The sequence below is a fragment of the Chanodichthys erythropterus genome, chromosome 4, assembly GCF_024489055.1.
Source record: "Chanodichthys erythropterus isolate Z2021 chromosome 4, ASM2448905v1, whole genome shotgun sequence".
Classification (NCBI taxonomy): domain Eukaryota; kingdom Metazoa; phylum Chordata; class Actinopteri; order Cypriniformes; family Xenocyprididae; genus Chanodichthys; species Chanodichthys erythropterus.
In genome coordinates, this window is record NC_090224.1 from 17,121,793 (window position 1) to 17,265,971 (window position 144,179).

Here is a 144,179-nt window from a genome sequence, read left to right on the forward strand (position 1 = left end):
TTTTTTTTGTTTTCATATGTTTATTGAACTGAACTAAAAGCTCAATCAAGATTTTAAATGATCTGCGTTTTTTAGCCACCTGTACTGACTGCAAACTGATAAATTTGTATTCATGAGCTTGAAAAAAAACCAGAATGCCACAAGAAAAACTTGCCCCTCTATTGAATTAAGTTGCTCAAAAAAGCCAATAAACTGTATTACATTTTCCATTTACTTTAGCACGCACTTTTATCCAAAGCAGCTTACGGATGAGGAGGAAAACAAACTTTTCCAAATTCCTAATTCCAGGCACACACATAAACACCTTCTAAAACAGTCTTTCGCAGCATGGTGCGACATTCTTGATGCATGATGTGGTTTTTTGCATGAGCAAATAAGTAGAAACCAAACAGAGAGTGTTGGACTTTGATGCATGTCTGTTGTCGACTGTGGTAAAATAACAGAATAATTGCAACTATCATTTGGCATGCATTTGCCAGAAATCAGTTGTGCTCAGAGCAGCTTGTTGTGCTTAGAGTTCCTGAAATGTGTTATTGATTATGACGGGATGATAACATGAATGAAGTCTGAATGATGTGTGTATGTGTGGGCGGCCAGATGACGATGATTCGGAAACGCAGAGCTTATGTATTCTATCTCTGTGGCTCTGGGCTTTTGTGTCATCAAGGCCAGCCAGAGGTCCATTTAGTGTCAATTGTTCAGTGTTGACAAGCCGAAGCATCCATCAGGAAGGTAAACATCACTTTCTATTCAATATGTCCATCTATATACGTATATTCCCATTTCCTGGGCTTTCTTTAGAAGTCCTTGAATCGACCGACATCTGAAAATAGCTACCCAAATAGTGTTTTTCAGGCTAATAATAACAACCAAAGGTTATTGGAGCACTTGTCATTGGACGTGAGTGGGCTTTTTAATTTTTTTTATTTTTAAAGTTTCACAGATAAAGAAGAACTTTTCGCTGATAGGCAGGGAATGGCCAAAAATGCATGCCTAACATGAAGGCGAATGATACATGTGGCTTGTGTTATGAAAGCTTGTGATCATGTGCATTTATAATACATACAATCTACAGGACAAAAAAAAACATGGGGCTGACCTTATGTTTTTCCTTATGTTCAAGGCAGATTTATGCTATGCTATGGAAAATAATTTAAGAGTTTTGTTCTGAGACCATTAGTGAAAATGCTCCTATGTAAAGGCAAAATTCACTTTATAAGGTATTTGATGTGTGAGAACAACCAGCCTATAATGGTAAAAATCCACTCATTCATCTTTTTTATAATTCCCATAAATCAAAAGCAGTCTCTTCAAACGAGCTGATTCAGAGCTCTATTAGCATAGACACAGCTCTGAGTGAGAAGCACAGAGTCCGCCATTTCTGAATCCTCACTTAAGCAGCTGGACTTATACAATGTTTGTGCCAAAGAGGCATTACTAGTGTTGTTTTGGGATGTACCAATGAACATAAGAGTCTCCATAGACTCCCACCATCTGAGTCACTGAGGACATAGTTAAATTTCATTTAGAAGGAAATGTCCTGAAGAAAAGTCTTTTACGTTTTGCTTTTCAAAGCTGGATTTTCACAAAGGATGATTCTGAAACGTATAAGGCTGAACGCCGCCACTGACACTTTCTGACATTTTCAGTGTGTGAGATTTGTCTTGTTTTGTTGTTGCCGGTATGCCGGAGCAGGAGCTTTTGAAGCTCTGCCCTCTTCTTGGAAAGGGGGCCGGGAGCGCCAGCTCATTTGCATTTAAAGGGAAACACAAACACGGCACGAGGGAGTGCTAGCTCATTTGCATTTAAAGGGACACACACACAAAAATGGCAATTTTAACATATAAAAAGTATATAAAAAATTATCTGTGGGGTATTTTGAGCTAAAACTCACACTCTGGGGACATCAGAGACTTGTCTTGTTTTTTTTACCAATTGTGATAATTGAGGAATTGTAAATTTGTTCTTTTTCCTTCTTTTAGACAAGTAATGGAAATGATCCATGGGCAGCGTTTGACAATAATGCCTCTGGGGGGTTTTCTAATAACTGGCCGGCTCAACCAGAGGGCACAGAGACAGGGAAAACCAGCAGCAATGCATGGCATTCTGGAGGACAGGGGCACCCGCAGGCCTACCAGGGTCCAGGTAACAACTCAAATAGACCAATGTTTGAATGTTCAGTCTAAACCACTGGTTCTCAAATGTTTTGACTACAAGGTGTCCCATTGTCCACAACAAAATTTGAAAGCCCCCCAAGCCCTACTTTTGTTTTCAGATGATTTTTAATCTGTGGGACCTATAAAAATAAATATAGTAATAAAAAGTAGCTAAATAGTAATAAAAAGTAGCTAAAAATAATTATTTATTAGGATTTCTGAAGTATTAAAAGCTAAATGTTCTTCGAGCAGTCGTGGCCTAATTGTTAGAGAGTCAAACTTGTAACCCAAAAGTCGCTGGTTCGATTCCCAGTACCAGCAGGAAATGTAGGTGGGTGTAGTGAATGAACAGTGGGAGTGAATTTTATAGCTAACATTTTTTTATTAATTTTCCATGTCTAAAATCCTAGCTTTAAAATGAGGGCACCTCATATTAAAATATCCCATTTTTTTTTTCAAAAGAAACAGTTGTTGAGCGAGTAAATTCAAACGAGAAATATTTAGATTTTTAGTTGCTTTAGCTTTTTAATTTGTGTTTTTCTTATTTTAAATCAAGTCATCCTTGGAAGTTTGCTGAGGCCCCTTAGTGGGCCGTGGGCTGTGGGCATCTGGTTGAAAACCACTGGTCTAAGCAAATGAATCTGGAACGTAAACCGAATATGATTCTTTTCTTATTGTATTTTGGGGATTTTGGAGACAGTACAGACAGGAGGACATACAATTAAGGAGAGAATTGAACCTGTGTGTCCAGCAAGAGTGCCAATACTCAACATGCCTGGACTTTGAGCACTAACTGTTAGGCCTGAATATGACAAAATAGGGAAAATATGTCCAAAGTATCCAAAGGAATATGATATGATCACTCATATCTGTTCAGCTGGACTGTGATGTTCAGGGATCACATTTTTCTAGCTGTGATCTATCCAAGAGTTCACTCTTGTGAAGAATAAATCTTGCAAGCACCGCAGTGAGCAAAATAATTAGTTTGAGTGGGTTCATGACAATAATTCTGTTGAACTCTGTCTTAATGACTTATTATCAAACCATTTATCTGAATTAAAATGATTTTTAAAAGTTTTTAATCAGTAATTGCAAACAACAGAAAAGATCTTGGAATATGCATTGGTCAAAATGTATGGGAACTATGAATGTTATATATTGTAAGTAGTAATTTACAATTATTTCATCATCTTTTTATGCCTAAATAGAAAACTGAACACTACAGCTACAAGGCATAAATACTTATCATAATGTTTATTCCTCCCTGGGAGCTGTTACATTCCTCTTAAAGGGTTTCAGTCCAAGCATATTTAGAAAGTAGGAAAGCTCTGGAGTTTGAGTAGCCAAAGTGCTGTGTTACATGGATGTTCTTGGCAGATTCTTTTTTACCAAAACAACTTACAAGAGAGTAAGAATGCATTAATGGAACACTAACATGTTGCGCAGTATTTACTGTATATTTCCTAATGTTTGTAAAAAGTTGCACAGTATGCACTAATGAACAAAGTTTTGTATAAAATCTTCTTAACTCTTGGCAGTCCAGTCATATAAAGAGGCACAAAAGATGTTAAAAATTGCAGATGATATTGCTTTAGGTTCATGCGACACCAGAAATGGAAAGCCAAGTTGCTTTGTGGAATATTTAGCATTCAGTATGCATTGTTTTTTTTTTAAAGTATGTGGTAAAATTTTTTTACAACTAGTTGTGGAAAATGTGGGTGTGGTTAAGTGATCTAATCCGTGTCTTTGAGTCATGTGTTAGTGTTAGTCTAAACTTTGCCGACAGTGATGTCATCTCTGGAAGATCATTTTTGGAAGAGCACATGTTTAATTTTGAAGCAGTAAGGAGCTGAAATTCACCTTTTCCCTGTTCTGTAAAATACAGCTTCAAGATAAACAGAGATTTGTTTTTGGAGATGTTTTCCAATGAAAACTGATTTATTGTTATTGAGCAAGATGATTCTTTCACTGAATTACTCATAAGATTCTAGGAATTAAATATGGTTTGATTTTTACCCTCAGTGCTTGCGCAATCAGTTTAATAGTTTTAAATGGAGCTTAATAGATTTATTTTATAATAACAAATCATCTTTTCCTTCTTTTCTGAAGACATTTACCCCTACCCATGTCTTATTGAGCTCTCAGGTAAATCATGAAATTCGTGTAAGGACTGTGTTGTTTTTATAACAAGCTGCATGAGCTGAACAGTGTGCGTGTATGAGAATGTTTTTTTTTTATTTTTTTTTTTATTAAGGGTTTTTCTTGCTGTGAATTTTGCTGTGTATTCTTCAACTTTAGTCCCCAGTAGAGCTAACTAACATATTGAAACTTCTTTTCTTTTTTTCTTTTCTTTTTCTTTATTGCTTTCTGTTAAATGGTCACATTAAAACTGATGGGAAACGTTTTAGCATTCCTTCATGTGTTTTTACTACTTTTCAAATTAATTTGGTGTATAGATTTTGTTTTACTGTTCTGAGAAACCTAGACTTTCTATCTTATAATGATGAATATCCATCATATATAAAGTTTCTGATGTTTTTATTGTGTGAAAATGTTTAAACTAGTTTTTGCATAAATGTAGACCGATAAAGCTTTGTCAAAGGTTAGTTAGCATGTCTGATTTGTCCTGTCTCTTGGGTTTGGCTAACTAACAGCATATTCTCAGTGATTTTTAGTTTGAAGTATGTTTGAAGTGTGTATAATGATTGTTTATAGGTGCAGAAGATGATGAATGGGACGAGGAGTGGGATGACGTGAAGTCATCGGGTGGCTATGCTGAATCTGAGGTTGGAGAAGGTGGCGCTATTAACAGAGGCGGAGCTCACGGTTCATCCATGAAAATTGCACTTAATAAGTAAGTCGGATTGCACAACACAGATTGGACACACATCCAAGAGTCACATGATACACATAATAAAGCAAACAAGATGCACACAAAACTGCTCAAATTAAAACTTTTTACACCATATTTATTTATTTAAAGTTTACTTGAAATATTGAAAACGGAAAATGTACATTGTCTGGTTATCACTTTATCAGTGGCCTAATGAAAATTGTCATTTATTACTCACCCTCATGTTGTTCTACATCCGTAAGACCTTCATTTTCAGAACACAAATTAAGATATTTTTTGCCTCCATTGCCAGCAAGATAATTAATGCCCAGAAAGCTACTAAAGACACATTTAAAAGTTGTGTTCATGTGACGAAAAGTTGTATAAAGTGACGAATACTTTTTTTGCACCAAAAAACAACAACAAAATAACGACTTTTAAACAATATCTAGTGATGGCCGATTTCAAAACGCTGCTTCGAAATCTTTTGTTTCAAATCAGTGGTTCGGATCTAGGAACTAATTGCAATACTTAGCTGAAAGTAAATTGTTTTGTTACTTTTGTACATTTAGTCTGTTCCCACACACACAAGTGCAAGTCTAAGTGACTACGTTATGAAGAGATTTTTAATTAATTAGGTTAAAAGATGTTTAAGCAAATTAATTAAACTGTAAAGTAATGGGGATTCCTTTTTTAAGTAATGAAAAGTAACTCAAATATTAATGTGTAAATTTTAAATTTACATTACCTGTTATACATCAAAAAGTAATCGGATTACATAATGCATGTGTACCCCGACACTTTTCACTACTATTTTATTTAAAAATCATTCTGTATAAGATGTTTTCCAATTGATGTGCTTTTTCACCGTTTTCTTGATTCCAATATCAGGTTGTGGTTTATTAATTTTTTTTTTTATTTTTTTTTTAAATCATTTCATGCTTTGTCCTTTTGTAAGCCGCATCCTCTCTTTGCAGATTCCCTGGTTTCTCCAAATCAGGTCCTGAGTTGTACCTGCTCTCCAAACAGGCCGCCAAAGGAACTAAGTTGCCTGTTTATGTAAGTCGCTCATTTACTGTGCCTTTTTATAGTATTGTTTCTTTGATTTATGATGCTTTGTAACTGTAATATCACTTTTTTACTGTTGTAATAGTGTACTGAAATGGTATTAATGGCTTCATCAAGGGTTGTATTTACTGTATCATATTCAAGTATTTATCTGACATGAATATGTAAATATATTCACTGTATTTCAGATGGGAGAAGTTGGGCCAGTGTGGGCGTATCCAGACTATCAGCTGGACTGTGTTGTCGCTGACCCTAAAAAGGGCACCAAAATGTACGGCCTCAAGAGTTACATTGAGTACCAAGTCACGCCTACCGTAAGTACAGAAACAGTCATGTTTAAATTAAATAGCTTCATTCCAGCTGATGTTGTTTAATGCTGTCCTTTTGCAGACCACAAACAAGCCTGTCAATCACAGATACAAGCACTTCGATTGGTTATATGAAAGGCTTTTGGATAAATTTGGGTCGGCGATTCCAATCCCCTCCCTGCCTGATAAACAGGTGACAGGTAAGCACTTTTTTTGTACATATTGCTCCCTGAAAAGAAGTTTGAAATTAAAATGAGGTTGATTAATGCCCCCCTTTTTAGGTCGATTTGAGGAGGAGTTTATAAAAATGCGTATGGAGAGGCTTCAGGCTTGGATGACGCGAATGTGCCGGCATCCGGTTGTCTCCTGCAGTGAAGTCTTCCAGCTGTTTCTCACCTACAAAGATGAGAAGGCAAGAGTGTTTTTAGTATTAAAAAATGTATAGCTATTGACTAATCAATCTTTCCATCTTTCATCTAAATTTGTTGCTTATTAGGTTTTGAGACAAAGCCGTTGTTGTTACAGTATTTTATTAAACATCTTTATTACAGGACTGGAAAACGGGAAAGAGAAAAGCAGAAAAAGACGAGACTGTTGGCGTCATGATTTTCTCCACTATAGAGCCTGAGGCACTGCCAGACCTTGACCTGATTGAAGTGTAAGCCCTACAGCCCACTTTAGGACTTTAGCTGGTCCAAGATGGTTATTAGCTTGATCTTTTGTAAGTTTGACCAACTCAAGCTGATGTGATCAGCCAGAAGCTGATTTTTTGCTTGTCCAAGATTGTCTGCCAGCTAGTAATGAGCAACCTCTTGATGGTGATGTTCATCAGTGTTGTCTTGTTGCCTTTAGAGAGCAGAAGTGTGAGCAGTTCAGCCGTTTCACCAGGGCGATGGACGACGGTGTGAAAGACTTACTGACAATAGGAAATGAACACTGGAAACGCTGCACAGGCCGTGAGTATCACTTGTTATGACACTTAAAGTTGCACTCTGTATATGAAAGATTGAAACTGAAGACTGGAGTAATGATGCCTAAAATTCAGCTTTGATCACAGGAATGCATTACATTTTAAAATAACAATATCACAAAATCTTACAGCGCCCCTCCACATTTCCTTTAACTGGCACTTTGATGAAAAAGAGCCAAATTCGCTTGTTTCTGAGATTTTGTACTTTGTTCATGCCTCAAATTTCACTGTCCAACTTTGAAAAGCTATATTCTGATGTGTATTGTGATTTTATAAAAATCTCTACAAATTAAATATCATACTTCAACTTTCAAGAGTCTCAGGCTGATTAGTCTTATTTCCTGTTATGCTTGTTTTTCTCAGCACTTCCAAAGGAATATCAACGCATTGGCAAAGCTTTCCAAAACCTGTCCTCAGTGTTCACCAGCAGTGGATATGAAGGTATCAGAAACTATTCGGTTCCTCTTACTAAAGAAAGTCAATGACGTAAAAAATATTCTGTTTCTAGTCCTGAGAAACTTTATTGAACACCTTCTTGTTCCTTGTTAATGCTACTTAGCATTTTTTTTTTTGTTGTACCAAGCGACTTTGTACAAATAGTATATTATTTGCAGGTATTGCACCCTGAAAGATTAGACAAGGGCACTATGTTGATAAAGCAAGATCGTGACCTTCCTCAGTCTCCTCGCTTGAGCTTGAACTAGCAGTCTAGATGTTCAACTTTTAATCTGTTTTCATTATCTTGAATGTGTGTGAATTCTGTTTGACCCACAGGAGAGGCTGCGCTCACAGACGCACTGACGGCAGCAGGAAAGACCTATGAGGAGATCGCTCAGATGGTGGCGGAGCAGGTAATGAAAACCCTGATATAAGAGAGAACTGAGACGTTTTACAGTGTTTTGAAGAAGTTGTTTGTCTTAAAGCCTCTTACGTGATAGGGGAAATGTAGGTCTTTGCGTATCAAAACTTTCTTGGCCACCAAGAAATTACACTACCTTTCAAAAAGTTTGGCGTCAGTAAGATTTTTTTTAAAGGTGTTTTAAGGTCATTTCAAAATAAACCCAGAAAGGATGATCAGGACTCTGAAAGCTGCTATATAGGTGGAGAAAGCCATAGTTGTGCGATTGTTCAGCCTCTCATCCTCGTCCGTGATCATTTAGCCCTGTGTTATTCATCTTCATTGTTATCAATGAATGAAACATGCAATGAATGAAAACGTGGTTGTTGTTTTGGCCTCCAAACTGTGATTGTTGGAAGGACTTCACTTGTCTGATAAGTGGTCTTGTGGCGCCAGTGTAGCATTGAATATTTTTAGAGCTCCGTTAACCCCCCTAGTGGGAAAAAAAAAGAACTAAAATGTATTTAAAATACATTTATTTTGTGCTAAATATACTACAAATACATTTACATATTTATGTGCTAAATAAAAATACCCTGAAATTGTACTTTTTGGTATACAAAACTGGTATACTTAATGTCTGTTAAACTTATTTTGTACTCTAATTGTGCAGAAGTCCAACTGGTGCCAAAGTGGAACTATTGCAAGAACATTTAAAGACTGATATTATACAAAGGTCATACAGTTGTTATTAATAGTGCTATTTAAACACTTTTTAGGCATAATATTAAGAAATGTGCATTGTGCAATAAAGAAATACTCCAAATAAAGTTGAATTATTATTTTATATCAGTAAGTAAATAGATTTTGAAGTATACTTAGTAAAATGTATTTTAGATAGATTTTGGTATAGGTTTTTTTTTTTTTTTTAAACTAGGGCCTTCATGTGATCTAGCAGTGAAACTGAACATGTCTATAAAGATTACGTTTAAAAATGCACCTGAATACCTGTAGTGTTTACACTACAAATGCAATGTTATATGCGTTTCTGGCTACCTCTGAATGTGAATGTTTTGAACCTTTTTTACACCTGTATTTAATGCTGACTTCTTAAGATTGGATCACACAAGATGAATATTGAAGTTGCAAACCAATGCTTTTGTTTGTTTATGTGAAATTTTAAATAATTGTTTAATTTACATTTAAATATTAGTGTTAAAATAATTATGAACACTGTTATAAGAATTGCCCAATCATATTAGAGGACTGGAACTGAATTGCCTTTTGTTTAATGATGATTTAAGTCTAGTTGTAAGGGAATTAATTGTTTTAGTTAGCTATTTTCTCCACAGTTAATGGTTGTTCTTGTCCAGTTGCATTCAAATTCCTGTCTGTAAGTGCGCATACATGTGTTCGAGTGACGTGAACGCTTCGCGAGCGGTTGAACAAAGTGACCCTGGGTGTGTTTGGGCTCTGTCTGGTTCAATCATTCAGTTTTGTCTGTCTTTCCCTCTCTCTCTAGCCTAGGAAAGACCTTCACTTCCTCATGGAAACCAACAATGAGTACAAAGGCCTGCTGGGATGCTTTCCTGACACTATTGGAGTTCACAAGGTAAATGAAAGAACTATTACTCTCACCATGTCTGCCTGGAGATTAGCAGTTCTTAAAGACACACACTCTGCTTTAAAACCTAGTGAGCATCCTAACTATCATATAATGGCGTAAGTGACCTTTTAGGCAGCTCACTAAGTGTTTGAACAGAGCCGCTGAATCTGTAATAAGAGGACGGGAGAATAGAATATAGGAGAATTCACTTGGCTTACTGGATTTTGAGGCCTCTTTCTCTTGCACAGGCTGCCATAGAGAAGGTAAAGGAAGGCGATAAACTAGTGGCCGCCGGTAAAATCAGCTCCTCAGATAAGACCACCATGTCTAAACGTGCCAGCACCATGTCATACGCTCTGCAAGGTATTGTGACCTACTTGCACTGACCCCAAAAAGCATTATCCACCTTTAAAATACCTTTATTTAGTAACTGAGGTGTAGTTTAGCACATGACTAGTTTGATGTGAATGGTTTAAACATGTTGGAGAGTCATAATTCCACTAATTAGCACATTAGAATGCAGGAACAATAACTATAATTTTCAACAGGCTCAATAAATATAATTACAGGGTTCCCACGGGCCTGGAAAACCTGGAAATAAAAGGGAATTTCTGATTTTCACACCAGGATTTCTTGATTCAATATACATTTTTCTATTTATGCACAGTTTAAATGTATGTGTTTACTCGTATTATTTTACTAGATTATATTTTATTATACTACCTGCGATTGTGGAAAATGGGTGGATGGGATTACCTTATTGTATTTTAATATACATATTTATTAGATATTTTATATACACAGTAAAATGCAGTACAAATTCTTACATTTTAATAAATCCTGGAACTCTCTTCTGCTCACCAAGGTTGCATTTATTTGATCAAAAATACAGTAAAAACAGAAACATTGTGAAATATTATTACAGTGTAAAATAACTGTTTTCTATTTGAATATATATTGTAAAATGTAATATAGTTTTGTATATGTAATATTCCTGTCTCAAAAGATAATCATATTTTACTTCAGTCTTCAGTGTCACATGATCCTTCAGAAATCATTGTAATATGCCGATTTGCTGCTTAAGAAACATTTCTTGTTATTATCTATGGAAGAGGATTAGGGCCAAGCAATAATAAAAACACAAAACCATCTTGAGATTAAAGTTGTTAAATTTAACAAGAAAAAAGTCAAGATAAAATGTTGAGAATAAAGTCATTAAATTAGGAGAAAAAAGTCGTTAAATTGCGAGAACAAATTTGTTAAATTATGAGAAAAATGTCGTTAAATTTCGAGAAAAAAGTCTAGATAAAATGTTGAATAAAGTCATTAAATTACGAGAAAAAAGTTGTTAAATTATGAGAACAAATTCGTAATTTAACGACTTTTTACTCATAATTTAAACTTTATTCGCAACATTTTTTCTCGAAATTTAACGACATTTTTCTCATAATTTAACAAATTTGTTCTCGTAATTTAACGAGTTTATTCTCAACATTTTATCTTGACTTTTTTCTCGAAATTTAACGAGTTTTTTCTTGAAATTTAACAACTTTAATCTCAAGATGGTTTTATTTTTTTATTGTTGCTTGGCCCTAATCCTCTTCCGTAATTATCACTGTTCAAAACAGTTTAATAATTTTTAGGGAATCATAATAAATTTTTTTTAGGATTCTTTGTATTATAGTATTTTATATGTCTTGCTGTCACACTTGATACCTTTAGCAAGGATGCATTAAATTGAAGTTAATTTCTTTCTTTCTTTCAAAAAAAAAAAAATCCTGGTTTAAAAACTTTCGAAGAGTAGTGTATATTATTATTTCTCTCTTCACTGCTTCTGTTATTAGCTCTATTGTAATTAGGGGTTTGTGTGAATCTCAGTCTGGAGATACTTTATAGTATTATTCTATAAATAATAATTTATTTGAAAAGAAAGAAAATCCCGTAAATTCATTGGACAGAGAGAGTGTGAACCCTGTAACGCACTGACCCAACACAACACATCTATCATCCGGTGTTTGTATGCGTCTGTTGTGACTGTGATCAAGTCTTTAAAAACAGAGCTGGAAACTTTTTAATTAATGAATTTGACACATCTATCCTCTGTGCAGCGGAGATGAACCACTTCCATAGCAACCGTATCTATGACTACAACAGGGTGATGCAGCAGTACCTGGAGGAGCAAGTCAAGTTCTATGAGATGGTAAAGTATCTAAACGATAGTAAAAGTTAAAGAACATCCATTATGTTTGGAATTGTTAAAGCCATTAAAATGGTCTTTGTTTTTCACAGATTGCAGAGAAACTACGTCACGCTCACAGTCGGTTCACTACTATGTAACGGTGGAGCGACCACCCGGAAGCTGCCTTGTTCTCTCTTCATTTTCTCTGTTCCTCTTACATGATTATTCTCGCTCTATTTTTTCTATTCCTGTTATTTGTGTCATGATATCAGTGCCATAAATATATCCTTTCGATCTCAGGCCAAAGATAGTGTCTCAGAAAGCACGCTCCTGCGCGAGAACTGGCCAAGCTCAAGTGTTTTTAAAAGCAGCTACAGATTGTCTGAAGAATCATATTATATGGGGCTTTAATTATTATAATTGTCTAGTTGTTGATTCGGATGTTCCTCATTCTGTTATATGACCCTCATAGTTTTGATATAAGATAAATATGAACATGCATTGAGAGAGACATGACGTAATGTACTACTTTTATACAAGTGATCTGAACATATACATATACAAGCCTAGTTTCATTGTGCCTTTTTTGTATAGGTCCTGCAAAAAAAACAAACATGCTTTTTATCCACTGCACTTTACTATGGCCTTTGAGATGCATCATCCTGTTTGTATTTGGTAACAGCCAAAAACAACCCAATAGTTTTCATTCGAAGGTTCTGAAGGTGATTTCAGGAGGGCTGGTCCTTTTTCCCCCATAAGAGACATTGACATTTAGTTATTTTCTCTGTCCCCAAAGCCAAATTACAAACAGAGATTGTGCTCAGTTTGATGCTTCCACCTCAGTGCAATTATCACCGATTTCTTATCCTGTAAAAATGAAATTATACTCCATCAGGTGCATGTTTTCCAGTTGTTCATATATTTTATATGTATAGCAGTGTTTGCAAGTCTCTTGTACACAGAATGACAAAACAATTGAGATTATGATTTAATAAATACTGATTTGTATGCCATGCAATGCATTTTGTTCTGTGTATCTTTCTAAAAATGAATGCAGTGTAACAGAAAACCCTGAGAGAGAGTCTGAAACCACACCCTATACCCTTAAATAGGGCACTGTTTGAAGGGACTGCCATTTGTAGTGCACTCATTCAATCCCATAATGCACCGCAATAACTATTGTGCAAGTGATGTACACTCAATGTCTATGCACTCAACTGCATAATGCACTGTGAGGGTCGTGCCAAATAAATGCCGTAAAGAATATCATACATGTATAAATTCCTTTTTGATTATCCAATTGTTTGATTAAGGATTATACATGCTAGTTTCCATGACAGAGTTCATGATAAATCTTTTCATTACCACTAGAGCTGCCAGTTTGTGAAGTTTCAAATGATTATTAAAAAGCAAGCGCAAACTATGCAATTTCACTATTTATATGTTTATTACGTCATTAAGGGCACAAACAACATGCTTGAAATATAAATGTATTGCATAATAAAACAAACTGGAAACCGATATTGGAAGCAAAAAACATCTAATATAATATAAGCTAAGCTTGCAGGCTAATCAGGAAGATTATGCTATGCGAGTACATAAGCTAACTAAAAAAAAAAAATGCTTGATTTCATAACCTATAGTTTCAGTTAGTATATGAACCATTTCATTTAAAAGACATTAATGGTCATTATAACGCATTTTATTATAATGCCCATGTCTCAAATCCTAGCCCTAGACTGTCTGGTTTTGGTAACCAGTTTAAGGGGATACTTCACTGGTACTTTTCAACAAAAAAGGTGAAAAAAAAGCAAACTGATGCTACCCGACTAGAGAAAACAAAGAAAAAAGGCTGTTGTCTTTCTCTTTGCCAAATAGGCAGGAACATTTCAACACCCATTATTTACGCACAAGGCATGTTGCTGTACAAGGCCACTCCCACTAGTCTGCTATAGTAGGACATACTTCTTAGCAAACTTTGTCATAATGGTGTCGATTTGTATTGATCCTGTGTGCAGGAATTCAAAGAGTAGGAATAGTGGGAATGAGTTTCTTTTGGTTTCCAGTGCAGGATCCAATGCGTTGTAGGTAGAGGCAAAATTTGTAAAATATGGAGATGATACCGCGATGAAAAAGAAATACTCTTACAATAACTGTTCTAATAATAACCCTCTGTCGATCTAACGTCCATGGGCGGGGATACAAAAACACGGAAGAAGAATCTGTTGTTTTCATGAAAGACCTGAAGCTGCCAAAAGACAGAGAAAAAGTACACGTTGTTCATATACAAAGTGGTCTACAAAATTGGCAGTGTGACACTTTAACAACACAGTTTATTAACAGCGAGTCGGCTCTTAAGGTTTAGAGACCAGTGAGACTCGTGAGTCAGCTGTGTATTTATGGAGAATATGAATGAGGCTGTCTCAAAAGATGTGTTGTTTGTCTGAATGTGCTTTACACGCCAATAAGACCTCTCTGTGTGATGTTGTGCTTTATTAATCTCACGATAGAACAGAAATCATTCTGCAATGCATATTTATAATAGCAGAGAAATAACAAAATAACCACTTCAACAAAGGTTATCATTTCCCATTTATTTCAATCACTTTTGGCATTTCATAAACTCAGGTATTTTATAATATAGTCAGGTGTTTTTTAACTATATAATTTTTTGCTTTTAGTACATTAGAGTGTACATCAGGAACCTACATTATTATTACAGGCATATTTCACAAATAAAATTTGTTTAAGCTACAATGTTTTTGGCTTTGGTCTTTGGCTTATTTTTTTAGGGGCTTTTTACCCTCAAATACTATCCTTTTATGGTGTTTTTTTCTAACCCCAATCAAAGTACGTGATAATGTAAGGGATTCTACATAATTATGCAATATTTAAAAAATATATTATTATATGTATAGTTTTATATTTTAAAACATAAGCACAAAAGTTTTTTTATAGAAATTAATACTTTTATTCAGCATGGACATTAAATTGATTAAAAGTGACAGTGAAGACTTTTTTGTTGTTGTTGTTTTACTGTTTTTACTGTATTTTTGATCAAATAAATGCAGCTGAAAAATCTTACACACCCCAAACTTTTATGTTTGATTAAATGCAATAATGTATCATAAATCATCATGCAATGTTCCCAGGTGCTTAAGAAACTGCAGTGAGGTGTTTGTTGCTATTTAGTGTTTTGAGAGAAAATAAAATAAGGGCCTTTTCTCCCAATATACTCTACAGAAATGAAATCTATTTTTAATACACATTTATAAAATAAGTCAACAAAATGTTTATTTAAATCTTAAATCCATGGGTATATAAAATATAGGCATGTAACATACATATTAGGCTGACTGAATGGCAAACACTGGCTGTTTCAGCAGCAGTCCTTCTCTGGTCTTTGGTATAAACCTAATGTAAAAAATGGCCTTCTTGAATACATTCAGAGAAATGAGCCAGTCCATACACGTTTATCTCTCTCTCTCCATCCATCCTACATCGCTGTGGCTCTGAGAACTGTGATTGGCTGATTGACGTATGATCCCGAGCTCATTGGTCGGGCCTGATTCAGGGTGACAGATGCTGTCGGAAGGTTTTGGGTCGGATCATCATGCTGACTTTCCTCAGAGAGTAAAAATCGGAATCTTTCCAGGTGTACCAAACGATACCGTCCGGACCAAGAGGGTTCTTCCCCTTCAGAGAGTAGCGGCCGCCCTATCCATCAGAACAGAACATTACTTAGACATCATCAAAGATCATTTAGCTTGTGAGTATATCTATACTTGTCACTTTTTAAATCTATGCATTTATTCAGACAATCACCTGAATGCACATCTTTATAATGAGTATGTTTTTCTGCAATTTCAGAAAATGTCTAGTTGGTTTAACAGTCCTGAGTTCATAAGCCAATAGACTTGCAAAAAATGCGTTTTGTGGTTCATGTTACAAGAATTCCATAAAACAGGAAATTATATCACAGAAGACTTTTGTAGACCCTCATGACTTTCTGTTATGTTAGCAAAAAAAATATCAAATAAATTGAACCTTTGATCTTTTGAAATTAAATTTTCAAAAATTGCAAATAGAAAAAAAAGTTCAAAAACAAGTTTTCAATGTGGTGTTATGTTTCATCTATGACCACAACAAGTATACTATAGTGTTTTGCAGGTCATCAAAAAGATTGCACATCCTATTTTGAGGTTAATATTAATTTGACATTTTGCCAAAATTGCAATTTCAGCAAAAAATAAAATAAAAATAAAAATAAAAAATTTAAAATTTTTGGATTATGTATGTTCTAGCAAAGCTAAGCTAAAATAAATAAATAAATAACATTTTAATGGAATTACATTTATATAATTCATATATATATATATATATATATATATATATATATATATATATATATATATATATATATATATATATATATATATATATATATATATATATATATATATATAAAATGTAATTCCATTAAAATGTGGAAAAAATGAAAAAGTTGCAAATGTAAAAAATCAAGTTTTGGAAAATAATGATATGGATGTGTATGCTCGTGTATTTTTTAAGATACTTTATACACTTTTTATAATAGTCATAAAAAATGCATTTCATAAAATCATAAAAAATATATTTCCAATAACTTAAATGCAATTGCATTTAATTTAAAAAAAAAAAAAGAAATAGATTTTTAAGAAAATGATAAAAATATTACACACATGCAGGTTAAATGGCAAAATATTTAAGATTTTACATTAGATTATTCTTCATTTAGCAGAAAAGTTGTTTGCCAAAGTAATACATATTGTAGGCAGTGAAACTGGGGTTCAGTGTCTTTCTCAAAGACAACAGCATCAGCTCATGATTTAACACTACAACCTTTGAGTTAACAGCCTACAGTAGGTCTAGAACCAACAGGCCACATCATACCTTGTAGTAGATGCCATTGAGGTTTGCGTAGAAACACTGGTTATACCACCAGCCGGCGTGGGAGATCTCGGCACAGATGTTGCCCGTGTCGGGTGTGCTGAAGCCCTGCTTGTCATGGTACCAGCTGAAGGAGTCCTCCACTGTCCCGCTGAAGCCCGTCACATGCAGACGGTACTGAGTGGTCTCATCCTCCACACTGCAAATGCACAGACAAAGTATGGATTCCTCACAAGCGCAATGCTGATAGTTCATCAAGGGTTTGAAGTGTTTTTAGTTACCAGGCCAGATGTTTAGTCACTACTGAACATTGTGCATCCGTTTGAAGTCCTTCCAGTCAGTGAGTGATTAATGTGCCTCACCTGAAACTCTGATAAACAGCGTGTTTGTGTTTCCCGCTCCAGTCCTCCAGGTCAATACGGAGCATATAGTCTCCCTGGCTGGTCAGGTCATGTATGTGCTCATTTCCCAGCCAGTATTCGGTGTGTAGGTCTCCAAATCCTTCTTTATACTCCTTCCAGCTGCGGTCAAAGTTCACAGAGCCATCTTGCCTACGCTGGAACACAGTCCAACCGCCACCTGAGACATACATTATGCATGTGCTTGAATGATCAAATGAATGTTTTTATTAGTGAGGAAGTGTAAAATGAGTATACGTCCAAGCATTCGACAATCAAATCTCTTTTTTATGAGTTTAATGGACATGCCAGGTCATTTAGGTTTCATCTTATGACCACAGCAATTATACTATAGTGTTTTGCAGGTCATCAAAAAGATTGCACATGCTATTTTAAGCCTCAAAGAGGTTCCTCATGTGCCCCGCTGGTGCAATTTCAGCACAAAACTGAAGTCTTATTAGACATAAAAAAGAGAAGTAATTTAAATGTTCATTACCGGAATTTCTTTTGCTATGCTAAGTCTCAGAATTTTCCAATAAACAATATAAAAATAAAACAATGACTCATCCACAGTAGATTTCTAACAAAACAAAAATAAGCATTTTCTGGTCTAGTGGGTGCGAACTGCAAACGTTCAGATTTGTACTTTCCCAACATTTTCACTGGTCCAAGCACTAAAAACAAATGTATAAATCAGGGTGGTTATCGTTAACTAAAACTATTATAAAATATTAAGTGAAATAAAGCTGAAATAAAAATAAATAAAAAAATAATATTATATATTTACATATATATATACATACATATATTATATATATATATATATATATATATATATATATATATATATATATATATATATATATATATATATATATATATATATATATATATATATATATATATATATAAATAAATGGAAATTAGAAATGCTGCCTTGGCAATAATAAACTGAAATAAGTTTAAGTTGAATAATAAAATTATTAACAGCTAAATAAATAAAAAATGAAAACTAACTAAAACTAAAAACTGAAATAAAAATAAATGACATCTAAATAGCAATATATAAAAAAAAAAAAACCTAATAAATGTTTTAAAAAAATCACTAAATAAAATAAATACATATAATAGCTATATATAAAATATACTTTTTCTCAGCAGAATTATCAATGTGCCACAGAAAATCAAATAGGTTTGCAGCATAAAAATAAAAACTGGACCAACAGGACTGGCACAAAATAATGGGCTCATTCTTATTGTTGAGTCCTGGACAGTCACTATTGCCTTTGTTGTGTGGTTTCGTACCGTCTGTGTTCATATCACAGTAGACTTCCACAGGCATGGCCCCCAGCGAGGGCACAACGGTGTAGATCCCAGAACGACGCACTCCATTATAGTAGATGGAAGCACAGTCGATGGGGCAGTTCCTGACATGCTGCACCTCTGGAGTGATAAACACATACAATACATTAAAATAAAAATGTTCAGTTCTCATTAAACTATATGTGACAAAGATAAACTGTCTGATAAACTGTGCTATGATTTGTCACCCTCTGTTGGTTCATGCCAGTAACTCACCATGATTCTATGATTCTATATTAGCCAAAATCTTAAAAGAATAGTTCACCCAAAAATGAAAAATATGTCATCCCCAGTAGACATTGGTTAATCTTCAGAACACACATAGAGATATTAGACCCTGACACCAAAACTTAGAAGACCAAAAAAAGTCATAAAGGCACAAAAAAAAAAAAAAAAAAAATCCATATTGGAGCAGGACCTGGAAATTTTAAGACATGTTTTTTTATAGTCTCTATAGACAGACAGATTGAGAGTGACTCTTGAAGGACCAGCACCACATCCTCTTGTACCACTGTTTGAAGAATTTATTTTCCAGTCTTCATGTATTTTACAACACTTCAGCTTGTGATTTTTATTAAGTGGGGGTCATTTTTTAGGATTTTTTACCTAACCTAAGTCTCGGAGATCCAGACACCTTGCAATTCTGGAGACTAAAGGGTTCCTGATGGTTTCACACTTAATTCTTCACCTTACTTCTTAACTCTTTTGCAGTTACCATGTATGTTTTCTTCTCCACCTGCTGACCCAATGAACGTTTTGCTGTCCATGGTCATGCCTTAACTTTGCAATTTCTAGAACTGCATCTTTCTCATGAGCATTTAATAATTTTTGACTTTTCAATCTGAGTGAAATCTCTTTTTGGCTCATTTTGCCTGTAACCTTAATGAACAATTATATATCACTTATAAATGATTAAATACAAAATTAATAGCAGTTACAAAGATTGATGTGCTTTGGAATTGGTAAAATGTGCTGAGGAAAAAGATATGATCAGAAAATCAACTTACCTAATAATTCTGTACATAGGTGAATAAATGCCTAAATTTAATCTGTTCATCATAATCACTTGGATTAAACCACTCAATTCATATGGATTTATTTTTTACAATCTCTTTATGAATGTTTTGAAGAGGCAGATTTTTGGGTAAATAGACTTTCAATGGAGGGACAGAAATCTCTCAGATTTCATTAATAATATTTTCATGTTTCCAAAATTAATCAAAGTCTTATGGGTTTGGAACAACATGGTGGTAAGTAAATGATGACAGAATTTTCATTTTTGGGTGAACTATCCATTTAACTGTCAGTCCTGGTTTTGCATTCCCTGACAGCAACATAGTGTCGGCCCAGATCCGGCCCACATCTGATCCATGTGTAATCCAGATGTGGGCCGGATCTGCGCCACACTATGTTGCTCTTTGGGTATTGATTGGTTGGGATATAACCATGCATCTTAAAAAGGAACCTTTTCAAAATTCCCAGACATAGCCTACCGGGATGCAGGGCTTCCTGTGCATTGATTAGCGGGCTGGTTCGGACTATATTGATCATGCAGCCAGGGTTACGTCTGACTTTTTCCACCAGCAGGGAAAGGTTATGGATTTGGGCCTGGAGGTCATAGATCAGAGAGCCCTGGATGTGCAACAGGGTTGTGGCCTCGGCATAATGATCTTCCAGCTCGTGCAAGCGCTGCTCAATAGATGAATTATTGCGGTTCTTCTCTTCACTCTGTGAAAGGTCAAATAGACAAACATCACGAGTCTCAATCAAAAACGGTGATCAGAAGAACAGTTCCTTTGCAGAATGAGACCTTCTCAAGTGGCTGCAGCATACTGTGTGATTGCGTAAAGCCAGGAGTGAAAAGCAGGGAGGGAGAGGCAGACAGGATCTGGCCGTGTGGGTGTGAGCTGTGAATCATCCCCTCGTTTAACAGCATGAAGAGCTTAAGAGTGCATACTAATGAAGGCACGTGGAGAGAGGTAAGGTCTCCTGTGCTAATCTCGTTAGCCTTCGGGTCAAGGAGACTTTAGGTTGAAAACCGCCAAGCCGAGTTGGCCGGAGCAACATAGAATTTACGGAAGCACTCGAAGGGGACACTTACTGTACAACAAAGCTCCAGTGATGGTATCAGATGGTAATACCATGGTACTTTAACGTATACCATGGTATTGAACAATATATATATATATATATATATATATATATATATATATATATATATATATATATATATATATATATATATATATATATATATATATATATATATATATATATATATATATATATATATATGGTATTTAGTATAATAGTACTCAAAGGAATTCGGAAAATACAAAAGTACTGTAATGGTGCCATGGTACAGTATCAAATGAAAATAGTATGGTGTTTTGAAATATACTGAAATTCATGCAGAAACAACATATCTGCACTACATTTTTGACAGATTTCATTTGTTTCTTTTCTTTTTTATACAGATTTGTATAATCTACTATTTGTTGCACGCTGTTCAATTATTGTGACCTTTTTTGATTTAACCCTTGCGTAAAAAGTCCGTCAGAAGGTACCTTACTGCAGAGGTGTAAAGTATTTGATTAAATGTAATTAATTACTGCACTTAAAGGTACGCTATGTAACTTTTTTTTTGTTCAAAATTAACAAAATTTAACTACATCATCAGTTCTTCTTCCAAAACAGGTTTTTGTTTTGCCCTGATTCACTATGGTAAGCCTATTTATAAGTGTTTATATTTTAGACCCATCGGGATGGTTTTCATGGGAAATTGCGTACATAAGTCACCTGCCTGTGCGTGTCTCGTCATATCTGTAAATAGAGAAAAGTTGCAGAGAGTCTGCTGGCAAAAAGAGCCACGCGACAGAGCTTGTAATAAAACAAGAACCAACATTGGCTTGGCTTTTTGGAGTGAGGGATTTGAAATGTTGTAAAAGCTGTGCGGCGACGACGTTAAATTTCTATATGTAGCTCTCTAACAGAGTTCATTATAAAGCATTATCTTATTTCACTATGGTTGTTGTAGCACTGTATTGGAATTTATGTACCATGTCTTTAATGGGTATAGCTACAGTAACATCTTCAGCTAGTCAGCTTGAGATCCTTTCCATCTAAACTGGTTATATCTCTTAAGCCTTGTAGTGATGTTTTGAGCAGTAGGATAACCAGCAGAGCTGAAGCGCAACCAAAACAATGTTCTTGAACTTCTGCAAAATGCATGCAGTTTCATTTTTTTAACCTACTAGAGGGCCAAAAGTTACACAATATACCTTTAAGTATCTTTTTGGCTACATTTTCGAATAAGTATATGTACTTTTTACTCCAATACAGTTGTAATTAGTAAGGCATTTACTTGTTACATTTTGCATGGCACCTATCTTTTTCTGCAGCAGTTTATTTCTGCTACAAAAGAAACAATAATCGCCCTCTACAGGGCATTGAAGGTACTATTTCTTGTGCGTTTTGCCTTTACTCACCCAAACAACAAGGCTACTTTACACAAAAGTGAGTGCAATAGCAGGTAGTTCCTGTATCACATGTGTTTCATATAAGAGACGAGGACATGGCTGTCCTCATTTTACTTCACATTATTTTATTTATCCGTTATACTGTAGAGACCTTTATGAAGGATATTTCTGTACTTCTGCCCTTTCTGGGCACTTGAGTGTTTGTAGACGTTTAAGAGGATGTTGTGTCGACCTTGATTTATTGCAATATTATGGTGTTCAGCTTTATTTCATTTTTAGAAAATAAACATGTGATTGGCTCTCCTCCACAAATGAACAATTTTCTTTTTTTTCACTGGCATGTCTTTGAAGTGTGGAGATTTTATGCATATTTGAGCCTACATTCAGTACAAGTAAAAAAAGTACTGTTATAATAAGGTACTCTATGACTTTTACTCATAGAGTCAGATTTTCACTGTAAGGTATCTCTAGTTTTACTCAAGTATGGTTTTCAGGTTTTTTACACCTGCCTTACTGTTTAGATGGGCAGTACTTGTTCAGTGAGAACAGGTCAGGCCACATGTATCCAAATGCTTCCGAATTGAATCAGGGAATCAGAAAAAGCTTGACCCACAGGTTATTAAGGGCATTGAGTCAGGTACAGGTCAGGAAGATGTGAAATATCAGATTTTTCTATTCCTTTGCTGAACCTGTGAATTCATTAAGAGCAGTCAGAAGGGCCAAAAAAAAAGTTACTGATGCACAAAATTAGAATTATTTATAAATATTTATAATTTAGAATAATTAAACAATTAATTTAGAACAATTTTGAACAAAATTATTTATTTTGTAATTGTTTTTTATGAATATTATTTGTTCATAATAAGAATAATTATGAATAACTTAATCTTCTAATTATAATATTTCTCCAACACCTTATAAATAATTAATCAGTCAGCCCTAAAGACAGTTAGACACATTTTAAATATTACAGACAGACAGACAGACAGACAGACAGACAGACAGACAGACAGACAGACAGACAGACAGACAGACAGACAGACAGACAGACAGACAGACAGACAGACAGACAGACAGACAGACAGACAGACAGACAGATAGATAGATAGATAGATAGATAGATAGATAGATAGATAGATAGATACTTGGACTCACTTGTAGTTCTAACACTTTGACTCGATGACGGTGGTTGCGAAGCTCCTCCTGAAGTTCAGACACTGTCTCACGCAGGGCCAGAATCTGCTGTTTGCGTTCCTCATTTTCATGAAGCCAGTATGAAACCTCATCTGTACAGCGGAACATGTCCGGGCAGCGCTGGTCGTCCAGTTGAGGCAGCGTGGCCATGAGTCGGCACATGCCGTCCTCCAGGACCTGATTGCTGTATTCACCACACTGAGCAGTACTGACCTGATGTGTGTGCAGTGAGTGGTCATCTTCGCTCGCACATGTTAACAAAAACAATATGGCCAGCAAGAGGGGCGAGAGAGGCCTGTCCTCCATGTGGTCGGTTTGGCTGATCCCCCTTCCCACCCTGTTGGAAGGACCCTGGGGGAGAAGGCCAGGGTACAAGCTCTCTGACCTCCAGTCTCAAGTCTTGGGAAGAGCTTGTCACGCAGGAACGCTGTCTAGGACTGTCACCGTTTCCAATGTAATTTACCTGAAAACAAAACCAAAAGCATTAAACTACACTCGCTTGCCACTTTATTAGGTGCATCACATTGCAGCAACTCAGGCTCAGGAGAATGCAAAGCAACAGTAACTCAAATAACCACTCGTTCCAACCGAGGTCTGCAGAAGAGCATCTCTGAACCTTGAAGCAGATGAGCTACAACAGAAGAAGACCACACCGGTTTGCATGGGCTCACCAAAATTAGACAATAGAAGAATGGAAAAACATTGCCTGATCTGATGGGTTTCGATTTCTGCTGCAACATTCAGATGGTAGGGTCAGAATTTGGCGTAAACAACATGAAAGCATGGATCCATCCTGCCTTGTGTCAACGGTTCAGGCTGCTGCTGGTGTAATGGTTTGGGGATATTTTCTTGGCACACTAATTGAGCATTGTTTAAATGCCACAGCCTACCTGAGTATTGTTGCTGACCATGTCCATCCCTTTATGACCACAGTGTTCCCATCTTCTGATACCCACTTCCAGCAGGATAACGCGCCATGTCAAAAAACTCAAATTGTCTCAAACTGGTTTCTTGAATATGACAGTGAGTTCACTAAATTCAGATGGCCTCCACAGTCACTAGATCTCAATCCAAAGCAGCCTTGGGATGTTGAAGGAGATTTGCATCATGGATGTGCAGCCGACAAATCTGCAGCAAATACGTGATGCCGTCATGAGAATATGGACCAAAACCTCTGAGGAATGTTTTTAGCACCTTGTTGAATCTATACCACGAAGAATTAAGGCAGTTCTGAAGGCAAATGTGGGTCTGACCCGGTACTAGCAACCTAATAAAAGTGGCCGGTGAGTGTAACTAACTCATTTTTGCTGTATTAGTAGCAAAACAATTTAAATTAAATAAAATGGAAAAAAATAAAAAGAATTCTATATTAGAATTTATTTATTTAGATATTTGTTATATTTGTAATATTTATTATTTACATTTATATATATAAAATTTTTATTTCATGAATATTTATATATCATAAGTCAATAAAAAATCTTTTTTTTTCTGTTGACAGTTACGTGATGCAAAAGAAGATGCAACTGACAGTTTTTCAACACTACGTCTGTTTACAAATTTGAATGCTGTATTAGCAGCAAGAAATGTATTAAAAAATAATTATTATTTTGGATTACACTGTATTTATTCTGTCATATTTACATATTTATTATATTTTTAATATTTATTATTTACATATATAAATATACTACTATTTCATGATTATTTGTTTATCATATTTCAAAAAAAAAATATTACTGTTGACCGTTACATGATGCAAAAAGAAGTTTGAAAGAAACTGCAACAAGATAAACTGGCACAGATTTTCAACATGTTTACAAATTTGAAGGCTGCTTATTGGATCATAAAAGGTAAAGACAAGAATATCACTGACACAGACATAAGAAATATGAGAAATCATGCAAAAAATTATTAGATCAACTTCAATATCATGGCAGCGAGTCCATGTGCAAGCACCACTTACATTTTCTAATCTAATTATTATTTAGCAGCCACTTTTTTATTCTTATTCAAACTTTCTTATGCAAGTGCCTTGCATAAAGATATAGTAAATCACCACTTAGAAATATAACTTTGGGTTATAAACTGAGATTTTTAAGCATTAAGTTATACAACCCACACACTGTTTTGACGTCACTCGAAAAAGTTGAAAAACGAAGTCTGGCAAGATTGTAAATGGTCTATGATGATAACATTAATAGGTCATTTATTTTAAGCACTCGACGATGTGACATCAGTGCACCCCTGTCAGAGAACTATAGGTCAGCTGTCAAAAATCACACTGCATTGAAGATGCGGTCTTTGCATTTGGGATTAAGGGGGGAAAAAAGTACATGATCTGTCATAAAATCTCAATGTGATATTTGAAATAAATCCCACAAACACATCTTTAGCCATGCCGCTGCTCTTATTAGAGGTCAGCCTGGTTATCCCGATTAAGGCACGGGTTAAGGTGCTTTCATGACCTGTGTCACTTTTTTATGTGCTTATGTGGGTTCAAGAAGACGGCAGCAGTGAAAGTATTTAATCTCGAAGAGGATGGGCACGCTAAAAATAAGTGAAGTAGGCATCTAGTTTTAAACGATAACACCTTTATCCATTACATTTAGAGAAATATGTGAAAATCTCAATAAAAACTGCTTAAACATGTACAACGGCCCTGAAAAAAAATATTTGGACACCTAAAAATTGAAAGATATTGAAATGCTGTGCACACACACAGTGAAGTCCATAAAAATGATTTTGTCTGGTGTGGAATAAGTCGACTGCGCAAAGCCCAGGGCTGAACTTTGAATTCCCAAATCACCTATCAGTCCACATTAGCACCTGACCTCACTGATGATGCTCAAGTCTGAATGGGAGCAAATCCCCACAGACATGTTCAACATCTAAACCTTTTTGAAGCTGTCAGGAAGGACCAACGCCCTATTAATGTTTATGGTTTTGAAAATAAATGCTCAACAAGCTCATGCGGTGTTCAGGTGTCCACATTCCATATAGTCATTATTCCATAGGTCCGTTTTAATATACTTTTTCCTTTTACTTTACTGTTTCTTGTTTATTTTTTAACTGTCATTTTGTTATTTTTTTTAACTAATATAATAATACAATTATTAATTTACTATATCCTTAACATACGTTGGGTTTTCATGTTTTATGGGGACACTCAGAGACTTGATTTTTATACTGTATTTTTTATCCCCTACCCCTAAATTTACCCACCACAGAAAACTTTCTGCATTTTTAAAGGGGTGGTTAATTATGATTTCACTTTTTTAACTTTAGTTAGTGTGTAATGTTGCTGTTTAGGCATAAACAACATCTGCAAAGTTACAACGCTCAAAGTTCAATGCAAAGCTTTTTACAGAAATTGCTTTATAAGGACTACAACAAACGGCTGGTAGGGACTACAACGAGCTTCTTCCTGGGTTGGTGACATCACAAACCCCTAAATTTACACAAACCCACCCCCTTGAACACGCAACAAAGGGTGTGAGGCCATGTTGGGCTGCTTTAGAGAAGAGGAAGAGTTGTTGTAGTAGAGTGTTGTTACCATCCCGTCATTTTACGCCGGACTGCTTCACAAACGAGGGTCAATTCAACGCTGGATTTGCACAAAAGATTAACATGACGGCACATGCTAGTGGATGAGTTGAATCTAAAAGTTGTAACTTCTTCCTGAGTCTCTCCATCAGTGTCGACTCCGGTTTGAACAATGTAAGGCTGAACACCGTTACTGACAATCCTCATTTTGGCTGCGTGAGATTCTCCAGCTTTGTTGTTGTTGAGCAACCAAAGCGTGAGCTGTTAAAGCTCCACCCCTTTTGGAAAGGGGGCCGGGAGCAGCAGCTCATTTGCATTTAAAGGGATACACACAAAAATGCCGTGTTTTTGTTCACACCCAAATAGAGGCGAATTTGACAAGCTATAATAAATGATCTGTGGGGTATTTTGAGCTGGAACTTCACAGACACATCTTAGGCATAATAGGTCCCCTTTAAACTTTCAAAAAAGATGTAGGCTACATTTATTTTCACCAAGCTGATTGCTCACTAAACCCCCAACAGTCATCATGTTTTCATAACATTTCAAGTTTGATTTTGATGTGACAAGGTGGTGAAATGGCTGAGCTGTTTACTTACTTTTTAATTACCCTTCCCATTAACGTCATAAATTTGTTCATTCAGACGATTTGCAAACGCGCATGAAAACAAGCAGCGGGATTTATCACACAAATCAATCATATGCTATTATATCCAATTAATTTAGCGATATATATATAATATATAAATATAAATATATATATATATATATATATATATATATATATATATATATATATATATATATATATATATATATATATATATATATATATATATATATATATATTCAAATGCATTATGGGAATACTGTATATGCTAAATGTATACATTGTAGAAAACAACCTTTGGTACTTGTTGCACAGTCATATATAATCTATATACAGAAACAAAATCAATGCATGTACATGTATTCGATCTCTCCTGTCTAGGTGAACTCAGGAGGAAAAACAAGCAGGAAGTGCCTTGAGCTGACCCATACTTTACCAACACCTTAAGCAGACCTTTTAATGCTAAAGTATCACGTCTACCAAAGCACCTTGTGGCTCTGGCCCAAGCCTAGTGCACTAGATCCAACAGAGAAATGCTGAATATGCCAAACCATATTACCGAGCAATGCCTGAGAGCCACTAAACTGCAGTATAAACAAAAGAATAACACTGAGAATTAATCATATTGATAAAGCATCCTATGTCTCTGAAGTGACATTTTGATTACAAGTGTAAATGCAGTATACATATGTTTGTTTGGAGGGCATTTGATTTACCCATGACACCACAACTCATGCATCACAACATCTCACATGAGAGATTTCTCAAACTATTTGCAAAGCTGTTGAACGCACTGCTGACACACTGTTACGATCAACTACGTGCAACGGCAATATTTTCCAAAAGGTGTCATCAGCAGAGATTATGCGAGCAAACTCTACAGGGAAACACAAGGTTTCATCTTTACCTGTTTCAGTAGTCGGAGATGTTTTGTTTGTCTTCTGAGGAAATATAGACATATGCTGCCATCCCTCTCTCTCTCTCTCTCTCTTTCTACACCCTATGTGTTGCAGTGTGGGCAACTTATCCTTGTAATCCTGTGTAATTGGATTCCTGGTTAGAAGAAAGGAAGGAGAGGCAATCCAGGCACTGAACAACAGTCACTCAGACTATCCTTACTCTATATGCTGAGGTCTGAACAATTACATCAGATTAATACACCAAATTATTTTATACTAGAAAAAAAAAGTGTTGATGGTATTGTGTATTCAAAACATGTTTACTAACAATCAATACACTATATGCACACCATCAGTAACTTATAAAGCCTTCTGTATCATATTTAATAACTTTTATAAGGCATCTAAATGATCAAGAAAACCTGTTGTACACAATCTATTAAATGTTTATTGTCCTCTAATTGATAGTTTATACTTTTTTAGATGGCCATTTAATATAGAATTCTAAAAACGTGTCTTTTTGCTGTAAAATCTTTAATAATGTTTTCAAAGTAAACATAAGATATACTATACAAGTCATAAAAGCCTTATATATCAACAAGCTCAACATACAAGCTCATAGTGGATTTACATATTTTACAAAACAATGCACAATTTACAACAATGCACATGAAATGCAATAATACATAATATTTAATATTTACATTATTTCATCATACACAATTTCATCATATTTAATGATAAAATTAATATTTAATATCCAATGAGTTAATAAGTCTACATCACACACACACACACACACACACACACACACACACACACAGACACACACACACACACACATATATACACATACACATATATACATATATACATATATATATATATATATATATATATATATGTATATATATGTATATATATATATATATATATATATATACATATATACATATATACATATATATATATACACATATATATACATATATATATATATATATATATATATATATATATATATATATATATATATATACATAAATATATACATATATATATAAAAAATATATATATATACATATATATATATATACACACACATATACATATATATACATATACAAATATATACATATATAAATATATACATACATAAATATATACATAAATATATACAAAAAAAAAATATATATATATATATACACATATACATATATATACATATACAAATATATACATATATATATACATATATATATATATATATATATATATATATATATATATATATATATATATATATATACATATATTATATATATATATATATAATATAAATACACTTTCCAAAAATACAGTCAAACCAAAAATTATTCTGAAGTTTTTTTTTTTTGTTTTTTTTTTTTACATTTTTTACTACTGTGTGTAAAACTGGTAAAACTGATAAAAATTTGGAACACTTTGACCTGACCATGTTTTGCTTAAGTGTTTTCTGACATAATTAAGATTTTTTCTTTTCTGACACAGTTTAACTCTGAGATCTTGTCATATTTAATTACCTTTTTTTTTTTTTTTTAACTATAGTGAATAAACCGAATTAATAAATGAAATGTTCAAGGTGTCTGAATACATTTTGGTTTTACTGTATTTATATATAATATACAGTGGGGTCAAAATGTCTGAGACCACATTTAAGATTCAACATTTTGTCACTGACCATGTGAACTTCTTGTACAAAAGTTCAGATTTTTGGGGTATTTATTTAATTATCTATCAATTTTAAGCACAAGATGCTCTTTGGATCATTATCAATAATATTGAAGAACAAATCATTATGTAATTTATAATGAAAATGCATTTTCTAGTGGTCTCAGACTGCTGGACCCACTGCATGATAATTAAGTTAAAACTAATGTATTCATCTGGAAATGTGAAGCGTGTTGCACAACATGTAACGTTTGTTGTGTTTGTACAGCCTTCTAGAGGCAGTGCTTCCCCAGAGAGACTTTCAGATCCTGTTAACTAATTATTCTGATCTTCTCAGGACCTGAGGTGAGCAACTGCTTTTCACTGGAACCCAAATGTAATAGCTGAACCAGTGACATGCACAAGGGGGTGGGTGTCTTGAACGGGGCCCGTGCGTTTCCATTTCCCCCTTTCCCGGTACACGATTTCTACCGCAGGAGAACAAACACCAGTCAAAGGACATGAACAGCTCCGAATATAACGTCACGTGTTGTCATCTCAAGTGTCCGGTAAATACGAGGTGATGAGAACGCAGCATAAATGAAGGAAACAAAACCAAAACTAGACGTGACAGAAGGTGGTGGAGCGGAGGCAGTCTTGGGGGAGGTTCCAGGCCCATGCAGGGGAACAGAACATGGACCAGGGCATGGCAGAGGCGGGCCTGGGTCATAGGGCATGGGCCGTGGTCCAATTCTGATGCTCACGTGTCCACTGTTGGTCAGCATAGGTCTGCACTGTGTATTCTGACACCTTTCTATCAGAACCAGCATTGACTTCTTGAGCAATTTGAGCTACAGTAGCTCGATCGGACCTCACGGTCCAGCCTTCGCTCCCCACGTGCATTAATGACTCTTGGCTGCCCATGATTCTGTCACCGGTTCAACACTGTTCCTTCCTTGGACCACTTTTGATAGATACTGACCACTGCAGACCAGGAACACCCCACAAGAGCTGCAGTTTTGGAGATGCTCTGACCCATACGTCCAGCCATCACAATTTGGCCCTTGTCAAACTCACTCAAATCCTGACTCTTGACCATTTTTCCTGCTTCTAACACATCAACTTTGAGGGCAAACTGTTCACTTGCTGTCTAATATATCGTGTCCACTAACAGGTGCCGTGATGAAGAGATAATCAGTGTTATTCACTTCCCCTGTCAGTGCTCATAATGTTATCAGTTAGGGTTAGAAACAAAATCTCAATTTCAAAGGTCCAAACCTGCACACAAGTTTTTGACTATATGTTTTATAATTAAATATTCTATAATTAAATAATGTGCCAGTGTAATTTCAGAATCATCATATTTGTTTGAATTACAGTTTTATTCAATTTCATCTTTTTTTTTTTTTTTTTTTTTTATAAATTTGTCTGTTTTATACAATAAAATTACTTAGTTTTTGGTAATTTTAGCACTTTAAATTAAACCAAGCAAAAATGTGAAATGTTGCCTTGACAGCTGGCTGAAATAATAATTTTTTTTTTTTTTTGTATTTTATTTCAGTTCAAGTTTATTTTGTTTTAAGTAATAAAATGTTTGTGCTTACATTTGTACTTAAAGCTCTACAATCATCCTTCATTTATCAACTGTAGAGCATTTCCAGACCTTGGAAAACGATACTATGATGTTTCTAATTGCACTTAAATAGTTTTTTTTTTCTTTCTTTCTTAGAATTACTTCTTCTCTTTCAGTGAATTAGTGTGAGCATGTGAGAGTGAAAAGAGAGTAATTGATTTATCATGTGTTACCATGACAACACAACATTACCTTTCCTCCAATAGTAATTACATTTGCTGCTGATGAACCTTGGGGCATAAATAGGCTTGATTAAGAAAAGAAACAACAAAGAGATGAGAAATTAAGTTAGAATAATTGTTCAGCTTATATAATGCATCTGGTCAGTCTGATCGATCTGCACACTGCTTAAATGCTGTTCCGTATGACAAGGAATCTTTGATGTGAAATGACGTCAATTCACCTCAATTTCCTGTCCAATCTGAGAGGTTTTTTTTACTAAAACAGCATCCCATTAGTTTCCAGGTGTCTCAAATGGCACAAAAACTCAGAACTGCAGCATCCGATCCATAAAACACCTGCCACATCCTGTGGATGTTCTAATGTTTCAAAAACCGAGAGGTATGAAGATGAATGAAAAGTTAGAAAGGTTTGTTTTTTATTAGTAATTTCCCCAGTGCATCCACCCCCTCACTCACCTCAGCAGAGACCCACCTGATCATCTTCCAGCCTTGAGGGGTTGCCATGCACCTCTGAGTATATAAGAGACCAGAGCTCATTCAGAAAGTAAGAGAGAACAAGAGAGAGAGAGAGAGATCCATTCACAGACGCCAGGAAAAAAAGTGATAACCGAGAGCAGTGGAGGTGAGCTCGATACAGGCTGGAGACCCAAAGAAGAGAAGATCCAGAACTTCAACTCATCTACAAATTAAGAAAGGTAAGAAGAATATGGACAATGAAATCACTGCTTAATATTGCATCTGTCTATAAGGCTTCTATAATTTTTGAACAGTGTCACAGAAAATGTGTCATTTGTCTTTTTAAATAACATAATCCAAACTTTACAATTAAAAAACAATCTGATTTTAGAGGTATGACTGAAACATGCATGACTGGGAATTCAAATTAAAGACAAAAACTGCTGAATATTTGATGATCTTGAGAATGAATAAGTTTATTTAAATAACTTTATTGTTGTTATTATTATGTATTAAGACTATTATTATGCATTATGACTATTATTACATATTATGATGTATTTTATGTGAAGTAAACCTATAGCTCTTCAAAATTTCTCAATAGAATTTTATTTACAAAAAATGTTTCAAGAAAAAAAATATCTCTAAAACAATAATAGATTTTAAATGATTATTACTACTTTATTAAATTAAAGAACTGCTTTTTTTACACACACACACACATATAAATATATAGATGTATCATTATATATATATTATATATTATATTAATATATATATATATATATATATATATATATATATATATATATATATATATATATATATATATTAAATTTAATAATTCTATTTATAATGATACATCTATTAACCATGAACACACACATACACATTATTTATATTATATATATATGTATGTGTGTGTGTGTGCGCGTGCATGTGTTTTTGTGATTTATGAGGACAGAGATTTTAAAAATGATATGGGTATTACACTGGTATTATGAGATAAACATGAAATATGAAGACATTTCATGAGTCCTCATATTCAAAATAGCTTTAAAAACATACTAAACAATGTTTTATTAAAAGTGTAAAAATGCAAGATGTTTTCTGTGATGGTTAGGTTTAGGTGTAGAGGGATAGATGTACAGTATAAAAACTATTACGCCTATGGAATGTCCTCACTAAGATAGCAAAACAAACCTGTGTGTGTGTGTGTGTGTGTGTGTGTGTGTGTGTGTGTGTGGATGACCAGGGTGAATCATCAAGCAATAATGTAAGGAAGAAAAAAATTTAATTCAATAACTTGATCCACTTTTCTGGTTTTTAGAGAGTATTCTTAGACCTTTTTTCTTTCCCTGTGAAATGGTGTAATATAAAACAGGATCATAAGAGGCTTTTGAACTATGATTCTGGAGTGTTTTCAGACAAGAACTGAGTCATCATCCTTTCCAAAAAACAATTTTGGTGAACTTTCATGGACAGTCTAATGAGTCTCAAACCGCAAGACTAGAGAGTCTGCAAACTGAAGCAGATTCATTTCAGTGCTGTCTTTTCATCCCTGACACAACACTGCTGTTGACGTCGTGGTGTGATATTAATGGACCACTTCCTCTCAGATCTGTGTGTGTGTCATGACGTCATTATAGGTTAGCCATAAAAGACCAGGTACAAATGAATGAACAGAGTAGATAAAAGTCTTTAAGTTCACTTCTCTTCTTTCTATTAAGCACCCTGAACAGTCAAATGTCACCAATCACAGAACATTTTGGTTATATATGAAAAAGACTGAAAGCTCTTAACCGCTTCTCATAACCATATGCGACCTGCCCACACGCCATCATTGTGATTCAGTGACTCCTCAGTGCACAGATGATGGGGAGGCCATGTGATCCATTCAGCGCAATCAAATCAAAGGCGATTCAAGTAAAATACCTGAGCAATGAAACTCGTCCTTGACTTTATATATATCGCAGGCATTTTCTTTGCAGCTTTCCATTCTGAGTCATGCGAATGATACTTGAGGAATGGAAGAACTGATGAGATCTTTGTCTTGTTGCTTGTTTTCAGATGCTCTGTCCTTCCTGGGTTTTGGCTGCAGCAGTCTTGTGTTTCCACAGCCCATATGTAGACGGCCGCTGCTTGGATTTGATAGACTGCATGGGCCTTAAATCTAATGAGCAAAAATTGGTAAGATCGTTCAAAAGGCATTAATAACATGACTTTAAAGATATACGCTATTTTTGGATTTTTTTATTGTTTTTGAAAGAAGTCTCAACAAGGCTGCTTCAATTAAAAAAAAATAAAAAATTTATATATATATATATATATATATATATATATATATATATATATATATATATAATATTGTGAAATAACCGTTTTCTGTTTTAATATATATTAAGATGTAATTTATTCCTGTGATCAAAGCTGAATTTTCAGCATCATTACTCCAGTCTTCAGTGTCACATGATCCTTCAGAAATCATTCTAATATCCTGATTTGCTGCTCAAGAAATATTTATTTTAAAAAGTAAATTTTTTAAGGATTCTTTGATGAATAGAAAGATTTTAAAATATTTTTTATTCAGCCAGGATGCATTAAATTGATCACAGTGACAGTGAAGACATTTCTAATTTTATAAGAAAAGAATAAAACACACAGTATATTTTTTTTGTATTTGTCTTTTCAGTCATATAGACATATTTATATAATGAATTATATAATCAAAGAGACCAATCATTAAGTAACTGAGTAAATCTCACGAAAAAAGGATAACAATCTGAAAGAAAAAAGAAATTATATGCATATTTGTATGAAGAAAATTAAGAAAAAATATTTTTAGGATTTTTAACCTTTAAAAATTTTTCAAGACATTATATAATATATATATATATATATATATATATATATATATATATATATATATATATATATATATATATATATATATATATATATATATATATATATATTACAGTGCCTTCCACAATTATTGGCACCCTTAGCAAATATAAGCAAAGGCGGCTGTGATAATAAATCTGCATTGTTTATCCTTTTGATCTTTCATTCAAAAAATGTTTACAAAATTCTAACCTTTCATTGAAGAAAAACAGTTGTAAGTGGGGGGAAACTCACATTATGAAATAAATGTTTTTCTCCAATACAAGTTGGCCACACACAAATCCATGACTTCCTGTTCCACAGGAGAATAAACATGAGGAAACACAAAGGCCAAATTCCCGTAATCATTCATAACAATGAGAAAAACCAAAGAATATAGTTCTGATGTGCAGCAAAAGATTGTTGAGCTTCACAAAATAGAAAATGGCTATAAGAAAAGAGCTAAAGCATTGAAAATCCCCATTTCCACAATCAGGGCAATAATTAAGAAGTTTCAATCAACTAAAGATGTTACAAATCTCCCTGGAAGAGGACGTGTGTCTAAATCGTCCTAATATGTGGTGAGGAGGAGAGTTTGAGTGGACAAAGACTCTTCAAGGATCACAGCTGGAGAATTGCAGAAATTAGTTGAGTCTTGAGTCTCAGAAAGCCTAAAAAAATGATCAAACAGCACCTACATCACCAAAAGTTGTTCAGGAGGGTTTCAAGAAAAATCCTCTGCTCTCATCGAGAAACAAACTCCAGCATATTCAGTTGTCAGACAAGACTGGAACTTCAAACTGGACCAGCTTCTATGGTCAGATGAAACTAAAAAAAGAGCTTTTTGGCAGCAAACCCACCAGATGGGTTTGGTGCACATATGGATAAAAAGTACCCCATGCCCGCGGTTAAATATACTGCTGGATCTTTAATGATGTGGGCCTATTTTTCTGCATCTTGTTCAGATACATGGCATCATGGATTCTATCAAATACTAAAAGATAAAAAAAAAAATCAAAACCTGACCACCTCTGCTAGAAATCCAATAATGGGCCATGGTTGGACAATGATCCAAAACAAACATAAAAACCAACACAAAAATGTATCACTGATCACAAAATGAAGCTTCTGCCCTGGCCGTCCCAGTCCCCTGACCTGAACCCTAAAGAAAATGAGTGGAGTGAACTGAAGAGAAGAAGCACCAACATGGAGCTGGAATCTGAAGGATCTGGAGAGATTCTGCATGGAGGAATGGCCTCTGATCAGGTGCTTATCTTGTCAGGTGTTCTCCATACTCATCAGGCATTATAGAAGAAGACTCAGAGCTGTTTTCTTAGGAAAAAGGAGGTTGCAAAAAGTTTTGAAGGGTGCCAATAATTGTGGCCAATGTGTTTTGTAGAAAAACATTAATTTCATAATGTGATTTCCCCCCCACTTTCAATTCTTTTCTTTCAAGGAAAGGTTTGATTTTTGCAAATTTTAAGAATTAAAAAGGATCAAAAAGGATGAACAATGCAGATTTATTTCTACAGTCATCTTTGATTATATTTACTAAGGGTGCCTATATATAGTGCCTATATACAGTGCCTATATATATATATATATATATATATATATATATATATATATATATATATATATATATATATATATATATATATATATATATATATATATATATATATATATATATATATATATATAAAATGAGGTTTGCTTATATATATGCTTATATTTTAATATATTCAATATATTCTTAAGTTCCATGAGATTCACCCAATTATGGTATGAGTACATATGAAAAGATTAAAAATACAACAATTTGAGTGCACAAAAACTAATAATCTGTTAAGCTTTGTAAAATGTAAAAAATGTTTGTTAACAAAAGCCGCATCCATGGTTAACGTATCTATGTCCTCTTGTACTCGGTCCTGACTGCAGCTGTGTATCAGGCAGTGCAGATCTGCACAAGAATCCTCCAATTACAGAAGAGTGTCTTCATCTGAACAACTGAACAGTGAAGAAGAGGTTGAGGAAGAGAGTCTCAGTTTGGCCCTACTCTTATCAGCTCTGTCTCCCGACTTGATCGAGCTTCAAGACTCCACTGGAGAAACCCCTCACAATGATGAGAGGAGGTCTTACTCAATGGAGCACTTCCGCTGGGGCAAACCCATGGGCCGTAAGCGTCGACCCGTCAAAGTCTTCACTGATGGCGCTCTGGAGGAGGAGCCGGTGGAACCAGAGGAGCCGGTGGAACCAGAGGAATTGGTGGAAAGCATCCGGGTGGAGCGAGGGCAGGGAGACAAGCTCAATATTCAAAACCGGAACAATGTCAAGAACAACGGGAAGTATCGCATGACACATTTCCGCTGGAACACACCACCTGACAAACGCTACGGAGGTTTCATGAGGCCCTTTTCAGATCAATCTAACAAGCCACTGCTTACATTCATACGAAACGTCATTGTTAAAGATGGACAGGCGTTCAAAGATTAAGAGTGGAGGGAACGGACGGAATATTTGGTGTCAAAACATTTAAATGTGTCCTTAATATCGGTTACCTTAATTAAAAAAAAAAGAAAAAAAAAAAAAGCTTCCTCTGAACCAAAAGTACAGGGCATGAAATGTTAGTGTCCTGTGAAAAAAAAAAAGAAGAAAACTCATTACTTGATATTCACAGTTCATTTAGACACACGGCACTGTAATGATCATCTCTGGGATTAAAAAAAAAAAAAAAAAAAAGGATATTCAGAAATGCTGGTTATCTGAGTTAGTTTTACTGTAATATACTGTACAGTACTACATTAAACTGAATTTGCAATGTTGCCAGCTGTGAATTTCTGTGTTTCTATGGTTAATATATATCCTGGAGTGGCCAATTTGTCAATTGCTCTGAATTGATCAATATGGGAAACAGGAAATATAAGGGATTTTTTCGGTTTCCACAGTAAACTGGACTCTTTATGCCAGGTTACAAAAGAGTTAAACAGTTATCTGTCTTTTTTAACTGTATATCATAATGTTTGCTCTAATCTGGAGGTAAAAGGAAAAAGCAGAACCACATATTTATAGATTTATAATAACTTTAAAGATTCATAATATGGGCCATAATTTAAAATAATTATTGACTTTATCATCTGTGCATTTATACCAAATAAAGGCACCCACACACTACAAAATAGTCAGGCCGATTTTCGGACCAATTCTCCCGTTCCAACAATCCTAAATCACGATTATCTTGATTTTCCTGTGGTATAAGGTGTGTTAAGAGCATAGTCTAAAAAAAGATGGAGAGCATTCACTATAGAAAATTGAAGCCAATATATCCCAGTAATGTCATTGCCAATTACATCGTTTGGAGCCCAAGTCTGCACAGTTGTGGAGCCACAGTATCAAGGTCCCACCCATACTACCACAGACTGAATCGCAAGCACAGCTGTCAAACATGACGTTACACCCCGTTTTTATAGCATCAAATAACTAAATCCAAACTTATTGGAAAAATGAATACTTGAACATACGTCTGCGTGATAAGAACTAGCTAAAATGACAGACACAATCTTTGGAAAAAAATTATTTGAAGTGTAATTGGATTTTTTAGTTCATCTCACATCCCATAACATGGAGATCAACATTTGATCTACACTGCAGCCAGCCACTAGGGGCCGATCGAAATGCTTTATCTTCACTTTTCAGGACTTGTGCGGTACACTTGGGTTAAGAGTGATTCAATATGGTCGGAAGAACGTCGGGGCCAACATGTTGAATATTTACAATCAGAAATCCTGTTGTGTGGGGGGAACCGCAATGACAAACGCGAAATCAAACAATACCCAATCAGAAAGCAAGCTGATGGAAAACGGAGGCATAACACAACTTCATCCAAACCCTTTTCTTTTTTTCCCTGCAGTTTTTTGTAAAAAGAAGTCCAAACACTATCATCACCATTTTTTCTTGCCCGTCATCCACCATGTTTGTTTACTCTAAAGTCACGTTTGACCACAAGAATAGAGACTAGAATCTGTTCATGTGTGTTGTGCCATCTTGGTCACATTGCAGCATTAAACTGTTAAATCTATGATTTTTTTATTTATTTATTTATTTATTTTTATCATCATGTTTGTGGTCTCCCACATTTAGAAAATAATTTAGTGTGGGCCAGCCTTAAAATTGTTTGTGCATTTTAATTCTTTTTTTGAATTGTTACAATGTAGGTAGTGAAAATGAACAATGTTTACAATCTCCATGTTACCTGGACCAAGATTATATAGGCAGTTTTTCCCCTCCACATGACCTAAAATACTTTGTTCAAGGTCATCCCGTTTAAAATGTTGATTGCAAACATGGAGGTATTTCAGATTTTCCATTGCAGTGTTCTGATTTACAATTCTTTGCAGCTTTAACCACTGCCTACAACGCATTGGCTCCTTCACTGGAAACTGAAATAACTCACTTCGTTTACTCTTTTAATTATTGCCTCCGGGAACAATACAGTCGACACCCATTATGTCTAAAAGTTTGCTAAGAAGTATCTGCTACTAAAGCAAGGTGCTATTTGACTCTGGTAAGTGTATCCATAGCAGATTGGTGGGTGTGTCCTTCGATGACAACATGCCAGGTGCATTATGGGTGTTTAAGTTTTCCTTCCTAACTGGCAAAAGGGAAGACAATGGCCTTTTTTCTCTAGTCAGGTAGCACCAATAAAAAAATAAAAAAATAAATTAAATCACCTTTCTACAAACAGCCAAGTTTTATTCAAAGTGCATTTTGCCGGTGGTGAAGCACTCCTTTAAATAAGGACAGAGATTTCAATAAAATAGATCACAAATCACATCTCTTTATAAAAATCATATCTCGTTTCTCCTAGACAGCAAATAGAGACTTTTGCTTACAAAAAAAAAACATCCTGTAGTCTAAAAATAAGAGATCTCGATTTGAACTCAGACATTTTTTTTCAAACCCTTCCAAGATCAAATTATATGATTACGTTTGCTGAACAATGAAAGGAAAACCTTTGAGCAAAAAAAACAATAAAACAAGGTCACTGGCAAACTCCAAAGTTTCAGCACCCCTAACTTCAGGTGTTAAAAACAGTCTAAAATAACAGTTTGACGAAAATATGACAGTCTAAAAAAATATAACAATCAGTTTAAAATAACTCCCAGTTTAAAGCTTTTTGAGTTTCACGGCAAAACATTTCAAATGTGCGCACTGCATTATATAGAAAATGTTTTATTGTCTATTTGCAAACAAATCAGAGGGAAACCTTTAATTCATTAGAAAAAGAAACAGACATTGTGATTGATATTTCATCAGTGCTACACACAGCAGAAACAGAGCTCTCCAATTCAAGACTCCATTTACATCAGAAATGACACTTAAATTGCAAAGACATCATATTAAATGACTAACTTTGACACATCACAGCCCAGAAATTAACATTCTCACAGACTTTAAATCCATTACTGAAGAAATGTGAGATGTATTTACAGAACTACTGAGCGTTTACATTGATATAATCGGGGCAAGAGCTACACTTCAGATTCATTTTGAAGGGAATACTCATATAGCAAATGCATACTAATACTAAGGACAGCAGTGACAAATACTAGGGTAAAAACACTACAGACTACAGGAATCATAGCATTTACTTTTTAAGTATCATTAAAATATCTACTGCTCTGTCTGTGTAATATAAGTGAATAATGAATTCATGGCAAAAATGGTTTAATCTGTTTTTATACTTGGCCTCATGTTAGCTGCTATTAAAAACATGAACAGTAACACTTAAAACATATACTGTATGCAGTCACCAATTGATGACATAAATAACAGCATGCTGAGAGAATCCTCTAGAAAAAGCACAGCAGTTCAGTTAATGGCACTATAAAAATCCACAGCCATACAAAAAATAGTCCTTTCACATGATGGGACTAAAATATGCAGACAACACATAAATGTCTGCTAGCTAAACTTGAATAATTTGAAAGACGAGAGGAAAACGGAAGGTTCCACACCTACAGGTTTAAAGTTTTCCATCAAATGGTAAAAACAGAATTTATTATACAGCCTCTAAAATACTTGATTCTTATAAGCCAATAGGATAAATTTTGTATAATGTCCTCTAAACTGTGAATGTTTTTCGTATCACTCAACGCGCTTGCTTTTCAGACCAAAACAAGTTAGAATAGCTCAATGGCAACTCAAAACAGTTACTAACTTAATTTTACTGTGAAGAGAAAATCTTTGATTGGTGGCTAGAAGAAAGAAAGAAACAGCTTGGAAGAACAATGGTAAGAAACACAAAGAGCCAGATGAGAGAGAACTTAAAATACAGGAAGACTTGTTACATTGTCGATAAATATGTTAGCTAACTAGTCCATAAAAAACATAACTTCGATTGCAGATTAAAAGTAAAATATAAATTAATATCGTAATGTTGTTGTATTGCATGTTTTGTTGCTAGGCCGACTGTTTTCTACGTTATAATGGACTTTTTTCTTAGCACATCTACAAGTAAGCTAATCTAGAATTAAGATAATTAAATAATATCAACTCAGAATGAATATTTCATATCCATATATTTTTTTATTTTGTAATTAGCAGGATTTAATAAGCAGGATAATGTACAGTCAGATGGTAACAATAGCAAAATAAACACTGGCTGTATATTATCCCTAAACTATTATATGTAGAGACACAGATCAGCACTGAAATATCTCTCGGCATGATCCGGGATATTTGTCGAGATTTATGTAATTCAAATGACAAAACGTATAAAAAAAAAATATGTTTGACCAGGAGTGTGATGAATGGTGATGTTGCCTTTCCTAATAGACTGTTTTTTCTTCATTTGCCTCTGAACCCTGGAGCTAGCAGTCAATCACAAAAACAAACCTATGAATTTTGTAAACTCTATTAAAATGAAGGTGTCATATTGATTTGTTCTTTATGAAGAAATACACACTCTCATTCAGACAATGACCAAACAAGGACTAAACCAGAGCATTCTAAAACTAATAAACAGCTATTTACATATATTCATAGACCTTATACACAACTTTATATACACAGTAAAAATTATGCTTATGTTTACAAAATAAAAATATTTTTAAAAATTGTCTAATGCCACAACACTGTGCGGAAGCACTCAAAAATAAGCACAGCATAGCAGGTTACAGATGAATGCAAATGAGTATGGTTAGATAAATAAAAAAAGTGTTAATTAAATAGTTTATTGAGCACCAGAGCTCCTTAACACCACTTAACTGTTTAACACATAAGACAGTGATCTGAACTCCAGATATCTACACAGACTGAGAACACTTTGTGATAACAAGCTTCCAATGTTTAAAGAAAACAATAAAAAGTTAATTCAGTAAATGTTCAAACTACTAGGAACAAAAATTAGCACCAACAAGTAAAAATCATTCAAGAGACGTGTTAATAAATGTGTAATAAATGGGCTTCATTGATACAAATAGGATTTAAACTCTTGGTAGTAAGCTTGATTTGTCACAATTTATCGTGAGATGACAGAGGGAGAAGTTTCATCTTTTTCTCACATAATTTATTGTACGATAAAAAAAAGTGCATCTGTGTGTGTACATATACATATATATACACATTATATATATATATATATATATATATATATATATATATATATATATATATATATATATATATATATATATATATGAGATCATAAAGAAAATGAAGCCTATTTTATGATCATTAAGATTATTTTGCATCATAACAATTTTTTATGACAATTAAATACTATTCACCTTCAAAATAATAACTACCGCCTTAAATACTAGTGATTTTACTATAGTTTATTACAATAAGGAATGACTGTAATGAAATGATTTGTAATTGAAATCAACACTGAAATATGCATAATTAAAGACAGTAGAAGAATTCCTACAATAAATATATAAACAATTTAAATATTTTCTTTAATATTACAATGAGAATTTGGGGGTAAATGTGCTTAATTGTCATGAAAACAATGTCACATTGCAAAAAAAAAAAAATAAAAAAAATCTTAAAGGTCCTAAAATAAGTTTTTTAATTTATTCATTCAAAATATAATTTATTATTTCTTTCTTCTGATTTTAGGGGTGAAATATAACCCAGACATGTTCTTAATAGGTTTTGTGCCCCCGCTGAGTTGGAATTTTGCTGCAATACTTGCCCAAATACATGTCTATGTGAGCTATGGAGGAGCAGAATAACCAAGAATGTGTGGGAAATATTTGTACATACAGAAAACTCAGCGTAACTGAACCCAAATGTTTGAAAATCTTCCAAAAGTTACTGTCTACAGTAACAGCATAGGTGGGGGGACGGGACAATACAGCAATGAGGCTTATAGGATAGAGGAGGGCTGACCTCTTAGTTTTCCTTCATTAAAAACATAAAAATATAATTTAATAGTTAAAACCCTCCAGCTCCCTGCACCTCTTACTGCTACTGAAGGTTCCTGAATCCTGAGTTGAGCTGCACTAGTAAACGCACAAGTCCGGGAACTTCATCTCATAAACGGGGACAGAGCGACTCTGGGTTTGGCCGTAACTTGATGTGATGGTTCCAGATGGACTGGGAGGAGGCCTGTAAGCAAAAAAGAGTGAAAAGATAAGAAGATTTATCATCGCAAACATCTTTACCAGAGACGGCTGATGTTCGAAATGAGCCGTGCTGCAACCCACCTGATCGTGATTTCAAAGATTTGATTAAGTTTACTCTGCAGCATTGAAGCCTGGGAGGAAACAGAAGAACAAATATTAGCCCTAAATTACAGTATTGAGCTGATCAGTGTGAGAGAAGACAACAGTGGCATAAATTTTCATGAAATAAAAGGAAAAACGCTATGAGGTTAACTTACTCTGGCACCACAGTGGGCAGCTATTTCCTCAAAGGGGGCCTTCTGGAACTTCTCAACCACCTGTCTCCTGCGTTCCTTCTCCTGTTCCTCTACGCCTACACTGTCCACTGGAGAATATGCACACACAAACACACTTTAGCACTGTTCAGCTAATAGAGGAGTTAACAAAGCAATATTGATACAAATGATTACATCATGCAGGTTCTGAAAATATCTGCAGAGACAGTGTAGAGAAAGTTCAATTCTCATTAAACCAACCCACCGATGGCGCTTTTTAGTGTTTCAAAAGTGATTTCTTCAGCTGGTGTTCTCTGTAGGAAAAGAAAACAAACATCAGAACAATTCGTCCCCACAAGTCAGCTATATCTGATAAAACTTTGTTATTTAATGGTAAATTTAACATACGTTTATATATTAGATATACACACACACACACACATATATTATATATATATATATATATATATATATATATATATATATATATATATATATATATATATATATATATATATATATATATATATATATATATATAAAAATTACATTTATATATTGCAACATAGTCATATACATTTTTATACTTAATATTTTTGTTTACTTTAGATATTTAAAAGTATTCAATTATTTATATTATATTTTCTATATATATATATATATATATATATATATATATATATATATATATATATATATATATATATATATATATATATATATATATATATATATATATATATATATATATATAAACAAATTCTATTATAATTCTGTGTCTTCTTAAATTTAAACAGGTAAATGTGTGTTTGTTTGATTTGCTATACCTGTGAATGCCAGAAAATGTCCTCACAATAAAAGTTTCATTAATGTGCCTGTAATGTCTTCGTTAAAATCTAAACAAGCCAAATTTGTCTGTAAGGGTTGTATGCTTTCATTTACCTCCTCTTTGTCGGGACTGTTTCTGGACTCTACCTCCACCTGGAGAGATATTGTTTCCCCAATACTCTTTCTCTTTGACAGCCGGTCCTCATCTAAGGGAAGAGGGTGGAATTAATCAACTGTTTACTCAATCAATATCTGTCAGTCAGCTAATAAGCAGAAACAACTTTAGACTAAAGCTAATCAGACTAAAACTAATCAGTTAATCTGCAATGCAAATGCCTTGATTGCATTGGCTCTGTGTAACTGTTTATCTACAATAAGAATTACATTGCGTGTATTCTACAACATGAACGGCACACGCAGTGCATTTAGAGTGTGCCATGTGACATTTCCAAGTGAAAAAGTGTATTCAGCGAGAGACAATGAAGAGAAGGTTATCCGTTAGTATTTGATTGGTGCACAATGATAATTTGTGCACAATAAGACATTTATAAAGAAACATTTATAGAAGAGATATCTATTAAAAATATAGTTATTTTTGATATTATGTGGCACAAAATGCTCCGTTATGCACCTGTAAACTGTGGGATGTAAGGTGTAGCTAGTCGTTCAGTATTGTAGCCACTTCCTCCAAGAACCTCAGTGATCTTGGCCTGTTGGAACAACACCTCTCCTTCCAGCTTCTCCAGTGTCTTAGGAATCCTGGGAAATCAACAGGACAGGCAAATCATTTATAAATACATAATAAATACATTTATTTGACCAAAATACAGTACAAACAATATTAAGCAATCAGTTTGTCTTACTTTGGGTTTTCAATGAAGACGTCCTCAGGTAACAGGTAAGAAAATTCTTTTTGCCTCATTTCAATCACCTGCAAAAAGGTAGATACATTTTATTCATCTTAAATTGTTATGCAATACAGCTGATAAAAACAAACATTTAGTGACTACAGAGCTGGTGGTTGTGTTCAGCGTCTATATGGCACTGACCTCATGAACGTGCTGGCAGAACGCAGGAACAGTGGTGAGCTGACTGATGAGATTGAGGTAAGCAGAGGACAGCGCGTGAACAGCACAGCGGTTATACACCGGTAACATCTCCTCAATGCTCAGAGCCAAGTCCTGGATGGAAAGCAACACAGGAAGAAGAGAAGAAACACTGAAACCAAAGTCTTTATGAATTCCTTGTTAAACCATGTAGGTCATGACGAAACAAAAAAATAAATTTTGAAAATTCAAAATTCACATTTTTTGAGTTGAAATTCTAATTTAAAAACTGTTTGAGTTTCAAATTAATGAAAAAATGACCTGGCCTCAATAAAAAAAGCCATAAAAGAGCTGAAAAAGATGAATAGTTTAGTTTTGTTTCTTGTGCTTTTATGTGTGGCTTGACGGACTCGCAAGTAAACTATAGAAGGGTAATGGAGACCATTACAAATATAGTTTTTCTGAGTTCCCATTTGTGCTATCAGCACAGGAAAAGAATAAATATTGAACTTCCATGAGGTGAAAATGAAAACTAGATGAAAAAAAAATAAAGAGAGATTAGAGCAGAAGAGAGAAATGACAAATTTACAAGGTAAAGCAAATTCACAGCTGTACAGTAGAGGGCACAACAGGAAAACACCTTACAGCTATATAAAAACTCATAGCGATTTCACCCTGAACTCTTCACATCATTTTCATATACAAGGAGTTCTACAATAGACACACATATTTAAGACTGAAGAGAGGTAACGGATTTCTGTAATCTCTAATGTCATATTTGGTGACCCTGCTGTATGTGTGCAGGACTAATATACTTTCTAAGATTTGAGACAGTAAATTTTGAATGCATACATCTTCTAAATGTGAATTTTGTCATTAGCTATTTTTGCATCCAAAGTTGTGAATTTAACCAAAATTGGAATATTGCATAAAATATTTGTGAATAAAGCATCACTTCCATCCAGTGAGTCGAAGACAACAAAATTGTCACTTCCCGAGATAAATATCACTAAGAAAAATGTAAGTTGATGCAGTAGGAGAAGCCATTGTATATAATAATTTTCATACATAATATACTTCTCCTCATAGCACGCAGGCAAAACACAATAAACATGGTAATGTTAACTTGCTTTTGGAGGTGGATGCCTGCTGTTTGGGAACGCATTCATTTAAGAGTTCTATGAGGTAATTATACTGAACCACCTTGATGACAGATTTTGTTCAGGAATTTCATAACAACCAAAACAGCATTTCAGATAATGTGCAACAAGATCCATCCACTGGTTGGTCCAGTTACGCTGTCCCATCACAAAGTCTTTTTTGATGTGCATTGACGAATTTATTCGGTAAGGTAATTGGGTTTCAATCATAGTTAATGTGCAGGTTTTCTTATCGGATAAAAAAATGTATCCAACTCAGATGACAAGTTTTTAATGCTCATTTTTAGAATTTATGCATATCTTGCTGTTTCCATTCAGCGTTTTTTAACGCAATATTCCAAAATGGACATAGAAATAGGTGGAATGAAATATAACTGTTGTTTAAAAGCTAATAACATATTCATGGTAAAATTTGATTTCATGGGGACTTTAGGAGTGTAAACACACCTGCAGAGCGAGCGCCACACGGATAAGGTCCACCACCACCTCTTCGTTGGCCAGCTCCATGCTGATGAGGGCCAGGAGTGAGTAGAGCTTCTCAAAGTGAGGCTGCACGCTGCTCTGTTCCTTACTGCACAGGTAGATGTGTCTGTACAGATGCTGCGCATGCTAAAAACAGAGATATCACAGTCAAAACACTTCAACACAACATCAGCCCTTCGGATACATGCAATCTCTACAGAAGCACTGACTTAAGATCAGAATGATAATGACAACAGGAAGGTGAGCGATGGACAGAGGGGTGCTGTACCTTCTTCATGAAGAGGTTGTCTTGACGTGAGCACTTGTCCACTTTGAGTTTAAGTACAGAGATATCAGAGATGATACTGCATGGGGACAAAGTGACACATGAAACCATAGAAAAACTAGTAAAACAGTAAAAAGTAAAATTTCAGATTCTGTTGTTTTTGAAAGTTTGTCAAATCATACAATGTATTGTTGGTTATTGCTACAGATATACCTGTACGACTTGTGACTGGTTTTGTGGTCCAGGGTCACATTTATTATGAAAGTAAATAGTGTCAATTTAGATGTAAGCTGACCACTCGAGTCCCCTGGTTTGTCAGCATATAGTACCATTCAAAAGATTGTGGTCAGTAAGTTTTTTTCTTTTTCTTTTATTCAGAAAGGATGCATTAAAGTGATCAAAAGTGAGAGTAAAGACATTTATGTTACAAAATATTAATTTTTCAAAAAAATTCTGTCATTTTAAACATTCTATTCATAAAAGAATCCTGATAAAAATACTTTCTTTAAAAAAAAATATTAAGTAGCACAACTGTTTTTATCATTGATAATAATAATATTTCTTGAGCAGCAAATCAGCATATTAGAATGATTTCTGAAGCATTATGTGACACTGAAGATTGATGCTGAAAATTCAGCTTTGCATCACATGAGTAAAGTCCTTTTAAAAATGTATTCATACAAAACTATTTAAACTTTAAGAATAATTCACAATATTACTGTTTTTACTGTATTTTTGATCAAATAAATGCAGCCTTGGTGAGCAGAATAGACTTCTTTTAAAAACATTAAAAAAAATTGTAAACTTTTGAATGGTAGTGTATACTCCATGATCAGAACACCTAGACCTAAATGCATTAAAGATACTAACCTGATGGTGGAGAACTTGGGGAGGTTGTCATGGCGGTCAATGAGGCTGACCAGAATTTCCAGCACCAGCAGCCGAATTTCTGCATCCTCTAGCAGAGCAAATGACAACAAAGGGTCCAGAAAGGAGTTGGGCAGAGCTGTCAGCATGTTAGTCGTCTGGAAGCCACATGTGACCTGGACAGTGTAGAAAAGAATGAAAATTTACAACATCAAATCTTGTTTTGATGAAATTCTCTTTAATGAGGCATCAAGTAGGTAGACTTCACCTGTCTCAAGGACTTCAACAGCATGACTTGGATCATTCGGTTGCCTTCAAACCTGCAGTACAGACACAAGAAATTATGTTCACCTTAGAAAATGTGAAAAGTGAAGACTTTTAAGCTTTAAAATAAAACCGTGATTCTGTTTGAGATTTGCAAAGACTTTCACCAAAACACAATTACCACAAACTTAAATGCAATGGTATGAAAATAAAGAAAACATTTTATGTCTATTAAATGTAATGTATAATAATTGCTTTTATCTACCACAATAATGTTTAACTAAATTAACTTGTGGGATTTTCATAGTAAAAAAAGTATGTAGTGGCTGCAGTGCTCACCCTGAGCCTGTAGAGGGTAGTGTGAGATGCATGCCTGGAATTGGGATCTTTCCCATGATGAAGAGCATCACTTCAGAGCGCTGATATGTGGGTAACGTGTTTGCAAATGAGCCTGATTATAAAAAAGACACAGACCATAGTAATTAAAAATAAAGAAACTTAAAGAAGGCCGTGAAACGTCTGTCATATTCTGCTCACAGACACACCGATAGTCCTGATGACGGCTTCCTGTAGCTGTCTCTCCTCATGCTCCTTGATGATCTTGGTGCCGAGGTTGTTGCAGTCATAGGATCCTGTGAGCTCATAGTCCACGCTGAGCCTCAAATGCCGGAGCAGTGTGTTGAACACCTCCAGCACTGTGGGGCCTAAGCAGTAAACACACACATTAATAATATATGCAGCCACTTTTTTTAATATTAGTAATCTGCAGCTGAGCAGACTAAATCAGTACAACTGGTGATATCGGTGTCTAATTTTTGAACAAATTGTTGTTTTAACACACTCTTTTTAATAATAAAAACAATCTGCAAAGCAATTATAAGATACTGGGTGGTAAGAATATAATTTTTTAAACAGCAAAATATCTGACACAATCCTCATAACTCTGTGGTGCCATCAAATATTCTTTTTTTCCAATTCTGTTTGGTGATGTAGTAATGCAAAAATTTTACTTTTTATATATATAAGAGGTGTAATGGTACATGTATTCATCCCAAATCGCACTGTACAGACGTCACGGTTCAGTGCATGCAGTCACATGATGAATACAGTCGGCCACAGGCGATCCACACTAATCTAATCCAGAAAGGGGTGCACACGGTAATGCAATGCTGTTTGCTACCAGTAAAAAGCGCAGAAAAAGAAGAGACAATCACTCTGTAAGTTTACATGTAATCTCTCAACGTGTTTCAACTACGGAAAGACATCAATAAAACAGCCTGAAAAAATCTCTCTCATTGCATTACATTTACCTCAGGCATTTAGTGTCGATAGCATGTTAGTTCTCTAGAGAAATTAACTTTAGAGAGGAGCATTTCATTTATGCACTATATTAGCCTAATCATTATAATTACTTAATCTGTTAGTAATGTCTTAACTGTTAATGAATGTTTAAATAAATTTGTCATGAAAACAAGTTATGACAGACACTGTGTAAATGATTATATTTCAAAGATGTATTGGAGTACTAACTAACTTTATAATTAAATTTAGAAATTAATGCAAAACCTGCCTTGTATGCAATTTTTTTTGCCATATTGAATTTATCTAAAAACAGAAGCAATTTTTATTTTTTATTTATTTATATATTTTTTTAAAGGAATAATATGTAAAAACGTGGTTGTGCATGAAGTATGTGGTTGTACCGAACCATGACTTCAAAACTGAGGTACGTACCGAACTGTTAGAGTTGCAGGTGGTGCCGCCCCATTGGGTCAGCAGCAGTGTTGCCAGAAGAAGTGTGACAGGGCTTTCACACGTGACATTAGGTGTGAGCACTGATGTCGGAGAGAAGAGCTGGGCTGTAAATTGTATATTTTTGGCTGAAATCTAGATTGGGTCAGATGCAATGTCACACTTCTGTTCTCCCAGAGGAGCAGCTTAACGTCTGTGGGAGAGTGACCCAGATACTGAGCACAGGCATGAAATATGTGGTATGTGTTATAGCTTGTGCATAACACATATCACATATCATAAGATACCACTCTGTTCCTGTGCAGTAAGTTTTATACTGGCTACACTACGTAATGTTTAGTATAATTATCACAGCGATTCACATTAACCAGTGTTGTAATTCCACACCCACCAACAGAGCCACTGGCAGCGATGGCAGCCGCCTCCAGAAGGACCTCCACGATCCCAGCACGCACTGTGGCTGAGCTCTTACTGTTGGCATCTAAATGACCCAAGAGCTGCTGGATGACTAGATGAGAATGCTGAGACTAGTGGGACAGAAAGAAAGAGACAAAGAGGAGAGATTTAAATGACCAGGATAAAAATGTTTATTAAAATTTGTGATTAAAAATATGTATATAAATGTAAATATAATTTAAAAAGAATAATCTTTGCATCACTAATAATCATAACTAAACAGAATTGCAAAAATAATAACATATTAATAAAGTTTAACTATTCACATTCAATTTGTGATTAAAATTACAATGAAATTTAGATTCTTGCCTCAATTAAAAACAGGACTGAACTCACCTGAATGGAGTACATGATGATCTTAAAGCAGCGCACTGCAAATGTTTTGCCTTCCCACAGAGAGTGATTATCAAGATGCCTGCGGTGAGAGAACCGAGAGAGCTTGAACTAGAGAAATGAAGCCAAAAGTGACTGAAAAATTAGATTCACACCACCTGCAGCGAGATTAATTATGAACTCATAAATAGTCTAAAACTGAGACGAGTTTTAAATATTCTTGAATTAATCAATATGCCAACATTAAAGGCACAGTGTAATTTTTCACTGTTACAGGCTGACTATTCAAAACAAAGGCGTAGCTTGATGATGTCTTCACCTCACAGCCGATGGAAAATAATCAGGACGGAACTCAGGCAGAAACCACTTTCATGGATGATATTAGTGAAGTTACTATACGAAGCAGAGCAGGGCCGAGTGATGTTGCAGCTGAACGAGGCAGCTGGAGCGATTGTTAACGAGAGACGAGCGTGACACACGGCTCGAGATCAGCTGAACTTTTATTATGCCACAGTCGCCGCTTCCGCTTCTTCCGGGTCAGGAGTATGTGGGGTAACGCAGCACTGTTTATCATATTAGATACATTTGTGTGTTGAAAATGATGTTATAACTTTACTCAGTGTCTGCTATGAGGCACTTGTTGCACACTGCAGTAAGCTAGATCAATATTTGAATATCATATTAATATAATCAAGAAAACGAGATTCAAACCATAAGACTAAACGTGTTGAGCGATATAACAATGGGTAGTTTCCTGTCTATAACTGTATCTAAAAATAAAATAAAATAATATTTTCAAGCATCTTTGGTTTTCCCATGGTTTCTACAAAATAAAACTGGAAACTGAGGGTAACGCAGGTATGATGTCATTAATAGGTGATGCACGGACATGGTCCGTGTCCTAGATAAAATTGCTTATTTCTCTGGATTTAAACATTCTTGGAAGTACACAAGTCAACAAAATATATAATGCTGTTCTAGTGTTTTTTGGATATTTGAATCCAAAAATCTTACATATTGTGCCTTTAAGAGACTGGAATTATAAAACAAATTTACTAAATCTTAAGTGAATATAGCCAATAAGAATCAAGCTATACTTTAAAAACTAAAGCATTACCAGCATAGATTTACAAAAATAATATCCTCATCCTTTTATAACCTATTTTGACAGGCATGATATGTGGCGAGTCTCTTACATAAGCACAGGGGTGACTGCGTTCTTGATGTTGCCATAGGCGGCACGGCCCAGCAGTTCCCGAAAGCAGCGCTCTGTCAGCTCGGCTGGGCTTTCTTTCTCCTTCTCACTGGCCTGCAGCGGGGAGGGAGAGCGACTGCAGAGGAAACAGAAAGAAAAGGAGGCTTTTAGTTTTCAGCTCTCCTCAACTGAGAATTGAAAAAGAGCTTGGGTTTCCGAGAAGAAGCTGAATAAAAAAAAAAAACTACTGACATATCAAATCACCTAATGAGTGTTCAAAAGTGTAAAACGTTCAAAACAGCAGACCTGAAGCAGAAATAAACCAATTTTCAGCAGTCCACTTCTAATGTTAGTCAGAGATTTCTGCATTAAAAACCTCACAATTTATACATTTTCTCTGACTGTTTTTGATACTGTAACTTTAACCCCCAGTTTCACAGACAAGGCTTAAGCTAGTCCTAGACTAAAATGCATGTTTGAGCTGTTTTAACTGAAAGCAACTTGCACCGACATAACATAAATATGTCAGTGCCATTGTTTTGTCTTAAGATGCACACCAGTAATGTTTTTTTCTAAGGCACGTTTATAAAAGCTACTTAGATGCCCTAATTGAACTAAGGCGTAATCCTGGCTTAGTCTAAGCCCTGTATGTGAAACCAGGCCTAAGACTTATAATAACCTCTATTATTATTATTGGCTAATCTCCACTTAATCCATTAAGTGGATTAAGTGGAGATTATGATACTTATTATCATAATTTTTATTATCATAATTTGCTTGTGAAATAAAAATGCTTGTGAAGTAATTCTTAAGTAAGTTCTGAAGTATAATTTTAAGTATGTTCTGATGTTGTTGTTTTGTTTTTGTTTTGTTTTTTTTACACGAAAACAAGACAAAACAGAGATTAAGAAAATGTGTTAGTGTAACTTAAAAGCCTGAAAGTCTGAAAATAAAAATACAGTAATACTGTATACAATTTAAATTATTAGAAACATCTACTATTGAAATTTCTTAATAAAACCATTGCCTGTAAAAAGCAGGACAGTCCAGTAAAATATGCTACAGCAGCTAAAGTGTCACATGAGTTATATCAAGATGCCATACATATTTTTCTTCCCAAGTATCTTATCATTTACTCACCCTCATGTGTTCAAAACCCGTAAGACTTTTGTTCATCTTCGGAACACAAATAAAGATATATTCAGTGAAATCTGAGAGATTTCTGTGCCTCCATTGACAGCTACACACCAGACTGATGCTTTAAAATATTCAGAAAAAGATTGCAAAGCTAATCCATATGAATTGAGTGGTTTAGTCCAAACATTTGTAAGAGACACAATCGCTTTTGAAATCTGAAGTGTCAAAGTTGTAGCTACGCAGCTGTCAATGGAGGGACAGAAATAACTTCGATTTCTTTAAAAATATCTTCATTTGTGTTCCAAAGATGAACAAAAGTCTAGCATGAGGGTGAGTAATTAATGACAGAATTTTCATTTTTGGGTGAACTAACCAGAGAAAACAGAGATTAAGAAAATTATTTTTGTGTAAGGGGTCTTAGGACCCCAAAAGTCAGACAATATGTCATATATAAAGTAATACTTCCTGTGTGAGCTTCACTGTGTGTGTCAGAAAAAGAGCGGAGATTCTCACAGGGTTCATCTCATCATTAATTAATCACACTGTTCCTCTGCCCTCACACACCCTGCTGTCAGTCAGCCTGCTGCTCTATTCACGGTCCCTCGGTTATAAAACCACATGACGACTGTCTAAATCTGCAGAAACTCTTCTCACTTCAGCTAAAATCCTCTCACCACACATCCAGAAGGATGCTGGACTGTTTAGTTTACCAGAAACAAACACATTGTGTTTTAGTTCATTGCTGTGGCTGCAGTAAACCAGCCTTGCTGTTCTGCCCATCTGAAATGTGCACATCTGACAGGATGAGTTAATTATCAGCTGCCCTTTACATCAAACAGCAATTAGCACATACCAAACAGCAGAAAGGGGCAATTAAAGTCTCCTCCTGCAGTGTAATTATGGCTGCGTAGGGTGCACATCAACAAAGACCAGTCTTGGTGGATTATAATGGCAACGATTTAGTTTGACATGTCACAATGCGCCACTCACATTTGGTGCGGTGCTGCAGTAGGTCAATTATGGTTTCAAACGCCACAACTTTACATATCAATACAAAATTTAAATGATGTACATGTGCGAAAATCAACTGTAACCCTAATCTTAACTCAAGTTGTAATAAATGCTGTTCTTTTGAACTTCCTATTCATCAAATAATCTTGAAAAAAGGTATCATGATATCCACAAAAATATATTAAGCAACAGAACATTTTGCAACATTGATAATAATAAGAAATGTTTCGAGCAGCACATCAGTACATTAGAATGATTTCTGAAGGATCATGTGACACTGAAGACTGGAGTAATGATGCTGAAAATTCAGCTTTGAATCACAGGAATAAATTACATTTTACAATATAGAAAACATTTATTTTAAATTGTTATCATATTTAATAATATTAGTGTTGTACTTGTAATGCATGTTTTGATCAAATAAATGCAGCCTTGGTGAGCATAAACTGTTCCCAAACTGGGGAAGTATAGGCATTTCTACATAGTTATACAAAATATAAATAATTATGGTGGATTGTCAGGGAAAATAAAATATGTGACTATATATATATATATATATATATATATATATATATATATATATATATATATATATATATATATATATATATATATATATATATATATATATATATATATATATATATATATATATTATAATATATATTTTATATATATATATATATATATATATATATATTTTATATATATATATATATATTTTATATATATATATATATATATATTTTATATATATATATATATATATATATATATATATATATATATATATATATATATATATATATATATATATATATATATATATATATATATATATATATATATATATATATATATATATATATATATATATATATATATATATATATATATATATATATATATATATATATATATATATATATATATATATATATATATATATAGTCAGTTACATATTTTATATTTATATATATTTTAATGGCCATATTAGCATCAAAAGTTATATTCATAGCAAAAAATTTAATACGATATAATTAAACTGTATTTAATTAAATTTCTTATAACAAACTATATTAAAATCTTTGAGTTTAATATCTGACAGAAATTCTACATTTTTAAAAACATCGACTGAAATTTCTTAATAAAACCGTTGACTAGAAACATTAAAAGCAGGACAGTCGTGTATATATATATATATATATATATGTATATATACTACAGCAGCTATAGAGTCACATGAGTTATCTCAAGATTTCATTAAGTGGTCTAAATGTATTTATATCGTCTGTGGAAGGTGTAGGACCATAAAATGTTCGTTCAATCATATCCCTCGTTGCGAGGGATACGATAGGATGTCCTACCTGCCTGTCAACATATGTTTTTACATACCTTCACACACCCTGTTCGAACAGATATAATAAGAGTCAATTATAGGCCAGTTGAAGCCCAACACTCTCACCTCTCTGTGCCTTCACCAGACTGCAGGTTGAAGAGCAGCGAGGGGACGATCTTGTCCATGTGCTGAGGGTCCCAGATGTTCGCCTGCAACTCATCGTTTACGGTCTTCCTCACTACCCCCTGCAGACCTTTGATGCCAGCCATTCGGATTCTGAGATGAGGAAGTACTTACTTAGTTGGGAAAAACGTGAGTGTATCCACCTTATTTTTCAATGTGGAAATGAGTAAGTTTCTGTGAATGACTTCTGATTCATTAGCGCTGCTATAGGTAAATAACTAGGAACTAATATGATAAATATGAATTTGCAATATAAAACAGCATACAGACTGTTTTTGTATAGGTAAAATAACTGAAAACGCATGACACCGGAAGCCTTGCACATTTAACTTACAAATGGTTACGCTCTTATTTTAAAAATAAGGTGGATAGTGTGTACAGTATATAGTGTATGTTCTATTTAATATTCTATCTATCTATCAATAAACCTATCTATCTATCTATCTAGATTGAATGCACACTGTCAGATGTGTGCATGTGTTCGCTCACTTGGTGCGGATGTCAGGATCCTCATAGCTGGAATGGCACATCTCGCTAAACCGTGACACGAAGAAATCATAACTGCGATGATACGAGGGAGTGTCCTCCTCGATGTTAGCAAACTTCACAAACTGGAAAACGAGAGCAATTTAATAGAAATAAATTAATTACATAACCAGACAAACCAAAGTCAAATCAGTTTAAAAAGCCATTTCCTTAAAAAGACTGCAAATGCTGCTCTACCCAGGGCCAGCTAGTGGGTGATTACGAGACAGTATTATCAAAGATTAAATGTTAATGTGATGTTTTGTTCTACATTAACCCCAGTTGACCTCATCATCATTACTGTGCAATAAAAGCTTTTCTGACACCTACAGAAATAAATAAATAAATAAATATCCATATAGAGGAACGGACTTCACCTGCATGGAAGCAAATTAATTAAATTAATAACATTATTATATTATTTTAAGTTTAGAACAGGGTCTTTGGTTTATGCACATTCAAATACTTAGATGTTATATTCACAAATATTTTTACATTTGCGTTGACATTAACTACAAATCTGTTAATAATTTTTTAGATAAAAAAAGGAACCCAATCTTTTATCATTTGGCATATTTTAGGTTATTTATATATTTAGCTATTTTGAGTCAAGATCACTGATGCCATGAATAAAACAAAATTAAAATGCCTTATTATAGAAATGTCAGAGAACTGATGGATGAGACCCTGTCACTTAGATGATTTAATGACTCATTTTAAACTAGAGCCTGCATATTAAATATGTAATTAATGAATAATTGCATATATTGTAGTCCTACATTTCCTAATTATTATAGGATGCAGCCTTTACAGAACCCAATGACCTTTCAGAGAACAGATGTGGGTGCAGTTCTGACTAACGCATCTTTGTCCTAAAGCAGTTCCAGGTAAATAAGGTCATTGTGAAACGCCACTGAGAATTAAATCAGTTTAAAAGGGGCTTTTATATGTGACTGATATCTGCAGTGTGCAGTAGCTAAGGTGGTTCTGGGTGATACAGAATAAAATAAATTGGGTTAGACACTGAATTTTATATGTTGTATATGCGGGTGCATGTTCAACGCCATAGAATACTCATTTACTCATACAACAGTGTTTACGTACTGAGTTTGTCCCCAGGATTTGCAGGTTTGGCTTGTCAGCCTCCAGGAGTTTTCGCACCATCTTCAGGAAACTCTCCACAAACAGGTTGATACTCTGACAGTGGCAGGCCATTAGCAGCTGGTCGAGGGCTTCCATCGCAATACACACATACCTGAAGAGACAAACACACACTGAATACAGGCAGGAGTAACAGGAGAAAGATAAAAAGATGTATTACAAAATATAAGATGGGATGTCTCAGATCAGGCTTATGAATTTCAGTACCCATAACGGTGTCTAGCTACATCACGGGACAGTCTCTCAGACAGGTACGCCCCGATCCGATCCAACTTCTCTGGAGCTGACAGCGCATAAAATGTCAGCTTCTCCATGTTAGCCTTTACCAACCCATCCTACAGACATAAACATGCACACAGAAAGCATCAATAACCACAGCAGACTTGTAATAAGGTAGGAATTAAATATCCAGTTATGTTTCAACCTTTTTGATCTTGATGTTCCATAATTAATTCCTGCGATGGCATTTTGCAGCATTATTTATTAGTCTTTTTAAAAATTAAAAAAGGAAAAATGAGCATGCATAAATAAACATTTAAATGTAGAATCAATATATTTAAATATAGAAACAAAAATCAGCCAGTAACTAATATGGTAACAATATATTGTGCATTCCTACCTGGGAAGCATATTTGCATTTAAAATAGTGCAGACAGAATGCAAGTACACACTTTAACAGAGCGAATGACACATTTTCAAATACATAAATAATTGCACAAATCTATCACAAAAGAACACTTACAGATTCTGTATAGTGATGGGAATATTGCTCACAGCATGTGACCTAAGGTAGCGACAGTAATCGTCTTGAAATGCAGACAGTGGAGTTGTTACAAAAGTGGTGCATTGATGGCTGTAGTGCTTTAAAGGGGATGAATTTCGAAATGCAACTTCTCTAAAATTGTTTTAGTGAGTTGACAGTCTGTTGGAAGCTTGCTAAACTCGCCTACTCATTTGTTCCCCTACTCATTCGAATCACTGCTAAAAATATGAAATATTGAAGCTAAAACATTTTAGATAACCTTTTAAATGACCTAACTGACTCATTGAGTCTTGGATAATTAGTCAACCACTTAATAATCCAAACTTTAGGGAGAAAAAATTATTTCTATGGACAGTTTTTGGTTCTATGGAGGAATGTTACTAGTGGTAGTTCTTTGTAGCTGGATATGACAATATCTGGTATGACGATATCTAGCATTACGACATCTAAAATGTCTATTATTAAAGATTTTACTATATTGTGTGTATCGCGGTATGTATATATTATATATATATATATATATATTATATATATATATATATATATATATATATATATATATATATATATATATATATATATATATATATATATATATATATATATATATATATATATATATATATATATATATATATATATATATATATATATATATTATATATATATATATATATATATATATATTGCTCGTGCTGACTGGCACACTGCCAAAGTGAGCTCACATAAAGCAGTTTCTCTCAGAAGCCAATTGTGAATTTGGGACGTGCTCAATGTTAAAAATTGTTATTAAGCACAATAAGCAGTGGAAAAAAGAACTCAATGGTGCAAAGCATGCACAGAAAGCTGTCTCTCTCAGCGTGCGATTGCGAATTCAGTTCTTTTTCACATCTTATTGTGCTTGAATGGTCAAATACACACGCAATTAGGGCTGCACAATTAATCGAATTTGTAATCGTGATTACAATAAAATTTCTGTAGGTTGTTAAACCTACATGTTAAATAAACCTATTGTACCTGAAAAACTTAATTTGCTTAATTCATATTTTTGTTATATTGTATTTGTCCTATTGTTTGCAATTTGCTTTAATTTTTAATTACAGAAATTATAAAATAACACAAAATACATATCGTTATCGTGAAATACAATTTCTAATATTGTGAAATAAGAAGTCATATCGTGCTGGTTTTAATCCACAAAAACACAACTAATTTACTGAGCTACCGCAGCTCATAGGCTCACAAAAATGAACTGAAGAAGAGATTTCAGATATCTCTGCTTTCAGGAGGATAGTTTTTGAGCAAATAACATAAAATGGTGTTGAACTGTCTCAGCAAAGGCTGTGAGTCGATTCATTCCTGGCTCGCATCCTCTGACACCTGCGTAGGTAATTGCCTCTTACACACTAAATGCACTTTATTTTAAGTGGTCTCAGAAAGCAAGCATCTGCCAAGAGCATCAATGCAATAGTAAACAGGTGGTTTAAGAAGCGGCTGTTTGACTGCGATGGTTTAAATGTAAAAGGATGGAGCTGTGAGAGACAGAATGTCCTTACCTCTGGGTCTTCAGGGAAGATGTTGTCCACCAGTCTCTTGTAGCGTGGCCTCAGCGCCCCACAACAACCACACACCCCTGCAGAGAGAGAGAGAGAGAGAGAGAGAGAGAAAAATCAAAGGGAAATGTGGTTAAGGATTAATTTCTGTAAGAAAAGTGCCATTGATTTTAGGAAGACAGCTGATTTCCGCCCACAAATGGCATCATAAAAAGGGTCCTGGGTTGTCATCAACACCATAGAAAGACATTGACAAAGTATCATATTCCTCACGAGTACTGGTTATGTTAGACCCACATGGAAAAACGCATGTTTGCTGTCATCTTAAAACATATAACATTTCTTGAAATCTGAGATAAGCCTTTTTAAATATATATTGCTACGGACCAAAATTCTTTTCCAGGCTATGACCTTGGATCATTAGTCTTGTGTGACAACACAGGGGAAAAACAACAACAGGACATCAAGCCATTATTGTAACGATGCAAACTTCAATTACTGAGGATGTGTTCAAATGGGGGTGTGTGGGCTTGTGGATGGTCCTTCATCTAGGTCAGAAATGGCATAAGCTGCATCTGTCAAACACAGACAACCTTGAGGAAAATCATGCAACATGTAACACATCGTCTGACATAGGCTGCAAATATGCAGAGGGAAAATCTGTGATCCAATTGGCCCACGCATCTCAGCAGTGATGAGTCACATGTGTCCCACTGAACAGCGTGAAGGCAAAACAATGAACTTCTGGAGGCAATAAGTTGCCTGAAGTGTTTTCTTCCATGCTGCTGACTTAAAACTATGCAAAGATAAAATCCCTTTTTGAAAACTGATTTCATGGAGATCTTGCTCATGTTGAGAAAAGAAAGACCTTAATCTCTGAACGACGTCAGTGAGGGGCAAATCTTCCGATCTGTGAATGGTTTTTCTGATCTGTTCCACTAAAATGAATGTTTGAGGAAAAGAGCCAAGGCGTCTATTTTTAGCTTCCGCTCTATTTTGACTTCAAAGAAAAGCTTTACCCTGCTGCTCAACTCATCTATTGCCTTCACCGAACCCATTTATGTTTATTATATCCTCATGTTGTTCCAAATGTGTTGTTTTGTGTCCGTAAAAAACACAAAAGGAGAAATCGAATATTCAGGCTGCTCTTCTGCATACAATGAAAGGGAATTAATCAGCTGAAAATAGCTCTTGTATATAGCATATTCACATTTTTTGCAATGCAGCTGTTTACAACACACAGGACAATCAACCCCATTGGGCATCACAAAGTCAATCCTCGCCATTTTTAAATATAAGAGCAAATAAGACATCTAAGAGGAATGCAGTTTCAAAGCTGCAACAGAGGGGAAGATCGTTTGCAAATAATGACATTTATTTAACATTTTGATCCGTTTTCTGAAACAAAGCTATTCTGTGGCTTCAGAAGACTTAGAATATATATATTGTAAAAACAGTGGAATACACACTAATTGCTTGGATTGTAAAAGTTTGGAATGTGCAAGATATTTTGAATGTATTAAAATAAGGTTTCTTATGTTCACTAAGGCAGTAAAAACTAATATTGTAATATTGTGAAAATGCATAATTTATTTATATTTTAAAATGTAATTTATTCCTGTGATGCAATGCTGAATTTTCAGCAGCATCATTTAAGTGTCTCAAGACCCTTTAGAAATCATCCTAATTCGCTGAATTCAGCTGCTTAATATTTTTTGTGGAAACCATTGTACCATTTTTTCAAGATTCTTTGATGAATAGAAAGTTCAAAAGAACAACCTTTGAAATGGATATCTTTTGTCACATTACAAATGTCTTCAGTGTCATTTTTGTTCAATTTAATGCATTCTAGCGTAATAAAAAAAATTATCAACATAAAATCATCATACTGACCCCAATCTTTTGAGCAGTGTGAAGAATGTACATTTTCATGAAATTTCTATTTGTTCCAGCCCACACATAGCTTCAAGAGACTTATGAACTACTTGCATGATACATTTATGGTGCTTTTTAGTCCTTTTTGGAGCTTAAAAGCCCATCAACTTTAATTTTATGTAATAGAGCACCACTGAGATTGTGCTAAACACCTGTTTGGAAAGACATCAAGGTGAGCAAATAATGACATAATTTCCATAGTTGGCTTGACTACTGCTTTAGGGTTTGTAGGTTTTATGGTAATGGGTTTGGAGGCTGATAGCTGCTGCCACGTGAGTGAAGGGGAGCTGCTGCTCTGCGCCGTGACTCTGAACCCACATGAACAGACAGAGATGGCACCACATTGACAGCCACTGCTGCCACCCCCTCACAAACAGCTGTGTTTCACACTTGTGTCTCTCTCCCACACATCTCATACACACATATAAATCTCCATCTAGTAGATAAAGACATAGAGAGACAGTCTTTAAGGCAGAAAACTTTATTTTTGCATCTTTTATTATTCATTATATGCTTATAAGTTGCAGGTGGTTTGGCTGAGCTGATGTAGTGTTATCTGTCATGCCAATAAAGCCTAAGCACATAAACTTTAACCTTTGTCGTGATAGGCACTGGCCTCAGGCTTGGCTAGTCAAGGCTGCTCTGTTTTCACTGAAACAGTGATCCGCCACATGCCTCAGCTTAACGTCACAAGCAAAACACCACTGACACGCTCTTCACATATGAGCAGAAATCTACATAAAAACACAGCTGGCTCTTCCTTGACATAAAACAAAATCAATCCACATGGTTTATACTTCTGTATATATTGCACTGGTTCAAAGTTTTATTTCCCAACATCACAAATTTGGTATAAAATGTATATAAAAGGGAAAGTGTGTATTTTTGTAAATGCACTGAATGAATTTCATGATTAAAATTCAATCAAGGCTCAACAGAAAGGATGTTTTCTGCAGTTGGGCCAGAAGTTACAATTATGAGTTGCAATGCCAACATACACTGAGAAGCCAAAACATTATGACCAGTCACAGGTGAAGCGAGTATCGTTTGGGTGGTCGATTAGATGGTAAGCAAACAATCAGTTCTTGTAATCAACTTGATGGATGCAGGAGAAATGGGCAGGAATAGCAGGATGCACTGTGGAGGGAGCCGGTGGAGGGAGTGTGATGCTCTGGGCAATGTTCTGCTGGGAAAACCTGGGTCCCGCCATTCATTTGGACGTAAATTTGACGTGCTACCTACCAAAACATTGTTGCAGACCAGGTACACCTCTTCATGACAGCGGTGTTCCCTAGTGGAAGTGCCCTCCTTCAGCAGGATAATGCACCTTGCCACACTGCACACATTGTTCAGGAATGGTTTGAGGAACATGATGAAGAATTCAAGGAGTTGCCCTGGTCTCCAAATTCCCCAGATTTCAATCTAAGTGAGCATTTGTGGGATGTGCGGGACCAACAAGTTTGATCCACGGTGGATCCACCTTGCAACCGTCAGTACTCAAAGGATCTGCTGCTAACATTTTGGTGCCTGATACCACAGGACATCTATAGGGGTCTTGTAGAGCCCATGCCTCGGAAAGTCGGTGTCGTTTTGGCAGCACGTGGAGGACCAACAGCATATTAAGCATAAGTTTTGGCTCAACGATGTACACTAGTACTTTTTTTTTGGGAAAGAAATTGATACTTTTATTCAGCAAGGGTGCATAAAATTAATTAAAAGTGACAGTAAAGACATTTATAATGTTACAAAATATTTTGCAGCAGTGGCCAAATGCCATTTCTGTAAACTGGTCAGAAATTCTCTTACACTTGTCCCAGGTCAGAGGGTCATCCTTTTTGTTTAACGCTGTAGTTAATAATGACTAATACTGCTGGGCAAAAAAATATCAATTTCTCGATTTTAATCAATTCTCATTTTTATGAACTGATATCGAATTTTAAATTCCAAGAATTGATTAGTTTATCCTGTTTTTGGTTGATGAATGAACTAAACGAAGCGTGCCTCCCATCCAATAAATCACAATAAGCTTTGTGCGTTGTTACTTTTGCTATGAAACAAAGTCTCAGATTTCAAATTCTGTCCATTTTATTATGACATTCAAAAAGTAAACACCGTTTTTGTGCTGTTTAATGTGGTGACAGATCGCTGTAGCCTCTCAGTTCAAGTGAAGCGTGAACTGATCATCTTTTCCGCTTTAATACCAGTTACAACACTCTTTTGTATAGTTTACAACATTAGTTGAGAGATTTTTTCCTTGAGAAAATTTGCCATGTACTGTACCTGATATATACATCCAAAATAATTGATATTGAATCAGAATTGAAATCGCAAGCTTGTGAATCGAAATCAAATTGAGTCGTGAAATTTGTGGAAATACCCAGCCCTAATGACAAATAAGTGTAACTTCATGGAGTTGCTGGTGTTCACTTTGTGGGTGTTCCTGGCAACATATAGTTTCTGCTTCCCTTGTTGCTGTCTGGCAAGGTTTTTTTTTTTTCAAACTGACAAATTATGCATTTCACATATTGCACAGCAGTACACTACACTAACAACCAGTAATCCTCTCAGACAGCAGAACGGCTCATGTTCTGTCATTTATCAAGTGGTCGTTCCTCTGTAGTTTAGCGTTCAGGATGACAGCAAGGCTGAGATATCACAGGGGTTTAACCACAGATGGGAAAGTGAACTCTCTGTGTCCTTTTCTTGTGCCAAAATCTGTGATGTTGACAGAACTGTCACCATCAATTAATTTGTGGTGTCAACAGGCCAACCAAACTGTGTCATGGGGGCAAAACTGTGGGGGAAATCAATACATTCGTACACATTCTCTACAGCCTGATACTGAGAGAGAAAAGAAAATGGCAATTAAAAACAGACAGAAGGAACGAGATTAGAGAGGGAGGGAAGGAAGGAGACGGTGCTAATGACGGTCATTCAAACAGCAGGAAGCAGTTTCCTCCATCACAGGATGCAGCAGAAACAAATCTGTTCCTCTCTCTCATACCGCATGGCTTAAAGCAAAAGCATACATGCATCATCCTTTACTTTTAAAGGCAAAATAAAAATGTATAGATTCAGCACATTTTAAAGCATAAACTTCAGTGAAAAAAATTCATTTTGTGATATATGAAGAGTTTCGTTGCAAAACGAGATAAATCCGTTTTTAACATTATTATGTTATCATGTTATTATTTTGTTTTATGGTGCTACTTAGCTGTATTTTTTAAGTTATGAAGGTTTAAATCAAAACAAACCAACTGCAGTTGAATTGATATTAATTGGAATGCACAACCAAAAAACAAGATTTTTGAAAAATTAAAAAAATGGATTTATCTCGTTTTGCAACGAAACTCTTCATATGTATAAGTTTTAAATTGAGAGTGGATGTGACTCCCTGCTGATCTCTCAGACAGCATGCTTCATTGATCTTGTTTTATGTCTTTAGACGGATAATCGTCTACATTTATCATGGCATATTTATGAATACTACTCTCAAACATTTACAAACCATGGTGTAAAATTGCATTTCCCAACACCTGCCAATATCTGGTGTAGAACTTAAAATAGAAGACATGTTACATTGTACAGTAGATAAGCTAACTAAAGAAAAACTAAAACAACATCTGATTTATTGGCAGGTCTTAAAATTAGGTAAATACAACCTCAAAGGAAAAGCAAATGACATATTACACTATGTCATGGTTTATTTAACAAAAACTAGGCCAAAATGGAGAAGCTAATGTGTGACAAACTAAGTACACTCTTACTGCTTCCATAGGAATTAAGAGTTAAGTAGCAGTCAAGCGCTGCTAATCAAGTTTTGGCAGTTTGCTGGTCTAGAGCATTTAGGTGTCTGGTAACACAATTCCAATTATGTATATTACATATTATTATATCTATTATAATCGCATTTATATATAATTATATATCAATTATATATAACATCAATTATAATATTGATATTGTTAGTAATAATATTTTACTTTTTTCAAAATAATGTATAAATATAATACAATAAATAAAAATACAATAAAAATATATTATAAAATATAATTAAACTAATTATAATTAGTTTAATTATAATTAAAAATAATAATAATATAATTAATATTTAGTCTTTTTTTCTGTTAAAGCCATGATAGCACAAAGCAAATAAAGGCCTCTGGACCTCAAGATATCAAAGACAATTTTATTATTTAAATATGTTCCTTGAGGTTCACTTATAACGTTAAAGTTTTATGCACAAAAAAAAAAAAATAAAAAAATAAATATTAAAAAAAAAAAAATATATATATATATATATATATATATATATATTTATTTATTTTTTGTATATATATATATATATATATATATATATATATATATATATATATATATATATATATATATATAAATGCGGAACAAAATTTATTTTCAACCTTAATTCTGACCCACTGTCTGAAATGATCCATTTTGTCAATAAATGTGATCGGCTAACATCATTGCATAGAAAACAGTATCAACGCCCACTCGCTATTGCATGCCTGTTTTGAAAACATAATCCATATAAAACCGTCATTTACGGATAAAGCATTATGAAATCATTTACTTTGTATTTGTGATGCAGCTGCTGTCAAATCCAATGCAGTGTCTTATTTACAAAACAAAATGCTCCGAACAAACATATAACCCTCTGACACAATCCCGAGGATGCCAATAAAATGGGATCCTTCTGAAGTCATTACAGAGACACCAACAAGCTGTTTACATTCTATGCGTCAAAGTGAATGGTATTTCACTCTTGTATACTGTATCCAGTGTAGACAGCATCACTGATTATAATGGGTTCTGTTTGCTTTTGATGCGACATAATGCTCACATCTTGTGTAGGCAAATGTCAGCTGTTAAGCGAATAAATGCCAGTGGGCGGGCCTATGATTTGATTTTGTATAAGTAGTTTGCGAATTACACAATCCTTTTTTGGGGGGGGGATAGGGCTGGGCGATATATCGCATGCGATTTTCAAGCACATTTCGTCAGTAAAGCCGGTTCCCTACGGTTCTGTCTATTAAATGCCGCTCCATTTGAAAGCAGGTGATGGCAATTTAGCGGTAATCAGGGAACCGGCTTTACTGACGAAATGCGCTTGAAAATCGCATGCAATATATCACCCAGCCCTAGGGGGGGATATATATTACATACATTTACTTTTTTTTCCATTTGTAGGGGCTAGTTTTTATAATTACCTCATTAAAATCAACTTGAACCTGCCTATCTGTTGTTTAAGTACCTTTTTAACCACTTGACTTCAGTCTAATGTGAGTTATGCACATTCACAAAAACTCTCGATATAACCTCTGAAACTCTCTATACTGCAAAATGAATCTCTTATTTGCATCTTTTCTGCATATTGTTGTTTGTGATGATGATAAAAGATAATTTGCGTCAGTTCAGACCCCCTTTACGAAACAAAGACCTCTTATATGTCAAAAGATCAAGGCAAATTTGATTTCTCATGTCATGTACCCTTTAAACAGATTCTCTTTCTGTCACACAAACAAACAGACTGTCAGTTATCAGCAATCAGTGCTGCTCATCATGAGGCATTTTTAAGGCTGAGTCTCAAGGCTGAATCCAGAAACCTCCTGCTTCCTCTCTCAGGCACCTGTGTAAATTCACAATCAGCCCATCATTCCCAGCTGCAACAGAGCCTTGATTATGCAGAGGTTCCCTGATTACAGTGGAAGAATATGTTTGCTAAGATTACTCAGGGTACATTACAATCTCTTGACAATGCCCTATAACAGGGTATTCAGCTAGTTACAAGGCATTTTTCAAATGGTAAAGACTTGGTTCTACTCAAGGATTGCAAATATCATAGGAAACAAATGAACATCAATATAATCACTAGAGTCCTTCATGAAGTCTTCATTTCAAAAGCTCTGGCATCTTTATTCAGCAACAATTAAAAATACATTGCAAATTAACCAAATTGCATTTATTCATTTTAAAGTTTGGAACAGTCATTTTTTGGGAAAATGTTACGTGTTCAAGACATATTAAGTAATTTAGCTTTATTTCACCTCTCAAGAGCAGAGCATTACGTTAAACACAATAAATCTCATATGCCATTGGCCAGAAAAAAAACTCAAACTCCATTGTTTTAAAAGGAGCCCAGAGATACTGTGTTTATACTTTCCAGGGGGAATCAATCTGCGAATGGCTTACTTATAATCGTTTCTACATAATTAATTCACATGATACACACACATATTCAGCAATGTGAACAGCTTAGTGGGTCAGTAATAGGAGATGTTGTGCTGTCCTTCAGTGATGTTACATAACACAACCAGGGACTACAATCTTCTATTTTTACATGAGCGGGGAGAGGGGCTGCCTCAGCAGACATCTCCAGTATACACACACACACACACACCTCTACCTGAATCAGCTGCTCATGATAGACAATAACATGATTTCAGATGTCTAAGTCCAACAACAAATTGGGCCCTATTCTAACGATCTAAGTGCATGGTCTAAAGCACACGGTGCGAGTGCATTTAGAGCGTGTCCGAATCCACTTTTGCTAGTTTAACGATGGGAAAAATGGTCGCCGTGCCCGGCGCATGGTCTAAAAGGGTTGTAACTATTCTCTCAATGAGTAATGGGTGTGTTTTGGGTGTAATGTGCAATAAACCAATCAGTTTCATCTCCCATTCCCTTTAAAAGCCAGTTGCGCTCGTGCCATGGCGGATACGCTATTTACATGGCAGAAATTGCAAGTGGAAAAACTGAACGCTTCTCTATCGAGGAAACGGATCTGCTCATGCGCGAGGTTAAAGCATTGTGGTATTGTGTTAACACAGATTCAGATGCGTGTTAACACAATGCCAAGGAGGACAGACATCAGCAATAATCTTAGGTGTGCAATTGTTGCTGCCCATCAATCTAGAAAGGGTTACAAGGTCATTTCAAAACAATCTGAAGTACATTACACAGTGAGGAAGATTATTCACAAGAGTTGCCAATCTTCCCAGGAGTGGACGTCACAGCAAATTCACCCCAAGTTCAGACCGTGCACTGCTCAGAGAAACTGCAAAAAACCCAAGAGCTACATCTCAGACTCTACAGGCCTCAGTTGGCATGTTAAATATTAAAGTTCATGACAGTACAATTAGAAAAAGACTGCACACGTATGGCTTGTTTGGAAGGGCTGCCAGGAGAAAGCGCCTTCTCTCTAAAAAGAACATGGCAGCATGGCTTAGGTTTGAACAAACCACAAGACTTCTGGAACAATGTTCTTTGGACAGACAAATCCAAAGTGGAGATGTTTGACCATAATGCACAGCACCACGTTTGATTTGGGCTTGTTTTGACCATGAACTCCTCTGCATACCAAAGTATTCAAATGTGAGGCCATCTGTCTGACAGCTAAAGCTTGGGTAATTGCAACAGGACAATGTTTCCAAGCACACCAGTAAATCTACAACAGAATGGCTAAAAAAAGAAAAGAATCAAGATGTTGCACTGGCCCAGTCAAAGTTCAGACCTCATCCTGACTGAAATGTTGTGGCAGGACCTTAAAGAGCTGTGCATAAACAGATGCCCACAAACCTCAATGAACTGAAGCAACGTTGTATAGAAGAGTGTGCCAAAATTCTTCCACAACGATGTGAGAGTCTGATATAGTCATATAAAAAATTATTACTACAAGTTATTGCTGCTAAAGGTGGATCTAAAAGCAATTAATCATAGAGTGACCTAGTTTGCCACACATGGCTCTCCATTTTGGCTTTATTTTTGTTAAATAAATAATGATACAATGTAATATTATGTCATGTGGTGTTGTTCATCTGAGGTTGTATTTACCTAATTTTAAGATCTGCTAAAGACCAGATAGAATTCAAAAGGGTGTACTTTCTTTTTCACATGATGGTAAGTGTTTATCAGCAAGTTTTACTGGTCAAATTGTGTGTTTGTAGGTTTCAGAAATATCTTATGTTTTTCAGTCTTCATCTCTCCTCATATTTGATTTTAACACAGTTTGTACTCATCACACAAGGTAAGGAACTTTTATTTGTTTATTTGTACATCGCATTTCACACAAGCCGGTAATTCAGTTTTACTTTCCCGGGCAATGTGCAGCATCAAATATAAATGTCTTGCTCTTGCAGAAGAGAAGATCGCTCTTCTGAAATTTCCCTAAAATTGTCAGTTGCTTTGGAATATTGGGAGAAATATAAAGACATTAAAGACAAGAGAGAGGGATGCTCATTTTCCCAGAAAAGTGACTGCAAGATTTAAATGAACGATGTAGTGGCAAGGAACCACCCGACGCGCTATTTTGGCAGGGGATCTAGCATTCTGCATGCTTTAGTTTAAATCAGACATAGAGATAAAGTTGTTTTGAAAGATAACATTTTTTTAAATGAATTAGTGACAGATAGAGAAAGGTTGTGCATGTGCATTATCTGCATCTGTGCAGCATCTCTAATAATAATAATGAAGCTGCAAGTTTAAATAGATCAAAAACAGATACATTACATCTTTTTAACTTTTCAGTAAGCTATCAAAACAATTTTATTAATAAATATTGCATTGATAGTGGAGACAACATGTTTCTGTGCTTCTCAATGTCTGTGCGCAGTGTGATTTCCGCTCTCTTTTTTTGTTGATCATTGTAGCCAATCACAGACGTATCTGTTGAGCGGATGAACACAAAGGCCAATCAGAGGTGTTTAAGAATCCGCTCAACACTAGTAACAGACATATTGTGAATTCAATTATTTTAATTGAATTTATTTTGTTTAATTAATTTTTTTTAACAAATATATAAACGTAAATGTAATAAATTGACGTAAAAGATTACATTTAAGGTTAGAAAAAAAATCCCCTTACAAAAGTAAAAAAAAGAAAAATGCACATGGAATTCAATTTAAGGGAGCAGATATCTCCCCATAATGAAAAAACATAATTTCTGTCAGAAGGTAGTCTTGACTGTGCTCCTAAAAATGTAAGCATAAAGCCTTCAAGGCTGTGTTGACAGTTTAAGGAAGTGCCTGACAACAATAGTGTTATCCATGATTGCATTAATTAGCTCTACTGTGACATAATTAGCTGACATGCTATGTTAACTTGTCAACAGGAGGTGAACTGTGTCCTGACACATCTGAATCAATAAACATCCATTGGTAATGTGATCTGTTAACACCACAATTAAGTAATCGCACTAAAGGGTCACCAAACATACACAGTGTCTCCAAGCCATCCAAGGCATCTACAAAGACAATCCAGCAGATTAAATGGAAACGCACTTAGAAAACTTTGTCCTTCATAAGAAGCCCATCACCATGAGAGCGATCAAATAAACCTACCATAAAGCAATCTCATGACAGCGTCCGTTGGACAGATCCACACTTGCGTTTATCACGAGTTACTGAGTGCACTAAAGAGAAGTCACGCTTGAGTGCTCAAGGAATGCAGCCTGGGAAGATTCCGGTTTCCCTTTATTATGCACAAAAGCCTGCAGGACACACACACAGAGACAAGCTTAGCGCTTACCATACATTGCTCTTGATGTCAGTGAAGGTGCGCTCTCTTCTCAATCCTTCCCTGCAGCGTCTTAGATGCAGCTAGAGAGGGATTTTTGGAGACACTACACGCTCATGCACATGCGGTCTTACTGCTCTGGCGTCTAAAAGTGATGCGATACAAAGCGGGAGCATTCACACATACTAATGGACAGTGATGGGTAAGCTATGATGCTGCTGGGATGACCTTGGTTAATGCACCAGCCAGCGCATACAGGTCTCAAACGAATAATGCTCATTTTACACGCACGAGTGTACACCTTCTGCTCACCAATCACCACTCAATGAAGGAGGAGCCAGAGAGAGAGGGAGAGAGAGGAGGAGAGAGAAGGTTGTACTCATTCATTCTCTGCAGAAGCTCCTCCCACATTCTAAACATCTCTCTCTCTGGTTGTGTTCAGAATCAAATACTAGTAATGTACTGCTTACTGCATAGTGGACAGTGTATATCACTGATTCTTATTTCTCAATATATTAAAAAACTTAATAAAAAGAAAAAAATTGGAAGAAAAGAATCCAATTCTCACTATTAACTACGACTTTGCCTCAAACTCCTAATTACTGCTTATTAATATTGAGGTAGATATTGGCTAATAAACAGCCAATATTTTAGTAATATGCATACTAATAAGCAACTAGGTAACAGTGAGAACTGGACCCTAGACTAAAGTGTTACCAAAAATTAAAATATAAATATGCACTTTTTAAAGAAACATTTCAATAAAAGAATAAGCAGCCATTTTTTATGTCAATATTGTCAGATATTTTTGAAATTACTGAAAAATAACAGCAAACAGTATACACTACCATTCAGAAGTTTGGGGTCTGTAAGATGCTATAATATTTTTTAAAGATGTCTCACATTTGATCAAAAATTATACAGTAAAAATATTAATATTGAAAAATATTACTACAACCTATAATAACGGTTTTAATAATTCCTAAAATGTATTTAGAATCATTTATTCCAATCCTGTGATGGGAAAGCTGAATTTTCAGCATCATTACTGTCTTCTTCAGTGTCACACGATCCTTCAGAAATCATTTTAATATGCTGATTTGCTACTCAAGAAACATTACTTATTATTATCAATGTTGAAACAGCTATACTGCTTAATATTTTTGTGAAAAACTCCCCATACATACAAAGGATTATTTGATGAATAGAATGTTAAAAAGAAAGTTAAAATAGAAATCTTTAGAAACATTACATATGTCTTTACTGTCACTTCTGATTAATTTAATGCATTCTTGCTACATAAAAGTCACGATTCCCTAAAAAAAAAAAAAAAAACCTCTTACTGGCCCCAAACTTTTAAATGGTAGTTTATAAATAGCAGAAACAAGCCCTATTTGGACAGTAATTACTTGTCAGGTGGACTGTTAATATAATAATTTTAATTCACATCATGCATGCAGGACAAAAAAAAAAAAAAAAATGGAAGTTTACTTCTCACATGGTATGGAATAGATATGACATTATATATTAATACAAAGATTAATTATTTTCATTTACTGTATACATAATACAAATATGTATAAATTCATTTAAATTAATATAAATCATAAATTGTTCAAATATTCAAAACAGCTGGCCTTTATGAGAGCCAAACAAATAAATGAAAATTCAGCCATTTTAAGTGTGAATGGCTACATCAGCAGTGGTTTGAAAAAGACTTTTCCATCACTAGTTCCTCCCAAACTTAGAGATATTGATTCAGACGGGAATTAAATTCCCAAAACAATCTTGTATTTTGTCTAAAAACAGTCGTTAATTCAGCCTGGAATTTTTCTCCAGGGACATCAGAGAAAAACACTAACATTACCGAATCAGATGGCAATTAAATCGCAGACTACCATCTGTAAATGCTGAAATTACATTACGTCCCTCTGGGTAACAATTACTGCCGGAATAGGGCTTTAGAGCAGTATGTTAGTATGCTATACCAAACATAACCTTTCTCTTTTTCAAACTGCAATCCAACATTCGCCTCCTACAGACTCTCTCCTCCTCTCACATGTGTGTGCTGTGGAAAACATACAACAGCACCACTAATGTGTAGGCTTTCACACATGCTAAAAATTCTGCTGGCAGTGCCACTATATTCCCTTAGAGATATGCAATAACAATGACAGCCATCTTATCTGAAACACTTTTACAAGCATGTGTTGTGATTGTATCTAAGCAATATCAAAACTAGACTATATCCAGTGTCATTATTGTTAACCAAAACAAAACTATTAAAATTGCTTTTGTTCAAGATTAAGTAAAATATAAATATTAGATGAAAAACTTGAAAACAAACAACAAAAAAGAAAATGTTCAGTTGAAACCAGTTGTTGCAGAGCTGGAGCAATTGTGAATGCACAGTTTTTTAGCAGAATTTAGATTAAAAATATTACCCTGTCAGAATTGTCATCTGAGGATCTTGAAAAAATATTAGCTTGCTAACAGCCAAGTGACATTTACACAGGAATTTGGCTTGCCTAATTAGCAACTAAATGTGCTTAATTAAAACCAACCGGAGCACAGATGCCAAGTTTCAGTCACAGATGAGTGTTTCCATGACGACACACTAAATAAATCTGTCAGGATTGCAGCATCCAGATATCTGCGCTGTCATCACTTGCAAATAGAAATAGTGGTGATTTTGACTCCAGTTAGTGAACAACCACCTAACAGTCACCCAGAATATAGCAATGACCCAGAACAACTTAGCAACTGCATAGCAACACCCTGGCAACCATCCGCAACAATCTTGCACAATTGCAGAGCGTTTTGCATTGGCAGACAACATTCTTACATTTTGTACTTGTCTTTTGACCTAAAAACGTACAATAAAATATTTAATCAATCAATCAATCAAGCAGTGGCGACTGATCAGGGGAAAAAAGTGAGAGCTTACCCAAAATTCTAGCTTCAGATGATGGCTAGGTGAGTGAAATTATATTTTTGTGCTATATATGAGAATTTTTGTTTACATTTTCTGTCTAAAATATAATTTTAAAGCAGTTAAGCAAAAAATCCTGGTAAGGGGATCCTCAGACAATTTAGTGTGCCTCCTGTATTTTAAAATCCACCAGCCGTCACTGCAATTAAAGGGATAGTTCACCCCAAAATTTTGTCATCACTTTCTCATCCTCAAATTGTTCCAAACCTATATGAATTTCTTTCTTCTGCTGAACACAAAAGAAGATATTTTGAAGGATGTCGGAAACCATAAAAGGAGATGGGCCCCACTGACTTCCATACTATGGAAAAAAAAAAAAAAAATACTATGGAAGTCAATGGGGTGCATCAACTGTTTGGTTTCTGACATTCTTCACATGAATTCACACACTGACAGAATTTTTGGATGAATTGTCCCTTTAAAGGATTAGTTCACTTCAGAATTAAAATTTCCTTATAATTTACTCACCCCCATTTCATCCAAGATGTTCATGTCTTTCTTTCCTCAGTCGAAAAGAAATTAATGTTGAGAAAATATTGCAGGATTTTTCTCCACATAGTGGACTTCACCAGGGTTCAACGGGTTGAAGGTCCAAATGTCAGTTTCAGTGCAGCTTCAAAGGGCTCTACACGATCCCAGAAGAGGAATAAGAGTCTTGTCTAGTGAAACGATCAGTCATTTTTGAAAAAAAAAAAAATCTAAATTTATATACTTTTTAACTACAAATGCTCGTCTTGCACTAGCTTTGTGATCCGCCACGCATTATGTAATCACGTTGGAAAGGTCACGTTTGCCATAGGTGGAAGTACAGATCCAGTGTCTACAAAGTGAACGTGCAAACACTAACTCAAACGCCCTTTAAAAAAAAGATAAAACAACGATTTCGGATGATTTTGAAGTAGGAGGAGAAAATGAGATGGAGTTTTTCACACTACTGCAGTACTACCACCTACGTCATGTGTAACGTTTCTAACGTGATTACGTAATGCACGGCGCATCGCAAAGCAGTGTAGGATGAGCATTTGTGGTTAAAAAGTATATCAATTTTATATATATTTTTTTTTTAATTACTGATTGGGATCATGTAGAGCCTTTTGAAGCTGTATTGAAACTGCAATTTGAACCTTTAACCCATTGGTAGCCATTAAAGGGATAGTTCACCCAAAAATGAAAATTTGATGTTTATCTGCTTACCCCCAGCGCATCCAAGATGTAAGTGACTTTGTATCTTCAGTAGAACACAAATGATGACTCCAATAACCGTTTCCGTCTGTCAGTCAAATAATGCTAGAGGATGGGAACTTCTACTATAAGAGTAAATAAAAGGTCTGATCGCGCTCTGACAGCGGCAGTGATGTCTCGTGCATATACTTCAATGAGAGCAAGACATCACTGCTGCTGTCAGAGCGCGATCAGACCTTACTAACGAGTGCTGAACGCGATTGGACATAGTGGTGTATTAGAATTAAAAAATTATATAAATACTGTTCGGTTTATCGCACAAACCGATCGTTTCATGTCTTAGGACATCCATGTGTCGTCACGAGCCGCAGGGGTTAATTTGGACTTGTCTATGCAAGTTTTTTTTACTCTTACAGTAGAAGTTCCCATCCAGTAGCATTATTTGACTGACAGACGGCAGCGGTTGCAGTTAAAAATCATCATTTGTGTTCTACTGAAGAAACAAAGTCACCTACATCTTGAATGCACTGGGGGTAAGCAGATAAACATCAAATTTTAATTTTTGGGTGAACTATCCCTTTAAAGTCCACTATATGGAGAAAAATCATGTTTTTTTTTCTTTAAAAACCTTCATTTCTTTTCGACTGAAGAAAGAAAGACAAAAACATCTTGGATGACATGGAGGTGAGTAAATTATCAGGAAATTTTAATTCTGCAGTGAACTAATCTTTTAAGTTATATACTTAAATGTGAAATGACACAATCCTAGAGTTGCTCCATGGGCACAATGGCATTATACTGAGCAAATCTGATTCTGTGAGAAGAATACATCAGTATCCTGGCAGAGACAGGACCTCTTACCACGGCTCGGGCGGTGATCCAGCAGGGTACGACAGTCCAGTGCCAACCTCCGGGTGGCAACAGGTTCTGGGACAGCCATGGGCATAAGAATATCAGCTCCCAACCTCACAAACAACTCTTAAAGTCACGAAAATATTTATTTAGATAACTGCTTGGTTATCTAAACAAACTAGCAAATGAAAATAATCAAAAGAGCAGCCTGTTGTCTTGCAACTCACTTTATCCTCTAATGTACTAAAGTACTAAATGCACAAAGCAAACTAACTTGCTGATCCAAAGTCAAATCAAACAAATTAGAAACGCTCCCACCAAACACTACTGAAATAATATTCTTAAATCCTTCAAAATTTTGATTTTTACAAAAAAAATAAACAAGCAAACTTAATCCTCTGAAAAGTATCTTGTCCTTGTACTTCCTCAGGTCTCTCTTTTTAAAGATAATCACTGGGTTTTAACAGTGTGCTCAGCTCACGGCATTCCTTCAACGCTGGGCAGATTCCTGTGCCTTGTCTCACTTGCCTTGACACTGACAGCATCTCCTCGGTCCGACAAACTCCCACACTCTCTTTCTCTCTGGAGTTTATTGAGACAATGACGGAGGAGGAATAGTGGAACTCATTGTGTCAGTGAGATGTTTATTAATGAGACCGAGAGAGAACGAGAGAGAGAGTGAAAGAGAGAGAAATGCAAACTGGCCAAATCCAAGGACCGTCCTTGCAAACAAGACTACAAGTAGGCCCAAAAGAAATCTGCACCAGCAGAAACATTCAAAAACAAACCTCTAGAGACTTCTGGAAATGGAAATTACTATAATTTACAAATGCTTCCAGTTAATCCTAACAGCGGGTGTATTAATACTCTCAAAATCTGAACAAAAGAACAAAAAAGTTTGCAGAATCCATAAAGTCATAATGTGATGGAAGTAGTAACAGATCTTTTATTAAGTATTGTGGTGTACATCCAAACAGATGGACATCCAAACATCCAAATCAAATAAGAAAAAAAATGTAGGGCTGCTAGGGTGGGGACGTGATTCAATCAATCAATTGTTGATGGATGGGGGTAGATCTGAATGCAATCTTGCAGTCAACTGTAAGAAAGGGGCGGGTTTATGCAAACTAAATGACTGGATAAAATTTTGGGAAACTTTTGCTGGCAAAAAATTTTCAACTGTTAATAGCATACTGATGTATAAAGCACTGCTCACACTTTCCATGCAGCTTTCTGTTGGTCATCACAGCAAATCTGCATGACCAACATGAGCTAAATCTGCGTGTGGAAATTTTTCGGCCAAATGCAAAGCATAAACATAAGCATAGATGAACTGTTCACAATAAGATCCTTGAGATGCATTTAGAAAATAGATAGGGTGAATTTCTATTCATGCCAACTTTAAAGATCTGCTAAAACTTTCATTGACAAAGATGTGGTGTTTATGCACAGACATTTCTCATTTCTGGGAAGCTGGCCATAAATGCTTCCACCAGACACACTGAGTGATGTGGACAATTAAACACAATTGTATTACATACTCTGCATGCCAACCAGCTAATTAAAAGCGTTATACCTGCAAAACCTCTCTAAAAGCACAGCCAAATTCAACCAAACCAAATATTCACCTTTAAACGGTTAGTTCACCCAAAAATGAAATTGCTGTCCTTAAGTACTCAGCCTCATATCGTTCCAAACCTGTAAGTCCTTCGTTCATCTTCAGAACACAAATTAAAATATTTTTGATGAAATCCGAGAGGATTTTATCTATAGAAAGCAAGGAAATTACCACATTCAAGGTCCAGAAAAGTAGTAAAGACATTGTTAAAATAGTCAATGTGACTACAGTGGTTTAACCTTAATGTTATGAAGCGATGAGAATACTTTTTGTGCGCAAAAACAAAAATGACGACTTTATTCAACGCCGGCTCATTATTGGCCAATTCCTGCATCAGCATCACACGCATGTGTCATGGTGCTCACTTTCAGACGCAAACACAGAAGCTCTGCACTGGGTCAACTGCGTAAAAGACTGACAGGGTAGAGAAAAATTGTTGAATAAAGTCGTTATTTTTGTTTTGTTTTTGCACACAAAAAGTATTCTCATTGCTTCATAACATTGAGATTGAACAACTGTAGTCACGTTGACTATTGTAATGAAGTCTTTACTACTTCTCTGGACTTTGAATGTGGTAATTTCATTGCTTTCTATGGGAGACAAAAAACGTCTTGGATTTCATCAAAAATATCTTAACATGTGTTCCCAAGAAGAACGAAGGTTTTGCGGGTTTGGAACGACATGAGGGTGAGTAATTAGTGACAGAAATTTAATTTTTGGATGAACTAACCCTTTAAAAATGTAGTGTTGTAACCATTTTCCAATAAGGTTATAGTAACTATAAATACTAAAGTGACTAGTTTACCATGGTGAATTTTTGTAGGGATTCATTTAATTGTATAAATTCCATTATGCGATTCAAAATGTTATCTGTATGTATGTACTTCACATGCATTTAACTTTGAATAATGTAGAATCAAGCTCATACCGGTCATGATGACTTCCAAGTTACGCCAGATGTCGCTCTTGCACTCAACCAGTTACTGCGGCGCACCGGCGTCCAGCGGTCCAAAGCCGGACTTCACGCCAAACAAGGACGCTACTTTCCGTTCACTCACAGTAGGAAAGCCGCAGGCTGGTGTGGGGCCTACCGCTGAAGCACACAGATGAGATTCAAAACAGATCGCGCTGTACTTGAATACTGCTTAGTGCTTACATTTGGGTACAATTATCAACATGTTTGTGCGTTTCTGGGTTTTATGATATCAGTCCATTTTTTGTAAAAAATGTTTTTCTCGTAGCTTTCCAGTCTGTTATTGTAAGCGATTCCTAACAAAACACGAATGTAAATATTTTAGTAATTAACCACGTTTTAACAGCGTTTTTCTTTTCACTCAGTTAATAAACTGACTTTATAATCCTCAAATAATGTGAGGAACATCTTAAGAAATTAACTGTCCAGACAGGGTGTGTAATATGTACACTTATTACAAAAAAAAACAAAAAAAAAAAACAATTGTTTGAACATGCTCGTTTGACATATCAACACTTTCATAACTATATATAAAAAAACCTTAATCTCATATTTTTATTTCCTCACCGCTTGTTTTCAGCTGCATAGTCTGGTAGAACATAAAGCTCCTCTCATGTTCCGTCAACGAGCCAAAATAAACATAAGTGACTCGAATTCACTGCCTCCACACAGTGATTCAGACACACTTCCTCTGAGAGCTGCACTATTACAGGAAAGCTGCATAGAGGAACTCAACCCTTCCAGATTTATTCATCACGCATTAAGTAATATTAATAATAGTATTTTTTTTTTTTTTTTTTTTTTTTTTTTTTACATTTATTACATAAACCAAATTAATTCATCATGCACTGAAGCCTTGGTTGCTGTTCTATTTTTTATTATTAATAATGTGAATTAAAATAATAGCTGAACACGTCCATATGAATTCATCATGCATTTAAGTGTCAGTTTATTTTTTTAATTATTAATAACAATAATAATGCAAATCAAAATTAATAGCTAAACACTTCCAGAATAATTCATCATGCAACGAAGTACCAGTTTCTATTTTGTTGTTTTTTGACTTTTCTGAGAAATGATTCTTTAGGTTCCTGGAATCATTGGGAAAGGCTTTTAATTGCACTGAAGCTACAGATGAAGACATATGATGATGAAGATACTCTCTTAAGTGATGTCAGGCAGGCACTTGAGCAGTGATGCATTGTGAAGCACAGCTGATCCAACCACCTGATGGCAGCATGCCATGCAAGTCGTGCTGGGCAAGGCTTGACCATCGAAGGTTTGCGGGTAATGCAGGCACATTCTCAGTATATTTTTCTTAATCAAGATTAGAAACATTTAGATTAAATAAATATCATTAATATATATGTTTCAAACTTAACACTTTAATTAAATTAAGATTAACCAATTAAATTCAATATTCAAAAGCAACAATAATATCATGACATTATGCTGCTGAAACATAATATTTCTAAATGATTTTGTGTGTGTGTGTGTGCTTTTGTTTATATTACATTGTGGGGACCAGATGTCCCAACGATGTAATATAAACCTGAGTTCACCTACATCGTGGGGACCAGCCACCGGTCCCCACAATGTAAATTAATTAATAAAAATACTAAATGATGTTTTTGTGAGAAAATAAAGGTATGCACAGTTTCCTGTGATGGTTAGGTTTAGGGTTAGGGGTAGGGTAGGGGGATAGAAAGTACAGTTTGTACAGTATAAAATGGATTGCGGCCTATGGAAAGCCCCCACAATTCACAAAAACAAACGTGTGTGTGTGTGTGTGTTTACACTGGCAAGGAGCCACCTTCTTTACGGGTGTTTTTAGAAGAGCTAATACTCTCCACCTTAAATCACATTCACCCAATATAACCTCTCTGCTACTTTACTATCTTTCTTATTGTATATTTCTGTCTGTAGTATACCAGTCAACTGTGTCCACGAATCATGCACTCAGTTAATATACATTAAGATGTATTGGGCCATTCCAAATAATGAAATAATGCTTGCCATGTTTTAGTGACCAAGGTAAATATCAGTGAAACACATCCTTGTCCTACCTCTAATCTACCTCATATTCTCTGTTTAGTGTACACTTCAAGGCAGGCAAAAATGGATCCACTGCTGTTTGACAATTTGTCACTTATTATTAAAAAAAAAAAAAGGATCCCACTTTGATTAATGGAGCAGTTTTCAAGTGATTAAAAATCCATCATCAGTAAGGTGCACTTCTAGGTGCAATTCATTTGGCAAGTGTAATCCCTTTAGTTCTACTCACACCGCTTCAAGCAGGATCCGAACCAGCGTTTCCAGCTTGAGAGGCGGGCACACTAACAAGGACGCTAAAAACCATAGCCTCAGTCGCTAACGCACCTCTTGAGGCCAAAGGAGTGAGGTTTTACCTGCACATCTCTTTACTAGCTGGCCTCTGTTAGACTAGTTCACCAAAATGTGGTTTGACCTCCTTGTGCACAAGAAAAGTAACTGCTAAGTTTAACTCGGATAGGGTTTGGCCAGGATCAGAAATAGCAGTTTTGAAGCCTTAGCCGGGTGCCTGGCAGCAGGTATAGGGCTCAGGAAAGATCTGTTGCTGTTTAAGGAGAACTGGATTCAAACATGTGTGTATTAACTGATTAGTGAGCTCTGGGAATCCCATTAGAGCCAAGCTACCATTGCTAATGCTGATTAAGTCCCTCTAGAGCCCACCATACACCACAGTCCACAGTAAAAATCTCATCCTCTCCCAGTAATGAATTTTTACTTTTCATTTCCATTAATGTGATGCAGTATTTTGTAGATAAAGACTGTGGCTCTGTAACTGTATTAACTATGACAGTAAGCCTACATCCATGGTGACCATGGTCAGTGTGTTCAGTAAGTCTACCATATTTCTGGTGTTTCCTCATTTTCTTCATGTGAAATAACATTAGTGGTTCTTTGCTAAGGCAAGCCTTACTTGCTTAGGTTTAGGTGTTTGTTGAAATCCCCAACCTTAAATATTAAACTTATTTTCTAAGCGATCAGACTATTTTCACATTGTGAATGAACAACCAGAACACCCTAGCCACCACCTAGCAACACCCTTGTACCCACAAACCGCTAGTATATTGGCAGCAAGTTTAGCGCAGGCAAGTGCCATTCACATTTTCTTTAATTAAGAATGTGCACTTATTTATTTCAGAACTATGGTTATGGACAAACTCCTTCATTTAAATATGATTGCACTGAAGGGTTTACATAAAAGAGTAGGGAGTACCATTGTAATTGATTGTGGTGTTTTGGACATGTACAGTATCATGGTATGTATCTAAGTATACATGTTTATGTGAATGGTACAGTGGTATATCATGTATCATGATGTATCAGCAATTGATACCATTACTGTTTCCTGGTACAGTAACAGTAAGGGGGCAAGCGTTGTGCTAGTATTGAGTCACTACCTTTTAGTTTGCATTGTTTGGTATTTCCTGATTTTGCCTTGTGAAGACTTTCTCCTCATCAGGTCTCTGTCTGAAGTCTTGTGCAGTGCACAATTAGTAAATTCTGTCTCAAGCACTTTATCCAGCTTATAGCCAACATTAACTGATCCTACTGACCTGCTGAGCTCAGTTCAGCCAATCAGATACTTTCTTTTGATATCTTTTACTCCTCTGCCCTGCCTCAATTATTTTAAATATAAACGTTGTGTCAAAATCGTATGTGTCATTTTACATGGATTTTCATCCTGTATGCACATATTTTGTATTCTATGCATTTACACTGTTTACCGTTTTATCTTTTTTCATGAAAGATCTATTGACAGAAATCTATTGACAGAAATCAGAAGTGTTAAGGTACTGAACTTTGACCCTGAAGGGCTCTTATTAGCTCAGGTTTTCTCTACTCTGCATCATGTGATGTCAGTGATGGATGCTCTGAGTAGCCAGGGCATGAGTGCTGAGTAAGTAATCCTATTTGGGAAACTTGAGCTTCCGTCTCGCTTTCGGCGTGGCAATCTGTTGATCGCTTCTCAGCTCATTGAATTGGAAAAACGTGTTGTGCTTTTTCTTCACCAAGTTGGTGTATAGATTGCGTATATTTTTTGCATATGTCTTTCTTTACCTGCATTTTGAGAAGAATGCTGTGCATAACAACAATATCTAGGATGAAGAGAATCAAAGGAACGACTCTTTAATGGAGATGAAGAAGTGGATTTTTCAAAGAGCAGCAAAATGTACAAAGAAGTGTTGGGAAGTTTATTACTTCACAGGTGAGCAAATTAATTATTATTTCCAATGCACTTGCTTCATGATTGATACATAAAAAATTATGGGAAATGTTGGATGTATATATAATATATTTCTATTTTGATGTATAAATATACATTAACATTACTTATATGTTTAAATAATTCTATAATAATAAAATAATATACATGTCATATGTATAAATAATCTGTTTTGTATATTTATATATTTTACAGAAAAAAATCCTAACGTTTTCCAGTCAGTTTTTATATTTGTGTAAAAAATAAATGTTTAATTATATACAAACCCGATTCCAAAAAAGTTGAGACATTAAAACAGAATGCAATGATGTGGAAGTTTCAAATTTCAATATTTTATTCTGAATACAACATAGATGACATATCAAATGTTTAAACTGAGAAAATGTATAATTTTAAGGGAAAAATAAGTTGATTTTAAATTTCATGGAATCAACACATCTCAAAAAAGTTGGGACAAGGCCATGTTTACCACTGTGTGGCATCCCCTCTTCTTTTTATAACAGTCTGCAAACGTCTGGGGACTGAGGAGACAAGTTGCTCAAGTTTAGGAATAGGAATGTTGTCCCATTCTTGTCTAATACAGGCTTCTAGTTGCTGTCTTAGGTCTTCTTTGTCGCATCTTCCACTTTATGATGCGCCAAATGTTTTCTATGGGTGAAAGATCTGGACTGCAGGCTGGCCATTTCAGTACCCAGATCCTCCTTCTACGCAGCCATGATGTTGTAATTGATGCAGTATGTGGTCTGGCATTGTCATGTTGGAAAATGCAAGGTCTTCCCTGAAAGAAACGGCATCTGGATGGGAGCATATGTTGTTCTAGAACTTGGATATACCTTTCAGCATTGATGGTGCCTTTCCAGATGTGTAAGCTGCCCATGCCACACGCACTCATGCAACCTCATACCATCAGAGATGCAGGCTTCTGAACTGAGTGCTGATAACAACTTGTCCTTGTCCTCTTTAGTCTGGATGACATGGCAACCCAGTTTTCCAAAAAGAACTTCAAATTTTGATTTGTCTGACCACAGAACAGTTTTCCACTTTGCCACAGTCCATTTTAAATGAGCCTTGGCCCAGAGAAAACACCTGCGCTTCTGGATCATGTTTTGATATGGCTTCTTCTTTGACCTATAGAGTTTTAGCTGGCAATGGCGAATGGCACAATACAATACAATACAATGTTTATTTATATAGCACATTTAAAACAACCGAAGTCACCCAAAGTGCTGCACAGAGTATGCAAAAAAGAACAGTCAACAAGGTTACAAATAATAAGACAATCTATAGAACATAAACTGTAAAATGGATGAGGTGTATTAAAATATACGATCATTGCACAGCAAGTCAGGAGATGTTGAATGCCAAGGAGAAATAATAAGTTTTAAGAGTAGACTTAAAAATAGACAGAGTGGTAGCAGCTCGAATTTGAATTGGGAGACTATTCCACAACTTGGGGCCGATAACAGAAAAAGCACGATCACCTCTGTTCTTGAGACGTGCTCTGGGAACTCGCAATAACCCAGAATCAGCTGATCTTAGTGCTCTTGATTGAGTGTATGGGTGTAGCAAATCCAATAGGTACTGTGGAGCCTGATTGTGAAGAGATTTATAGACAAACAATGCAATTTTTAAAATCAAGTCTATATTTTACTGGCAGCCAATGCAATGAAATCAAGACTGGTGTAATAGACTCGTGTTTACGCTTCCCACAAAGAAGCCGAGCCGCTGCATTCTGGACCAACTGTAGATGTGAAACACATGATTGAGGAGCACCAATATACAAAGAGTTGCAGTAATCCAATCGAGATGTTATAAAAGCATGCATAACCATTTCAAGCTTCTTTAGAGACAAAAATGACTTCACCTTTGTCAGAAGACGAAGATGATAAAAACAGGACTTAACGACAGCACTTATCTGTTTATCAAATTTAAGATTATTATCAAACCAGACACCTAAATTTCTTACACATGTAGTGCTGTATGGAGTAAGAAGTTCAGAATCAAAGTCATGTACACAATGGTCATTTGAGCCAAACAAAATAAATTCAGTCTTACTCTCATTGAGGCTTAAAAAATTACTTGAAAGCCAAAGCTTCAGTTCATCCAAACAGTCTAAAATAGGCTTTAAAGCCTGTTTATTATCACGCCTCAAGGGGGTGTAAAGTTGTGTGTCGTCAGCATACAGGTGAAAAGAAACCCCATACTTATTAAAAATAGATCCTAGAGGAAGCATATACAGGGAAAACAGTACTGGACCAAGAATCGAACCCTGGGGGACACCAGACTTTAAATGTATTTCAGATGAAGATTGGTTTCCAATGCTGACAACATACCTCCTATTAGTAAGGTAAGAATGAAACCACTGCAACACCGTGCCCCAAAGACCAACATGTTTCAAGACGTGATAAAAGTGTATTATGGTCAACTAAATCAAAGGCAGAACTGAGGTCTAACAGAACCAAATCCCTAGACTGCCCAGAGTCAGAAATCACCATGATATCATTTAAAACTCGTAAAAGAGCTGACTCGGTACTGTGACAGGATTTAAAACCAGATTGGAATTTTTCAGAAATTGAATTTATAGTCAAGTAAGATTGAAGTTGATTTAGAACCACTTTCTCTAAAATTTTAGAAAAAAAGACAAGTTTGAAATAGGACGAAAGTTAGCTGGTAATGCGGGATCCAAACTAGGTTTTTTAAGATTAGGCCGCACCATGGCAAGTTTAAAGTCGCCAGGTACTGTGCCACTATAGAGACATTTGTTAATACACAATAAGTCAGGGCCAATGGTCTCAATAATTTGTCCAAGGAAATGTACAGGAATTACATCCTGGGGGCACGTAGTAGGTTTCAGAGAAGATGTAATCTCAATCAGAGTATTTAAATTTACAGGCTCAAAGACAGACCAAGTGGAAGGGGAGATAGGAATATCAGACAATTTATACGATGACAGAAGCAGCAAAGATGTAATTTGGGAAATCTTGTCATTAAAATGTCTTGCAAAATCTTCACAAAGAGAGACTGATGTCTCGGGAAACACATTAATATTTGGATGAAGAACAGATTCACGGCACAGTGGATTGTGTTCACCGACAATGTTTTCTGCAAGTATTCCTGACCCCACGTTGTGATTTCCATTACAGTAGCATTCCTGTATGTGATGCAGTGCTGTCTAAGGGCCCGAAGATCACGGGCATCCAGTATGGTTTTCTGGCCTTGACCCTTACGCACAGAGATTGTTCCAGATTCTCTAAATCTTTGGATGATATTATGCACTGTAGCTGATGATAACTTCAAACTCTTTGCAATTTTTCTCTGAGAAACTCCTTTCTGATATTGCTCCACTATTTTTCGCCACAGCATTGGGGGAATTGGTCATCCTCTGCCCATCTTGACTTCTGAGTGACACTGCCACTCTGAGAGGCTCTTTTTATACCCAATCATGTTGCCAATTGACCTAATAAGTTGCAAATTGGTCCTCCAGCTGTTCCCTATATGTACATTTAACTTTTCCAGCCTCTTATTGCTACCTGTCCCAACTTTTTTGGAATGTGTAGCTTTCATGAAATCCAAAATGAGCCAATATTTGGCATGACATTTCAAAATGTCTCACTTTCAACATTTGATATGTTATCTATATTCTATTGTTAATAAAATAGAAGTTTATGAGATTTGTAAATTATTGCTTTTTTTGCTTTTAATTTATTATCTAGTTTTAGAAACAACATTTACACTGTATTGTACATTGTGGTAATGACTGCATAAAAGATCTCTTGCGTTGATCACTTCTGTTTACATCTGAAATCTGTAAACTGATCTATGCTTTCTAAGTAAGAGCTGGGGATGAGTAAGAGGTGTGGGATGGGTTGTGTACGGTGAGATAGAGCCACACAGAAAGGGACTGTTTATAGCAGCTAACAGCATTACGGAGCTCAGTACTAAATCTGGCAGCCTCTATTAGAGCATAGGGTGACATCACAGGTCCAGTTAATCAGCCTGATGTGTCAACAATGTTGTTACTTGTACACCTGTTGAATACATTCAACTAATGCAGTTAGCAACAAATAAAGCAACAAGAATTTGCTTATGGCAGAGAAAATACATATTAAGTGCTGTAATTTCCTTTTTTTCTATTTTCAGATGCAGATGACCCTGAATGGGCCACCTAAACTCCTCTCTGAAAAGGAGATTCAGCGAGTCCCTATTTCATGAGTAGTGGTGGCAATATAAGCCTGTGGTTGTCATGGTAACATTCAGTGACACGACTGACATTCACAAGATGCAGCCACCATCCTGCATATCCACTCCAATGTCACCAGGTGTACGGCGCAAACAACTGCTGTGGCAGAATGCTGTGAAACACATCATCAGCCAACGGGGGCTGAGGCAGCAGTTCGGTATGGAGCCGGCCCAAAAGATTCACGTCACTGATGCCTATATTGAGGAAATCAACCAACAGATACGCAACAAAGCATCACGTGGTATGACAAAACGGCGTTCCTCGGTTGCCAGAGTTCATCCATCCTTTTTCGGGGAACGTGGTAGTTCATCTAGTACGCAGACTGGAGCATCTGCGGACTATGTCAGTGATGCTGACTTTTTTGTGCACTGGGGCCATATCATCCATGGGGTGTATGTGCCAACATTGAGACACATCTTCAAATCCAAAGATCTCGAGAAACTCTACCAGCGCCATTCCTCACACACCAGAAGAACCTCATTAGTTGTCACAAACATTATAGATGCAGCTGCCAAACTGCACCTGCTTTTGCTCTACCTGGCCCTGGCACCAGATGGTTCGGACATACTGCTGGGCTGGTTTACAGGGTTCTTCATGGCCTGCGCAACTGCCCTGTGTGTTTTGGTACTCACCTGTAAACGCTCACATTCCCCAAGATGGTTGCATTACGCTGGTATGGCTAGCTGGCTGTCACAGACTGCTCAGATATTGGGTGGGCTGGCATACGGATTGGAAAGAGACCAATCCTGGTATGTTCTGTTCACCCTGTTTGCCACATACACTCTGCTGCCACTGTCACTGCTCTGGGCTATCGGAGCTGGCACACTCACCTCCATATTGCACCTCGTTGCAGAGACCATACGTAACCTCAGTGAAGTGGGACTGCTAAGAAAGGTAGAGATGGATAATGGATGGATAAATTATATATATATATATATATATATATATATATATGGATGAGTCAGTGACAGGAGTATATGGTGATGGATGTATGAGTTGCTTGTCTAACCAAACAAATCATTTATCAATCTAGCTCTAGTTCTCCCAGGTACAGTCATTTCTGTTTCCTTTCTAAGAGACTGATTCTCAATTGGCCTCTTTATCTTTAGATTCTCGCCAAGGCTTTACTGTACACATGCATGAACGTGGCGGGTCTGTTCATCCATTACCTGACCGACCGGTCCCAGAGACAAGCCTTTCTTGAGACACGCCGCTGCATCGAAGGCCGCATGAAACTAGAAACGGAAAACCAGAGACAGGCAAGAGAATTAAAGTCTGTATGAGATTCCAGTATCTTTTGTCCAGTAATGGTAACAAATTAGTGTTGATATGAACGATTGGAAGAACACATCTAGTATAAAAGTAAAAGTTCTGAGTTCAACTTTTGTTCCCACCTTAGGAGCGTTTGGTGCTGTCGATCCTACCCCGCTTTGTTGCCTTGGAGATGATTGCTGATATGACTTCTATGGATGATGACCTCGATCCTCAGCAATTTCACAAAATATATATCCATCAGTACAAAGATGTCAGGTATCTCATAGCCTCTATCAGGACATGTTTCAGCGATAAGTTATACAGCAAGGATAAATAGAATATGACCATTCCATTCCTAATTAAATATTATTTTCTAGAGGAGATCATTTAAAAAAACAAACAAACAAACATTTGGATCACCTAAAGAATGTAATGTCTATGTTGTCTTTAACACCCTAATGTCACTGGAAAAGTAATTTGCAGTTTGGTCCTCATGGAAAGATGCAATTCATGACTGAACTAAAAAATATTACTAATTTCTCTTAATCTTTATCATCACCTCACTTATTATCTTTTGTTCACAGTATCCTCTTTGCTGATATAAAGGGCTTCACACTATTATCCATGAACATGTCCGCTCAGGAGTTAGTGCGCTTACTCAATGAGCTCTTTGGACAATTTGACCGGCTAGCTGAGGTAAGCTTTCCGATTTTATATGACTTTCTGAAGTTGGAATTTTAGAGCTTCCAATAGAGTGTCTTAATTTGTGGGCAGTTGTATCCTAATGGTTAGAGAGTCAGGCTTTGTAACCCGGAGGTTGTGAGTCTGAGTCTCAGTACTGGCAGAAAATGTAAGTGGGGGAAGTGAATAAACAGCACTCTCCACATTACCCACAACTGAGGTGCCCTTGAGCAAGGCACCTAACCCCCAATTGCTCCCTGGGTGCTGCAGCAAAAAAAGAAAAAGAAAAAAGGCTGCCCACTGCTCCGGGTGTGTGCTCAATAATCAGTGCTCTGTGCACTTGGATCGGTGAAATGCAGAGCACAATTTCCGAGTATGGGACACCGTACTTGGCTACAGGTCACTTCACTCACTCATTTAAAATCACTGACAAAACACTTTAGTGCATTTTAAAACTCATCTAAGAAGTGTTCGGTTGATATTTCCAATGTTTGTCTTTTTAGGAATATGACTGCTTGAGAATAAAAATCTTAGGGGACTGTTACTACTGTGTGTCTGGAGTACCAGAGCCTCAGCGAGCACATGCCCGCTGCTGTGTGGAGATGGGACTAGCTATGATCAGCACTATACGGTACAAAACAGTGCCATTCCCTGTATAACCATGTTCTGAGAGTTTCTGTAGAGTTGGAAATATTATGTGCTTTAGATGATCGAAGTGCATGGCATGAACAACTGTAACGCTGGATAAGGTGAACATCATTTTGGTTGCCTAATTCTGGAAAGCTGAATCAATGGCTCTACATATATTTGTGACTTAAAATAATATTAGTTTACTCTCCTTCTGAGCTTATTTGTACAGGAATCAAGGATTTATATCTGTATATTCTTAGATCTATAAGGAGACAACTGAACTTTGACATGGATATGCGGATTGGGATCCACTCTGGCTCTGTTCTTTGTGGGGTTCTTGGTCTACAAAAATGGCAGTTTGATGTGTGGTCCTGGGATGTAGGCATTGCCAACATGCTTGAAGCAGGGGGGATCCCTGGGTGAGTGACCAAAACTTTATACAGGGGGCAGACATTCCAATATTAAATTACCTCAATCTTTGCTCCAAGACTTTAAACAGACTAGTTACTAATGTTTGAACAATTTCACCTACAAGGAATTGCTTCTGTGTGTAACACTCTCTTCTGACTGTCTGCTTTATCAATAGACGCATTCACATTTCACGCGCTACTCTGGACTGCTTGGATGGGAACTACCAAACAGAGGAAGGGCGTGGTTATGAACGCAATGAGTTTCTGCGAAAACACAAAATTGACACTTTCCTTATCTGCCACAAGGAAGAGGACCTAGATGAAATTAAAGCAGATCATTCAAAAACCCGTCCCTGGAACAAAGAGGTTCCATGTAGCAACATCATTGATATTAACTGTGTATGGCTCTCTATCAGTAGAACAAAGAAAAACACTGAAGATGATTTCCAATTCTTGTATAATGGGTCTACCTGTCTGTTTTATTTTAACCTTGCAGATCTTGGCCTCCTTCTCCAGTGGCTCTTACACACAACTTCCTTCATCCTCAGTGTGCAGATCCACATCCAAGGAGATCAACAAACGGATAGAGCATGCAGTTGATCTCCGCAGTAGTGAGCGCATGCGTCAGGAGCACATCACTCCAGCCACGTTGGTGTTTAAGGATACACACATTGAGGAGAAGGTACAAGGGGCAGGGTGTGATGTGATATGTGAAAAAAAAAATGGTCTTGGAGTCGAGAAAGAGTCTGGTCACAAACTCATACATGACTTGGTCTCTGTCTCGACTCGGACTATAACAACACTGGTTTGGATAGTCTAGATCAGGGGTCCTCAACTCCAGAACTCAAGATCCAGAGAGTTTAGCTCCAACCTGGATTAAACTGAAATGTGTATATGTTTTCTTTCTAAACCTAAGGGTGTCTTTTAAATCCAAAAACTGACTGTTTATATTTTGCTCCTTGGTTCAGTTCTCACAGGTGAGGGATGAGATGTTTAAGACCAATTTAGTATGCTCCTTCATCATGTTTCTTCTCCTCATGACTGTCCAAGCCCTCATCCCTGTACCCAGGTAAAGATTCTAGTCAACTGATGTTTATCACGTGAATAAGGTTATATTTTTGTCACTTTTACATAGAGCTTATGTGTTAAACTATACCTTCATTCTCCACTGTCTTCATTGTCTTATCTGCAGGTTGTATCACTGGACAGCATTACAGTTTAGTCTGTTCTTGCTGGGATATCTATTATTGCTTGTGATGGTCCTGGCTGAAGAGTTCAAACATTCTCCTGGCATCCTTCAGCAGTTCTGCTGCTGGATCCATGAAAACAACAGTATGCGTAACATTCTCACTGTCACGGCTATAGCCATCAACTTTGGCATGGCCCTCTTTGACATGGTGAGACGTGCATGAATTTATTTTTTGTGCAATTTTAAAAAACTCAATTTTGAATTCTGTGATTGGTTATGATGGCAATTTAGGTGGTAAATGTCATAATTTGCCTCTTGAGCAATACCCAAACATAACGTGTAGGTTTTGTGGCATAGTGGGTAAAGCTCAGGGCTGATAACTGATGGTTGGCTGTTTCAAGCATTGAGTCCTTGACCAAGGTTGTTTCGAGATGGTAAACATTGTTCTGTGAAACTCTCATGGGATTTGCATGTGCTCCTACCAAGGATAGGGTCAGAGATAGGATTACTGTGGGATTTTAAATAAACTGTGTATGAATGTTGAATGTGAATCTCGCAAGATGTTTTGGAAGGGGTTATCTAGACACTACCCTTGAACAAGACACTTAACCCTGCTCACCTTGTATTTTGTGAAGTTGCTTTGGATAAAAGTGTGCTAAATGACTACTTACCAGGTCAAATTACTTAAACGGTCTCATAAGGGATTTTCACTCTGCGCTTAACCCCAGGTTATCAACATTATAAACACTGCTTTTAACCTCAAAGGGGTTAAAAGCCAACAACTGCTTATGAAGCCCTGCTCCGGAGCAGAGTTAGGACCACTTTTGCAATGTTAACCCCACATTGCGGTGCCAAACTTGTACAGTGTGAAACAATGCAACGTTAGAATGTTACAGCTAGACGCTTTGCAACAGACAACCAATCGCCTACTCACATTTGCCTGCTTTGGACAGTCACGGAAACACTGCGCACTGTATATAAACAGTAAATTCAGCATTTGAGAGGGAAAATGTCAAATGCCGACAGAAAATGCTATAATTTGAATGAAGAAGAGACTGTTTCATTCTTACCTTTTATAGTCTGAAATGTCCATTTAGTATAATCTCAATAGTACTGTCTATGTAAACAGGTTGCATGCTTCGTTTATCCAATCAATGACACTGACACTGTAAATATGCAAATAAGAACGTTAACCAAGGATTTAGGAATGTACAATGTGAAATGTCATCTTATAAATACCTAGGATTAATTGCACAGGGTAAATTATGAGCAGTGTGAAACATGAAGCAAGATAACCCAGGATTCTGTTTACCCGGGGTTTAGAATGATTCATTGTTAACTATTTCAAGTGTGAAAAGCCCTATCCGCTTGTTAAGTCATGACGTAAGGAACGCCGTTTCTGGGTCCAAGCCTCAACTTGGTTCACTTGCAAATGCCATGGACAGCCGTTTATGAGCGCTATTTATTCCTATTAAACATCAAACATTTTAAAATGTTAAACATTTTAAATACTTACATATATAAGTATTAAATGTCTACACAACAGTCTCCGTGCTCACAGACATTATTATTTTAATGATTTATAAAAGATGAATAACTGTCTGGCCATTTGGAATTTTGGTATGGAGATAAAGGTTATGATTATAAGGTTTTTGTAGTATTGCACCACACTATGTATGTATATTAGCACCGTTTGTTGTTTTTCTTGTGGTATGAGATAGAGCGTATGGACCCGGAAGTGCTGCCGCATGACGTCAGACTTAACAACCGAATAGTACGTTTTAATTGTTGGAGGATAAAAATTGGGCTTTACAATGACAGTTTGACTCCATTTATTTTGTGCTTATTCAGATATGGTGTAACTCTACTGAGACAAGAGAAATAAACACCAATGAAACAGAGGAATATCAGACCAGCCAGAAGACACTTACTGCCTGCACCTATCCAGAGGTGTGACTTACATATATAGAGTTCTGTTGTCAAGAATTCACCTTCCTGTTATTATATTTCATGCTTATCATACTTATATATACAGTTCTTCATTCTGAGTGGAGTGGTTTCTATGGTGACCTGTGCTGTGTTCCTGAGGCTGAGCTCTCTCTTGAAGTTGACTATTCTGTTGTTGGTGGTGGCCGTCTATATTTACTTCATTGAAGTGTCCTTCCACATGCTGTATGTACAACAACCAGAGCAGAAACAGTTAAGTAGGTGTGTGTCTATGATAAATCTCTAACACACTATTTAGAAATGCTTTTAAAAACTACTTTCATACACTTAACGTTTATTTGCATTTTATACTTACAAGGTCCCACTACCTCAGAAGAAAGGGAGTCTCAATGCTGTTGATGGCAATGTTCGTCATAGCTGTGTTCTACAATGGACGGCGGGTATGAAATTTTTAGCTTCAGTGTTCAGTTTTGACAACAAATTGCTCTGAAGCATTATATTCTCTATAGCATGTAGTCATTATCTGGCAGGGAATGGGAAAACATAGGAAAAATGTAATTAAGTCCTTATTCTGTACCATCTCATTCTGATTCAGTGGGAGGCCACAACACGGCTGGACTTCCTATGGCGTTTGCAAGCTCAGCAGGAAGTGCAGGAGATGAGAGACCTGAGAGAACACAATGAGTGTCTACTGCATAACATCCTGCCTGCACATGTTGCTCGTCACTTCCTAGAGAGGAACAGACATGACCAGGTACATCAGAGTCATATCTAAGCTACTATCAGTGATGATATTAATTATGAGCTAATTTTAAACTTGAAGAAAATGTGAGTGGTACTTGCCTGTGCAGAATTTGTTTCCATGATCCTAGGGTGATCTTATCATCCATCAGGTGAAAACAGTAAGTCTAATAGCTTAGAAATATCACACCTCAACAACCTGCACAGTTTGAGAGGTATCATTAACGTCCATAGCAGTTTTGAGGTTGTGTCGATCCCTAACCTGCAACTAATTTTTCGGAAGCCTCACACATTCACAGAAAACTGTGCATAATAAGGTGGATAAGCAATAATGACACACAACAAATCAACTACAAAAACCAAATAAAATTCCAAGCTTTATGTTGTCTTTGTCCTCTCAGGAGCTGTACTCTCAGTCCTATGATGAGGTGGGGGTGATGTTTGCCTCCATTGCTGGCTTTAATGACTACTATGAGCAGAAGGAGATCAAACATGAGGGAGTTGAGTGTCTCAGACTGCTCAATGAGATCATTGCAGACTTTGATGAGGTAGGACTTTGATGAAAGGTTGTACTTTTTTTGTTGGTATTTATCTATCATCTGTCTTACACAAGCCCTCATTGTTTTTGGTTCTCTCTGGAAAAGTTGTTGGAGGAATCATATTTTTTGGACATTGAGAAAATCAAAACCATTGGCAGTTGCTACATGGCAGCATCTGGTTTATCACCGGATAAACAGGTAAAACATGCTAACAGAAAGACACCCCCCCCCCCATTCATATGATTAGCCTACTTATATTCATTTAAGAAAAATTGTACAGACATAATACTTTCATCAGATATTGCATTTGTATTGAACTGAATGGTAAACAGTTTACAACTGTTCATTAGTCCTTACTTTGCCTCTGTGTGTCTATTTATACTCTTGATGTTTTAGAGTTTAACCCATTCATTGCTGAGTAGATTTGCCTGCATTACAGGATAAGACAGGCATGGAATCAGTTTATTTATAGTGCATTCTTAAAACATATGTCTATATAATTAGTTTAATAATTAGGTTAATAAAAATATAAAAAATAATTTAAGATAAATACATCTGGACTTACAAAGTGTATGTGTGTGTGAGAGAGAGAGAGAGAAAGAGTCTATTTTACACTCTTGATTGCTTAGAGTTTAACTCATTCATTGCTGTCTGCAGTTGCCTGCATTAGGGTAAGACATTTCTTAGGCCTTATCTTATAATATCAATTTGAATAACAAAACAAAGTCATATAACCTGTTCATTTGTGGTGCCCTTACAATATAATTAGTTTATTTATTAGGTTAATAAAAATATACAATGACCTTAACATAAATACGTCTGGGACATTTTGAGATGCAAATGATGATGACCTATGACATCCTGTTACATGCAGTTTATCTAATTATAAATGATGTAATGGATGTGACTGTTGTGGATCAACAGTCATAGTGGCACCAGCTGGCTGCAGTAAATGTGGCATATTCAAACGACTTTTACATTTACCCGCTTTAAATGCATATTGCCTATCGTACATAGCTGCCCTGAAGTTACCGGGGTTGGCGGTGGTGATGGGGCCTGGGCCCGTCATCGCTGCTTGCAGCTATATTTTACATTTGTAATTTACAACTATCTATGCATCATAATTGTTCTGTACTTCATCCTGACAGTCTCGTGTTGTGAATGACCTACATCATCTCAGTGAGTTGGTTCTGTTCGCTCTGGCTATGCAAGAGACCCTGAGAGAGATCAACAAACATTCTTCAAACAATTTCCAGCTGCGTGTTGGTAATGGCTAGTGGAATAGACCTCAGTCAAAGTAGATGCTATATCTAATCTGATGCAAATGAGACTGTAAGGTATAGAAGTAAATAAAGTGTACCTGGGTGCAAATCATAATACATTTCCATAAAAATATGGGTTGTATTAACATTGATCAGACTGTACTTCTGTCTCTCACAGCCTTGTTTTGGCTCATGGCGTATATAGGAAAAAATTCAGCTAAATTAATTAGAATTGAATGGCTTCAAAAGGCTTTTTGGGTCTTGACAGACCCTGTATGCTTTCCTTGTACAAAAAAAATCAAATCTGTCCCTTTAAATATGTCATCTACTCTGACTATGAAGTCTATATACAGTTACCTATAATTTATGACAATAACAATGAGTATATAATAAGAGAAACGTCAATATACCCCCTAGGAATTGCCCATGGCCCTGTTGTTGCTGGGGTCATCGGTGCCACCAAACCCCAGTATGATATCTGGGGCATGACAGTGAATTTGGCAAGCCGGATGGACAGTACTGGAGTCAGTGGAAGGATTCAGGTCCCTGAGGCCACACGTAATATTCTAGCAGACTGGGGCTTCGTGCTAGAGCTACGTGGTGAGATATACATCAAGGGTGTCAGTGAGAGAAAGGGACGTGTCCGAACGTACTTCATCAGCACCAAAAGGCGTCAGATGGCAAGCAACGGTATTGCAGACAGAGGAAAGAATGGACGCAGTGGGAGGACCACCCTGGCCGCTGTGGTCTTTGGCCTTGTACAGGCCATTCACAGAGAGAAACAGAGAGGTACCAATGGAGGTTTCGCTCTGCCAAACAGCAACTTTAGCCACTTAAAATTATGATGTGAAACCTCAAACTTGGATTCACTGTAACTTGAGTTGAGACACTGCCTTCATCTTCAAAAGAATACCTCAAATATCATATAAAATCTTCATATGGACTTGTCTATAGAACACAAGTAGGATAATTTAATTGAAATTATATTTTCATACATTTCACTTGGGACTTCTTATAAAGAAACAATCTAATGAGACTTTGCAGATGTATATTTTACTTTGCTACAGCCAATGTAAACGTTTTGATAATCATGTGAAAAAGGCGGTTTACAGAATTGTTCCTTATTCCTGCCATGACAGCATAAAATACCTCATATGTACAAATTGTGCACAAACTGTCTCTTCTTTGTAAGTTTCATGATCACTACAATTATTTTGTACCTCACAAGATTAATAAAGATAAGAAAATGTAAAATATTTTTTAAAGTCTAAAATATTTGTTTTTAAAGTTAAAATATAGTTTTATAAGTTAATAGTCTATATTTTAATTCTTTACTTTTTCTGCGTTTACTTTAAAAACTTTAAATGCCATTTAAAATGTAAATGTACATGTAAAAGCCATTTTATATTGCCTTGGAACACGTAAGCTTTATTGACCAGGAAATACTTTCATATAATTAATGTTTAATGATCAGAGGATCTTATTTAAAAATAGAAAATGTCATACTTAACACCCACATGACACATTTACCACAAACTGATTTTATAGCCTTTTTGTAGAATTTGTCTAATATTCCACAGAAAATGGAATGGTATTCTTTCTTCTAGTACTACACATTCAATTACGTGAATTTGCATAATGGAAGGATTTCATAGGCCTATATTTATATGTATGAATGAAATAAAAAATAGATTAATGTATTTATCTTTTATCTGTTCTCATCTTTATGATAAAAATCTAAGCTCAGTTGTGTTCCCAGATGCCAATGTTTGCCCATCCCATCCCTAACAAAAACTTTACAATGATAAATATAGTTCAGGCCAAAATACTAGACTTATTGACCACAGTTATTTTATGTATTTCAAAATTCAAACAGAAAGATTTCAAGTGAAGCATCGAAACCTTTGCGAATCATTTGTTTCGAGCCAGTGATTCAAAGCGCACATGAAACTGACCAAATCACATGACTTAATAATAACAATAAACAATAAACAAGAATTCGAAATGTCAATGGTTCTTTGTGACCCCATGAAACTGTGTCTATGTCTATATCTGAACTCGGATCAGTTTTTATACAATTGTAGACATTTTAATGAAACATTTGTCATAATAAAAAGAGAAAAAAAAGTAAGAGCTCTCCATTAAACAAACAAAACAAGCCTTACAATTTAATTAAATAACATATTATACTGACTCTTCATATTTATATGATGAGATGAAGACAAGTTGGAGCTGAAGAAAAGACTTCCTGCAGTGAAGAATGAAGGGTGAGCATTCGATATCTTTTTGCTGTCATGTTGCCTCAAACTGTATGAGCACTGTTTTAGGATGCTTTTTACTTTATTTAGCTTCACAAAAAATGTTGCATACCTGTGGTGTAGCCATTTCAGCTTAAAAGATTTTGTGTGGATCTGTCATAACAGGAGCAAAGTATTGCTGTCTGTGGTCTTTAGTAGGGCTGCACAATTCATTGGAATAAAACCAAAATCACAATATGGATTAGTTCTATTATCAAATCAGAATTGCTGCAGTTTAATTAAATGCATATATATGCGCTGCGTGTTTCAGAGTGAAGTGTGGCACTGTTTTCTTTTTCACATGTTTTCGGTGTCTCAGAGCAGCTCAGTTTTCAGTAAATGCTACCCCACACAAACTCACCTCTGTGCTGTGAGTTTAGGTTGCTTATAATTTGCATTTGAACATAACATGTGCCAACCATCTTCCCAAATATGTAGCATGAAGCACTTATAAACTGCCTGTTGACAACAAAAAAGACACTTTAAGGGCTCTCTGCATTGTTTTGCCAAAATAAAAGTTTGATCTTTAATATTTTAAAATTCTTATTTTGCTTAGTTATTTTTATTTAGTAAATATTTATAATCATAATAACAATATTTATTATTATTTTATAGTTATATTGATATATTAAAAAAATGTGTGTTCAAATTGTACAGCTCTACAAACAAGCACAGCAAACCCTGACCTTTTTTATTCAAATGCCATTTTAATTCGCAATCACAATTTTTATCTTAAAAATCTCAATTTGACACATCGAATCACCTTAGAATTTAGTTTTTACTCCCATTGTTTTGTTTGAAGGTACTTTTCAGTTTTTACTTTAGGACTAGACTAAGTGCTTAGCGTTCAGGGTCTTTGTGTGTTGTTGCGTCCCCCACCATCATGCTTCATCACCATCACTGATGCCCCTGCCACATAGAAAGATTGCCTTGAAGGCTTTTCTGAAGGTTTTCATCCTGTAGGCGTAGAGAAAAGGGTTAACAGCCGAGTTTGCATGGGAGAGAATAATGGCCGTTTGTAGCAGCTGTGGGAGAACGGGACATGATGGGCACAGCAGCAGGAAGCAGTTTATGATATGTAGTGGAATCCAGCAGACCGTGAAAAAGAAGAGGACCAGAAAGAGCGACGTGGCCATTTTCATCTCTTTCTTCATCTTCGCCGTTCCCTCTGTGTTGGTCGCGCCGCCCCGCTCTGCTGCAATCCTCCTCATCTGACGTTTGACCGTGACGAAGATCTGCGTGTAGATGAGGAACATCACCAACAGTGGGGTCAGGACGCAGGCGAAGAAGTTGAAGTAAACCATGTAGGTCATATCCACCACCAACACGAAGATACAGTAGCCCGTCTCAGGCAGAGGCTTGTGCCAGCCCATGAACGGCACCAGACCGATCAGGAAGGCCAGTGTCCAAGTGACACACAAGACCAGCACTGCGTTGCGAGGTGTCATTAGCCGGTGGTAATGGAAAGGCAAGAAAATGGCTACATAACGCTCCACAGCGACCGCCAGCAAGCTGAAGACGGAACTCTGGGTTAACATGATGAGCATAGATAAGATTAGCAAACACAGATACAGATTGTGCCGTGGAATTCCCAGGTCTGCCATAATTGCGCAAGGAAATGCCAAGGAACCCACGCATATATCTGCCACTGCTAGTGACACCAGAAAGTAATTGGTAACTGTTTGGAGCTTTCTGTTTAGTCCCACCGCAACACAAACCAGCAGGTTTCCCACTGTGGAGAGCAAGGCTATGACAAGCTCAGCTATCATGTAAGGCAGGTTTATGGATGTTAGGATGTTGGGTGCAGCTGTTGTTGTATTTGTAGTATCAGTAGTAGAGGCAGTTTGTGTAAGTTTACCTTGCGTAAGTGTGGACATGGTGGACAGACCATAGGTGAGCTGCACGAATGTGTTATTTTCATAAGAGGTGGCATTCATAAAAGTCATGTTGACGTAGAGCAGAGTCAGCAAGAAAGTGAAGTTGGTATTAGACTCATTCATTGTGACCTGTAGACATAAAAAGAAAAACAATGATTAAAAGTCAGCTATTAAGCTTTGTATTAAAATTATTTGTCTGATTGTCTTTACTATGCCTTTGACTGAGGAATTGACCTTCTGAATAAACCGTTAAAAAAAGAAATCAAGAACTTATACTTGTATGTAACTAGATCTGATGTGTTATCCAGTGTTATATCTCTGAAAGTGTTTTAAGTCAAAGCAGTGAGTCAATGAACAGTGTAGATGATAAACACAAACAAATCACAACTCATATGCTTTAACAGTTGTTCTTTCATTTTTTAACACTTTTTATATACTTTATGTATATTATATTTATAAATAATTATATATATTTATATTTTTTAATATAATAATAATGTTAAAATGTAGTTTATTCCTGTAATTGCAAAGCTGAATTTTTCCAGTCTTCAGTGTCACATGTTCCTTCAGAAATCATTCTAATATGCTGATTTGCTGCTGAGGAAACATTTCTTCTTATTATTATCAATTATTAAAACAGTTGTTCTGTTTATTATTTTTTATTGAAACTTAAATTTTTACAGGATTATTTGAATAGAAAGTTCAAAAGAACATTTATTTGAAAACGGAAATCTTTTGTAACATTACAAATGTCTTTTCTGTCACTTTTGAACTATTTAATGTATCCTTGCAGAGTAAAAATATTAATTCCTTTAAAAATATATATATAAATAATATACACTAATGATGGGGGAGGAGAGAGAGTGAGCAAGAGGGAGATTTGACAATAGAAAGAGAGATGGCTGAGAGACATTACAAAAGAAAAAAGGTCCATAGCAGTTTTGAGGTAGTGTCAATCCCTAATCCAATCCACCATATTTTTAAAGGGTTAGTTCACCCAAAAATGAAAATAATGTCATTAATTTGTCATTTATTTACCGTTTCACACCCGTAAGACCTTCATTAATCTTCGGAACACAAATTAAGATAATTTTAGTTGAAATCCGATGGCTCCGTGAGGCCTTCATAGACACTCCAATGACACTTCCTCTCTCAAGATCCATAAAGGTACTAAAAACATATTTAAATCGGTTCATGTGAGTACAGTGGTTTAATATTAATATTATAAAGCGACGAGAATATTTTTGGTGCGCCAAAAAAACCAAAATGACGACTTATTTAGTGATGGCCGATTTCAAAACACTGCTTCAGGAAGATTTGGAGCATAAATGAATCAGTGTGTTGAATCAGCAGTTCAGAGCGCCAAAGTCACGTGATTTCAGCCGTTGGCAGTTTAACACGCTATCCGAATCATGATTCGGATTCATTGATTCATAAAGCTCCAATGCTTCACGAAGCAGTATTTTGAAATCAGTCATCACTAAATAAGTTATTTTGTTTTGTTTTTTTGTTTTGTTTTATTTTGTTGTTTTTTTGGCGCACCAAAAATATTATTGTTGCTTTATAATATTAATATTGAACCACTGTACTCACATGAACCGATTTAAATATGTTTTCAGTACCTTTATGGATCTTGAGAGAGAAAGTGTCATTGTTCCCTATGGAGGCCTTACAGAGCCATTGGATTTCAACTAAAATATCTTAATTTGTGTTCCGACGATTAACGAAGGTCTTACGGGTGTGGAACGACATGAGGGTGAGTAATAAATGACATTATTTTCATTTTTGGGTGAACTAACCCTTTAATGTAAGAGCAGGCATCCGCTTACAGTTATTTGACCTGTACAAAAACAATCCGTTATGCTGCTTGATATTGCAAACTGGTGTTTGCTATATTATTTTAATACTTATTATCGTAATTATAAACACACTGGTTTGTAGTGCAAATAGCAATTCTTCTAATTATTTATGGAAGTCTCATACATTCACAGAAAATAGCTTATGTTCGTGTTGCAATATAAGGTGGATAAGCAATAATGATGCATAAATAATAAACTTCAACGTCCAAATAAAAGTATATGTTGTCTTTGTCCTCTCAGGAGCTGTACTCTCAGTCCTATGATGAGGTGGGGGTGATGTTTGCCTCCATTGCTGGCTTTAATGACTACTATGAGCAGAAGGAGATCAAACATGAGGGAGTTGAGTGTCTCAGACTGCTCAATGAGATCACTGCAGACTTTGATGAGGTAGGACTTTGATGAAACTTTTTTGCTGATGTTTTATCTCTCATGCTTACACAAGACCTCATTGTTTTTGGTTCTCTCTGGAAAAGGTGTTAGAGAAGTCTTTTTTTTTTTTGTGAGATGGCAGCATCTGGTTTATCATCAGGTAAACCAAGCTAACAAAATGGTAATGGCACGTGGACTAGACCTCAGTCTAGTAGACGCTATATCTAATCTGATGCAAATGAGACTGTAAGGTGTAGAAGTAAATATTGTGTATCGTTGTGTACCTGTGTGTCAATCACAGTACATTTCCATAAAAAATATGGGTTGTATTAACATATTGATCAGACTGTACTTCTGTCTCTCGCAGCCTTGTTTTTGGTTCATATCACATTTAAGAAATAATTCAGCTAAATTAATTAGAATTCAATGGCTTCAGAAGACTTTTTGAATCTTGACAGACCCTGTATGCTTTCCTTGTACAAAAAAAAAAAAAGTAACACTTTACAATAAGGTTCGTTAACATTATTTTACATGAACTAATAATGAACTGCACTTCAACAGCATTTAATAATCTTTGTTAATGTTAATTTCAGCATTTACTAACACATTATTAAAACATTAGTTAATGCTCTGTGAACTAACATGAACAAACAATTAACAACTGTATTTTCATTAACTAACGTTAACAAAGATTAGTAAATACAGTAACAAATGTATTGCTCATGGTTAGTTCATGTTAGTTAATACATTAACTAATGTTTAACTAATGAACCTTATTGTAAAGTGTTACCAAAAAATAAAATATTTCTGTCCCTTTAAATATGTCATCTACTCTGACTATGAAGTCTATATACAGTTACCTATAATTTATGACAATAACAATGAGTATATAATATGAATAACATATTATATACCAATATATAACATATTATATTTCAATATACCCCCTAGGAATTGCCCATGGCCCTGTTGTTGCTGGAGTCATCGGTGCCACCAAACCCCAGTATGATATCTGGGGCATGACAGTGAATTTGGCAAGCCGGATGGACAGTACTGGAGTCAGTGGAAGGATTCAGGTCCCTGAGGCCACACGTAATATTCTAGCAGACTGGGGCTTCGTGCTAGAGCTGCGTGGTGAGATATACATCAAGGGTGTCAGTGAGAGAAAGGGACGTGTCCGAACGTACTTCATCAGCACCAAAAGGCATCAGATGGCAAGCAACGGTATTGCAGACAGAGGAAAGAATGGACGCAGTGGGAGGACCACCCTGGCCGCTGTGGTCTTTGGCCATGTACAGGCCATTCACAGAGAGAAACAGAGAGGTACCAATGGAGGTTTCGCTCTGCCAAACAGCAACTTTAGCCACTTAAAATTATGATGTGAAACCTCAAACTTGGATTCACTGTAACTTGAGTTGAGACACTGCCTTCATCTTCAAAAGAATACCTCAAATATCATATAAAATCCTCATATGGACTTGTCTATAGAACACAAATAGAATAATTGAATTGAAATTATATTTCACTTGGGACTTCTTATAAAGAAACAATCTAATGAGACTTTGCAGATGTATATTTTACTTTGCTACAGCCAAAACATTCTGATAATCATGTGAAAAAGGCGGTTTACAGAATTGTTCCTTATTCCTGCCATGACAGCATAAAATACCTCATATGTACAAATTGTGCACAAACTGTCTCTTCTTTGTAAGTTTCATGATCGCTACTATTATTTTGTACCCCACAATATTAATAAAGATAAGAAAATGTAAAATATTATCAGAGGTTTGTTTCTGATTTCCAATTAGATGTAAATGCCATTTAAAATGTAAATGCACATGTGTAACAGCCATTTTATATTGCCTTGGAACTGAACTGTAGTTAGTAATGTGTGCTAAAGGGGATATTTACACGTAAACCTTTATTTACCAGGAAATATTTTCATATAATTGATGTTTAATGATCAGTGGATCTTATTTAAAATAGAAAATGTCACACTTAACACCCAAATGTTCAACTTACAACTTATGTTGTAGTCTTTTTGTGGAATTTATCCACTAAAAATATCTACCATGATGACACCATGACATTCTTTCTTCTAGTACACATTAAATTACGTGAATATGGCCTATATTTATATGTATGAAAAAAAAATAATAATGTATTTACCTTTTTTCTGTTCTCGTCTTCACGATAAGAATCCAGGCTCAGTAGAGTTCCAGAATATCAAAATTTGCCCATCCCATTCCTTACAAAAACTTTACCATGATGACTATAGTTCAGGTCGAAATACTATATTGACCACGATTATTTTATGTAATTTAAAATTCAAACAGAAAGATTTCTAGTGAAAAACTTTGCGAATCCCGTTTTTCAAACCAGTGATTCAGAGCGCGCATGAAACTGCCCAAGTCACATGACTTAAATAAACGATCTTCGAAATGTAAATTGTGAATGGTTCTCTGTGACCCAATGAAACAGTGTCTATATATATATATATATATATATATATATATATATATATATATATATATATATATATATATATATATATATATATTTAATCTGAGTTTTTATACATTTGTAGACATTTTAATGACACATTTGTCATAATAAAAAGAAAGAGTTGTAGTTCCTCTCCATTAAACAAACAAAACAAGCCTTAATTTAATTAAATAACACATATTTTGCTGACTCTTCATATTTGATAGTATTGTATGATTTGCTGACTGCATTTCATAGATTACATTTTAATAAAACATTTTAATTTGATTTGTAAAATGTGCTTTTATGCACGTTTTCGGTGCATTTACACCACTCTGACCAGCAGGCGTCACCAGCGTTTCGTTTCTCCCATCTATACATCTAGGAATGAAGAGGTTATCAAGTTAGAAGGAGTGAAAGTTATCATTAAAGGATTAGTTCACTTTCAAATTAAAATTCCCTGATAATTTACTCACCCCCATGTCATCCAAGATGTTTATGTCTTTCTTTCTTCAGTTGAAGAGAAATGGTTTTTGATGAAAACATTCCAAGATTTGTCACCATATAGTGGACTTCAATGGAGCCCAACGGAGGCAGTAATACACTTAGCAGTGCCTAAACTGCCAGAATAGAGGGTATGCTTTAACGTCACTTTCCCACCGAAAACACGCTCCCTGCCTCCCTCAGCTGGACTGAGTGGCAAAAGAACCTGCTGCATGACTGGATTTAATAGAGGAAACTGCTAAAACGCAAGTAAAACAAATGATTATACTAAAGGTTGGAATTGAAAGTGTTTCTTACAACTTGTCAAATAAACCTAATCCATGGATATTAACATGCAGCCTGGAGTCGTGTTTCCTGACATTTATATGTGCCTGATTTCGACAGCAGTGAAATACACAAAGCAAATTTGCCTGTGAATATTTTATATAACTACAATACAGGTAGGTTTAAATCCGAGTAATCACTTATATCAATGCTATATCGTCATATTGTCCAGCCCTAAAACATGTATAGTTTTATAGTAGCTATAGTTTTTGTCAGTGTTGTTTATTGAAAAACACCCAATTATGCATAATATAGATGGAAAATATTTAATTATTAAATTTGTCAACACAATATATAACTATACAATATATACGGTATGATTTTATCTCAAAATCCAACAATTTGACACAAAATGGTAACTGCAAATCCATGTTTCTCTGCTGGAGTCGAGTTGTTTCTGCGAATTGCAGTGATCCATTTGCTACTTTTTTCTGTAGCTTTCGGCAGTTTTTAAATATGTACCTACAGTCAATCACAAAGCTCTTTCCCATTTTGGATGTGTTTTTCACGACATTCACGCTGAAAACCAATGCTGCCGCTCAGTCTTTTGCCACTTAGCGGTCGGGACCGCAGTCGTAACAGTCGACTGTGGTCACATGCATACCCTCTACTTGCACTAGCATATTGTATATGTCAGTTTAGTTCATACTTTAACCTGTGGATGGCAGTAATACCCTTAGCAGCGTCTACACTGCCGGAATTCTAATAGAGAAGAAGAAGAGAGCTAGTTCAAGATGAGCATTTATGGTTAAAACGTATATCATTTTTATTTTATTTTTTAGAAAATGAGTGATGGTTTCTCTAGATAAGACCCTTATTTCTCGTCTGGGATCGCGTAGAATGCTTTGAAGCTGCATTAAAACTGTAATTTTGACCTTAAACCATTTAGGCTCCATTGAAGTCCACTATGTGGAGAAAAATCTTGGAATGTTTTCATCAAAAACCTTAATTTCTTTCCGACCGAAGAAAGAAAGACATGGACATCTTGGATGACATGGGCGTGAGTAAATTATCAGGAAATTTTAATTTGAAAGTGAACTAATCCTTTAACAACATACCACCACTGTTTCTTAACACTGTGGACGTACAAGTGTCGTGATGTTTAAAACATGTTAATAAAAATACATGGGCTGTGTCTGAAATCACCTCCTATACCCTTAAATAGGGCACTATTTGAAGCAGTGTCCGATACCATTGTGGACATTTTCATTCCTTTAAATGAACTATATTAATGGACTAATGTAGGGAATAGTGAATGAGGGAACGATTTCGGACACAGCAACCGTTGTCGAAAAGGTAGCTCGAGTTCGATTAACACTGTCTGCGCATATTCTCCAGAGGAATGTAGACTCGATTAGTTTGGGCTGGTATTCTGCGCGGGTGCTTCTGCACGCGGACTGAGTGCTATTACTCTTTGCATTGTAGTTTTTGGCCTGTCTGATCAGAATTAAACCCGAAAACGTCCACTTTTCACAATTATATCTTCAGAAATGGCTGACTCACAGGACGACAAGCTCTACAAAGCCGAATATGCGAAAAGTGGACGCGCCTCTTGCAAGAAATGCAAAGAAAACATTGCTAAGGACTCGCTGAGAATGGCCATTATGGTGCAGGTAATGAATTATGTGCAGCTTTGACCCAAAACTGCTATTAAACATCATTATTTTGCTGTAAATCCATTTGGTTTTGCAGGTATGCTCTTGAATGCATAGTGTTGTTAATGTAATTACATTACACGTTTGTATGACTATTTCGCAGGCCCAAGAGGAGTTTAAATGGTTCTCATGGAAACAGTGATTTCAAATGTAATGATTTGATAATGTAATGAAGCCCAAAAGAAACAATGAGTTTAAAATGACTGAATTTCACATCCCTCATAGCTGGATTCATGACTTAATTAACACAATGTTTACATTTTAGTATGATAGACTACTGTAACACAAGCAAAAGAGCTGTACAATACACAAAATATGTTTAGACATGATCTGTTTTACTTTAAATTCTCAACCAAAAAATGACCAGACTGCTGTGATGTTATGCTTGTATGTGCTTTCAGTTTCATTTTGCAGGGAACTAGTGTTTTACTCTGGATGTTTCTTAATCATCCGGCACCTGTCTGTCTCCCACAGTCTCCCATGTTTGATGGCAAAGTGCCTCACTGGCACCATTTTTCCTGCTTTTGGCTCCGGGCTGCAGTACAGTCACCCTCTGACATATCCGGATTTACTGACCTGCGATGGGATGACCAGGAGAAAGTGAAGAAAGCCATTGAGAGCGGAGGTGCTACTGGAGGTAATTTGTTAAAATAATGTTCCTTTTGAACTAAACACTGATTTAGTTTTGTTTGATTTGCCATATGGGCTGCAAAGCAGTTAGGCTTAAATCACTAATCTTAAATTAATTCATTAATCCTTGTTGCTTTGCAGGGAAAGGAGAACAGAAGGGAGCAGCTAAAGGGGAGAAGACACTGAATGACTTTGCAGTGGAGTACGCCAAATCCAACAGAAGCACCTGCAAGGGATGTGATCAAAAAATTGAAAAGGTACATCTTTATTGCATTACGTTTTGTTTAACAAATGATGCTTTTTAAACACAATAAGTTAGTTACAAGTTAATCTGTTCTTCCCTGCTGATGTTCAGGACCATATCCGTGTGTCAAAGAAGACCGTGGACCCAGAGAAACCTCAGCTTGGTCTGATAGATCGCTGGTACCATACTGGCTGCTTTGTGAGCCGCCGTGAAGAACTAGTGTTTAAACCAGAGTACAGTGCCGCCCAGCTCAAAGGTTTCGGAGCTCTACGAGATGAAGACAAGGAGGAGCTAAAGAAAAGACTTCCTGCAGTGAAGAATGAAGGGTGAGCGTTCGATATCTTTTTGCTGTCTGTGGTTTTTAGTAGGACTGCAGGATTAATCAGGATAAAACTGAAATCACAATATGGATTAGTTCTATTATCAAATCACAATTGCTGCAGTTTAATTAAATGCATATATATGTGCTGCGTGTTTCAGAGTGAAGTCCGTTTGTTTTCTTTTTCACATGTTTTCGGTGTCTCAGAGCAGCTCAGTTCGCAGTAAATGCTACCCCACACAAACTCACCTCTGTGCTGTGAGTTTAGGTTGCTTATAATGTGCAAAATTAATACAGGCATACATGTTACTATTGTATTTTTAAAGTTGTACTTTAAAATAAAATGATCTTGGATACCGTTTTTATATTACAGTGAAATATTTCAATAGTAATATTTCTTATTTTGTTTCACTTTAGTAAATATTTATAATCATAATCAAAATATATATAGCTGCAAGCAGCAGTTAAGGGTTCAAGCACAACAGAAGCAAAAAATGTAAGCTATAAGCAAATAAATAAACAAGTAAATAAATTTGCAGACAGTTTTAAGCAAAAAGGTTGAAAACCCATAAATACATTGATTTGTAATGAAATATAATTGCTTATAATATAATTTCATTAAAAAATTTTGACCTCAAGGAGGTGCTGCCTGACACGTTTTGAGTACCTTTAGGGCATGGTGCCAAAGACATACATGCCAATGCATCTGTAAAATACAGCAATATGCAAAACCATTGCAGTTACTTCTTTAGATCCTTTTTAGGGCCCAAGCACCGATGGTGTGAGGACCCAATTGTAATTGTTCATTTTTTCGCATTTTTAAGGGCCTAAGCATGCTCGAAAACTCATGAAACTTTGCACACGCATCAGAAGTGGTGGAAATTTACGTCTAATATGGGTCTCAGAGTTAGGTGTGGCAAAATGGCTAGATAGTGTCACCTACAAAATTTTAATTAAGCGCCCTTCGCTCTATGTTTCACATACTGGTATGAAATTCGGAAGACACATGTATCAGCCCAATACCTCCAAAAAAGCCCCTGAGTGCAAAATCTATAAACCCAAGAGGAAGTGAGATATTTTGAATTTTCTCTGCAAAAATTTAGCAGTTTTTGCCATTTCCATACATTGTACTTTAACTCCTCATAGAGATTTAACCAGAACAACATCATATTTGGTCAGTCTAATCTTAAGGCCTTAGAGATGTTAAATTGCGAAGATCTTGAGTTTTCATTGAAGGGTGTGTCTGTGGCAGCCTGGCAAAATCTGATGTTGCGCCATGAAAGAGGAAGTTGTTGTAACACAGACATACAATGTCTGATCTGTCCCCAAACTTCACATGTGTGATAAGAGTCCTGGCCTAAATACCTCTATATGCCAATATATTAAGTTAGTCATAGCGCCATCTGCTGGAAACAGGAAGTGGCATGCTCATAGGGCTGCACAACGATTAATCACGATTAATCGTTTGCAAAATAAAAGTCTGTTACGTAATATATGTGTGTGTTCTGTGTATAATTATGATGAATGTATATTTAAATACATGCACATACATGTATATATTTAAAGGTGCCCTCGAATTAAAAATTGAATTTATCTTGGCATAGTCAAATAACAAGAGTTCAGTACATGGAAATGACATACAGTGAGTCTCAAACATCATTGTTTCCTCCTTCTTATATAAATCTCATTTGTTTAAAAGACCTCCGAAGAACAGGCGAATCTCAACAAAACACCGACTGTTACGTAACAGTCGGGGTGTACGCCCCCAATATTTGCATTTGCCAGCTCATGTTCCCAACATTATGAAAGGCATTAGACAAGGGCAGCCAGTATTAACGTCTGGATGTACACAGGTGAATCAACAGACTAGGTAAGCAAGCAAGAACAATAGCGAAAAATGGCAGATGGAGTAATAATAACTGACATGATCCATGATGTCATGATATTTTTTGTGATATTTGTAAATTGTCTTTCTAAATGTTTCGTTAGCATGTTGCTAATGTACTGTTAAATGAGGTTAAAGTTACCATCGTTTCTTACTGTATTCACGGAGACAAGAGCCGTCGCTATTTTCATTTTTAAACACTTGCAGTCTGTATAATGCATAAACACAACTTCATTCTTTATAAATCTCTCCAACAGTGTAGCATTAGTCGTTAGCCACGTAGCACAGCCTCATTCATTCAGAATCAAATGTAAACAATATAACAGTACACAATACTCACATAATCCAACGCATGCATGCCGCATGAATGACGAACACTTTGTAAAGATCCATTTGAGGGTTATATTAGCTGTGCAAACTTTGTTTATGCACTGTTCAAGGCAAGCGCGAGTTCCGTGGGCGTGGAGTAGGAGAATTAAAGGGCCAGTAGCCCTGAATCGGCTCATTTATAATGATGCCCCAAAATAGGCAGTTAAAAAAATGAATAAAAAAAAAATCTCTGAGGTATTTTGAGCTGAAACTTCACAGACACATTCAGGGGACACCTTAGACTTATATTGCATCTTTTTAAAAAAAGTTCTAGGGCACCTTTAAGAAAAAAATATATTTATATATAAAATATTTATATTTACATGTAATATAAAATATATAAATAGGTAAATTTATTTATACATGTATGTGCATGTATTTATATATGCATAATTATTACAACACACATATATTACGTAACACAGACTTTTATTTTGCAAACGATTAATTGCGATTAATCGTTGTGCAGCCCTATATGCTTTGCACTATAATTCTCTCCCTGAAACACATTTGTATATGCCATGAAGTACCAAACATGCTAGAAACACGTGAACTCATGCAACACTTGGCTAAGTGCTAAAGTATGCGATTAACACCATGAAACAGGAAGTTGTTGTAACTCAGGCATACAATGTCCGATCTGCTCCAAACTTCACATGTTTGATATCAGTCTTGGCCTGAAGACATCTACATTGCAATATTCAGTCAGTTATAGTCAAAGCACCACCTGTTGGCAGCAGGATGTGTGGCACGTCGAAATGACTGCCATATTTCTCCTGTATTTACTCGCTTACATGCATGTCACCCACTATTTATTTTCCTGAGGCTACTGGGTGGCGGTGGTCCCAGGTGCGAGGGCCCTTTCATCGCTGCTTGCAGCTTTAATGTAATTTTGTATTTAAAAAGACGGCCATGTTTTTCCAGGTACACCAGTGTCATAATGGACATTGATAGCAACTGAGACAAAGACCCTGCATGTCAATTTGAAGTCAGTCAGCCAACGGTACTGTAGTTAGAGCCAATTTCATGTTTTGTTCAATTATAGTCCCACTGCTTTTTTTGTGTGTGTGTCCTGAAAATGCCCCCATACATAACAGTGTCAAATTTGGTGAAAATACATAATTTCTTTTCGTTTAGGAGTTATACAGATTTATATGTATGCACACATATAAAATGACCACACCTGACTTTGATTGCTTTTATTTGCCACTTGCTATCAAAAGTTTGACATTTGGCAATTTGGCAATTTGCAAATTAGCAACAACCTATGTTTCTATGTCTCTCGATTGGATGGTTGAACAGTTTCGAATATAACGATATAAGCAAAAGTTGTTTAAATGCTAAATCACAACATTGCACAAGCCATTAGGTGAAACCTAGAATGTATTAGTATGGTTGGATTTAGCAAGGATTCAGGAATATATGGAAATGCCAAATCTAAAGTTATAAGCAAGTGAATTTGACCCATACAAAGTTTCGTAGTGATGTGCTAATGCATTCATAAAATACAACATTTTACAGCAAAATTCAAAATGGCCGATGCCCAAGATGGGCGATATGGGAAAATTGGATATCATTTGACTTGGCATGCTGTCCCGAATCTAACTTTTATGGTTTTTGGACAAAATGTTCAGAAGTTATAAGCAATTTTTATTTTATTTTTAAATCTCCCGACTCTGAATGTAGCCTTAGGTCATGCTTGTGATGTCATGTATCAAGTTTGGTTTCAATACGAGAAATTTTCGTTTGTGCGTTATTCGAGAATGGTTGGGTTTGTCAAAAAGCCTTTGATAACTTTTTGCCAGCATGGACTGTAGATGATCTGATTTGATTTTCATGAAAATTGGACAAATTGGACAAACAGTCCAGGATGAGCAAAATTCAAAATGGCGGGAAAATTTTCATGATAGAAAATGACTTCATAGGGTGCTAGCCCTAATGCTTCAAAAGTTATTAGCATAAACGTGAGTGAAATTTTGGACAGGAAGTGGCGCTACGTGGATTGAGCTAGATGTTCCAAATTAGCTGTGGTTAATGTTGGGACTGTCCTCTATCAGTGTGCCAAATTTGATAATTTTCTTGCAAGTGGTTCTATTGGCTGCCATGGACTTCCTGAGCAGAAGAAGAAGAAAAAAACAGAAGAATAATAGTAAGAACGACAATAGGTGTCATTGCACCTTCAGTGCTTGACCCCTAATAATTATTTATATTTGATAGTATGAAGCTTTTTAGTTTAAATGACATTTTAAATCGCAATCACAAGTTTTATCAGAAGAATCTCAATTTGATCCACCCCAAATCATGCAGCCCTAGTCTTAAGTCGTACGTAAAAAATAGTATTTTCTCTCTCAAATTAAAGAATGTTTCTTTAGAAATATATGGACAAGAGTGACGCATACAAAATACAGGTCTGGTTTTACACATTCTTTTCAGTCTTTACTTTAGGACTAGACTAAGTGTTTAGCGTTCAGGGTCTTTGTGTGTTGTTGCGTCCCCCACCATCATGCTTCATCACCATCACTGATGCCCCTGCCACATAGAAAGATTGCCTTAAAGGCTTTTCTGAAGGTTTTCATCTTGTAGGCGTAGAGAAAAGGGTTAACAGCTGAGTTTGCGTGGGAGAGAATAATGGCTGTTAGTAGCAGTGGTAGGGGAACGGGACATGAGGGGCACAGCAGCAGGAAGCAGTTTATGATATGTAGTGGAATCCAGCAGACCGTGAAAAGGAAAAGGACCAGAAAGAGCGACGTGGCCATTTTCATCTCTTTCTTCATCTTCGCCGTTCCCTCTGTGTTGGTCGCGCCGCCCCGCTCTGCTGCAATCCTCCTCATCTGACGTTTGACCGTGACGAAGATCTGCGCGTAGATGAGGAACATCACCACCAGTGGGGTCAGGACGCAGGCGAAGAAGTTGAAGTAGACCATGTAGGTCATATCCACCACCAACACAAAGAAACAGTAGCCCGTCTCTGGCGGAGGCTTGTGCCAGCCCATCAGTGGCACCAGACCGATCAGGAAGGCCAGTGTCCAAGTGACACACAAGACCAGCACTGCGTTGCGAGGTGTCATGAGCCGGTGGTACTGGAAGGGCATAAAAATGGCTACATAACGCTCCACAGCGACCGCCAGCAAGCTGAAGATGGAACTCTGGGTTAACATGATGAGCACAGATAACATTAGCAAACACAGATACAGATTGTGCCGTGGAATTCCCAGGTCCGTCATAATGGCGCAAGGGATCGCCAGGGAACCCACGCATATATCTGCCACTGCTAGTGACACCAGGAAGTAATTGGTAACTGTTTGGAGCTTTCTGTTTAGTCCCACTGCAACACAAACCAGCAGGTTTCCCACTGTGGAGAGCAAGGCTATGACAAGCTCAGCTATCATGTAAGGCAGGTTTATGGATGCTAGGATATTGGGTGCAGCTGTTGTTGTTGTAGCTGTAGTTGTAGTAGTAGTAGAGACAGTTTGTGTAAGTTTACCTTGCGTAAGTGTGGACATGGTGGACAGACCATAGGTGAGCTGCACGAATGTGTTATTTTCATAAGAGGTGACATTCATAAAAGTCGTGTTGACGTAGAGCAGAGTCGGCGAGAAAGTGAAGTTGGCGATAGACTCATTCATTGTGACCTGTAGACATAAAACCAAGGAAGGAAGAAAAATGGATGATCGAAGGTCAGATATTAAGCTTTGTATAGACAAGTGACGGTATCAAATTTTCATGTTGTGATAATTGCTGAAGCTTTTATCATGGTAAACAGTATTATCACGATATTGAAATAAGTTGAAATAAAAGCGGTTTCATAGTATAACAGGTTTAAGGTTTTACTCTAAACATTTAAATACAACAACGCAAAACACAAAAATGAATTAAATGTTTCAAACAGATTAAAGTGCAAAAGAATTATAAAGAACAACAGGTAACACTACAATAAGGTCTCAATTTCATGTTAATAGGCTATTTATTTTTAAACCTTAAAAATAAATAGCCTATTAAGTCTTTAAGTGTTAAGTATTTGGTGCTGTGATCAACAACATTGCAAATGCAAAAAACTGAATGGCTGTTTGAAGCATTTCAAATACTCTAGTAGTGCAGCTGCGGGGTAACCGCTGCATTTCTGCTGTTCCATCAGCGCACTCTGCTGTCAGAGGGTGAATGTGCAATTTTATTCAGCACATCACCTTCACTCATTCTACCATGTGTTTCTCATGCACATTGGGCTTGTTTACATCTGAGTGTGCGTGTCCCTTTGACGCAGCATACAGCGGTGTTGTGCATTTTATACGGTTAATGGGGAAAGTATTCTTAAAATGTACTATAAAAATTTGAATAATTCGTAATAAATAATCATTCACAGTATTTTGAAGTGCCCATGATAACAATCTTGTGCGTATTTATTATCGTGATATATCGTATTACCGAATATCGGCACATGTCTAGCTTTGTATTAAAATGATTTGTCTGATTGCCTTTACCATGCCTTTGAATGAGGAATTGACCTTCTGAATAAACCATCAAGTCACCATCAAAAAAATCTAGAACTGAAATCATGAATTTAAATGGTCAAATACATACAAAATTGTCAAAATGCCTCTCTTGCCAAGTATTCGGGTAAATACAGTAAGTTTTGGAACGTACATAGTTGAGAGAATTACACTTGTTGTGTAACAGTATATTGGATCTGTGCATAAACTCTTAAAGTGACAGCAGCCTAATAAACCTGCTTTCAGTCATGTTAATAAAAGAACAAAAGTCAAAGAAAATCCCTTGCTGCTTTTAAATAAATAACTTTTGTAACTCCTATTGTAAGCATTAATCTAAATTACATTTTTACAATGAAGATTATCCAGTGTTATTTTACATTTGATTGCTTTAATTTCTGTTGTATTTACCTGAATACTACTGTTAGACCCACCTGGAAAACTTAGAGCCATGTTTATTTCTTTTATCTCTTTATTCTATTGTATTTATTTGTGCTATTGTTTGCAGTTTGTTTATTTGTTCTTATTTTATTTATTTATAACGGTTCAAATAAAACTTATTCTGTGTAAGCTATTGCAACAAAATTATCTAAAAATTATGAGAGAACAAATTATCTGTATGGTGGTATATATGGCAGTTTTCCCTGTGATATTGAAAATGGTATCAAATACCAATATTTTTTTAAGGTATCATATTGAAGTTGGAAATTCCAGTATCGTGACAACACTAACGACACAAACACACACATTTATACAGTCAAGCCAAAATTTATTCAGACACCTTGAACATTTCATTCATTAATACAGTTTATTCACTATAGTTTAAAAAAAAAAGGTTATAAAATATGACAAGATCTCAGAGTTAAACTGTGTCGGAAAAAAATAATCTTATGTCAGATAACACTTAAGCAAAACATGGTCAGGTCAAAGTTTCTGAATCATTTTTATAGCTTTTATAAATTTTACTGGTAGTCTACTGTATGAAGAATTTTAGGGTATAATATGACACAGTTTACTTTATTTTTCTCTCCTCCCTTACATAAATGAACTATAGTGTCCTGCACCCACTAGTAAAAATATATATAAAAAATGTCTGAATAATTTTTGGTTTGACTGTATATAAACATATTAAATGTGTTAAAGTAAAACAAATAATATAATTTAAAATTGTGAAATATGAAATAATAAATTACAAAATGTCTTTTTAAAAGTAAATATTATTGATGTACATACCAAGTCTCTGTCGCGTATGCTTCGTATATTATTGCTTTGAGATGTCACTCGTTCGTTGTTTGCCTATGTTCTGCCGATGCATTTGACTTCTTTGGATATACTTAGAAATGTTCCATCCATTAGCGAAAGATGCCTCATCTATATTAATTTATTTTCTCTCTCCCTGTGTTGTATTTCACCCGTCACTGTGATATGGGCTTTTATAAGCCTTTCATTCTAATGGGAAAAATGCTCTTGTTTGTGTTTTTCCCGCTATGGGTCATCATTATCGTTACCCAAATGGTCGTTAATTACATTATAGAGGGGAAGTAGGCGCGGTGGTGATGTTGAGATCAGCTTGTTTGTCATGAGGTGATTAATTAATGATCTGCATTATGATGGCCATCGGATAGAGGAGCCTGTCCAGACATGACTGTGACTCAGAGGACTGATAATCTTCTAATGAGGTCCACTGATAGATGAGCCACTACACAAGCTCAGAGGTGACCAAATTCTCTGTTGGATTAACTCAAATCCACAAGGTGGAAACGTTTTCACCATTTGGATCAGGTGATCAGATCATGGATTTTTTTTTTACAAGTTTACAATGAGAATATCCCATTTACATCAGTATAAAGGAGCAGTGTAGCAGTTCTTCATTTAATATTTATATTTTATGTATTTCAGCTTTATTTAAATTAACAAAAGCGTCTTTGTAATTAGGAATAGCATCATTATGCAGAAGTATTTAACAGATGAATGCTGCAGTTGACCTTTTAGAAATTGATTCTAATTGATTTGAATTGAAAATTGTTTGCAGCATATTTAAGTAATGTCCTTATTTCAAAAGGGCATCACTAGAATATACAATGTTATTTCATAAAGTGTTTTTAGGCTTGCGCATCTGGTCATCTTTGTTTGTTCTTATGAATGTCCTTTCTTTCTCAGGAAGAGAAAGGCAGATGATGTTGATGGAGGAGTCTCTAAGAAACAGAAGAAAGAAGATGAAAAACTGCAGCTGAAACTGAAGGTATGAGATGTGTTCTGTTATCATCTGTAACCTGGTATGGATTATTGTGGATTATTTTTATCTAGTAACAAATGAATTTACACCAATATAATGTAGTTCACACTTTGCTTGTAACCTTTTAAACATTCAAAACCCTATTTGTTTTTCTTATCCTAACATGATTATATAGTTAGTTGCATTTTATTATTTGCATTTAGCACTCTTTTCCCCGCTGTCACAATATCAATTTCATTACATCAATTGTGGCATCTTTAAAAATTAGACTAGCATTGGCTCCCAACATTTAACTGATTGCTCTTTGTTTTTCTTTAAATATTAGAAAATATATCAGTCTAAAAATGTTTTTGTCTGGTTCTTGGTGTATTCTAGGAGCAAAGCCAGCTGATCTGGGGAATTAAAGACAAGCTAAAGAAGTTCTGCTCCATCAATGACATGAAGGAACTGCTTATTGCTAACAATCAGGAAGTTCCCTCTGGGGAGTCAAATGTAAGTGTGCAATACAGACAAACATGCAGATTTGATCTGATGCTCACTGTTTGACTGGCAATTTCAATAGCAGCATCAAAAGACTGATATCAAGTAGAATCTTTGACTATTTTCACTATAGCTTTATGACTTTGTGTACCATTTCTTTAATAAAAATTGACAGGTTGTGGACCATCTATCAGATTGCATGGCGTTTGGGTCCCTGAAGCCTTGTGAGACTTGCAAAGGGCAACTTGTGTTTAAGAGCGATGCATACTACTGTACTGGAGACATCTCTGCATGGACCAAGTGTGTATTCAAGACTCAGACACCTGATCGCAAAGACTGGGTCACTCCTAAGGTTAGTAGATCTGTAGTCTTTAATTTTCAGCACTTAATCATCCTAATCCTATCATGTCCTGACTTCTGACAATGTTATTCTTCCTCAGGAGTTCAGTGAGATTCCGTTTCTGAAGAAGTTTAAGTTCAAACGGCAGGACCGTGTGTTTCCCAAAGATGCCCCACCTGCGGCCTCTACCCCCTCTTCTGCCACGGCTACTGCGACCTCAGCCGCACCGAGCATGTCCGCTTCCTCCAGTAACAACCTCACAGAGGTGCCTGCAGGTCAGTGAGAAATACTGATGTATGTTTAGTGGTCGATCAGTACGTGTCTTTCAACAGCAGATGCCCACACAAATAATGATAGCATATCAGATGTACCCAAAATTATTTTTGTATTATTCATATGCTAGTGTAGTATGTTTTGAGTTAGCTTTAACTTTTCAGTTTTCATTTTAATTTTGTGTGTTTGTCATCATTTTACATTATTTTATTTTGTTAAAATTCCAATTTAGCTTTATTTTTATTTCAGTTTTAGTAATTTTAGTACCAGTATTATTATTATTGTAACTAAAACCAAAAAAAAAAAAAAAACGTTGTTACTTCAATTTAAATATAACTTTAAAAAAAATTTAACTTGTTTTATTTCAGCTAGTTGCCAGGGCAAAATTCCTGGTTTTCATTTAGTTTAACTTGGTGTACTAAAATAACTAAAACATATTTTAAAAAAGGAAAAAAATAACTAATTAAAAAATACAACATTTTTACACAAAAAAAATGAACTAAAATGAAATACGAAAATATAAAATTAAAAACTAATTCAGAATATTCATGAAAAATACAATACTATATCAATGATACTAAAATGACACTTTTTAGCACTTAAACTTAAAAATTACTAAGTTTATAAAATATTTTATTTTTGTTAATTGGCAAAGGCAGAATTTCTAATTTTCATTTCCATTTTTCATCTAATATTTATATTTCATCTAATATTTAATTTCAGCTTTATTTCAATTAGTGAAAACTGTTTTCAATAGTTATAGTTTGTTAACAATAATACTGACAAATATTGCTGAAATTAAATGAACACTACATTTATTTTGTTATTTAGTTAAACTGATAGTTCACATAACAATGAATTTACATCTTGATATTGACATTTTGAATGTCTTATGTAATGCCCCAAAATGCACACAAATATATGTGGATGAAAACCCGGCTGATCTCAAACAATCGGCTTTTGTCTATCGCTTTTATTATTTGTTATTCTCTCAGGAACTGATCATTTGGCAAGCAGGTTAAGGATTACTATGCTCTTTCAATTTTAATAGGTATAAACTGAATGTTTTTGTCTCAATGTATTCTCTAGATAAGCCTCTGACAGGACTGAAGCTGCTGGCTGTGGGAAAACTTCGAAAGAACAAAGATGAGCTGAAAAATGCAGTGGAAGAACTGGGAGGAAAAATCACAGGCACCGCCAGCAAAGCTGCTCTCTGCCTCAGCAGCAAGAGTGAGTGACGCTCTGTAGCTCTTTTCCAAACTCTTGTGAACTTCCTTGCTATGTAGACAGATTTTGTTTAGCTAAAGTAAACTAAAGTAAGTTATACCCAGTACTCTCTTAAAAATGAAGGTTCTTTATTGGCATTGATGGTTCCATAAAGAACCTTTAACATCCATGGAACTTTCCATTGCACAAAAAGTTCTGTACAGTAGAAAAAGGTTCTTTGGAAAACCAAAAATGGTGGTTCTATTGCATCGCTCCGAAAACTCCCATTTGGAACCTTTAAGAGTGTATGATACAAAATGAGGTGTGCGTGTTAACTAGGTGTCCCATATAGGCCAGTATGTTCTCACAGGAATCGGTGGTCTGCTTCTACTTGCAGATTAATACATTTGTCCCTTCTGATTTTGTGCCAGCTTATTTATTTTTTGGCGTGTGTCACATCCAAACTCCTTAATAACCTGCTCTGTTCCTCTTGTGTCTCAGAGGAGATTGAAAAAATGAGCAAGAAGATGGAGGAGGTGAGGGATGCAGGTGTGCGTGTGGTGGCAGAGGACTTCCTCACTGACGTCAAGGAGTCCGGCAAGGCCCTTCAGGAGCTCATCTCCCTGCACGCCATCTCCCCTTGGGGTGCTGAAGTTAAAGTCGAGGCCCAGGCCCAGGCTGCAACCGCGGCCTCCAAATCCACTGGAGCTCATTCCTCAAAGAGTACCGGCAGAGTCAAAGAGGAAGAAGGTTAGAGAGATAGTTTAATTTTCCTGCAAAACATCTTATGAAGCAAGTTTTTGCATGAGATTTTATTTTTATTATTTAATTATATTCACAACACTTTTAACTTCAGTAGTAAAAAATATTTCAGATTGAAACTAAATATGGAAATGATTTTGGGTAGGATTTGATCAAAGGGTTAGTTCTCCCAAAAATGAACATTCTGTCATTAAAGGGATAGTTCACCCAAAAATGAAAATTTGATGTTTATCTGCTTACCCCCAGTGCATCCAAGATGTAGGTGACATTTTTTCTTCAGTCGATCACAAATGATGATTTTTAACTGCAACCGCTGCCCTCTGTCATTCAAATAATTGCAGTAGATGGGAACTTCATCTATAAGAGTGAATAAACCTTGCTTAGACAAATCCAAATGAAACCCTGCGGCTCGTGACGTCACATTAATGTCCTAAGACACGAAACGATCGGTTTCTGTGAGAAACCGAAAAGTATTTATATCATTTTTTACCTCTAATACACCACTATGTCCTACTCCGTTCATGACTCCTTTAGTGATGTCTGATCGCGCTCTGTCAATGGCAGTGATGTCTCGCGCATATACTTCAATGAGTGTCAGACATCACTGCCGTAAATTTTTTTAACAAAAAGCATGAATAAAACGTTTTTGTTTTGTTCTTTTTTTATAGCAGAAACTGTGTTCTTTCTTTTGATATATTGCATGTTCAGATATTTATACAACAAAATATTCTGGGGGCAACTTAAAAAAAAAAAAAACGCTAGCGGGGAAAGAGTTCATTATATATCCAGGAACATTAATTAAGAAATAAACAGGGTTTAATTTGATTTGAAGTTTGTATTTTTATTATTATTATTTAGTTCCATTTATATGCATGCACAAATGCACTGTCAGAAAGTTTTCAGAAACACACCTACATGATTTTCAGCATATACTTTTTACTGAATAATACTGTCTCTTACTCCTCCAGGTGAAAGCAAATCAAAGAAAATGAAACTGACAGTGAAAGGAGGGGCAGCAGTAGATCCTGCATCAGGTGAGACTGAGTCTTTTTTTCCCCCATAACTCATTCACACAACAGTCTATATACTATATTTGGATATGTATTGATTGTGCAATGCCTTAATCATGATTTAATTGCTCAGGTCTGGAAAACTGTGCTCACGTTCTGGATCAGAACGGGAAGATTTACAGCGCCACACTGGGTCTCGTGGACATTGTTAGAGGGACAAACTCGTACTACAAATTACAGCTGCTGGAGGATGACGTCCAGAAACGGTAAGCCTAATCCATTTTTGTAATTTTTTTTTTATTTATTATTTTTTATATGGATTACTGTTAAAAAAACATAATTTCATCCCAAACACATCACTATTTTGTTCTACATCATACAACCAATTTAAAAGTAATCTATAGTAATTTCATACGAGTTTCTTAGACTTAATTGTAAGTGCTTTGCAAGCAGCATTTTTATCCAACACCTGCTTCAAAACCTTAAAATGTATGTATATTTATGCATATTTCCCATAAGGTATTTCTCTTATGAAAGTGTGAGTTTAGGGTAGAATAAATGTAGGTTCATCAATGCCAGCTTTTTGTAATGTGCACTTATTATTAGGGAAATACCTTTTTAATTATTTTATATCAGCAACTGCACCAATTTCCACTTTTCTTGAGCATGCTTGTTGCTTTTTCAGATACTGGGTGTTCAGGTCATGGGGTCGAGTCGGCACCACCATTGGGGGAAACAAATTGGACAAGTTTTACGATAAGAACTCGGCTATGGATAATTTCTGCAGCGTGTATGAGGAAAAAACTGGGAATTCTTGGGCCTCAAGCAACTTCACAAAATACCCCAATAAGTTTTACCCTCTCGAGATTGACTACGGACAGGTAAGAACTGGGACAACATGTAGCCAGAGAATTGTTGAGGGACATTTCATTGCCAGAACTGTGCATACATCTTTGTGAATATTACTGTTTTAGTAGTGCTTGTTAATGTGAATTAAAAGTCAGAAAGAATGAACTAGATTTTTGGACCCTGTTTTCAGTAAAAAAAAAATCTACAAATGTTATCATGATGTAGTGTTACAGTCCTAAAAGTGTGTGAGATATATGGGAAAGAGGCCAAGTATATTTTACAAAAGTAGTTTTGGGACAAATCTAACAGAGATCAAACAAATCTGCATAACATCATGAAGCCTCATGGCTCAAAATGGACCCAAATACAAAGGTTGTAAATTTTTTTTAATGGTTATATCTTTTAAAAAAAAACTTTTTTTATTATAATATAATATAATATAAAATGTGTATTTTGGTAGTTTTAACACATTACCAAACTGTGGTTCCCATACTAAAACGTTTTTAGAGAATATGTATTTCTTCCAGGTCAAAACAGACCCAATTGCGTTATAAGGGTAAACAAGTTGATTATAATCTTAAATTATGGACCTTTTCCACATATATTTATCCAGGATGAGGAGGCTGTGAAGAAGTTGACTGCAAGTGCAGGCGCCAAATCTCAGTTGGCCAAACCCATCCAAGACCTCATCCGAATGATCTTTGATGTAGAAAGCATGAAGAAAGCCATGGTTGAATTTGAGGTGAACTTCCCTTTTTTTTTATAGCAAAATAAGAAACGCAATATCTGTGGTCATAGATATGACTGTAACTGGGTGTAATTTCTCCTACAGATTGACTTGCAGAAGATGCCATTAGGAAAACTAAGCAAGCGACAGATCCAAAGTGCCTATTCCCTTCTGAGCGAGGTCCAACAGGTTAGTCTTAGTGGTTCCGAAACCATATTTTTGTAGTAAAAGCCCAGTTTTTTCGTAAAAGGAAAAAAAAAAAATAGAATCAAATATGCACTCCTTTATTTTAACTTCCTGTTCGCTCTCATTTATTTCTGTAGGCTGTGGCAGATAGCGCTTCAGAAGCACTGATCTTAGACCTGTCCAATCGCTTCTACACACTGATACCTCACGACTTCGGTATGAAGAAACCACCGCTGTTGAGTAATGTTGATTACATACAGGTAATTGCTTGGGCAACTTTTGAAGAAAATGTCACGGCAACAGTCTTGTTGTGATGTATTACTTAAACCTGTTGCATATTCATTATAGCAAAAGGTGCAGATGCTGGACAACCTGTTGGACATCGAGGTGGCCTACAGCCTGCTACGGGGAGGAGTGGAGGACAATAAGAAAGATCCCATTGACCTTAACTATGAGAAACTCAAAACCAAAATTGAGGTAACATTTCTTTTTAAGTGAATTTTCCTTCGCCGCTACCATGATAAAATCATGCCTGTAGTGTTTGATGCCGATTTTGTGTTTATAGGTGGTCGACAAGTCATCAAATGAGGCTCAGCTTATCCTACAATATGTGAAGAACACACACGCTGCTACTCACAACACCTACACACTGGAAGTTGAGGAGGTGAGATTAACTACTGTACCCTTTGATACGCAAATTTCTGAGGCCTTTAAACTTTGCTGAAAACCCTGTTTTACACAATCTACTACATACCTTCTGTCGTCCGATTAATAGTTTATACTTTTTAACAAGTAACTTTTTTCCTTGTCTTTTTGCTGTGAAGTCTTTAATGATTTTTGTAAAGTAAACATAAGAATAATTTGGTAACACTTTACAATAAGGTCTCATTTGTTAACATTAGTTGATGTATTAACGAACATGAACTAACAATGAGCAATACATTTGTTACCATAGTTATTAATCTTTGTTAATTTTAGTTAATAAAAATCCAGCTGTTCACTGTTTGTTCATGTTAGTTCACAGTGCATTAACTAATGTTAACAAATACAGCTTTTAATTTTAATAATGTATGAGTAAATGTTGAAATTAACATTAACTAAGATCAATAAATGCTGTAGAAGTGCAGTTCTTTCTTAGTTCATGTTAACCAAATTAAATGGCTAATGATGACTAATGAAACCTTATTGCAAAGTGTTACCAATAATTTTTATATTGTTAGTAATATTTCAATATAGACACTTACTAAGTAAAACATGTTAGGTTTACTTGATTATCCATATATAATTTTTTTGAAAAATCAAACTAAAATGTGAGTATCAAATGAGTTATGAGGCTTTTGAACTTTTTTTGTACGTCTCTCAATCATCATTGCATTAATTATTATCTTACAAGGATATTATTAGGTGTCAACTGATATTGATATGCATTTTATGTAAGTAGTCTGTTATACTGAAAAGATCTCATTGATTTATATTACAATTATATTACAATTTATTTTAATATCAGCATTTTTACCAAATTTCATATTTTTGCTCAGTTTTGCTCAAATCATGCATACTTTTTTTGTTTTGTCTAAAGGGTTAGAAAAACTAAAAAAAAATTACATTTTTTTTCTTCATATGTCAGACTTTAACAGGGTTAACTAGTGCATTAATTATTGTTTCATTAATGCACTGAGCAAAATAACATACTATTATCCCTAACCACTGTGTTTTTGTTTCATTAGATCTTTAAGATTGACAGGGAGGGTGAGTACCAGCGTTTCCGGCCCTTCAAAGAATTACCCAACCGGCAGTTGTTGTGGCACGGCTCCCGCACCACCAACTACGCAGGTATCCTGTCTCAGGGTCTGCGTATCGCTCCTCCTGAGGCTCCAGTGGTAAGTTTCTGCACCCTCCAGTGCCATCAGCTGCCTCTCTCTGGAAAAATGAGGATACAAAAACCTTCTTGATTTATGACTCAATTAGAGCTGTTTCTTTCTTAATTTATGCATAATTTATGATACTTGTTTTGCTTTCATATAAAAACACATTTCCAGCACACATTGCTATTCTACTGTACTGATATCTATACTGATTATGTGATCTTTAATACAGACAGGTTACATGTTTGGCAAAGGTGTTTACTTTGCTGACATGGTGTCGAAGAGTGCAAACTACTGCCACACGTCCCAGGCTGATCCCGTTGGCCTCATTCTGTTAGGAGAGGTTGCCCTTGGAAACATGTGAGATATGCTCTTTTTGTCCTAGTTTGATTTAAGTCTCCATGAGTAAATATGTTATCAATGTCAGAGTTTAATAAGTTAATACACTATTGTTCAAAAGTTTGGGGATTTTTTTTATTGATTTTGAAACATGCCTCTTCTGCTCACCAAGCATTTATTTGATCAAAAATACAGTAAAAACAGTAATGTTATGAAATGTGATTATTTTTTACAATACAAATTTTTTATTTGAATATATTAAAAATGTAATTTTTTTTTCTGTGATACAAAGCTGAATTTTCAGCATCATTTTTGTGTGAACTTGATACGTTTTGTTCAGGATTCTTTGATGAATAGAAAGTTCAAAAGAACAGTGTTTAATTGAAATAGAAATCTTTTGTCACATTATAAATGTCCTTATTGTCAATTTAATGCATTCTTGTTCAAAAGTATTATTTCAGTAGTGTTTGTCACCATTTGGAAATTAGGAAGGCAACAATTATTTGCAAAATTAAGCCATTTCATGATTCATTGTTGTCATCATTGCTTCAATTCTGATTTTTATTCTACTCTAAAGGCATGAACTGAAGAAGGCCTCACACATTACAAAGTTACCAAAGGGTAAACACAGTGTAAAAGGTAAGGTGCCTCTTTATTAGGAAAGAGATCTTATTTTGTTGTAGTTCTGTGTTTTTTGTTTCTGACAAATGTTGTTAACATGTTTTTGCTATCTGAAGGTTTGGGAAGAACTGCTCCAGACCCAAGAGCTACTGTATCTCTGAATGGAGTGGACGTTCCCCTGGGCAAAGGCACCAACACAAACATTGATGACACAAGTCTGCTCTACAACGAGTATCCTTTAGATTTCTGCATTATTTGTTGTCTTTCATCTGTTGTTTTACATAAATGTGCATCTGAAATATATTTATCATTGTGTCTATTTTATACTGAGTGCAAATAGCCCATCTTTTATCTGCAGATGCCATTTACACTAACTCCGCCCACCATTGTCTGATTAAGCCAGACAAAATAATAAAAGAAATCCTGCTCGTAACAGCGTAAGGCGGGCGGCACTAGCTTTTGACGTGATCAACCAGAGTTCAAATCCATTTTTTTCAAACTCATTCTTCTCCCTTTTCCCATCACACATCAGCTCAGACAGGATTTTTTTAATTAAAAATTAAGAAAATATTTGAGTAGTGGAACTAAAGTGCCTATTTAAAGGATTAGTTCACTTAAGAATTCAAATTTCCTGATAATTTACTCTCCCCCAAGATGTTTGTCTTTCTTTCTTAAGTTGAAAAGAAATAAAGGTTTTTGAGGAAAACATTCCAGGATTTTTCTCCATATAGTGGACTTCAGTTGGGTTCAACGGGTTGAAGGTCCAAATTGCAGTTTAATGCAGCTTCATAGGGCTCTACATGATCCCAGATGAGGAATAAGGGTCTTATCTGGTGAAATGATCGGTCATTTTCTAAAAAAAAATTAAATAAAATAAAAAATGTATATTGTTTTTAACCACAAATTCTCATCCTGCTCTGCGATGCACCAGGCATTGCGTAATCATGTTGGAAAGGTCGCAAGTGACGTAGGCGGAAGTGCTGCAGTACGCTATGCGTAGCACATCTCATAGCGTGAATAAAGTGTTTAATGTGTAGTGTTAGGAGTATAAATGGGGTCTATAAACTGTTTACACTTAGTGTAAAGAAAATACTGCTATTTTCACTTGCATAAATATTCAGGGTAAATATCATCGATCGCTTTTAGAAACTGCCTATATTCATATAACTTCACATTCATCATCTTCCACTGTGTTTCCCTTGACTCAAACTTTCCTTCAGGTACATTGTGTATGATATTGCTCAGGTTAACCTGAAATACCTGCTGAAGATTCGCTTCAACTATCAAACCTCTCTCTGGTGAGACAGCGGGTGAGATCTGTCCATTTGGATGGGCTTTTGGATGCCACTGAAGCCCACTGCTACAGCTTTAGCACCAAGACCAAGCAGCATATGGGTTGACAAACAATTAAATCAGTTCTCTAGCGCTTTGGCAGCACATTCTCAGTTGCTCTAGTCTGTTAGTTTGGAGCAAGTTAAGTGGCTAAATCTAAATCTTCATTTGCAGTCACAAATTGTATCACTGCATTGTTGCAAATGTTGCAGGCTTTGGTATATATTCGCAGAAATTATTGGACTTATCTGTGGAGATCTTTCTTGTAAGCTACCAACAGTAATAGGTAGACAGTCTTCCATTGTTTCATAGACTTTTTCTTTGTTTTAATAGTTTTGCTAAACCTGGAATCAGGTTAACTGTAACACATCTAGTGTACATGTTTTTGGTTTTCTTCTCACTATATAAAAGAGAAAATGTACAGTTTTAGAAAAAAAAAATGTTGTAAGCTAGGATATAGCCTTCCGTAAGTGAGTAACCTTTTACTAGAATTGCCAATGTATGGACAAATATTTTGTATGTTAAATGTGAACTATCCCAGTTTTGCTTTTCAGTTTTCTGTCCCATGCAGAAACGTACTTTGGCCAACTAAAATGGCAATGAAAAGCTAAGAGCAAATGCTGCTGCTGTACTCACACACCTGTAATTTTTATTTTTTTTGTAAACGTTGCTCCACAATTTTTGTGGACAAGAAGCTGTTCGTGCCCTGACAAACGTCTTTGCATCATAAATAAAACGGGTTTTGGCTTATTTTGTTTGAAGCTCATTTATTTCTGTCATACACTTCCATAATAAAAAGAAAAGAAATAAGAATAAATAGATTGTTTTTGTTTTTAATAAAATTGATTTTAACTAAAATGTACCAGACTAACCTTTTTCTGTACATTATAATTGCTATTGCTCAGTATTTGCATACACAGCATCAGTTCTGAGCATCTGAATAACATGAAATGTTATTTTGGGTTTACTATATATATAATATATATATATATAGTATATATATATATATATATATTACTACCAGTCAAAAGTTTGGGATCGGTAAGATTTTTAATGTTTTTAAAAGAAGTTTCGTCTGCTCACCAAGGCTGCATTTATTTAATTAATAATACAGAAAAAACGGTAATATTGTGAAAAAGTATTACAATTTAAAATAACTGTTTTCTGTTTGAATATATTTTATAATTTATTCCTGTGATAAACACAATTTTCAGCATCATTACTCCAGTCTTCAGTGTCACATGATCCTTTACAAAATCATTCTAATATGCTGATTTATGATTATTATCAGTGTTAAACAGTTGTGTACTTTTTTTTTTCAGGATTCCTTGATGAATAGAAAGTTCAAAAGAACAGCATTTATCTGAAATACAAAGCTTTTGTAAAATTATACACTCGTTCAGAAGTTTGGGGTCAGTAAGAATTTTTATAACATTTATAATGTTACAAAAGATTGTTTTTCAAATAAATGCTGTTCTTTTGAACTTTCTATCCATCAAATAATCCTGAATATATATATATATATATATATTGTACACAATAAATGTTTATTGAGCAGCAAATCAGCATATTAGAGTGATTTCTGAAGGATCATGTGACACTGAAGACTGGAGTAATGATGGTGAAAATTCAGATTTGATCACAGGAATAAATTACTTTATAAAATATAAAAACAGAAAGCAGTTATTTTAAATTGTAATAATATTTCACAATTTTACTGTTTTACTGTATTTTTAATTAAATAAATATAGCCTTGGTGAGCAGAAGAAACTTATTTTAAAAACATTAAAAATCATACCGTGTCCAAACTTTTTACTGGTAGTCAAATATATAACTTAAATCAAATGTCATCTTGAGGCCCTCTAATCAATGTGTCCCGGTCCCCTGGTTGAGAATTGCTGAACTATGGCAAATTCTCCTAATGCTTAGTCCTATGGGGATCAGATTCCAAAGCCAAACCTTTTCAAACCTCACAGGTGAAAAAAATACTATAGTAATTTATAGTAAATACTATAGTGTTTTTGAACCATACTATAGTAAAGTACTTGAATTAATTTGTTGTGGTAATATTATAGTTGCTGTGGTAATATAACAACTATAATAATATAAACAAATTACTTTACCCAATACTGTACTGTAAGTTTTCTTTAATCTATAGGGTATTGGTGGATCCAAAATGGTCAATATTAATATTTATTTATATTTATGTTAATCATTTATGGTTTATTATTTATCAATTTTACTTTTGATTTTATATATTTACGTACTCCTACTTTATATATTAATTCTCATTATATTTTCAAGTATTTACTTGTTATTGTACCCTTATGGTTATTCTTCGGGTGTCTTTAAGAGTGTGTATGCTTGTTATATTTAATTGTTCTTCAAGTGTTCCAATGTGACAGGTCATGTTGACACGATTGTGCAAAATATGTCTGTTATTATTTCAGCTGATATGTAATAATGTAAGATTTGCAAAATCCCCTGAAGGGAAAGGCCTTATATTCTATTTTCATCTATTTTGTCATCTGACTAGTCTGTGATATAATGGATAAATCCATTATGACCTTTTCTGATTAGTACCAAACAACGTTTGAGTGAATTTCCCTATTCTTATGGTATAAGATGGACTGAGTCGTTGGGCTTTTTCTCCTTCGCTCTCCCTTGCTCTTCTGCTTCATCTCTCCTATCTGCAAATGTCTTAATTATTGTTTTTTCTTTCTGTATATTCTGAACTTCATCTATTAGATGCAATACTCTGGATTTTACAATACTCTAAATTTTATTATTAACTATTAATACTTCTTTCTGATTGTTATTTTACCTTTTGGTTTTATTAAATATTGTCATTATCGATTAAAGTTTGCGTGTGAGGCTAAATTTAATTGAAATTAATAAATAATTTTTCTTCAACGTCATCAACTGCCTGGATCTCATTTTCTCAAGTTTTTGCATCAGGTACACTACCGCTCAAAAGTTTGGGATCGGTAAGATTTTTAATGTTTTTAAAAGAGGTTTTGTCTGTAAATATAAATTTAAGTAAATGCAAGGATGCATTTACTTAATTAAAAATACAGTAAAAACAGATATATTGTGAAATATTATTACAATTTAAAATGACTTTTATATTTGAAAATATTTTAAAATGTAATTTATTCTTGTGTTGGCAAAGCAGAATTTTCAGCATCATTACTCCAGTCTTCAGTGTCACATGATCCTTCAGAAATCATTCTAATATGTCAATTTGCTGCTCAAGAAACATTTATTGTTTACAATTGTACAAAATATTTGTGTACAATATTTTTTTTTCAGGATTCTTTGATGAATAGAAAGTTCAAAAGAACAGTGTTTACTTGAAATCTAATCTTTTGTAACATTATAAATGTTTTTACTGTCACTTTTGATTGATTTAATGCATCCTTGCTGAATAAAAGTATTATTTTTTTTAATTTCTTTTCAAAAAAATAAAAATTCTTACTGACCCCAAACTTTTTAACGGTAGTGTATAATGTTACAAAAACTTTGTATTTCAGATAAATGCTGTTCTTTTGAACTTTCTATTCATCAAGGAATCCTGAAAAAACAACTCTTTTCAACATTGATAATAATAACAAATATTTCTTGAGGAACTAATCATCTTATTAGAATTATTTCTGAAGGATCATGTGACACTGAAGACAGAAGAAATTATGCTAACAATTCAGCTTTGCCAACATGAGAATAAATTACTTTGTAAAATATATTCAAATAGAAAAATTTTAAATTGTAATAATTGTTCACAATATTATTGTTTTTAGGGTATTTTTAATTAAATAAATTAAGCCTTGTTGAGCAGACAAAACTTCTTTTAAAAACATTAAAAATCTTACCGATCCCAAACTTTTGAGCGGTAGTGTATATTACACTACTATACACTACAGTTTACTGTAGTAAAAACTAAAGTACACTACAGTAATTATTACAGTTGTTCAGTTCACTATCATTAATATCACAGTATGCTGTAGCATTCATTAACAAAGTGTTGTAAATACTATAATATATACAGTATACTACAATTTACTATAGTATTTACTATAATTTATGCTACTATAGTATTTTTTTCACCTGGGCTGTTTTATAAGGATTTAGGAAAATAAGAAACCGTCTAAAAATAAAAAAACACTTGCCTGATCAGTCCTAATGTACCTAAAGAGTCTCATTTTTCTGTACCATGCAGCTGAAATCTTAAATGTTTTGATAGTTCGTGAGCGCGCAGACAGTGGAGTGTTTGTTTGAACTGCCCTCTCTGTCCCACAATGCATCGCGGCACTCGGCCTTTGAAAAACCGGCGCGGCTAATTCAAGATGGCGGAGCTCGAGCAGCTGTTAGACGAGAGTGAGTAAAAAACGAACTCCTCGCTAAACCTTCATAACTCTCCTGCCGAGCATGTGTCCAGTTTAAAAGCGCTTTATAACTCATTTTACTCGCCATACATTTAAAGTGTTTCTCAATGTTATGAGTGGTGTTAAAATAGACGCAAAGTTATTAGCGCTGAGGCTAACGAGCTAACAGTTAGCTTTCAGAAGCTACTACTATAAATAAATATCATACCTGAAGAGATTTTCGCCTTTAAATACCGTTATAATCACTTATTTATAATCAAATCTAGCCTCACGGCTGGTAGTAGTAGCGTGGTGGTTACAATACGTGCGGGGTTGAACTTTATAGACATTTATTGGGTCGTAACTCGATGACAGCTGCTGGGTTTTGTTGTTCTTGTCAGTGTCAGTCTGTTTGTGTTGTAAAACACTTTCCATATGATAAACAAACACTTTATATATGTTCACAGCTCTCTGTATGATGCAGTAGTGATGTTTAGATTTTGTATGATTCATCAAAATAGTTCTCAGTGGATTTTTTTTTGTTCCACTGTCATATATACATGCTTTGTTTTTATTGCATTAGGGTGGATAATGACGTAATTCCTCGGCTGTGCTCTTCAATTGTTTTTATTTCCATTAATTGGTCATTTTTACTGTTAATATTTGCAATATTAGTGATTGCATATTGAGCTAGAGCAGTGATAAATGACACATTGTAATGTAGTCAGTACTATAAGCATCTTATGGTTACAAAGATATTATTTGTGGTTTCTGGTTGGATCATCATGGTTAGTGATCTAAAATGATTATTATTTCATTATTATTATTTTAATCAACCAGGTTGATCCAACCATAAACCACAAGCTGTGTCATTCGTTACTGCTCTAGTTCAATATGCAATCACTGTATAGAAAGAGAGCAGTTTTATTAAGGATTTTGGCTTCTTTTTAGCTTTGAGGTGTACGATAAATAAAAATGTAATTGAAATATGATCAAGGACTTTATCATATGTTGCTTTTGAAAATTATATGTGTAGAAATATATCCAACTCTTTGTGTTCTTTCATCTTCAGGCTCTTCAGCTAAAGCTCTTGTAAGTTTAAGAGGTACGTCATTCTTTTTTTTTCTGATGCAAATACATTGCAATGCACATTGTCACAAAATGCCTCTTTACATCCCCTCCACAGCTGAGTAATTGTTGGCATTGTTGTTTGGTTCTTCTACAGAAGGAAGTTTGTCTAATACTCTAAATGAGAAGAACAATTTACCAAAATCTCAGAACACCAGGGGACGGAGCAGTTACGTTTCTGTGGAAACGGTAAGTTGCCATCTAATTGATTATGCTTGTTGCTGTATTTCCAGGGGCCAGTTGCATAAACATAGTCACTGTGTCTTACCAAGGGGTAATCAATGTTATTTTTCTAATTCAAATTACACCGGTCTACCTTTTTATATAAGAGACTTTTAAAAATTAGGACCACTCTTCAAGAAAAACATTAGTGTCTTAACTTTTAAGACTAGTCTAAGTGGTTTATGCATCCGGCCCCAGGTTTGCTTGCAGTTTTGCATCTTAGCCTTTATTGCTTCTAAATGTCTCCTGTCTGATTTGTCCTTCAGCCAACAAGGAGCTCAAAGAGGAGTCGACTGTCGTGTGAGGATGAGGAGCGACCTCTGGCCTCCAGATCTCCCAGGAGGAGTCAGAGGGTCACCACTGTGCCTCAGGTGAGAGAGACTTCTAGGATGTATTTGTAATCAGAAGGATTGATTGATCTCTTCATATGAAGATCTGTGAAATTACATGTTCATTTTGAATGTTTGCCTTTGCAGAAACTTACAAATGTCACAACACCAGACAAAAGGGCTTCACAGAAAATTGGACTGAGACTAAGAAACTTACTCAAACTGCCCAAAGCACACAAATGGTGCATCTATGAATGGTTCTATTCAAATATTGACAGGTATGTTCTGTAGACTTCATATTTTTAGTCACTGTGTGCAGTTCTTATGCTGCTAATATTCACATTCTTAAATTTGTAATCAGTTTGAGTATTGGAAAGTGAAAGTAGTGTCTTTCTTCCATAAGACATGTCACAACATTGCTTTTCCTTTTATAAATAGATTATTAGACTAGTAATAGACTCAATAAATTTGTTTTAATAGTCCGCTTGGTTGATTAACAGAAGTGAATGTCAAAAAATGTTTGTTAATTTTATGCAAATTCTAGATAAATATTGTGTAAAGTAAACAATATTATGTACACGCGATTATTTTTAATTGTCTTTCCAAATGAAATCATTTTCATGTTTTTTAGGCCTTTATTTGAAGGAGACAATGACTTCTGCCTGTGTTTGAAGGAGTCTTTTCCCAATCTAAAGACCAGAAAGTTGACCAGAGTTGAATGGGGAACAATCAGAAGACTTATGGGCAAACCTCGAAGGTTAAATGGCTCCTCATTTTTTTAACCTTATACAGTAATCACAATAAATTCCCCTAACATACATTACTAATGATTTACAATTATAATATGTATACATCTAGACAGGGCTTGACATTAACACCAGCCAAACCGTCAAATGCGGGTGGATTTTAGCACAGTCACTCCTACTAGCCACTTTGGCGGGTTGAATTTTTTATATAATATTTAAATTTTTCAATTTTAAAAAATGCATCTGAAATAATAAACTAAGGGCAATGTAGTGTTGTCAAAAAATCTATTTTCTTCGTTTTTTTTTTTTTTTTTTTGCATATCGATACTGAAATATCTGAAACGCTTCCAATACTCATTTTCCACAGAATAGATACACAATACCAGTTCTTACTCACTCTCTCATCTCTCTGACATACAAACCCGCCTCCCCACACTCACTTATTTAATTTGCTCCAGATGAATATTGTTGTTGTTACAGGGCTTGTATTGCATGCATTAATTTTACTCATTCCCGTAGATTTTGTTCGCAGACCCAAAGTGTGCACACATAAAGCCTCTTCTCAGTACTAAACTGAGTTCTTTTTCACTGCTTACTGTGCTTAAACAGTCAGATACACACAAAATAATGTCAAAATGCTTGTCTTGGTTAGTGTTCTCGTAAACACAGTCAGTTATGTTTTAAGTTAACATAAACAGTTGAGAAAGAAAATGCATGTGTAACAGCATAATGAATCCGTGCGTCAGCTCTTAAAGTGACAGCAGCCTAAAATACCTGCTGCCAAATTATGAGATAATGTTAAAAATATCTACATGGCAGTTTTTCCCCATGGTATTGATGTCAAAATTGTGGCCATTGAAAATGCTGAGTGGCTAGTAACTTTGGAAAACTACCAGCCACAGCGGCTGGTGAGCAAAAAAGTTAATGTCCTGCATCTATACTTGCACATAAAAGCCGCATTACAATGCAAATGTCTTGCTTTAAAATGCTTGGACTTGTGTGTTAATATATTATGTTTTTCAGATGTTCCTCAGCATTCTTTGCTGAAGAACGAATGGCTCTGAAACAGAAGAGGCAGAAGATGCGTCTCCTGCAGCAGAGGAAAATCACAGATATGTCTTTATGCAAAGACTTGCCAGATGAGATTCCTTTGCCCTTGGTCATCGGCACTAAAGTTACAGGTGAGGATCTGATTATATCTGCTATTATCTTACACGATCAGCAGATGTGAAAAGAACATTTCAAAATAGACTTTGTCTTAAGATTTTGAGTTTTGATTTTGAGAATCTGTACCTGATCAGGTGATCTTCTAGTTTTCCAAGTTTTGCACTCTAGTATGGAAGTAAGATAATGCCAAATGTTTTTGAAATAAAAAGCTTGTTGAATTGCACTATTTGAAAAAAATATGCATTACATTAGCTGTGCTTGCATTTAGATGCACTGTATTTTTAAGGCTTGCATTTTTATGGGATGAAATTCAACACAATCGTATATTTAATCTGTGAATATTTCAATTAAAAATATTTCACACACATTTTCATTATTAAAAATTCAATAATTCATATTCACCTTTCAAATTTCACTTCCAAAATATTCATTCTGTTTAAAAATACAACCTATAAAATTCGACTAGCAATTTTCAGTCCATTTTATTTCGCTTTACAAATTCGCTTCCACAAATTCAGTGGTTCAAATTCGGCAGAAAATTCAACATTTCACATCCGGGAACTGCAGGAAGAGCAGTAGAGTGCCGATGCATCATCTCTATCTGCTGTTAGTCTGCTTCACCAGCAGGTGCCGCTAGCGGCTGTTTAGGAAGACCAAAGCAACGCTAGTAAATCATCATTCATTCATAAAAACGGATTTACAGAATTAGAGCAAGCATAAGTGAATATGTGATGATTATCAGGGCCAGTATAAATGCAGAAACGCTGATAAAGACACAAAAACTGCATTTATGTTTAATTCAGTGTATTTACGCTTACTTTCCCAGTGTAGCTACAGCTTTCTCTCCAGTGAACAAGATAACGTTATTGCCCGATGCTGGTGTACAGAGCAAACGTTAAATCTGAGGTAGACATATATTTCTCTCTGTTGTTTAGTTCCCTTAACTTTATATCGCGGCGCTGTGTTGTAATACTAGGGCTTCCCTCATCCGTCATAGGATTGCCCTGCCATCAGGACAAAAACTCTTAACACAGTTTAATGGACTCGTACAGTGATATAAAAGACCAAACTCGCATCTCATTTGTGATGTAGGTTAGACTATATAGGCTCCAAGAAAGCAGATACTGGCATAAAGTTGATTTGACGCTGAACGTTTGATTATGATACTCGCAAATTTAGGGACCGTCTCTAAAGTTACGACATTCTGTATTCACGTTTCTACCTTCAATTGCATTTAAAGAGAATGACTTAGTCACAAAACCAACTGTAAATTGTTCATCTAGGTGTCAGGTATAATGCAAACCTTTTAGATTTTTGATGTTTATTATAATAAAAGGTAACACTTTATATTAAATAGTTGATATGAACGAACAATGAACTGCACTTCTACAGCACTTACTAATCTTTGTTAATGTTAATTCCAGCATTTACTAATACATTATTAAAATCAAGAGTTGTATTTGTCAACTTTAGTTAATGCACAGTGAAGTAACATGAACAATGAACTGCTGTATTTTTATTAATGTTAACAAAGATTAACAAATACAACAACAAATGTGTTGCTCATGGATAGTTCACATTAGTTAATACATTATGAACCTTACTGTAAAGTGTTTCCAAATAAACTGTCAAGTAATATGTAAAGATTGCTATGTATTTCACTACTGTATTGGATTATACAAAAAAATGCCATAACTTAAAGCTCAATAGCATATGATGAAAATGATTTAGTCACCAAAACTACCTGTGAAGTGTTCATCTAGGTGCCAGGTCGAAGAGTGATGCACCCTTCTCTCTCTCTCTCTCTCTCTCTCTCTCTCTCTCTCTCTCTCTCTCACACACACACACACACACACACACACACACACACACACACACACACACACACACACACACACACATATTCAAACACACTCAACTCAAAGTACATGCACATATACTTTTTCTTTTTTTTACACATTCATCACACAATTAGTTCTACTTAGTTAATTTTATTTCTAAATTTTATTTAAAATTTGTATAAACAGGATAATCTATGATCAGGTAAAATAAAAAATTAACAAAGTAAAAAAAAATAGTGTGATGAACGTGTAAAATAAATAAATAAATAAATAAATAGTATATATATATATATGCATGTACTTTGAGTGAGGTGTGTTTGAATATGTATATGTGCATGTGTGTCTACAAGAGTTTGGTAGAAGGTAGAAACGTGAATACCAAATGTCGTAACTTTAGAGACGGTCCCTAAATTTGCGAGTATCATAATCAAACGTTCAGCGTCAAATCAACTTTATGCCAGTATCTGCTTTCTTGGAGCCTATATAGTCTAACCTACATCACAAATGAGGTGCGAGTTTGGTCTTTTATATCACTGTACGAGTCCATTAAGCTGTGTTAAGAGTTTTTGTCCTGATGGCAGGGCAATCCTATGACGGATGAGGGAAGCCCTAGTATTACAACACAGCGCCGCGATATAAAGTTAAGGAAACTAAACAACAGAGAGAAATATATGTCTATCTCAGATTTAACGTTTGATCTGTACACCAGCATCGGGCAATAACGTTATCTTGTTCACTGTACAGAAAGCTGTAGTTACACTGGGAAAGTAAGCGTAAATACACTGAATTAAACATAAATGCAGCTTTTGTGTCTTTATCAGCTTTTCTGCATTTATACTGGCCCTGATAATCATCACACATTCACTTACCGCTTGCTCCATTTCTGTAAATCTGTTTTTATGAATGAATGATGATTTACTAGCGTTGCTTTGGTCTTCCTAAACAGCCGCTAGCGGCACCTACTGGTGAAGAAGACTAACAGCAGATAGAGATGATGCATCGGCACTCTACTGCTCTTCCTGCAGTTCCCGGATGTGAAATGTTGAATTTTCTGCCGAATTTGAACCACTGAATTTGTGGAAGCGAATTTGTAAAGCGAAATAAAATGGACTGAAAATTGCTAGTTGAATTTTATAGGTTGTATTTTTAAACAGAATAAATATCTTGGAAGTGAAATTTGAAATGTGAATATGAATGATTGAATTTTTAATAATGAAAATGTGTGTGAAATATTTTTAATTCAAATATTCACAGCTTAAATATACGACCATGTTGAATTTCATCCCATAAAAATGCAAGCCTTAAAAATACAGTGCATCTAAATGCAAGTACAGCTAATGTAGTGCATATTTGTTTTCAGTTAGAGCAATTCAACAAGCTTTTTATTTCAAAAACATTTGGCATTAATTTACTTCCATACTCTAGAGCTATAATTTCTTGGCAAATGTATGTCTTCTAGAACCAAAGAAAATCATAGATATTACTTTTTGCAAAATGAAATGTTTTGAATACAGATAAAACTATTTTTTCCTTTTCCTTTTTTTCTTTAAACACTAGCTCGTCTTAGGGGTGTCCATGATGGTCTGTTTACTGGTCAGATTGATGCAGTGGATACTAGTGCAGCAACGTATCGCGTGACCTTTGACAGAAATGGGCTCGGCACACACACTGTTCCTGACTACGAAGTGCTTGTAAGAAAATAACTGTCTCATCCAAAAAAAATAAAAAATTTGTGTCATCCAAAAAGGAAACTTATTTGATTTTTAACGGCTAACACTCTGCAATGCTTTTTTCCCCAGAGTAATGAACCTCATGAGACGATGCCCATATCTGCTTTTGCTCAGAAACAGCGGCCACCTCGTTTCCAGAACTTTCTGACCCCACCCCGTGGATCCTATCCAGGCTCAACCCAGTCCATTTTAATGGTAAAATGAGACATTCAAATTTGAGTTCCTTGAATCAGTGGTGGTTAACTGATGTCATGACCCAAAAAATGTCTGTTCTGCTAGGGTTGCATGGCTGCAGGGATAAAACAGTGCTAAATGCCAATAATTAAATGCAACAATGTGCTGTTTGTTCTGACCACAAGGTGTTTTCTGTGGTGAATAATTGAGTGCCAAATACATTAAACAATTCAGGAGTCATTTAGAATCCAAACATTTAATCTTTAAAGCCAGTTCTGACATGAATAATTTTGTATAGTGTTGGGCCATTCATACATTTCAGTGTTTGATTTTTTCTAAGATATTTTTTGTTTGCTTTTACGACAGTTTTGGTGCTATGCAGGGTACCCACTTGATTCAGTATAAAATCTGTCCTTAAGAAAAGCCAGTTGAGAACCACTGACACAAATAACAGATGTTAAATAATTATTCCACAAAATGTCTAGGAAAAATAATTGAAGTTGTCTTTGCTCTCTTCCCAGGATAACGACCCGCTGTTCAGTCAGTCTCCCTGGAGGAGTAAACTGACAGGAACTGATGGAGAGACACTGGGTGGATTTCCTGTCAAGTTTCTTGTGCAAGTGGTGAGAATTTCAATCACTAATGTTATCTGTTTCCTTGGCATTCATTTTACATTTTACAAAATGAATTTCATCATTTTGTTTTATTCTCCTGCTAGACACGCTTGTCCAAAATCCTCATGATTAAAAAGGAACATATAAAGCATTTGAAGGAGATGAACACAGAAGCTGAGAAACTGGTAAGATTTTAAAGTGCTTGACAGTAAAAGACAAGAGCTGATATGGAGTTGTTTTTGTGCTTCGATTGTACGGCAAGTAACTTTTTCCATTCTTCCGCTGCAGAAGTCCTATTCCATGCCGATTGGGTTGGACTTGCAGAAGCGATATGCCACAACAGTGCTGGACCTGGAACAGCTTAATAAAGACCTCAACAAAGTCCTCCATGAAGTACAGCAGTTTTGCTATGAGGTACTTTTTTTTTTCTCCCCACTTACCACACTTACTCTCCAGACATTCAGTTCTGGTTTTCTTTGTAATATTTTGGACATAAAACATGCATTCAAATCCCATCTCTGTTCAGCTGGCCCCAGATCAGGGCATGCAGCCTGCAGATCAGCCCAGTGAGCTGCGACGGCGCTGTGAAGAAGAGTCACAGGACGTTGTGCGTCTGAGTAACGCATTGCCTGACGGAGAACAGCGCGTCCAGAGCCCCGGCCTCACTCAGCTTGTCTCTCGTCTCACAGCACTCCTCCTGCAGATCAGGGTACCAGACTATACTATTTACCGTTGCATCCCGTTTACAACAACATTTTTATATTTTTTTGAAGAGAAAACAATTTTTGCTCCTCCTTATCACTAAAAAGCATTTACATGGAGCGCAGACCAAGAACTTGTGAGCCAGGATTCCCATGTGCCAGTTTAATAATACTAGCTTAACTAAGTTGTTTGTTCTGCTCTATCAAACACTTTTATATGCAGATGTACTTCACTTTGGATCATGATCATATTTCTCTCCTTATTTAATGCAGTGTTTGGCCGAAGGGGGAGACTTGAACTCGTTTGAATTCAAATCACTCACAGACTCTCTTAATGACATAAAGAGTTCAATAGATGACTCCAACCTCAGGTAATACTAGTTTTGCTTTGTTTTTCCTGCATTTGTTAAACCCTCTGGTGTTGTTCGGTCATTTTAGACCAAAAAAACAAAAAATATTTGGAAATTTTAAAAATAGCTACTTCATTGGAATGGTACAAAGCTTTCTGACTTTTATGGCAGTCCCTATGGGACCCCCCCAAAAAATCGTGGCTTGATTTGAAAAAACTAAATGGATGTATAAAGAAAAGAAAAAAAAAGTCACACTTGCCATATAAAATCAATGAGAAATAGGCAAAGATACCAAAATACAGAGAATTTTTTGTGCGTACAATCTACAAATCAGCCACGATGCAGAAAAAAAGTGCACAGCAATGAAGGGGTGACATTTTAAAATGACAAGAGTGCAAAATAGACACATTCCACTCAAACAGCTTGGGTTTAACGAGTAAAAATGAATGCAAAAACTGAAGAAAAAAAAAATCTAAACATTGACAGAAAGTAGTCTTTGAGAATGTCTAAATATATATCCAAATCCACAAGTTAATAAAAGTATTTGTCTAAAAACATATATTACTTATATAGAGCTATATAGGTGGTTACACCATGGCATTACAGATGTTTTTCTTTTTTTACTCCCACCAGATGGCACTAATCTGCCTTCAAAAATTGGATTTTAATGGCATTGGGTCTCATTCACTAAGCATGCAAATGCACAAATTTGTGCATGAAATCTGCGTAGGAACGATTTTAAGAACAAATCATGATTCACCAAAAATTTAGTAGTAAAAATACTTCTAAATTTATGACAAAACATAGGAACAACAAAGTGAAAGCACCTGTACACAAAAAAAGCACTTGCTCTATACGGCCTTATAATCGTATTAAGAAGTTATGTGGCATTATGTTTGGCAATGCTCGAGGAACAGGCGAGAGTGCGTCTTTAAATAGTGGCATTTATGATGAAAGTGCCATAAGCCTGTAAAGGCAGGAACACACCAAGTAGATGGTCAGCCGTGGGGCAGTTTTCGTTTGTTGGCTGATTAAGTTTTCTCTGTGTGTTCCACACCGTCGGCTGAAGTTGGTCCTCATTGACTTTTTTTCAGCCGATTCGACATGTTGAATCGGCGTCGGAGTTAGTCAGGCCATCTGATCATTCTGATTGGCTGTTCAGCTACTGCCACCTGCTGGTACGGAAAGGCATTTAATCTTACGCAGGCTCTGAATGGACGTGCTACTTTGTCATCGGCTGTCGAGCGTCGGTTTGGTGTGTTAGGGCAACTTTGGACCCAGACACTGCCAACGTGAGCTAACATTAAGTCTGCTTTCGTCTGTACTAGTTCGTCGGCGTTGGCTTGGTGTGTTCCTGCCTTAAGGAAAGTGTGCGTGGAAAGCCCTTATATGGACATGGTTTGGGCGGTAACCTTGTGCACACGGGCACTCATTTAGAATACTCCAAATTCACTAAAATAAAAGAACGAGGTTAATAACAAATTCATGTGATATAATATTGAACAAAAATGTTGACACTGATTTTACTGAAAATAAAAAAAAAAAAAGTCAAATTTCAGGTGTTTGGTCACTTTTGACCACAAACAACACAAGTGTGACTCCCAAATAAACAATACCAAAGGGTTAAAGGGTTAGTTCACCCAAAAATGTAAATTCTGTCATTAATTATTCACCCTCACATCTTTCCACACCTGCAAGACCTTCATTTATCTTCGGAACGCATATTAAGATATTTTTGATGAAATCCGATGGCTCAGTGAGGCCTCCATTACCAGCACGATAATTAACACATTCAGATGCCCAGAAAGCTACTAAAGACATATTTACAACAGTTCATATGACTACAGTGGTTCAACCTTAATGTTATGAAGCGATGAGAATACTTTTTGTGCACCAAAAAAAATAAAATAACGTGTTTATTCAACATTATCTAGTGAGGGCAATTTCAAAACACTGCTTCATGACGCTTCGAAGCTTAACAAATAATTTGTTTTGAATCAGTAGTTCGGAGTGTATCAAACTGCCAAAGTCATGTGATTTCAGTAAATGAGGCTTCGTTATGTCATAAGTGTTTCAAAATTTCAGTGGTTCACCACTGGGGGGCGTGACTCTGGCAGTTTGACACACGCTCCGAAGCACTGATTCAAAACAAATGATTCGTTAAGCTTCGAAGCTTCATGAAGCAGTGTTTTGAAATCGCCCATCACCAGATATTGTTGAATAAAGTCATTTGTTTTTTTGGTGCACAAAAAGTATTCTCGTCGCTTCATAACATTAAGCTTGAACCACGGTAGTCACATGAACTGTCTTAAATACATCTTTAGTAGCTTTCTGGGTATTGAAAATGGCGATGCAGGCCTCATTGAGCCATCGGATTTTATCAAAAATATATTAATTTGTGCTCTGAAGATGAACAAAGGTCTTATGGGTATAGAATGACATGAGGGTGAGTAATTAATTAATGACAGAATTTTCATTTTTGGGTGAACTAACCCTTTAAGTTTTTATATTACATCATTGTTGTTGTTCCCATTTCCCAGTCACACAGTGCAGTTCCCATCTAAAAAGAGCTCAAAACATTAATGTGCTTTGCTTTTAAAACATTGTCATTTACA

General features: G+C 35.5%; 7 protein-coding genes and 2 pseudogenes across 11 annotated transcripts in view; 5 read left to right on the forward strand and 4 right to left on the reverse strand.

Moving 5' to 3' along the window:
* Positions 1 to 13,203, forward strand: part of snx9b (sorting nexin 9b) — a 23,785-nt gene extending 10,582 nt beyond the window's left edge. For 2 of the 5 annotated variants that reach the window (XM_067384332.1, XM_067384334.1), the window contains 15 exons: positions 1,983 to 2,145; positions 4,266 to 4,301; positions 4,872 to 5,010; positions 5,967 to 6,048; positions 6,246 to 6,371; positions 6,448 to 6,565; positions 6,647 to 6,777; positions 6,917 to 7,023; positions 7,218 to 7,321; positions 7,699 to 7,776; positions 8,110 to 8,186; positions 9,696 to 9,785; positions 10,028 to 10,142; positions 11,888 to 11,979; positions 12,069 to 13,203. In XM_067384332.1, the coding sequence (XP_067240433.1) occupies positions 1,983 to 2,145; positions 4,266 to 4,301; positions 4,872 to 5,010; positions 5,967 to 6,048; positions 6,246 to 6,371; positions 6,448 to 6,565; positions 6,647 to 6,777; positions 6,917 to 7,023; positions 7,218 to 7,321; positions 7,699 to 7,776; positions 8,110 to 8,186; positions 9,696 to 9,785; positions 10,028 to 10,142; positions 11,888 to 11,979; positions 12,069 to 12,116 (1,506 nt within the window). In that variant the 3' untranslated portion in view covers positions 12,117 to 13,203. The remainder of the gene's footprint in view (positions 1 to 1,982; positions 2,146 to 4,265; positions 4,302 to 4,871; positions 5,011 to 5,966; positions 6,049 to 6,245; positions 6,372 to 6,447; positions 6,566 to 6,646; positions 6,778 to 6,916; positions 7,024 to 7,217; positions 7,322 to 7,698; positions 7,777 to 8,109; positions 8,187 to 9,695; positions 9,786 to 10,027; positions 10,143 to 11,887; positions 11,980 to 12,068) is intronic. The other 3 variants (XM_067384333.1, XM_067384335.1, XR_010894975.1) reach the window with 2 other exon arrangements.
* Positions 13,204 to 15,476: 2,273 nt separating this feature from the next.
* si:ch211-203k16.3 (fibrinogen-like protein 1) lies at positions 15,477 to 23,626 on the reverse strand. The gene is made up of 6 exons (XM_067383199.1): positions 23,282 to 23,626; positions 20,141 to 20,375; positions 18,591 to 18,728; positions 17,250 to 17,466; positions 16,891 to 17,086; positions 15,477 to 15,675 (listed from the first exon to the last, which is right to left on the reverse strand). Exons 1-6 carry the CDS (start codon positions 23,624 to 23,626, stop codon positions 15,529 to 15,531), a joined length of 1,278 nt encoding a protein of 425 aa, XP_067239300.1. The 3' UTR covers positions 15,477 to 15,528.
* A 10,779-nt stretch (positions 23,627 to 34,405) lies between these two features.
* pomcb (proopiomelanocortin b) lies at positions 34,406 to 37,714 on the forward strand. The gene is made up of 2 exons (XM_067383201.1): positions 34,406 to 34,525; positions 37,160 to 37,714. The coding sequence occupies exons 1-2, from the start codon at positions 34,406 to 34,408 to the stop codon at positions 37,712 to 37,714; spliced, it is 675 nt and encodes a 224-aa protein (XP_067239302.1).
* Positions 37,715 to 42,921: 5,207 nt separating this feature from the next.
* On the reverse strand, positions 42,922 to 80,205 carry efr3bb (EFR3 homolog Bb (S. cerevisiae)). Its single transcript, XM_067384336.1, has 24 exons — positions 80,077 to 80,205; positions 79,465 to 79,629; positions 60,430 to 60,506; positions 58,318 to 58,445; positions 58,054 to 58,204; positions 56,914 to 57,035; positions 56,368 to 56,517; positions 52,756 to 52,890; positions 51,563 to 51,641; positions 51,162 to 51,297; positions 49,564 to 49,722; positions 49,358 to 49,469; positions 49,023 to 49,074; positions 48,758 to 48,930; positions 47,891 to 47,966; positions 47,587 to 47,748; positions 45,983 to 46,114; positions 45,797 to 45,864; positions 45,565 to 45,692; positions 45,048 to 45,139; positions 44,371 to 44,419; positions 44,109 to 44,215; positions 43,933 to 43,982; positions 42,922 to 43,834 (listed from the first exon to the last, which is right to left on the reverse strand). Exons 2-24 carry the CDS (start codon positions 79,469 to 79,471, stop codon positions 43,729 to 43,731), a joined length of 2,451 nt encoding a protein of 816 aa, XP_067240437.1. The 5' UTR covers positions 79,472 to 79,629; positions 80,077 to 80,205; the 3' UTR covers positions 42,922 to 43,728.
* A 7,820-nt stretch (positions 80,206 to 88,025) lies between these two features.
* Positions 88,026 to 97,520, forward strand: si:dkey-206f10.1 (adenylate cyclase type 8). Its single transcript, XM_067383202.1, has 18 exons — positions 88,026 to 88,916; positions 89,132 to 89,281; positions 89,422 to 89,552; positions 89,861 to 89,972; positions 90,461 to 90,588; positions 90,848 to 91,006; positions 91,174 to 91,363; positions 91,494 to 91,679; positions 91,966 to 92,066; positions 92,190 to 92,394; positions 94,038 to 94,136; positions 94,222 to 94,394; positions 94,492 to 94,573; positions 94,729 to 94,887; positions 95,276 to 95,422; positions 95,519 to 95,611; positions 96,562 to 96,679; positions 97,093 to 97,520. Exons 1-18 carry the CDS (start codon positions 88,026 to 88,028, stop codon positions 97,518 to 97,520), a joined length of 3,552 nt encoding a protein of 1,183 aa, XP_067239303.1.
* A 2,333-nt stretch (positions 97,521 to 99,853) lies between these two features.
* On the reverse strand, positions 99,854 to 100,972 carry LOC137018535 (adenosine receptor A1 pseudogene; annotated as a pseudogene).
* Positions 100,973 to 107,768: 6,796 nt separating this feature from the next.
* Positions 107,769 to 128,935, forward strand: parp1 (poly (ADP-ribose) polymerase 1). Its single transcript, XM_067383203.1, has 23 exons — positions 107,769 to 108,002; positions 108,519 to 108,681; positions 108,816 to 108,931; positions 109,030 to 109,244; positions 118,136 to 118,217; positions 118,587 to 118,703; positions 118,867 to 119,043; positions 119,132 to 119,306; positions 120,394 to 120,534; positions 121,012 to 121,260; positions 122,241 to 122,306; positions 122,416 to 122,548; positions 122,968 to 123,163; positions 123,745 to 123,873; positions 123,964 to 124,047; positions 124,182 to 124,304; positions 124,393 to 124,521; positions 124,610 to 124,708; positions 125,772 to 125,924; positions 126,142 to 126,269; positions 126,826 to 126,887; positions 126,986 to 127,100; positions 128,090 to 128,935. Exons 1-23 carry the CDS (start codon positions 107,880 to 107,882, stop codon positions 128,169 to 128,171), a joined length of 3,057 nt encoding a protein of 1,018 aa, XP_067239304.1. The 5' UTR covers positions 107,769 to 107,879; the 3' UTR covers positions 128,172 to 128,935.
* On the reverse strand, positions 113,993 to 115,117 carry LOC137018536 (adenosine receptor A1 pseudogene; annotated as a pseudogene).
* A 3,580-nt stretch (positions 128,936 to 132,515) lies between the features above and the next one.
* The window catches only part of lin9 (lin-9 DREAM MuvB core complex component), a 12,557-nt gene continuing 893 nt past the window's right edge, over positions 132,516 to 144,179 (forward strand). The window contains exons 1-14 of the mRNA XM_067383204.1: positions 132,516 to 132,575; positions 133,635 to 133,667; positions 133,788 to 133,879; positions 134,179 to 134,283; positions 134,389 to 134,519; positions 134,873 to 134,998; positions 136,011 to 136,168; positions 139,553 to 139,686; positions 139,795 to 139,920; positions 140,421 to 140,522; positions 140,618 to 140,698; positions 140,802 to 140,927; positions 141,040 to 141,222; positions 141,488 to 141,585. Of these exons, the coding sequence (XP_067239305.1) occupies positions 132,545 to 132,575; positions 133,635 to 133,667; positions 133,788 to 133,879; positions 134,179 to 134,283; positions 134,389 to 134,519; positions 134,873 to 134,998; positions 136,011 to 136,168; positions 139,553 to 139,686; positions 139,795 to 139,920; positions 140,421 to 140,522; positions 140,618 to 140,698; positions 140,802 to 140,927; positions 141,040 to 141,222; positions 141,488 to 141,585 (1,526 nt within the window). The 5' untranslated portion in view covers positions 132,516 to 132,544. The remainder of the gene's footprint in view (positions 132,576 to 133,634; positions 133,668 to 133,787; positions 133,880 to 134,178; positions 134,284 to 134,388; positions 134,520 to 134,872; positions 134,999 to 136,010; positions 136,169 to 139,552; positions 139,687 to 139,794; positions 139,921 to 140,420; positions 140,523 to 140,617; positions 140,699 to 140,801; positions 140,928 to 141,039; positions 141,223 to 141,487; positions 141,586 to 144,179) is intronic.

Bases quoted from the DNA above. Each gene is read 5' to 3' on its own strand.
- si:ch211-203k16.3 (XM_067383199.1), bottom strand. From the start codon at position 23,626: ATGGAGGACAGGCCTCTCTCGCCCCTCTTGCTGGCCATATTGTTTTTG. The intron at 18,729-20,140 runs GTAGGCTATGTC...TTATCACTCCAG, and splicing joins ACAGGAAGCCCTGCATCCCG to AGGTGCAGCATGTCAGGAAC. The intron at 17,467-18,590 runs GTACGAAACCAC...TGTATGTCTCAG, and splicing joins CTGTGATATGAACACAGACG to GTGGCGGTTGGACTGTGTTC.
- pomcb (XM_067383201.1), top strand. From the start codon at position 34,406: ATGCTCTGTCCTTCCTGGGTTTTGGCTGCAGCAGTCTTGTGTTTCCAC. The intron at 34,526-37,159 runs GTAAGATCGTTC...TCCTGACTGCAG, and splicing joins AATCTAATGAGCAAAAATTG to CTGTGTATCAGGCAGTGCAG.
- efr3bb (XM_067384336.1), bottom strand. The intron at 49,075-49,357 runs GTGAGCACTGCA...TCTGTACTGCAG, and splicing joins CTACCCTCTACAGGCTCAGG to GTTTGAAGGCAACCGAATGA. The intron at 45,693-45,796 runs GTAAGACAAACT...TTGATTTCCCAG, and splicing joins GTCTTCATTGAAAACCCAAA to GATTCCTAAGACACTGGAGA.
- si:dkey-206f10.1 (XM_067383202.1), top strand. From the start codon at position 88,026: ATGGTAACATTCAGTGACACGACTGACATTCACAAGATGCAGCCACCA. The intron at 89,553-89,860 runs GTATCTCATAGC...TTTTGTTCACAG, and splicing joins CATCAGTACAAAGATGTCAG to TATCCTCTTTGCTGATATAA. The intron at 92,395-94,037 runs GTGAGACGTGCA...GTGCTTATTCAG, and splicing joins GCATGGCCCTCTTTGACATG to ATATGGTGTAACTCTACTGA.
- parp1 (XM_067383203.1), top strand. From the start codon at position 107,880: ATGGCTGACTCACAGGACGACAAGCTCTACAAAGCCGAATATGCGAAA. The intron at 122,307-122,415 runs GTGAGACTGAGT...TTAATTGCTCAG, and splicing joins AGCAGTAGATCCTGCATCAG to GTCTGGAAAACTGTGCTCAC. The intron at 124,305-124,392 runs GTAATTGCTTGG...TATTCATTATAG, and splicing joins GTAATGTTGATTACATACAG to CAAAAGGTGCAGATGCTGGA.